We start from the raw sequence: 141,843 nt of genomic DNA, 5'->3' as shown, positions 1-141,843 counted from the left end.
AATAAAATCCTGATAAGCGAAGTCCTACAAGTCTGAAGCTCTACCTAGAATTATGATAATTTGCTATGTCCTGAATCCAAACTTGTTCTCATTTTTGTCTCTTTCAATTTTCTGATGAAAATTAATAAACATAAAAAGACCGGTTAAACCCGTAAAACATTTTTCGTCTGGTAAATTTTGTGGTTCATTACCAAATTTAACTGACGAAATATATTCATTCTTCGCTTTTTTTAATGATTTGCGTGTCGGTTAGCTTCCCCCGTACTTTATTTCCTAAGTTTGTGGCTGACATGTCCTGCACTCTAGCTTCCGTATTCTAGAACCCATGCGTCACCTAATGAGTTTTTCTTTTATTGACGCTATCTTATAGAATATCCGCAGTGCATGTAACATTTGCTGATAAATTCCAAAAACATGTTGTTGTTGAGCTGTGTTTATTCCAGGCTGATAAAATACCTCCTGTAATATGGTGACCAGAATTATTATGGCAATATGCTTGAACTTCTGTAGGTAGCCTACGTAATGTGACATTACATTCTAGCCTGTGTATAGGCTTGTGTACATAATTGTGCTTACTAATCTTGCCCTGTACTTAATATTTTCATCCAAGCAAATTGTTATTCAAGTCAAATTCTTCGTTATTACCCATACTTTACCTTGAGTATAAAATACTCATTCAAAAGTTATTGAAAAAAATATTCGCATTTTTAGCTCACCAGTTCACGTGAAGGAGCGAAAGATTTCCATTGATCCCTTATAGTGTGCACGGGAGTGATGTTTGGGAGGGGGTATCTGGGGGATGTTATGGGAGGGATGTTTGGGGGAGTGTCTCGAAAGGATGTTTGCAGCTGATGGCTGTTTGTGTGGAATTGTTTGCCTGTTGGCGGCCGCCTCATCGCTGACAATGCCGTAAAATTATCGGGCGGTATAAGGGGGCTACTGCGCGGCAGGATGCCTGCCTGCCTACAACGGTAAACGCAAGCAACATTATTGACACACAATCCAGAAATTTTGTGCATCGGAAAGAAGGGCGCCGTTTTTCTCCTGAGTTGTCTGAAAGAAAATTATATATGTCATTGAATTTTAAACAAGTAGAATACAGAAAGTAGAATAATTAGTAGTGGGCAATCTATGTGCTGCGATGTTTGTGAGGTAACCTATGAGTCGCTTTGAAAAAAATCATATGCTACAGCAATGGTACCTAAGCATAAACTCCTTTGTTTTCAGCGCGAAAATTCTCCCAACATCACTACCTCTACTACTACTACTTCTTGATAATCTAGCGCTGAACCTTGACCTAACACATGACACATTCTGTTTTATTGACAGACCTAGAATTAGTTTCTTTTATTGGATACTGGAAGAAAAATATCAGAAATTCTTTTAATATTCGCGTTTTTTCCGAGTCAAAATGCACTCCAATTTTATTTCTCGCCAAATTTAACGCTCGGCTACTTTGCCACCTCACTCACAACGTGAAAATCCATTTAAATTTGTTGAGAACATTTGGGTCGGTCGATGAGAAAATAAAAAACACGGAAAATAGAAAGAGAAAGAGAGAGAGAGAGTGCATGAGTTGGAGAGAGAGAGAGAGAGAGAGAAGTTAATCCCCAAGAGGGGAGTGATGGCGAGGGAGGGAGGAGGAAGTTCAGGAGGATTATGTACGATGAATAGAGGGAGGCACGCTGAGTCTGATCACCGACCACCGAACTTTGGAGCAACGATGGAGCCAAACGCCAGACTGGGGAGCGTGTTGAGGTCTGCACAGACTTTGTGTCTGCACTGGGGAACGCGAGGTTGTCTGCACTGAAGATCGTGACGTTGTCTGCACAGATTATATGTCTGCACTTGGTGGCCAGACTGTTGAGCGCGATGTTGTCTGCACACACTCTGTCTGCACTGGGTAGCACGAAGATGTCTGCACTGAGTAGACAGATAAAGCTCATTGAGATTCATGATTCTCAGAGGTTGTTTTGGTTGACATTTAACTTGGAGATTTTCATGTCGGAATAAAAACTTAGACGGCTGTGAGAGCTAATCATTTTGATGACGAAATTGAGTAGTTTGTATTCATTGTTGTGTGGTTAATGTTCAGTGGTACGGGGTGCATGTTCAAACTTGATGGTTAGATTGGTGAGAATAATGGTGATGGAAGTTTCCAATTAATTAAAACCAGTTCATTTTTTTCGGCTTCAAACTTAATCGCCTAGTTTGTTGACATTTTCAAATTTATAACCTGAATTTGTTCATTGATGTATGAGAATTCTGAATAGAAATTCTTAACAGCTTATAAGCTCCCTATTAAATTTTAACAAAAGAATTTGAATTCATAAATCTACTTATACATAACAGTACGATAGCGCATTAAGAAGAGCGTTACATCGTGGGTACTCAACTGAAAACTGTTGTGACATTTTCACGCAATTGTAATAAAATCTGAAATTTTATTAGATAACGGAATTTTTAATTTTTGAATAGATAAACTTGAAGACAGCAAATCAAAAATACATGATAATTACATAAAAATTCTAATTAAATACAAATATCATTTTGTCAAAAATTTTTCAGGCTAATAATATTCCATTATTTTCCGTAAGATATTCTTTACAGATTCAATAAAACTAAAACCGGCAGACCATGAATAGTCTTTACGACGGAACAACAAATACCGGACGAATAATAAATATTTAATTACTACTTCATTTCTTAAAATGTTTTGAAAGTTTCAAAACTTGAATTTTAAACAAATCACGAATTAACTTTTGATGAATCTACATACACAAATCAGGTACTAACAGGTCAGCAATTTACATTTAAACGTGGAAAACAAGTAGAACCTTAATTATAAAAAAGCACACCGTGTTGATGGAACAAACTGCTAGCATTTTGCCTGAAGTCCTGCCAGCTAATCTGTCAACATCAATCAATAACCGAGCTATGTATAAGGCGGGTGGAACCTTATCATCAAAAGTCTGCGGAATTCAGCATGATTATTTCATTATATACCCAATTACTGAATTTTACTGGGGAACGCGAGGTTGTCTGCACTGAAGATCGTGACGTTGTCTGCACAGATTATATGTCTGCACTGGAAAGCCAGACTGGGGAAAGCGACGATGTCTGCACAGACTTTTTGTCTGCACTGAGGAACGCGAGGTTGTCTGCACTGGAGATTGTGACGTTGTCTGCACAGATTATATGTCTGCACTGGGTAGCCAGACTGGTGAAAGCAACGTTTTCTGCACAGACTTTGTACATATGTATCTGCACTGTGTGGCCAGACTGTGTAGCGCGATGTTGTCTGCACACACTGTGTCTGCACTGGCGAGCACGAAGATGTCTGCACTGAGTAGACAGACAAAACACATTGAGATTCATGCTTCTCAGAGGCTGTTTTAGTTGACATTGAGACTAGAGCTTTTCATGTTGGTATCGGAAATTAGAAGGCTGTGAGAGCCAATCATTTTAGCGATGAAATTAAGTAGTTCGGCTTCAATGTTGCGTGGTTCATGTTCAGCGGTATGTGGTTCGTGTTCAGCGGTATGTGGTTCATGTTCAGCGGTATGTGGTTCGTGTTCAGCGGTATGTGGTTCATGTTCAGCGGTATATGGTTCATATTTAGTAGTGCGTGGCTCATGTTCAGTGGTATGAGGTTCATGGTGAGCGGTATGTGGTTCACGTTCAGTGGTACGTGGTTCATGTTCAAACTTGATGGTTATATTGGTGGGTATAATTTTGATGAAAACTCCAAATAAAGTAAAACCAGTTCATTTTTTCGGCTTCGATCATGACCGAGTTTGCAGAAATGTTCAAGTTTATAACCTAAGCTTCTTCATTGATGACGAGAGTATTTTGAATAAAAATTTTTGATAGCTTATAAGATCCAAATTAATGTTTCAACGAGATAATTTAAATACATAAATCTACTTAGCGCATTACGAAGAGCATTACAATGAGAGTACTCAACTGAAAACATTCATAAGATTTTCAAACAATTTAAAAAAACTGAAGTTTATTAGATAACGGCATTTTCAATCTTGGAATTGATTAACTTGATGGCATCAAATCAGAAATACGCGAAAACTACAAGCAAAATCTAATTAAATACAAATATAATTTCATCCAAAAATATTTAGTAAAAGAACTCTATATTTTATGCAAGATGTTCCTAAAAAATTCAATTGTAAATTTGCTGCATATTTCGAAAAAATCAATACACCAGACCATGAATAGTCTTTGCGACGAAACAATAATTACCAGAAGAGTATTAAAAAATCTGAATTACTAAACTTCATTTATTATAAATATTTTGAAACTTTCAAATCTTGAATTTTAATCAAAATCTCTTCACGAATTAACGATTGAATCAAGGTGTACACACAAATCAGGTACTAATAATTCACATATAAACTTGGAAAACAGGTAGAACCTTAATTATGAAAAAAAACTCGCACCGTATTGTTGTTGGAACAAACTGCTAGCATTTTGCCTGAAGTCCTGCCAGGTAATCTGTCAACATCAATCAATAACCGAGCTATAAGGCGGATAGAACCTTATCATCAAAAGTCTGCGGAATTCAGCATGATTATTTCATTATATACCCAATTACTGAATTTCTATGAAGGTAGTCTAAAATCAGCTATCCTAAGTAACATGTAGATTTTATGGCTTGCTATAAATTCCATTACTTCACAATGGTAAAAGTAATGAAAGCTTGCAGACAGTCAAGCTGAATGTGATCAAAAGCATACCAAGAGAAATAATGTGCTTATTAATGTAGAATTTTTCGCCACTGAAATAACCACGGGCTACTTTGAACTTCAAAAATACGATTAAACACCAATTAAACGAATGGTAACAAGGATGTCAATTGAATTGATTTCAATATATAAACTCATTGGGCATGCAATATATTTAACTTCAACCCCAAACACTCTTATAGCTATGTATGTGAGTGACATTATAAGCAAATTTCATCTTGCATCGCTACTCATAATACTTTTATAAAGATTCGTGTCAGCATATTTCGATTTTCATCTATTTATTTTTTGCGAACTTTTTGTGTTGCTTCCATATGTATGTACGTAATGGAAATAAATGAACGACTTAAGCATCTGCAGAGCGCTGCCCAACGCGCGCGGCAGGCCTGAAAAGTCTACGGGAGTTACCCGCCGCGCCATCTGTTGGCGACTCCGTGAGTTAGAGGAGCCACGCAAGCCTTGAAGACAACCTCTTGTTCTGGTAGACTGTGTTAGATCTTCGGCTTTCGTTTGATCCTATCTTTCTTTGCGTTCAAGTTTGAAGTTGAATGATCGCATTGAAAACCAATCTATTTACAGACAATAGGTCTAATTTAAACTTACGAATATATTTAAAGTGAAAGTTTCTATCTTACATCTGAAATTAGTGCTCGCATTTATAATTTTCTTACAGTTTTTGTTTTTTTCCTATTTATGTATCTATGTACTGAAATTTTATTACATTCTAACGGACTCAGAATCTTAAAACTCAAAGTTTTATTTCATTTTTTTTTGTCACTAAACGCACCAATGAAAACAGAAACGTGTTTCAATCAATGGATTTTATGTAGGAACGGAACACAGTTTCACTTCCTACAAATTCATCCTAATACTACATGAATTATTCCTGCTACAATCATCGTATTTACTTTTCGCGCAAATGATAAGCTTGCTGGCTTCACTTCTATCTTTCCATCAAAGTGAAGGAATTCCACCGTAAATAATTAATTAAATTTCACGACAATTGTTAAATTCGTGACATATTTTTTCACTCCAATGATTACAACTAAAAAAAATATGGTAACATGAATAATATTTTTTCCCAATAAAAGGTGTCAAAATTTCAGTGGAAAATTATCCAGCTTTTTACTGCTGACACTCTCAGAACTTCTCGATGTAGAGATACAGAAAATCTGGTAACGAGTAATGATATCGCTTCAGCTTAGGCCTGGGTTCAAATCAGAAGTATATTAATCGGTGCATTGGGCGCAGATAATCAGAAGACGTCAACAAAAGCCTCGAGGTCTCCTTCTTTTGATGGTCCCGACTGGGGCCGCAGCTCGTGGTAAAAAGAACGAACCCTTAGAAATATTCTCCCAAAATGAGCCGTCATTTACTCACAAATCAGTGGCTGGTTTCAAATAATACGCTTGGTAGATCTTGGTTTCACTCACGTTCTTGGGCAACATTATATCGCTATCTCTAAATAATAGAGGAAAAAGTCATCGAAAGATATAGCATTATAATTTACATTATTCGTATGAAACATTTGTATTCAATTTAGTCGTATATTGACCGGTTTCCGGTCAATACGGTTCCGGTTAGTGAGAGTTAATTAGAACATTTCCTGGGAATTATATATTTTACATTCATTTGTATCACATCATTCTTGTGCAGCAAATATAAGGATTAGACACATTACCCTGCTTCCTGCAAAGATTTCTCGTCTCTAATAAAGTTCTCAAAAAGCTCCGACAAATTATAGATGCTGTAAGAAAATATTCCTGACTCGGAAATTTATCAAGGCTAGAATAAAGTTTTTCGGCTCTAAAAATTAAACTTGACTATAACCTAATTTTCCAGACTTCAGCACATTTATCGTGGCGCTAATAAATCTCCCTGGTTCCTAAACTTACGGAAAAATCATTGATTCCTCGTTCAAGCAAAATCAGCCCCAACGAAGGGAATGCTCCTAAAAGATGATTTTCCGACTGAGTTTTTTTGGATGGTTTCTATAGTGTGAGGGATCAGCGATACCGTGCAATCTACAGACACCGGAAAGCTCCCAAGAAATATAGCGTCGGCTTTCGGTATGAGAAAAACGCAAGACTTTTTCGAAATAATGAACAGCAAATCACGGTGGACCTTATTAGCGGTAATGTCTCTCATGATGGCGGAAAACGGCATGTTCATTTCGATAATAACCGTATATATTGTAGCATTTTTTAAAAAAATATGATGCTACGCTAAGGTCTCACTGGAATTTACCTCGCATATGTGCGATAGATTTTAAGCAGAAACTTTCCATAATATTTTTATTTCGAGATTTTTTTTTATAATTCTCCATTTGAAGCAAAAATTATTTAACATTTGAAGCGAATTCAACAAAGACTGTTTTCAAAATCAGAAGCACAAAAATTTTATTTGATATTGATTTCGTCGTGTGAGATCAACGCGATGCTAATGGCAGAACAAGCCGAGAACTATCAGCCATCCGAGTAAAATAATATGTATTTAAAAATTACTTTTAAAAGACAACACTGATAAAAAATCCAGTGTCTCCAATGTTGCACATGTACAATGAATTTCTAATTTTATTTTCGAATAATAAAAAATTAATTTTTAATTCTTTTAATATATGAAAAAAATTAGTTTTTCAAAATTATTTATTCTGTCAATTGATTCATGCATTGTCTCCAACTTTACGCAAGTATGCCAAATTTCAGATGGATTGGACAGGTTGAAGTGTGTTAAATATCGATTATAAGATTTGTAGCAAACAGACAAACAAACAACAAGAAGTGAAGTTAAAGAGAAGTGTTGTAAAAAAGACGAGGACGGCGTCATTTCTTACAAAAATGCAGCTACTTCAAAATTAGGGTACAGAAATGTTGATTTGCAGCAATTTCGGCGCGGCCTTCCCAAAATAATAAATTCTTTGCATTTAACAAATAATTATCAAAAGGTTCATGTATATATCAAAATTTAAGCAATATAAGATTCTTGCATTTAGCAATTCTTAAGTAAATACATTAGATCTTTATGTGGATTAATTTTTAATGAATTACTTGTTTGAGTTATATTTATAAGCTCCATTATGTCATCAAAACTGATCATTTTAAAGATTGAGTGTTCAAACAAATAACACGATCAACGATCGTAAAACCTTTTTGACAGTAAAAAATTGAAGAAACAAGTTCACGGGACAATAGATAATTTCATATCCTGGCATTCAGCTGTTAAAAGTGTCTACAGTAATCTTCCTAGTATTTTTTTAAACTCATATAGTTTAATAACTTTAAAAAGAATTAGAGATACGCCAAAAACAATTTTTCTATGAATATTCAATATAAACAATCAACTTCGGCCCTAGCCAAAAGCATGTGAACAAATTTGAAAACTAATTCTTGCGAACATAATTTATTAAACATTTAACAAGTGCGCGATACACTTATGGTTTGTCCCCTAGCTATAATCCGTTGAATTCTACGCGTAGAAATGGTCTGTAGATCGCAAGATTGGCACGACACACTATTCTACCTGACGGCCATTAATCCCAAGATTCTATTTCCCAAATATATTTTATTCTTTGAGTTTCGTTTACGAATCCGAAGCACCATGCAGTAGAAGCAATCAGCTGCGGCTGCTGTTACAATAGCGCCAAGCTTAACGTCTCTTTATTCATTTTTATTTCGGTTTCTTTTTACAGGATTCTATTGTGGGTGTCAGCGAGGCTCTGCCCGAGTGATTGCGGCCACACAATACGCAAGGAATCGTTGCTAGATTGCCATGATTTTTCTCGTCCCATGTGCAATGCTAAAATTTTGTAAAATATATGGCTAATTTGCAGAAAATCTGTGAAATTTGTTACTTCTATCGCAAAAAGTGGACTTGTTTAATTTAGTAGACTGTTGCTTTTGGCAGTCATGCGACGACGGAATAGTTTCGAGCGTTCTCTGAGGTTTGGCATGAGCTTCTTTTTTGCAAAGATATGTTATAATTTTTATTATTATATATTTAATTCACCAAATAAAATACCAGCTTGAATAAACAAAATTTATCCCATATTGCTCCTTCTACATTCTCATGCCTTATTTAATTCATTTCAGAAATGTATGATGAGGTTCAATTTCACTGCCTAATTAAGTTCGTTTCATTCTGTCCATCGATTTTATTAAAATGTTCTTAAAATACGACAATTCAAAACATATTTTCTTGTTTCCACGTTTCGGTACAAAAATTAAATATGATTAATTTATGCTTTCTATAATATTTCGCAGTCACTGGCAATTCCTTTAATTCAATTATGTACCTAAGTACGTACATCCGGTTTACAGTAACAAATATCCTGAATCATTATTCGGAAATAAATACTAAAACTTTTGAAACCTAGAAGCCCAAGTGTGGTGAATGTATTTGTATTTCCATGGAATCGTGAAAGTTTTCGCAATCGCAGGCTCATTATCATTACCTTTGAATGAATCGTAACAATCACGCCTGAACACAGCATTGTGCGCGACCAAGGCTGATACGTCGACTTACAGAGCAGCCGAGCTCCCGGCACCGCAATCGTGACCATAGACTTACCTCGATGCCAAAGCCAAAAAAAAGACGGGGACGAACGAGAGAAAGACGAGAAGATCTATGATCTTCGAGGCTAATGTCGAAGGGAAAATAACTCATTGTAATGGACTGCCAGAGTACGATGACAGGAGCCATATAAATAAGCTATAAATAAGTCATGCATTTTAGCATCTAATTGGCACACATGAGAGCAAGAGGCGATAATTTACTCGATGAAGTGTCGCTTCATAATGGAAAGTGAGTGAAGGATTGGGCTACGCGTGTGAAAGATTAGGCTTGGACGGTCCTGGAGGTTTGACATAAGAATGTTTGAAATACCAAGTAGAAATATAGGCCTTGAATCAAATGTTAGCGAATTTGAATCACGCTTGGATTTGCATAGATTTTCTCTAGACGGAAAGACTCGTTTAAGAAACTTTAAACCCATGTTTGTTCATTTGTGTTCCAACCCAACAATGAATGAACATCTTGAAGCAAGCTTCGCCAGGTAAAGATATCAAATTTATTGTGAAGCACACTGATACACCTCCAATCAATGTGACGTCGTGTCTGATTTACTTCAATTATGAGAATGTGACGTCGTGTCTGATTTACTTCAATTATTTACATGTGACGCCGCACTTGCTACACATCTAATTATTTCAAGCTTTGTGACGCTAGACTGGCCATAAATTGTTCAGAAATATAAACAGTGACTTTTGACTGAGCAAATTCCATCAAATGGCTCCTGCAGCAGTCCGGTTTACTATCAGCCAACAACATTCTGGAGAGAATAAAATGTACATAAGCACATGTATCTGATGGAAAATACTACGAGAAAATATAAGAAAAATACACTCATGGAGCTTTACGATCAGTGATGGTCACACTTGACTCAAAGGACGTTCTCCGAATGCGTTTAGGGTCATTGATAGGAGGCGTTTTATTGCTTTACGCATCGCGACGGACGCTTGCAGTGTCGCCTTCTGGTGCTATCAGAAACCTGGCTGGGCTTCCCGCAATAATCGAACTCTCGTGTTAAGTTTTCTGGCGGCCACGAAATTTCTGCATGTTAACGAAAATGTAAAAAAATCATGTTGAAAATTTTGTGAACAGCATCCAAAATTCATCATCAACCAATAAATCAAAGCATAAAATTATGACATGCCCTGCCAAATCTGAGCACATTAAAAAACGGGACGTAGTATCAGTCATTGCATACATGCTACTCAACTACGAAGACATTTGTACGTAGAAATTTAGAGCTGATTTCTGATGAATTTATTCTGCACAAAATGGGAAGTAAAACTCAAAATCATAGCTAATTTTCACTTAATACTAATTCGTAAACTAATCCGGTTACACATGAATTAATAATGTTCTTTCTCGAGTAGATCGTATCATGTACGGCACAACCTATGTTAATTTAAACCATAACTCAAAGGATGGGACTTGCACAGTGTCGTCGGGTCACGCTTATAGCGCTTAAATCATCCCGGGCATCAGCCGTCGAAAGGTATGATGCTCGAGAGGCTTGAGTTAGATCTTTTCAGTTCAATTATTAAAACATTCACTTGAAATTATATTTTTAATTTAATTACACGAAATAATCTTTTACAAGCACTTGATTAAGAGAGAAATATCTTACAATGATAGTTTCGTGTTTGAGTTTCAACATTCTTCTTTGTGGTGTAACTCGGTTGCGTCATTCACTTCCCAGTTTTAGATATCAATATCCTCCTCGTGATTGGAACGAAATCAAACAACACAATGTGAACAGCACTAAGTTCTAAGAGATCCAGACAGAAATTTAGTTCTCACTTAGAAAGGTTGAAATGTGTCACTCACATTTCCACTGTCAGGAATCATCCTTTCGTCGAGCATCCCGCACCGACGAACAAATGCCTGTGCACTCCCACTGCCGCCTCCTATAGACGTCCTAATGGTTCTATTTGTGAGACACACTGCAAATTTTGACATGTTCACTGTCCCTTTGGGGTCTTTTATAAGGCAAAGGTGGACTTGACTTCAATGATGGGCGGAAGCTGATGATCCTTTGGGATCGACGATCCCATAAAGCCAAGCTGGGAAGGTGCAGCATCTTTTATGTGGAGATTAGCGATCCATTGCAACGACTGTCCTTTTAGCATATTTTGCCTGGCAACCTTAAGCAGGTTGATATCAAATTATTGCTAAGGCGAGACGCGGTGAAAAAAATGACCGAACTTTGTGGCGACTACTGAAATGGAGTGGAAGTTTATATATTTATAATAGAAGGTGTATTGGAATTATTCACGGTCGTGCTAGGATACATACGCATGCAGTCGAACAAAATTAAAGCAGAAGTCATTTCGGCATCAATGCAAACGCCTCGTTTTATGCATTCACTGACGACATATATTTTCCGAAAAAAAATCGAACATTTAAATAAGCTCTCAAAATGAGTGCGCTCATTCATTTAACATTATTTTTTCTTCAAACGTGTCATGAAAATTTTAGCAAATACCTGAGCGACGCACTGCACACGTGAAGACTGATGAGCAGCAAAAACTTAATTTATAAAATACTAGCAAAAAAATATATATTCATTTAATACGGTGTAGTTGTAGGAGTGAATTGCGCGCGAGACGAACTGCATCAAAGAAATGTCGTTCAATTCCCAATAGTAAAAAGGCCACGCAGTTCGTCCTTCTTTTCAGAGGCTGCCGCATCTTCCACCTCATTAAGCTTATTGTGAGTCGCCGTATATTTCACTATTTGTCATCATTTGGGTCGGATTTTTATTATAAGTCTACCTTTGAAGACTCAGGGAGGAAAAAAGCCTTCGACTCCTTGCTTTTGATTCCAAGATGCAAGAAGGAGCGGGAATATCGGTACGTTTAAATATTTGGACGTCGAAAGAAAGGAACTATGAGCCACCTTGCATCATTGAAGAGTAAAGGTTCCTTATTCGCTGTTTGTACTCCTCACAATAGCGATGATGAGCCCATAGCAATGGACTCTCTCATAAATTCTGACCCAAAACGCACCTCATGAGAGACGGACGCGGCACGCTTTCCGTGGGAACGGAAACGGATGCGTCAGCCAATGTTTTCTTGTCTTCCAATGTGTTATGTAAAAAAATTTACTGTAAACTTCGCTAAATTTAGCTTTACTCCACTAATTGTTACAAATTACTTATTTCAGTGAGTTATTTGTTCACTTATAAAGAAATCCTGCCTTAAGTTTATAAAGTGCTGCATGAAAAAATTATTTCAGCAGCAATGTTTTTACCCGTAAGCTCGTCGCACTATTTTTTTTATTCACTTGAGTGAAATTGAATGCACTGACGATGGGGAAATCTTGCACGTCCAAAAAAGTTTCCAGTGAAGTGTAGATATCAAAAGACTTTAGTTACCGAGTACATTTATAAGTTAGCCAAATGAATTCCAGAATATTCGTTCGCACTTGCATAATACCGATCATATTACAAAAGTTCCTACTTATTACTCTTGCCTCTATCTCACAATTTTGTATATGAAAATATTTTTTATAATTTTTTATGTCTTTTTACAATTTTTGTTGATTTTACGGAACGGAGACAGGCAGGCCGATATGAAATTTGTCAGAGCTTGGGTACACAAGAACTGCTAACGACGCTACTAACAAACGCAGTTTCCTTTCTGCTTCTTCGGCCTCCTCGCTAATCGGATTAGGCGCCTTATAAACAATTTGTAGAAACGAGGGTGGATTGCGACCGTTTTCCGTGCACTGCTCGTCCTTAATTATCTCCCTCGTTCGCCTTAGAAATTATTTTCCGCGGCGTAAAACGATATAAAATGTTTGCCTTGTACGTATAGGGTCATCGGTATCTTTGTTTTAAGAACTTTTAAGGGGATAGGGATTGCATGTTAAAATTTCATTCATCGAGTTACTACTCATTTATTTCATCTTTAAATTTGAATATTCGCCTTTTTTTAATTTATTTCGTTCGTGCATAGTCTCTAAGAAGTGCCACATGTCAGCCAATCATTTTTATTTCCTATCAGGCATCAAATATTGCTACTATTTATATTGTAGAAATATTGTTAGATATTCTACTCGTTCAGACATCACTAATCTAATAAAATTAAATCTATTATAAATTAAATGATCAGTTACTATATAGAATATTTTGAATTAATAAATTATAATTCTATTTAAATTAAGTGCTATATCTTGTCTTATTTTCAACTCCCATGCACATTCGTGTTCGAAACTTCGCCGCGTGACACTGACTTCGACTTGACGTTTACAGCCCCGACATTCGTTCTGCTCACTTCCTCAGACGCCCGCGTGTCATTTTATTCATTAATCCTGAGACTGAAATATTTACGTCCATTCGTTCAAGCCACGAGGAAATACTTCCCTCAAAGTAGGACGCTAGGACCTACAGCGATATAGACCGCCCGGCAACCATCGTCTGCGTAATTTTGTAGATCCATAAGATTGCTTTCACGAGAAATGAACATGTATTATTGATACCCATGTATCTCTCTAAAATAGTGAGAAGTTGACACGAGTTGACCACTCTAGCACCAACGGCAACTAAGTCATGGAGAGATCGTCGAAATAATGAGTACACGTTGTAAATAGTGCCCATGCATCGCATAGTTTACAATCGCCCTAGATTGTAATCGTTTACAATCGTATTTTATAAATATATCGTGCATGTCGTACTCACGGTGCATGTCGTAGGCATTGTGCATATCGTATACATCGTGCATGCCAGGCATATAGTTCACATCTTTGTGATGTGTATATCACGCATACCACACAATTAGTTTGTTTCTTTCATATTGTACATATCGCACATTCCGTGTATATTTCGTCACAGTACGGTACGGCATGGAGACACAAGGCATATTGTCACATTATTAAACCACATTGTTTGGCCTAAATTTGTACTAGGAGTTGAATTTTTACTCTACGTAATTCTGTACCTTTAATTTTTGCAGACCTATGTGCAAACTAATTAAGGTTTGAGGCCTATGACTACCGTACATATTGAGCATATGGTGCATGTATATTAAGTATTGCAATATTGTGCATATCGACCGCATCACACAAATTGATCGTATTTTGGAAATGTCGTGCTGATATCAACAATTGTTAAATATTCTTCTACCGTGATATTGTACGCAAATTGCATAATATCCACATCTTTAAAATTTATTATATTACGTTCTACCGTGATATTATGCGCTGAAATAGTGTTATTTAGGAACTTTAGAAGCAGATGTTCATTATAAAGTTTTATTTATAGAGATACAACACTGAAAAAATCTACTAAAAGTAGGTTTGCTCACCACCCTTAGAAGATTATATAGAAATTCTATCAAAACTGTATCTACTTTATTCGGGATTTCTACGAAAAATCATTCACGGTCGTCGCAATTAAAAATTTATGTTCTTGAATATGCAAAACTCGAAACCTATAAATGCAAATTAATTTACGTGAAATTCATTTGACTCCTCAGACATTAACTAATTACCTTTATCTCACTCCTCAGTAGCTTCCAAAGACTGGTCAGAGACGTGAATCTTAATGGGCAGGGGGCATTCACAAGTTATTTAACAACAAAATAACCTTCACAGCATCGAACAAGTAGAGGTGTTACCTGAAAATTTTTGCTTACCACCCAGCATTGAGCAAGAGGCCGGATATGTATAATGAGACGCCGAGTGTTAGGTGTCTAATGAGGAGGCTGGTGCGGGGTGCCCATGCTGCGTGACGCTGCACATTGCAGGGCAGGCATCGTGCTTTCCTCATTACGGTCTGCAAGGAGCCTGGTTACGGCCGAAACTTCGGTGAATCATGGGAGGCCACCCATCGGCGGTTGAAGAAAAAACGGCTTAGCTTATTTGCTTTGACAGAGAGGCCGCGGTTGATTCGTCAATATTAATTTATCGAAATTNTGCTTTGACAGAGCGGCCGCGGTTGATTCGTCAATATTAATTGATCGAAAAACTATGATAGTTGATCTAAATCATTGATAAGAGATCAATGATGAAGGATATTTGATTACTGATCAATAATAGTTGGTCGATGATCAATCGCAGCTGATCGCTGACAAATGAAAGTTAATCGCTAAGAAATTAAATAAGACATAAGATTCTCAGTGTTCTATAATTTTCTGCTCGTATAATTTTGTAACACATTTTATTGAAATTTGTTGGAAATAGATGATGAATTGCAAGGACGACTTTGGCATCAAGGGTCGAGGCAAGGAATATTTAGTCGTCGTATTGCGTGACTTGATGTGTGACTTGACGTTGTTTTGCGTGACTTGATGTGTGACTTGAGGTTGTATTGCGTGACTTGATGCGTGACTTGACGTTGTATTGTGTGACTTGATGTCTGACTTGACAATGTATTGCGTGACTTGATGAATAACTTGACGTTGTATTGGGTGACTTGATATGTGACTTGACAATGTATTGCGTGACTTGATGTGTGACTTGACGTTGTATTGCGTGACTTGATGTGTGACTTGACGTTGTATTGTGTGACTTGATATGTGAATTGACGCTGTATTGTGTGACTTGATGTGTGACTTGACGTTGTATTGCCTGACTTGATGTGTGACTTGACGTTGTATTGTGTGACTTGATATGTGACTTGACGTTATATTGTGTGACTTGATGTGTGACTTGACGTTCTATTGCGTGACTTGATGTGTGAATTGACGCTGTATTGCGTGACTTGATGTGTGACTTGACGTTGTATTGTGTGACTTGATGTGTGAATTGAGGTTGTATTGCGTGACTTGATGTTTGACTTGACGTTGCATTGTGTGACTTGATGTGTGACTTGACGTTGTATTGTGCATGTGACTTGATGTGTGACTTGACGTTGTGTTGTGTGACTTGATGTTTGACTTGAGTTGTATTGCGTGACTTGATGTTTGACTTGACGTTGTGTTGCGTGACTTGATGTGTGACTTGATGTAGTTTTGTGTGACTTTATGGGGAGAAGAAAACAAAATCATTTACGACAAGAAAAATAAAATTTTCAAGGAATTTAATTTTAAATAATCAGCAGTGATGGAGTTACTTAGTTAGCTATTTAGAATGTAATAATTATCGGAACGGTAAAGAAATAGCCGCATAATTTTCCAACATGCAAATAATCAAAATCTCATCGATAGTGCAGAAAGGATTGCATGATTTTATATATGTAAAGAAATAACTATGATGTACTTAAGTGGCTTAAGTAAATAGTTCTTTGAAGATCGAACACTTAGGAGAGTGTTTTATTTCTAGTTAAGAATTTCCCATCAATGTTATGGCATAAAAAGGTGAGAATTTAAAACAATGTAAATTAAAGAAATGCCTTAATGGACACAGAAGTGCGAGTCTCAATGAAAAAATTCTGCTTCAAAAGTCAGGCCAGAGACATGAGTTCTAATGGAAAAATGCTGCTGTCATAGGCTGGCCTGAGACGTGAATCTGAAAGAAGAAATGCTTCTTCTAAGCGCTGGTCAGAGACATGAGTTTTATTGCAGAAATTTTGCTGCCAAAGATTGGCCAGAGACGTTAGTTTTAACGGAGAAATGGTGCAACTCCTGGCTAGCCATTGACGAGAGACTTGATGGAGAATTGTTATTTCCCAAAGCTGGTCAGAAACGTGAGTTTTAACGCAGAAATTCTGCTGTCAAAAGTTGGTCAGAGACGTTAGCTTTAATGAAGAAATGGTGCTACTCCTGGCTAGCCATTGACGCGAGAATTAATGGAGAAATGCTGTTTTCAATAACTGGTCAGATACTTCAGTTCTAATGGAGAAATAATATTTCCAAAGTTTGGTCACAGACGCGTAATATAATGGAGAAATGCTGCTTCCGAAGACTGGTCAGAGACGAGAATCCTAATGGAGATATGCTGCTTCCAGGCGCTGGTCAGAGACGTGAGTTTCACTCGAGAATATCTCGAAGCGGCAGAGATCATATCTCTCATTACCTGCCTTATTTGTCATGCAAACGAGAGGCCAGCCTCTCTGATCTCCCTTACAGTCCATGACTTGTGTTTTTCTTAGTATATTTGGAGCGGCTCGTCTTGGCAGAGACTTGCACGAAGCTACTGGTCTTAGAGTGGACTTAATGAGGCTGCTAGTGTTTTGATAACAGAACTACTGGTGTTACTCAGGACTTAATGAGGCACAGTTGTTTTGATAACAGAACTACTGGTGTTACTCAAGACATAATGAGGCCGCCAGTGTTTTGATAAGAGAACTACTGGTGTTACTCAAGACTTAATGAGGCTGCTAGTGTTTTGATAACAGAACTACTGGTGTTACTCAAGACTTAATGAGGCAGCTAGTGTTTTGATAAAAGAACTACTGGTGTTACTCAGAATTTAATGAAGCCACTAGTGTTTTGACAACAGAACTACTGGTGTTGTTACTTAATGAGACACCGTTGTTTTGATGATATTTGTAATGAGGTTCGTATGGATTCAACCATGAACAATGCTTTAATAGTAGAACTACTGGCGTTCCTCAACATTTGATGTGACCGTAGATGAAGATTATAGGTTAAGGGAAGTTGTAAGGAATAAAAATTGAATTAATCGTAGCTGAAAATACGGTACGTAGTAGTTCGGTCTTATTTTTCCAGTTCGCTTCTGAACGAAAATAAATAGACAAAAAAACATCGCTTCACTTAAAACTTTAATTCTTATATCGTTAGATTCATTAGATCGAAGAAATTAGTGAACGAAGGCTTCGCCAATCGCTATGGTTTTGTCATTACCTCATGTTAATGAGGAGGTGAATACTTTCATAATCAAGCAGTGATGAATGTCCGTTTTCGTAAAAGAAGCAGACGTGATACGACCTCCAGTTTGTCTCCTAGACTTTGACTTACAGAGAACCAACTGCTTATTGAAAATAGCCAACGAACACTCAACAGTTGGCCGACGCTGATTTACCTCTATTTTAGATAGCGTAGCCGGTGTTCTTAGATGCATTAGACACTGTCCAGTCTAATCCCAGCCGCTATATACACAGTAGCTTCGCAAGAGCCAGATCATGCCTCATATATCGCTGTAAGTCGGTTATAAACGTGTTATAAAGGTGTTATAAGCCTTGACATCCATTGATTTTTACGGCCTGGACGCTTTTTGATAGCCAGACTTAGCGAGGAAGATTCAATGGACAGGAAATGCGCCTAACGCTTGCACTGCGCTCATTACACCAAGAATTTGATGCATTTTTAATGCCGAAGCCTTCGAATAGTTCGGATTTTTACGACGCATTTCGTCATTTTAGGATCGCCTTCGCGGTAGTTTAGGATCCCTGCCTCTAGTCGTCAAATAAATGAAGCTCAATTCTATCTTTTCTTGAGGCTTTAGGACCGGTTCTCGTAAAATCCTTTAGACATAAAGCGCCAGGATGACGTCGAGGGTAGTATAGGGGAATCCTTGCATAGCCTCTGTTTAAACACTGCCATTTCAAGGTCTAGATCCTTTTTTTATTAAAATTTGTAACATTATTGATAATTATTGAAGGCTTCATTTACGACGTAATTGAATTTGTTGGAATAGATCAACTGCTTCAAAGACTATCGATCTAATGTCAATCCTGAGTACTTTGTTAAACTTAAATTATTCTTGAATAAACATTTCTTCAAACAGGTATAATTATGTGTGAAACTTGAGCCGAACAAATACTTTCGTGGATTTATTATTCGAAAATTGAAAAGGCGAAAATGAAATATAGTTAGTGATATACAACAGGGAAAGTGTCGTGGCAGATGGTGCCTCAACATCCACAACCTCGTACAAAGTTATCCATCAACAGTTCAAAGAATGATGTTAACAAACAACTGAACAATCAAGCTGGCATCACGATGTTTATTGTGTGTCAGGTGCAAACAGGTGCGTATTATGTGCTACACTTCACAACTGCTCCCCTAACATACCATTACCAAGGACCGCTTCTGGAATATCATTGCCATTAATGACCTCAAACACAAAACACAAAACACTTGTGGATGCGCCACCATCGTAACGGAGGATGACAGAGAGATGCGAGGCATTGGGGAGGAGGATGCCAACTTTTGAGAAGAATTTCCCATGTTCATTGAAACTTTTTAAGATTGAATTTCCGTTTAAAATTGATCAAGTTATTATAATGTTGGCATTGCATAAAATATATTCAGATGAATGCTAAAATCTTTCTTCAATCATAAACTTCAGATATTGCTTGCTAAAAAAACACTCGTGCACTTCGGTTTTCAAGAAATTAACCATGGTAATTTTAGAAGCTGTAAATTAATTTTGGAATGTTGTTTGATGTTTCCATTAGTGATATGGATAAATAAAGCGAAACAGTTGAAAATAAATTAATTTTGAAACGGTTTAGGAGTTTACTGACTTCAACTCGCCACAGCTTATTTTCGAGTAAGAAAAATTCTTTTCAATGAAGAAATAAGGCCTACCGCAAATAAACGATGTATGCGGTGGAAATAAGCATCATCAATGTAATGATTTTCACACAATTTCTTGTGAATTTTTTATCTAAAAGTGAAAGTTAAAGCGACTCGTTCTCATCAGTCTTGTAGGTATATACCAATTTAGTCCATCATTTTTTTCATATTTATAAACTAATAAAATTGTTTTGGCATATTGGCTACATTAATGGTTTGACAAACACTATGAAAAGATTAACTTCTCTTTCTCTGATAGCACGTAATTTGATACATTGCTTAACCTGTTTATTTATGTTATTTATATGATGCCTCAGTCATCCTGACTAAACATTTTTCTTAGAATTTCTCTCAAGTTATTTTCAGGTCGCTGCTTCATAGTTCCTGTTTGCGCTTGAATATGACTTTCAGAAAAGTCGAGAAATAAAATGTCATCGCTTCTTAGAAAATCCCTTGAATTTCGTGCAATGGGTCTATTGAGGTGTCCATCACGCCAGCCTTTATTAATGCCACAGCGATGCCAGTGACATTCTTCCATTTGCGCCTCTGAATCACAAGCTCGGCCGGCACACATTCAAATATTTTCCGGAGCTGAGCTTTGGTAGGAATAACCCATATCTAAAGCGGAAAAATACTTGAATTCGGTTCTGGGTATTTCAAATTTACAATGAATGCGTCATATGCACGTAACGATTGTAGAAAATATTATTCTACCGTACGATGAATTCATTGAAGTGTGTTTACGTGTTTAGGCGTTTCAAGAGTCCCGTTCATCACTGTTAGGGTGAAGATTTTAACTGGAATTTAGTTACAGCTCAACGGCTTTAAAAAGAAGTTGCTAACAGTTTAATGTCGAAATATGGTCAGTGTTTTTGAATTTTGTAATGTAACGGGACATTTAAAGTTATGCAGATCAGAAAGATCATTCTTAATAAATATCAATAACAATGTTGATTGAACACATGATAAATTATAAATCTGAATCTAAAATTTAACGTATGAATCATATACTCCTTTCCAAACAATTTTCATTCAAATTTTAATTTAGTGAGTAAATCGAACTTCATTACATAACGAAAAAATTAGCTTTTAGGTTCCCTTTTTCTAAACATATATGAGGAGTAATTGGAAAATCGAAGAAAAATCGCACTTAAATAAATTTGTATTTGATTTAACTGATATATAGATAAGCAGCACATATACATGACTGGGTGCTGTTAGATCAGTGTAAGCTCAGTTAGATCACTGGGTGCACGGCTAGATCCTTATACGCACAACAAGATCACTCGGTGTATTGCTGGATTACAGAAATCACAGACAAATTACTATACGCACAACTCGATCACTGTGTGCACAGCTAGAACGCTGCAAGCTCAGTTAGATCATTGTGCGCAGCTAGATCACTGTGTGCACAGGTGGATCACTATTTATGGTGCGTTGAAGTTCCGAATAAAAATATTTTGTTTCTCGCCCTTGACTGGCAATTTGGGTTACCAAAGAAAATTTACTTTTAAATGCAAAACTAAATAAACGGCATTGATTTTCACCCTCAGGTTTCATAAAAAAAAATAATGATAAAACACTGGCGTATATAAATGCATACCAGCAGCTAATGACCTGATTAGGACTTGAAACAGGAATTTTTGCCTTGCTTATAAATTTAGCTTGTGAAAGAAGCATATATAGCTTGAAATCTTATTTTCATAAATAAAATTAATCTTATTTTAATAAGCATAAGTTGGAAGACTCCTTGAATGCCTAAGTGATTCAATTAATTAATTGACTAATTGACCAACGCCACCTAATGCAAAGCAACTCACAATGTAAACAGTTTTTTATTGAAAATAATGAATGATTACAAAAATGATCATTGAGAACGCAGAGAATTTCTCCGTTCCAATCATGAGAAGCTACCTGCCGAGCCCAGACGCCCCAGGCACAAACAAATAAGCAAGGGAATATCTTAATGAGCAAAACAGTTCTCTTGAAAACGCCACTTGACGCTCCAGCGTGACACCGCCACAGCAAGGATGTTTGTCGAGCGTGTCTAGGCGAGACGCGAGCTCTTTAACAGCAGCCACGCGTGATATTTGGATGCCTGCTCCCTTGTCTGCTTTTGCAGTCGTAATGTGTGAACGTAAACTCCATGCAATGAGGATATTTGGATCCCTGCTCTACATTAAAACTCCGCATGTCTTTTCGTTGCAATTTTTATTAAAATAATTTTTCTTCAGTTTCTCCAACGACCAGTTGTTGAGCTTTAAGTCCTTGTGCCTAACTCTTCCCAAAGGCCAATTAAAGGCTGATTTCGTCTAGTAGCTTAATAGTCAATTTCACACTTGAAATTATAATATCCGCTTGAAATTCAACTTTTGAAACACTCCGCGATATCCATCAGAATATTGGCACTTGCAGGAACGTCCCTAGAATTTCTCCGCATCTCTATTATGTTATAACACATATCCCATAAAAAACATCAAATCTAGCAAGCGGATACATAGCCTGCCAAAATACCAAGTTAAGCTACCAGGCCCTATAGAGTCAGACTCCTCCACAAGCTGAAAAAATATATAAGAAATATAAAGACCGCGTTCGCATGCAAGAAACTCCTGAGCGAGATTAAACTTCGATGAAGATTCCGGTTCTAAAACCTGGGATCGTAATTTGTCAGTCGCAGGATCGGCGTGATGCACAACAGCTAGGCAGGGCCATAGATCGGGATTAGTGAGATCGCCTTGACGAATACTAACTGCTCTTAATATTCCACTAAATGCACTCCATTAGAATACTAAATATTCGGTGTATTCGAGACGTGCAGCAATATTGGTTAAAAAAATGGTGAATTCAGTGCAATTATAACCATTAGGATGGTTTGGGGCATTCAATAAAACTACTCCATTTTGTGTATGCATGCATTTATTGCAACTGCACTGCATCGTATAGAGTGAATTATTTATCAACAGAACGATTCACTCATTATGAATCGTTAATACATTACTTTGTTAAATTAGCAAGAGGGAACTGTTCTCCTCTATTATGTAAACAAAATAATTTTGACTTTCCCGTTCAACAGCTAGCAAAGAATCAGACAATGGGATGAAACGTACGATTTCAGATTTGCTGAGTGAATTTGCGATGATATAAAAACGCGCGATTGCCTGCAGAAAGCTTAAGAATGTTAGGTACATCCTGTAGCTACGACCTGCAGCTAAATACGAGCTGTAGACGTGAGAACGTACCTATAGCTGTCTTCTTTGATGTTCTCCTCAAAATTTCTTTAATATCACTTGACTAAAATTTTTACTTAGTTTTGAGACTATTGCGTTCTGCCTAAAGCAAATCAGTCACGATAAAATCGAAATGAAGGCTATTACATTTTCGACTTTAGACTCCAGACTCTGAACAAAAGATCCACTCACAGCCCACAGTTACCGAGTCTGTTCCCGGACTGCAGGCTCAATACAGTTCCTAGATTACAAAATTCGAAGACCAGATTCCCAGGCTTCGAATTTTTCTGATAACACAAATCGCTTCTATTCGAGTTGCATTAACACTTTCATCGGATGATACGAGTAATTCGGCAATCGTACTATGCATAATACAATAAGCTTGAATATAATTCATGACTTTTTCAGTACGACTCTTGACTGCACATGTTGTTCTTTGCCTTAGGAGGAGACAAATGAACTGACAGGGTAGCTTTAAAAATTATGATAAACTCAGTGCTTAAAACAGCATAGATTAACAAGACTCGTTAAGCTAGGTCTTTAACATGTCGAAAAGTAGTTCGTTCTTCTTAGGTATTTATGTTTCACTGTGAAAATTCTCGAAACCAAATGGTGGTTTCCAGAATAATCTACAAGAAACTGATTTAAACTGTTTGATGATGCAGTAAATTCTTATAGATTGTGTTCAATTCCATATGACCGAATAATGAAATGTCCATTCACTTCAAATCATTTGCGAGGTTCGACTGCACCGGTAATAATTACGCAAAAATAACACAAATACTTCGCTTGAATGTGTTATAAATTGAATAATATAATTGAGAAACTACTGATCCTTGAATTTAGAGAAAGTAAAATGTTCGACAACGATTTTTTTTTTCATTAGCATTCATAGCCTCACTATTTCAACACGAATTTCCTATCAATTGCGTATTAAAACACGCCAAACGCTTGAGCCGCAGGGAAATTTCATAGACTTGGACCGGCAAGGAAGCGTTTCCAAGCGTGAGTAATTAATAGCTTTACTTTTGTGTTGTGAAGTCAAGCCTGTGGTCTGGAGTGGCGTGCTCGAGTGGTTCGGTCAACAACGACAGCGATGTTGAGTGATGTTCGAGGGTCGCGGCGACATTGTGCAGCTCGTTTACATGTGAACGCGTGCGCGTAATTTGTTCTTCGTAACCGCAGAATTATTGGATATTTGAGAGGTGGCTTCACAGCACTGCTGATTCCTCTCCGGCGACAGATGTTCTTTTCAGTGCAAAACTTGTGTCTGACTTAATCTCAAGGGAATCTTTCATTATGAAACCTTCAAATTCTGTAGATTTATTAAATTTTTTATTGCTTTTTAGGTTTCTTTCGTAGAAGTTTTAGTTTTGACTTCGTTGTTTCAAATAAATTTTGGAATTTTTGAAGTTCATTTTACCTTATTATTATTTGTATAGGGTCAAATTGTTAAATTTAACACACAAATTTGTTCTCGTTCGTTCGTTTCTGCATGACTGAAAATAATATTTTCACTCAGAATCTGATTCGCTGTTCTCAATACAGTCACATTTATTCACGGAAGGCATCCACTAAAACTACAAATTGAATAAATATTGAAATTTCATATTCGAAATTCACAATTTCAACACCTTTTGCGTTCGAGAGATAGGCAGTGAAATCTTCCCTCCAGCACTGAGGCATCAAATTCCAATCTAGGAATCTGTCTCGGTCGAGCCTTTAATTTGATAGATCCATTGAAGACCTGATTAATCCTGGAGACACCCTTCCCCTTAACCGGAGCTCCTTTACATGTTCCTTAGGGCTGGAGAAGCCATAGTAACCTTCACATCAGTCTTCTTCTGAGGAAACATGACCATTTCTGGTCCTTGTCTCTTCTTTACTCATCTAGGCCGATGTTCTGTATTCGCTTGGAATTTTATCAGTGTTGATTAGCACAACATGGGCGTTAAATCGATCACAAGTTAAAAGAATATTTATAGAGTGCTGATGTGTCGGGTACGAGTATATAAAGTTTAAATCTAATAGCCAATGGCAGTACACTATTTCGTGCTAAAATTGAATTAAAATATAAAAATAACTGTATTTCTTGAAAATATACATGCATGCAGAAACAGATTACAGGAAAATGTGATGCGAAATAATATTAAAAGCTTGAGTGAAATCATAAATTAATTATATGAAATATGTAATAAATTGGAGCTGCCACCCAAGCTAAAATGCTTCTTTCTGGGTGCAATTATTATTAATAGTCTGAATACTATGATAAAAATCATAATATTGTTGAAACAACGAAGGATGATGAAGGTCACCATGTGCGATGAATCAGTATAGAGAATAAAAACAGTTATCATATTCAATACAAACTGATACAAAATTAATCAGCTGATTTAAACTTATTATTTAAAACAGGCAGACACTGCGAACAATGTTGGATAAACCAAATGACATTATTTCGGATACATGCTCTTTCTAAATATTTTCTTTTCCTGAAAGAAGCGGTGATACAATGCGTCAAAATCAAGCCAGGAAAAACCGCGTGTCACTGTAATATTCCATGAGGTCTTGTGTTGCTTTAGTCTCTTTAAAATGACGAGGTACTCTCTTTAATGTCGTTGCTGTTACTCTCTTTAATGTCGAGGTACTCTCTTTAATGTCGTTGCTGTTACTCTCTTTAATGTCGAGGTACTCTCTTTAATGTCGAGGTGAGTACGGCAACGCGGTGCGTTTAGAGTGCGAGTCCTGAGACCGGAAATACAAAGTATTGGATGAAAATCTTGTTTAAAAATTAATGAAATTTATGAAAAATTAATGAAATTTATGAAAAATTAATGAAATTTATGAAAAATTAATTGAATTTATGAGAAATTATTGAAATTTTTGAACAATTAATGAAATTTATGAAAAATTATTTAAATTTATGAACAATTAAGGAAATTTATGAACAATTATTGAAATTTATGAAAAATTAATGAAATTTATGGAATATTAATGAAATTTTTGAAAAATAATGAAATTTATGAAAAGTTATTGAAATTAATGAAAAATTAGCAATATTTGTGAAAAATTAATAAAATTTATGAAAAATTACTGAAATTTATGAATAATTAATGAAATTTATGAATAATTAATGAAATTTATGAATAATTAATGAAATTTTTGAATAATTAATGAAATGTATGAAAAAATATTTAAATTTATGGAAAATTAATGAAATTCATGAAAAATTAATAAAATTTATGAAAATTTTAGAAAATGTAACTTCTAAAATTATAGAATAACATTGCGTCCTCGAATTAAGTTATTATGGAATCTGATAATATTATTATTGCCATCATCAAATTAAAACACGTAATTTCTTGCGCATCAATATATTGACTAGCGCATGGATCAATCCAGATAATGGTAATCTTATATTCAATTTATATTACAGTTTAAGATGTGCTTTGTTGATGAATTGTTCTTTTTATTTTCAGCGTTCACATTTTTTTGCAGCAGAGTGACTAGGAGCAGCAGAGTGACTAGGAGCAGCAGACTGACTAGGAGCAGCAGAGTGACTAGGGGCAGCAGAGTGACTGGGAGCAGCAGAGTGACTAGAGGCAGCAGAGTGACTAGGAGCAGCAGAGTGACTAGAGGCAGTAGAGTGACTAGGAGCAGCAGAGTGACTAGAGGAATATAAACAGCACAATCCTCCGACTACTTACCGACTTTTTCCAATCGACAAATTGAAAAAATTCCTTAAATATTCGTAAGTTTACAAGTTCACAGTCCCAGGACTGTGGTGGCTTTAATCGTTAAGGGTAACATCAGGTCCCAAAATTACCGACTAACTCATTCAGTGGTGAGCCAAAAGACCGGCAAATCAAAGAGCTCTTAAATTAAATTCATTGCGGTCTAATGTGAGGGATGTTCGAGGGTCTTCAGAGACCCAAGAGCGAGCTGGTGAGGGGAGCTGCCGGATCGAGTGAGGGCAACACGAGGTGATCATGAGGGATGCGCGAAGGAAGGCTGAGGGAAATGACTAAGGTTAAAAAGAAATAAAGAAACATTTTAGCATTAAACAGAGTAAATGTTGCATAGGGTGATAGTAAATCAAGTGTAGAGTGTTCGTTAGAAAGTTGAGAACGTTGCGAATGGCCCATGAAACACTTATTACAACACACGTATGGCATGAAGTTTTATAATAACAACGTGAAATATCGCAACAACAAACGTGGAGAATTAAACGCTCGTAACAGAACTCCTGGAACTCCTAATTGGCTACAACAACTTGGAGCATGACATCTCTATAAAAAAATACCTGGAACCTCATATGCTACAAAAGACCTGGACTTTGAATCACCTGGCAATAAGAAGTCTGTATCAGGCCTGCACAAAAGCTGCAGAACAGCGACAGAATTTTATCATAAATCTGGCTCTGGATCTGAAACGCATTCTGATGACGAGTCTCAAGCATGACACATAAACTGGCGACAAGAAGCATGGCACATAAACTGGCGACAAGCCTCAAGCATGATACGTAAACTGGCGACAAGAGGCATGGCACATAAACTGGCGACAAGCCTCAAGCATGATACGTAAACTGGCGACACGAATCATGGCACATAAACTGGCGACAAGCCTCAGGCATCATACGTAAACTGGCGACAAGCCTCAAGCATCATACGCAAACTGGCGACAAGCCTCAAGTATGACAAGTAAACTGGCAACAAGAAGCATGACAAATAAACTGGCGACAAGAAGCATGGCACATAAACTGGCGACAAGAAGCATGGCACATAAACTGGCGACAAGAAGCATGACACACAAACTGGCGACAAGAAGCATGACACATAAACTGGCTCAATAATTATTAGCGTGGCATGGGACCAGGGATCGTCCGAGTCTCCACCATAAGAAGACCGCGTGTTTGGCGCTCGCCCTCGGGCTGTCGCCACTACCATCACGCCTCACTGCGCTGCCGTTCATGATACACTCGCTGAATTGTGACGAGTGATTAGGCGGGGAGTGAGGGGGGAGTGAGGGATGATGAGGGGAGTGATGGAAGTGAGGGGAGAGGAAGTGAGGGATGATGAGGGGAGTGATGGAAGTGAGGGGAGAAGGAGTGAAGGATGTTAAGGGGAGTGACGGAAGTAAGGGCAGGGGAGTAAGGATTGATAAAAATGAATATTTATCAACATTTAAAAATCCATACCTCTAGCAATCCGATTACAAAACTTATTTCAAATATAAGGAACATCATAAAAAAATCTATAATACATAATATTTATTATATAATAAGTGATAGAAAATTAATAATAGATAATGTATAATATATATTATAATAACATTATAATAAGGAACCTCCCTCGTGTATAGAAGCCGCGGTCACGGCACATGTGCAGGCGATACCTGATCCTGCAGAGCAGCTCCAGCCTCCCCATCACAATACATATTTCATTATAGTTTCTCGTGCGGTTTTGCTTGAACTTTGCTGTATTCGAGGAAAAATTTTTGTTGATATTCTACTTTAAAATATTCTTCATTTCATTAAACATTTTATTATTAACGTCTTTTATTTTAACACTAAACGTTTTTCAGTTTGATTAAAAATTTTCGTTGAAATAGCGATTTTTATTCAAGCAACAACCTCTGATTACGTACTTCAGCTTCCATTAAACAATCTATCTCTTCTCGTACACTCGAATTTGTAGGAAACTATCGAATTTGTCCCGCTATAAAAAGGCCCACCCTTGCCAGAGCCTGACAATGCACAGTCGCTTTAATTATACAAATGAAATAATTTCCGTTTGCACATTAATTTCATATGAATGAGAAACATTGCGCTTTTTGAATATCGAGAATTTACATAATTATATAGCGATACATTTATGACTTGATTGTACCTCACTCTACTAGGTTACAAAATTCAGGTAGGAATAAACAATGCAACCAGAAATTATTTAATAACTTGCTATAATCCATATTAAACTCACCTGATAATTAAATATAAAAAATGTATTCAAGTAGATAATTAGATCATTAAGCCTCACATTTACAGATCATGCGCACATAGCCGCATAACATTTTCCAATCAATTAACTAACGTAAGTCATGCAATCAATCTAACGCATCATCTTATTTTCACACAGAGTAATATACGTCACCAATATCCTCTATTATGAAGTGCTAAGTGTAACATTCCTCTCGAACTCTGAGTGCATATTATGTATCGATTAACTGTCCATTCAATGTGCTCACGAAACATTTGCCCGTCTGGTCTCTTCACGTATCTTCTTCCCATACGCGTGCCCGTGATCATATCTCCACCTGAGCTGGGCAGGTCGAAATTGCTTCAGCCTGAGAACTTTTAGAACATCAAGGGCGATGGACAATGTTGATGAACACTCTACTATATTTGTTAAATTGTGAATCGCACAACTCTATAATATGATTGGTGCAGTGCAAAACATCATTCAGTATGGCACATTATACAGCATAAATTGCTATGTCTAAATTTACATCGTTGTGTAAAATATCACTGAAAATTAAGTAATTTAGAGAGTGTGGAGCGGAGTTGGTATTCAGTAATTTTCGATTAAACTTAGGAGTAAATGGATGCTCTGATATAGTGGATTATTAATAGAGTAATCTTAAGTGCGATTATTCTGCTCATTGTTTCAAATTTCGTAGGTGACATTTCAGGACGATAGCATGCATTTAAACATGGATGAGCGCACATACTACATAATTTTAATTGGAAAACTGTACAATTTTAATTGGAAAAGAATCACAGAAACACTTGGAACCTTTCAACAAACAACAAAACGAGAAAAGGACCGGAAGTTTTGAGCTTAAAGGCTTAAAAGATGAAAGATGAACGCACGGAAAGGATTAAGGGTAACGTAAACAAGGGCACCCACGGCCTTGATTCAAGGATAAACCCTTGACAATTATCTCGAAGTGCCTAACGAGCCTACACATAATTGTTATCCAATGGCTTCATAATGAAATTGTCACCCGATAAAAAATCCGTTGAGTACAATGGAAAAAAGTGTTCCCATGTACCTCTTAACATTAATTTTAGGCAAAAATCTGGTGATGAGCTACTAATAACCGGAAGATATACAATGTTGATGTGTTACAGTGGAAATGCTGGAAATGTTAAATCGAGAATTATTTTTGATTTTTTTATTTCTGTGTTTCATAGACTCATTTTTAGCGCATTTTCTCTCGCCATGTCCGTCTGTCCGTCCGTCTGTCTGTCCGTCTGTCTGTCCGTCTGTCTGTCCGTCCGTGACTTCATGTTTTTGTCGACGAGAAAATGCGCTCTCTGTCACTCACTGCAGTGAGTACTGAGTTATATTTTTTTGTGATGCGTGCAACTCAATCAGTTGTGAAGTACGAACAATTTTTTATCGAATTCCATTTTATCCGAAAAATTTTCACATTATAAAATTTCTCATACTACGTTGAGTGGCATTTCGTTTTGTCTACTTTCTGCACCGGCGATCGTCATCGATTTGTTGTGATCGGCGACCGTTAAATGGTAAACATGATACCCTCGTAACAGACCGACCCTTGCGTGGCATATACAGCGAAGTGCCCCTTCGTTCATATATCGATCTGCCGTCCGCGTCTTGTTTGCATCCCGTGAACATGAATAGAAAGACCTGAAAAGGCACGGCCACAACAATCAGAAGCGTGTGTTTTAATGTATGTAGGTTCATCGTAGAAATATTGCCATGTTGCTTATTGAAATATAGCGGTATCGATCATAGAAATGTTTCTTCAGCCATCACTGATATAGAGACCATGATTTAAGAAATGTTGCTTCGTATATCGCATAAAATTTACTTCAACCGTTACAGATATATAGCTTTAACCACCAACTACACATTTTTTGGATTTAAAATATTTCTTCAATGTAAAGGTTCATTTGTTATGAAAGCGTGAACTTTAATAGTTACTATCTGATTAGTTCGTAATAAAACCTACTAAGTGCTCGAAAAGGAGTCGGGATAATTTTCAATAGCAATGAAATTTCAAGAAACTTCTACAGCTAGAAACCATTAACTGTCGGTCATGTATTCCGAATGAGGATATCACACTTTTGATGTCTATAGAGGATCGAAATTCATTACGTCCGCTCAATGTAAACCCAATTATCTATATTAAATAGACTTGTGCTTGAGACTTATGAATCATAAAATTAACTTTACGTTTATGTGGCATGTGGCATGTGGTTATGTGCATTGTGTTTTGATGTGGTGTTCATAAATGCTCTACATCGTCGATCGTAAAAGTTGTTTAGCTCTGAACTTTTGTTCGTGCAGTGAATTATTGGGTTAGCGGCAAAATATTTGAAGAAGTGAATAATGTGAAATTTAGCTTCTAAAATGTAATCAAATCGTTATCGTGGCTATTAAGAATTTCTCTTAAAATTTATCGTGCGAAGTAATAACTTTTATTGGATATATGTCTGTTAATTAACTTAAGGTAATGAGATCCTTTTATCCGCATTGTGTGATTTATGTGAACATATTATTTGATGTGTAGAGGCAATGATATATTAATTATGCGCTAAAGTGAATATAAAAAATAGGAAATATGGTACGGCTTTATTCTTCGTTAATTAGCACGGCACGCGTCTATATTTTGTTAATTTCTACGATATTTTTTAGTTCTCTAAAGTTCATCAAATGAAGCCATACCATTTTCATTTCCCCTGCACCACCCTACAAAATTTTGAAAATTCAATTTGATAAATATTCTCAAAGGCCTTCTTATAGATTCTTATCGCTGCGGAAAATTCAGAATACTTCGTTAAACATATGGCAGCACTTTTCAAAGTCGAATATTATAAAATGCATGCAAAATTTTGTCATGTCGTAATAAAACATTGTACAATGTTGTCCTAATTTTCTTCGAGACCTACAAAATAGATCAGTCCGCCTTGTATTTTACTCGAAATAAGAGGCTTTCGTTGCTCCAGGAGCGTAAATATAAGGAGAGCTTCTGTTACTCGCTTCCTCATTTGCAAAATCAGAAAAAAATAAGCTCGTGGCTCGTTTAAATGCACGGAGTATTGCTGAAAAATTATTGCAAAATTGCTGGTCGGATGAACCTGCTGCTCTCCGCTTCAGAAAGGATGCGAGAACTTTATTGCGTTCTCGCTCCCTGCGCTCATTTCATGCTATTTAATACCCTGAGATTTGTTGTACCGGAGATTGGGTAGGAATTCCATGATAGCTTTGCCCACCGGAGAAAATCATTCAATGTAGTATTTGTTAGTGGGATTGATTGAAAATGCGAATGCTGAATTTGTTAATAAAGTATCAATTTTCGCTAATAAGTTTTACTTCAAATTTTTAGAAACATTTGATTTAGAAGCGCATCAAGTCAGATAGGAGAATTGAACGATTCATACAAATTAAAAGGGAAAAATCTGCAATGAACAGGTCGAGGAAATAAGAAACGCAATCAATGTAAGACGTAAGAATTCACATTTGTTTATTATGATAATCTAATCTGTAACAAGAACTTCCCTTTTTACAGCTTGGCAAGATATTATACCTATCGTTCTACCTAGGACCAAAAATTTTGCGTACCAAAAGTGTACAGTTAATCTTCAAGAAAGAAAGGGTAGCCTGTCGAGTACGAGAGCCTATACCCTATAAGTCTATTGTTCCATGACGAGAACAAAACACATACGTAAATCCAGCTTATTCATAATGATTACAATGCTCCACACTTATTGTTTGTTACTGCTAAGACTCCTCCAATGAATACCTCATCATTACGTAACGCTTCCTGAGAACCTCATTTCGAAGGTGAGCACTAATTAGAAATTAAGTAGAGTAAGAGTGCCGGTATTAGAGGTCGCAGTGCTGAGAGGTGCCCTACAGATCATAATCAGGATAAGAAGGATTAGAGTTGACCCCTGAGGTACTTCTGATGAGAGCATACCGACCTGGCATGACCTTTGGAGCTGAACTTCTGGTGCCAGCACTGGTCGCGGCCACGGCACATTCTAAAGCTGCAGGATGTCTGCGGCGGCAGCCGTTCCGTCAAAACAAACGCGGGCTGCGTGCACCACTTAACTTGCGACCAACCCCTTAGATCGGAGGCTTATTTGGGCTCATCAAATTGTATATGGGTGCATTATATTTGGGTGCATTAAAATTGGGTGCATTATATTTGGGTGCATTATAATTAGGTAGATTATATTTGACTGCATTATATTTGGGTGCATTATATTTGGCTGCATTATAATTGGGTGCATTATATTTGGGTGCATTATAATTGGGTGCATTATATTTGGGTGCATTATATTTGGGTGCATTATATTTGGCTGCATTATAATTGGGTGCATTATATTTGGGTGCATTATATTTGGCTGCATTATAATTGGGTGCATTATATTTGGCTGCATTATATTTGGCTGCATTATAATTGGGTGCATTATATTTGGGTGCATTATATTTGGCTGCATTATAATTGGGTGCATTATATTTGGCTGCATTATATTTGGCTGCATTATAATTGGGTGCATTATATTTGGGTGCATTATATTTGGCTGCATTATAATTGGGTGCATTATATTTGGGTGCATTATAATTGGGTGCATTATAATTGGGTGCATTAAAATTGGGTGCATTATATTTCGCTGCATTATAATTGGGTGCATTATAATTGGGTATATTGTATTTGGCTGCATTATAATTGGGCGATTTATATTTCGCTGTATTATAATTGGGTGCATTATAATTTGTTGCATTATATTTAAATGCATGATATTTGGGTGCATCACGCATAGTTGGATACAACAGTCTTCTCTAGATTCAAAGCTGCGGATTTGCATGGAAAACATAACTTTGGACTCTATACAATGCATAGTTGTAACCCTAACTTGATTGCCGGTAGCAAAAGAATAAATTTTGTAATTTTGCACTCATCTTAACATTTTGTCATGTCAGAATCCAAAAATAGCATAGAACAAAAGTCTAAACTAATTTCGTGTATTTTCTGGGGCATGGAATGTCAGCAAAAATATTAATTTTATGTTATACTTTTTTCTCGTGTGATTCCCTAGAAACAGCTGAGTGAGATGTCAGTCGTTACGTATAGTGAATCTGCTGACAGTACAGAAACGAATAGATAAACAACGAAAGTAACCATAAACTATGGACATTGATCAAGTAACTTTACGAAACTATAAAATCGAATGGTGTTATAGTTTCGTATGTCAATGTTACGTCTAGAAACATTCCTGAGCAATTTCAAGCGAGCTTCGACGACGGACAACCTAGAAGCTTTCTTGAGGAAAAGAGCCCCGGCGACAAAAAAAATGAAGACGTTTGCTGCTCAGAGTCAGTGAAGCGAGCACGAGAATGTGACCTTAGCTGAGATTTTCATTGAATTTGTTTGACCCAAGCTGTGTCGCAACCAAGTGGCCTCGTAATACTCATCCGCACCTCGTTATAATTGCTCTTGTTTACTGCTGATTGAATTCTGATTATTCCCCCTGCAGTTACCTCGGGAAAAAACTTCTGCCAAGCAAAATTTCATGCTAGTTTGAAAAATATTTAGTTTTTCGAAATAGAAAATTTTATCCATTTGCATGGTCCACGGGGAATTTTCAAGCGTCATGTACGAGACTTAATCTTTATTTCAGTATTTGATCGACCGGAAATCAACTTAAAAAAATGTTTAATACCAAAACTTCAGTAAATTTCCTCGAAAACATGTAATAAAACAAACAAAAAAGAGCAGCAAAGCCACCTAGGTTCCTACCTTTCACAGGCGACAAAGCTACAGGTATTGTTTTGGGTGAGCAGCTGAGGCGTAGCTTTCTGTACATTGTGCTGGTAATGGACCCAGCGGGAGGTAGAGGTCTTTAGGACTTGCTTTCTTCACAGCAGCCTGACACAAGTGTGACAAATACACCAAAATGGAAGGATGAATCACTCGCTGCTGAAACCTCGGGCAACTGTTACAATTATGTGGCTTGTTTGACGCGGCATACAATGGTCGTGGCCACGGTGTACAATCCAAGATATTTTCTGCTGATAGTAATTAATTGAGTTATTTCAAGTTAAATCTTTGTTAGTGAAAACGGGCCACAATAGTTTATTACGATTGATGAAAAATTTCATCTCCAGAGACGAAGAAGATCAGTAAACAATTTTATATGTTCTTCAATAATTATGTGACCAGGAAACTACGGAGCCTCCACGTGGCTGAAATCGTCAAATTTGCATTTTATGCGATGGAATACTTGCACTCACTCGCGGCAATGTTTCTTCATATTGTTTCATTTTGATCAATAAAATAATATTTATTTCGTAAGGAAGTGATAATCAATCAATCATTTCGAATAATCATTTCGAAGTCTGCCATGGCATTACTTAACAACTTTTTTTGACAAAGTAATTACAACTTCATGACACCGAGTAATGATTTTATTTCTCTTTAATTGAGGTCAGTCGATCACGCTAGCCCTGTGAACCTTGTGACGCTTACGACCCTTATAGAAAATCTGGCACCTAATGATGTTCACCTCAGTAAGCGACCAGCTGGCCCCTAGTGATGTTCACCTCAGTAAGCGACCAGCTGGCCCCTAGTGATGCTCACCTCGGTAAGCGACCAGCTGGCACCTAGTGAGCAAGCGACCAGCTGGCACCTAGTGATGCTCACCTCGGTAAGCGACCAGCTGGCCCCTAGTGATGCTCACCTCAGCAAGCGACCAGCTGGCTCCTAGTGTTGCTCTCCTAATTTAACGAGTAACTGTCAATGTATTATTTGAAAATTTCATGCGGTATAACAAAATCAAGGAAAATCACGCAACTATAACAATCAATTTCTATGAAGACACAAGACCGGCTCAAGTTTACTCTTTTCGAAATGCTTTACCATACTGTTTCGTCATATAAGAATATAGTGTACTAAGAAATTGATGAGAATATTATTTTTTCAGCTACTCCGAATCAATTATTCTGCAACGAAACCATTCTAAAATAATTAGATTTTATCATTCTTACCTTAAATTAAAGGTTACAAGACACTAGTAATTTTCATATTATAACACAGTAATGCTCTACACCTAGAAATTCTCATAAATTTAGATAAATAATTGCATCGCAGACCAAAGCCTTACATTATCAAAAATTTCATAAACAAATTTAATTTCCCAACCAACCTTCCATCCCTAGACTCTGAATTAGGCGTCAGTGGCGGGACTTCGAATTCCTAACGCCCCCACGCTTCCGGAGGCTGTAAAATTTCGTGGAAGATCCCATTTTTAGTTGTTGTGATTTCACAGATTTTCTTATACTACGAACTTTGAATTACCATAATTGATTTCTTTCTACTGAATCTAAATTTCAGTCTTCAAAAATATAAACTCAATTCAAAGTAAGTAACAATTATAATGAAAAAATTTAATTATTTTCACATTTCATGAAAATGATTAGTAATATGTTATTTAGGAAAATAATGTATCTGAGTAACAATGAGCGCCGGGGAATTGTAATATATTGCTATTCGCCAATTATTATGCTCAGAGATCCGGTCATGCTCCATTCTACATCCCTTATACATGATGGTTTGGAGGCAGAGTTTGGGGAATTATAATTTTCTAACTTCTTTTAGGAAGCGGTAACAAAATATAATCTAGAATTAAAATAGAGGTTTTCTGATATTTTTATAAAATTAGTTTTTTTACGTACTTATTAAGCACATACAAATTCAAGATCAGCTCAAGTTGCGTAAGAAATGCCTTTCGTGCAAATTAAATTGCCCTGATGCTTTCAAGTTAAAAAAAAAATTCAAGTTACAATTATCCGAGCAATTTCACAATGATCACATTTTTAGGAATTTTTAGGAGCAGAACGTCTGTTAAAATGATTATATTTGGTGAAGATATAGAAAGTAAGAGACGAACGTGTTTTATCGTGAATTACAGCGTCGCTTAGAAAACAGAGCAGAGGATGCGTAGAAAACGGAGATCCTGGAAGAACCTCACTGAAGGTCGCACCTTTGTCGTAAATCGAAAAATTATGCATGACATGATTTGTATGATAGCGGCCATAACTTAGCATGATGTCGAGCCGTGTAAAGACGAACTGCGTCTGTTGATGCCTCGTAAAAAATCGCTGTTAATTTGTAAATGATTTGTAATTTATGCTCGAGTTTGGCTGATGTTCATCGGAGATGGAAGTGAGATTTTCTATAGATTTTTTTCTGATTGAAACAAATTAGAATTGACTAAGACTCACTTTTTCTGCAGAAGTTCTTGTCCAGGCAGAGTAATTTTCGAGCAAGGTTTTCAACGAAAATTTAATTTGTACTCCCGGAATTTATATTTCCCTGGTATCTTCAGCACGACAATAATTCGGAGGCTTTTCTGAGCTCCATTCAGCATTGCGATCGCACCTACGTCCCCAAAAATCTGGAATCTGAATAATTAAAATGCAAATGAATGACTCCAGCAAGAGAATATGTACCCCATATGTACCAGAGAATATGTACGCCCATATAATATATATCTCCAACCAGAGAATATGCCCTACCAGATAATATCATCTAACCAGAGGATATGTTCTGCTAGAGAATATATATCCAACCTGAAACCATATTCAACAAGGGAATATGTCCTACCAAATATCATTTAACCAGAGAATATATTCAAGCTAAGAATATGTCTTACAAGATAATATCATCCATCCAGAAAATGTATTCCACCAGAGAATATGTCCGGCCATAAAATTTATATCTAACTAGAGAATATGTCCTACCAGATAATATCATGCAACCAGAGAATATATTCCACCAGAGAATATGTCCGGCCATATGCAGCAGGATGACCGGCTTTATCCCCTAATTTACGAGGAAGGCTCTGGCCCGCGTCAGTTTCGTCATGTCGGAGGACGGTGAGCGAGAAGCTCAACGGACGCAGCGGGCGCCACGAGGTCGGCGGCGATGACACATCGAATTAGCCGAGTCATCTAGTTTATTTTTAAAGCATCAAATTTCTTTTAATTCGGGTTTTTTAGAATTAAATAGAGAATAGATTATCATCAGATTTTTTAGAACTAATTAGAGAATAGCCTATCTATAATCAGGTTTTGTAGAAATAAATAGAAAATAGACTATAATCAGGTTTTGTAGAACTAAATAGAGAATAAAAATATAATCAGTTTTTGTTGATCTGAATAGAGAATAAAATATAATCAGTTTTTGTTGATCTGAATAGAGAATAAAATATAATCAGTTTTTGTTGGTCTGAGTAGAGAATAGAATATAATCAAGTTTTATTGATCTCAATAGAGAAAAAAAAATAAAATCAATTTTCGTTGATCTAAATAGGAAAAGTCTGTCACAATTCCTTATCTACATTTTATTATCGGACAATTTCCGACTCTTCATCCCATTAACAAAACTAGTATTCAGAATAATAGTTGTCAAAGGATTGGAAGCCATCACGTTGAAATTTGTATATGCAATCGCCCATAACTTTGAAGTGAAATTATTTACTATAATTCATATAATATTGAATCTTTTTACGTCACGTACTCGTCCTCTGTAGTTGTAATAAAGTTGAGGGCATCGATCATGCGACATTAATAGATGAACTTAAAAATGAGTTAGTTATTCTTCGCTGTTTTTACGCTGAAGAATCGTTGAAAAAACTTTGCATTTTCGGTGCGCTTGCATTCGGTTACTGCGTGTGTTTTGAAATTGACAAAAATTGAAACGCATGAAAAATTGAAACGCTCTTTCGATGGTAAGTAAGGGGTAAGTGGTACAACTACAGTGGTAAGTGTAATGTGCTCATCTGTTTATTGAACTTGGAACTTTTTGACTTGAACGCTACATTAAAATTTATGTGCGCCAACTTTTCAACGTAAAATCCACCGTATCACTAACTACGATATCAATTACTTTTCTCAATGAATCCTTGCGAAATCAAATCCATTCATCAGATGACGGAAATAAAAGAGAAATGTGTCACTGTGAACTCTTTTCTAATCTTTTCCTAATATCTCATTGTTGTACTATGCACGACTCTTCCTTGAGTAACGAGATCAGAGAGTATACGGTCACGAGTGCATCAATAGAGTCACCCACCCAGTCCCTACCATTAGACTGTCATACGCAGCCAATAATTTGCCGTTGATGGGTTTAAGTGGAGCGATGGTATATTGTCTGATCACTAGGGTCCCTTGTGTCTATATTTTCAACAAATCCTGTGAACATTTTCAAAGTTTGATTCAAAATCAAGATTAAATTGTTTTTTTTTTACAGAAATCAGTGAAAATATTAAATTCAAATCAGTATGTGGCGTTTACCTTAATATATGATTCCAGAATAACGCCATAATGCAAGTGCAACAGATAATTTAATGCAAATTTGATAAAGATCTTTCCTACCACAATTTTGTCCTCACAAAAGCCTTCACGTGGTGGCCTGAGGCTCATCACTTAATGCCTGGTTATCTCATGGACTCCCTCTGGATTTTTGGACCAAATTGTGGGAAGATTTTGCTATTATCTCAGCATGGAAAAGTGGTGACGATCGTTTAAAGGCTTCGCGGTTTGCGCTCTTTAGAATTAATGCCAGTTTCGAAGTTGATGAACCGTGTTATAAAATCAGCGTTCAGCCTCGGGATAAAAATGTTCAAATTAAATCATTTTGTCTGTTAATTTTGAATTTGATAGCTTTAATTTTTGATCAGAGTTTGAAGCATTTAGATTAATTACTCAATTTCAACAATGTGAGCTATTTTATTTGAATCATCTCATAAGCTGGCCTACGTTGACGATGCCAATACTTCGCATCAATACACGGATAGGTAACGGTGTAAGAAAAGAAAATTAATGAAAATAAAATTGATTCCATAAGAATTATAACATTAAAATCTGTATTAGAAAACAAAAACCTATAGTTTAACCTGCAATCAATTCCACCGACAGGAATCGATTTATGATATGCTGTCAGATGTTTAGTTTTTGCGGCCACTACGGAGGTAAACATTCACATTGTAAAAATTTAGCCTGTGATTGACACTTGGGACATTTGCTATTGAACGTGAGCGCCCTGCAGCTAGTGTTTGAGTTTGAATATGCAAACATGACAAACAATGAGAGCTGGTAACACAGAGACGGACGCATGAGGCACTCAAACATGCAGTTTAGTATACACTGCCAGTTGTAACTACGTATATATAATAGAGTAATTTCCTCACACTGAACTCGACAATTAAATGACATTAAACATGTATAAATTTTAACCTTGTGGCGAGAATTTTTTCAAATATGCTTTCAAAATTGTCATAAAACGATGTTATTATATAAATTACCGAGTAAGCGGCAGTGAAATGTGACCTTGAAGTAACGTGAATTTTTTCATCAATCAACCACGGCTCGATTAAGATTAAATATCCATTAAAAATTCACTCAATAAATCACGTCTAGCAATTCAGTATATTTTCATGTATTTTAGAGGTGCGTTATGCCTGTTAAATTATGAAGGGAGCTCATGAGTGCATTATGTGGACACCTGCCTATAATTTCTTCACAGAGTCTCCAGCCACCGAACTTCCTGTGATTAATACAGTCTGTGCGTCAGCGCAAGAAAAATTAGGCGCTACTCTCTACTACAGCTTCTAAATAAGTGCTGACAAATAATGAAATTCGTATCTTAGATATTAATTGATTATCATGTGAAAAGTTACGATATTTTGATCAACTAGCATTATTGCAAGTCTGCTCAAGCCTAAAATGACAATAGGAATTCGTAAAAAAAGAAATTGTGGTTTCATTAAAAAATGTTTAGTCATTTTCAAAGAACGTACTTTTTTACTTGAATAAATATAAAGCTTTAGCGTGTCTGTCAACATTCATTCAACGAATTCTGCTGCACTTGCTGAGTTTCTCTGAGGCTTTTCGTGCTTTACTGCACTTACTTTAACACGTTGACTCAGATTGATTAACTGTCAAACTTCCTATGACACAGAAACAAATTTCCCTTTTTCTTATAATAAAATACACAAATTTCATATTTTTGAAGGTTGTTATTGATAATATCATTTCTACTACCGGCAAAATTCTCTGAATTTTGAGGTTTGCATATATTTTCATATTTACCTGTGTTCTGTAGTTTGTTTGCTCATCCTGCTTTACTTTCATTCCCTCTATTTCTCCATACATGTTTATCCATCATATCCATTCATCCATGTAAACCATTTATACATTTGGCCATCCATGCCTCATATCAGTGCACAAAAATATTTATATTACGCAGGACTCAGTATGATGAAAACTTTAATTGGAAGCTCAGATATGAGTCGGTCTAAGCGCGTTCTTAAATTTATTGGCAATATACTCGTATATCGTGTCCAATTAAATATTCCGAACATCCTTACTTTAATAAGCCATGAGTCATACAGTATCCAACCATCCATCTGTCCATCTAGGCATGTGATCTTGCATCCGTCAGTCCGTCCGTTCGTTTGTCCATCTGTCCGTCGGATGGATGATTGGATGGATCTCTTCATCCACCCTTACACTCATCCACGCCTCCATTTGTCCATCCTAAAATCCGCCTCACTCTCCGTCGGCTTCCACCTGTCTGTGCCTCTACCAGCTGTCCATCAATTCATTCACTCATCTATTCGTATATTCATGTATCGATCTAACCATACATCCAGCTCTACATTAATCTCTCAATTCAACCGTTTTTTAATTCATCCTTTCATTTTACCATTAAGTCATCAGTCTCTTCATCAATTTGCATGTATGTTCATCAGTCGTTCGTCTCCTCATCTATTTTCTGTCCGTCCTTCTAATTAATCCATCCAACCACTTCTTCGTCCGTCCATCCATTCTATGTATTCTTTCTTCTCTCGATCTGTTTTCTGTTCGTCCGCCTAATTTGTCTATCCATTCATCCATCCACTTCTCCGTCCGTCCGTCCAATCGTTCGCCTCTTCATCTATTTTCAGCCTCTCCACCTAATTCATCCATCCATCTATCTATCCGCCTGTTCATCCACCTATTCATGCGTCCTTCCATCCGCAGAGCAACGGGCGGAGGTGAAGATAATGCCGTGGCAGTCCCGGGCGGCGTCTGAAATTAGGCTTTCAGGTGCTAATTTTCGCACGGCAATTGCTAATATATCGGAGAAGCTCTTAAGGGTCCATTAATGCTGCTCCTCACTTCAGTAAATAAACTCGTGCGCTAATTTGCCAATAAATTTAAGAACGCGCTTAAACCGACTCATATCCGAGCTTCCAATTTAAGTTTTCATCATACAGTGTCCTGAGTAATACGAATATTTTTGTGTTTAAAATTCAAATAAATTTTATTTCAATATTTCCGTTCAACGTGATCAAAATTGAATGATACTCTCACAGACGTTATATTAAAGCAAAGTGTAAGTCTTGAAATTGATTGACAATTCTAGTTTATCGTCGAACAATCTCATCTCGTGACTCGTTAAGAGCATAAAACCTGCGACTTATGGAAAGTATAACTTAGTATCGACGAATATGGGGCACAAAGACTCGGTTCTACAAATCGTCACATCTTATTCACATAATCATTTATTATAATGTTGCATTCACGCAATATTAGTTTTCTCATGCTCTAAAATCGACCAGTACAAGAAAGAAATTGAATTTAATTAACACGCTTAGAAAAAACTATCACCACAATTGTCTCCAATCATTCGTGTAATCCACGTCTCCAATCATTCGTGCAATCCACGTATCTGAGTTGTCCGTGGATTCTATCAGGTGAGGTAGAAACAACCATTACGGCCTAGGACAACAACACGAGTCGTAAGTGTTATCTCCAGTTATTGGGTCGCTTTTGTAAGCAGTGCGGGCCACGGTAGCTGTCAGTTAGCTGTCTTATTAGCCTAATGTTCGGCCCCAGACAAAGATACGCAGAGCGCTGGCTCGGCAAAAAGCATGCACAATGACAACCTGAATGTGACGAGTTGTCTAGACTCAATTGCGACTACCCATTCCGAAGACTTCGAGCCAGAAAAAAGTAATAAGAGTATATGAATAAAGGACGTAGAAGTGTCGTGCCCGAACGTCGAGAGGGGCTGAAGAAGATGTACTTTAAGTGTTCTTTTGTTTGCTGCCGATAACAAAGACTCGAAGGCACTGGACCTTCTATCAGAAAAGTATTGTGTTGTCACTCTCAAAACTTGACGTGAATCACAAGCAAATCAATTCGGGTAAAGAAAAACTGGCAGCCGTGAGCTTCAAATCTTGAATATAAAATTCTTGATCGAAAAAAATGTACTCAAAATTCTTTGAAGGACATGTGATTTAAGATTTTTTCAATTACACGTACCGAATTTAAATTAGATTTCAAGAATTGGCAAATTTACGCATCTATAACTTATTTTTCGACGCTCAATTGGCGGTCTCGTGATTACCCACTTAAAAAAAACGTTCACAAAATCAAAATATGGGAATTTTTAATCCCTGCAACATAATGAGCATTCAGTTTACAGACCTCGCAGTTCTAAAGAAACAGGCACTCAGTCTAATGCACTAAGACCAAATATCCCGAGGCGACTAAAAACACCTGAAAATTATGAATATTTTTCGTGATAATTTCATTCATTTGAGGCTTCATGGAGTTTTCTGCTTGAGTCAAAAGCCTGGCCACTACAAGAACTCCAGCCACTTCCAGGCCTGCGATGAATTCGCTAGATAAGTTCTAAATGAAATGCCGAATTAAATGTTGAAGTGTTGTACAAATATTGGCGCTGCGAGGCTCCGGCTAATCCCATCCTTATCAGGAAGCCTTCTTGGCGTTTTCGCTGGCAAAACCTGCTTGGCCTTCACTGAACGGAGGACTGTCCTTCTACAGGGCGGCCGCTGCTTGGCCTTCACTGAACAGAGGACTGTCCTTCTACAGGGCGGCAGCTGCTTGGCCTTCACTGAACGGAGGAAAGGCCTTCTACAGGATGGACGCTGCCTGGCCTTCACTGGACGGAGGACAGTCCTTCTATAGGGCGGCCGCTGCTTGGCCTTCACTGAACAGAGGACAGTCTTTCTATAGGTCGGCCGCTGCTTGGCCTTCACTGAACGGAGGACAGTCCTACTACAGGGCGGCCGCTGCTTGGCCTTCACTGAACAGAGGACTGTCCTTCTACAGGGCGGCTGCTGCTTGGCCTTCACTGAACAGAGGACAGTCCTTCTGCAGGGCGGCCGCTGCTTGGCCTTCACTGAACAGAGGACAGTCCTTCTACAGGGCGGCCGCTGTTGGCCTTCACTGGACGGAGGAAAGGCCTTCTGCAAGATGGACGCTGTTTGGCCTTCGCTAGACGGAGGACAGCTAGGGCCTCTGCAGGGAGGCCGCTGCTTGGCCTTCACTGAACTGAGGACTGTCCTTCTACAGGGCGGCCGCTGCTTGGCCTTCACTGGACGGAGGACAGCTAGGGCCTCTGCAGGGCAGCCGCGGTGTCCGGAACAATGTGCAAAGCATACTCGCCTTTCACGACCAGGAAGCATTTATTATAAAAAATAACTTTTTCAACCTCCATATCACTGAATTCTCTGCCTTCATAGCAGAAAATCTTATACGTTGTATCAGCCTTCAGGGCTCTGGATGCTTCATATTGAATCAGCCTTCAACGGCTTGAGTTGTGTATGATTGAGTAATATTAACTGCACAAAATTGAACAATAGTTACGACAGTGAAAATTTCATGTGTATGCAACCTCCGAGAAACTAAATAGTGTACGTTTCAGAGTATTTCAAGATACATAACATCTTAATATTTTTGTTTGAAAATCGTTCGAAACAACGAATCGTGTGAATGAATGTTTGAGATTTCAAGACACTGGATCGTAAATTTTTCAGAAGCTTATATCACGCTGAATCGTATATGTTTGGGAAGCATTGAAAATATTTAATAGTATATGTTTGAGGAGCTTTCATGACGCAAATTCGTATATGTTCTAAGTGCTATCATGACGCAAATTTGTATATGTTCTAGGAGATTTCAAGATATTGAATCGTATATGTTTGAGTAGCTTTCATGACGCATAATCGTATATATTTGAGGCGCTTTCATGACACAGAATCGAATATGATTGAGAATTTTTCATGACACTGAATCGTAAATGTTGGAGGAGCTTTTACGATATTGACGCGGCGCAGAAGACAAGCCATCAGAGCCACGGCACATCAGCCACAGTCAGGAGTTTGCCTAAGTGGCCGTGTGAGAAGGACGCCACAATCAACTAATGCAAGGCTTTGTTTACTTGGCGCGATACCATCGGCCGGAGATGCGGTAGCAGCCGCACTCGCACCACGCATAAGGAAACACTTCGTAGAGTTGCCGTGAACCTGGTGCTGTGAGCGTCGAAATTAGATGGATTTATTGGGGAAATGAGAAATGCTTGGTAAAATTGGAGGCGATGTGCGAAGATTTTTGGATCTGCTACTGCATGCATCAAAATTAGATGAATTTATTTGGGAAATGAGGAATTCTTGGTAAAATTGGAGGCGAAGAGCAAAGATTTTTGGACCTGGTACTGTGAGCATCGAAATTATGTATGAATTGATTGGGAAAATGAGAAATACTTGGGTAGTTGGAAAGGGAAAGTGAGGATGATGGGTTTTCATTTCTAATACAGTTCTTAGAAAATGGGTGCTTACGAAAGTGTAGAAACACATGGCGCATGAATAAATAATAAAGCTTAGAAAAATGGTAGATGAGTAGGATGGCTTGTTATGCAACACTGTTATGCAAATTATCTTCAAAGATAATCTTTTTAAAGTAAAAGGCGTCACGAGCGCAGAAAAATGTGTGGAGTACTACGACATCTCGCTTTTTAGAAAGTAGGAAGTACTATAGGGGAATGAAATAATATGAAGAAAAAAAATACTGTTCAAAGTAATGAGAGATTCCAGTACTTCTAAAGTATAAAGCCTTCTGTATAGGAGTTACTGTACCTCGTAGTATCGTGGATGACTGGCAATTCTATATCTTATTTTGAAATTATCTCTACATCTTTTGGATTAGCATCATTAAACTAGTAGAACGCCCTTGAGTCACGTGAAAAGTTTCAAATTCGTTTCCCCTATTCGCTGAATCCAGCAACCAGTTTGCCATCCTCCGCAGGTACCGTTTTTATTTACCGTTTATGTACCGTTTTATATACCATGTGTGTACCGTTTTATGTACCATTTATGTACCGTTTTATGTACCATGTATGTACCGTTTTATATACCATGTATGTATCGTTTTATGTACCATTTATTTACCGTTTTACGTACCATTCATACTCTCTATAGTGTGAGAACTCGGGAAGCAAATTTCTTACAGCTCTCACAGTCACTTGGACCGAGTCCATAAATAGCTGGCAAACAGCAGTTAGTGAAGGCACATGTACAGCAGTTAGTGAAGGCACAGTTGTATTCTAACGAGAACTTCGTAACTCAGGCGATAGGTATATAGGTTTGATAGCAGATTTATTCCGTATATACCGTGTTTATTATAAACTAAGTTAATTTGGATTATTCATGCTTACTAGACATGACAACGATGAGACTTGAACATGCTTTCAGGGCATAGTAATTCACAGGACTTATTTTTGATGGAAAATTACATTATTTGCGAATTTTAAAATTTTTTTATTTGAAAATATCGTACCCTCATCTTTTTTGCACACTAAATTTATAAATTATTTACTCAACAATGATTTAAAAAAGACATGTTCATTATTCAAGTGTTACGACAATAAATGATAATATGAATATTGCAATCCAATATACAATTTTGATTCACAGTATTCAGTCTTATTATCAAAAAAATTATTTGCACACAGCAATCTATATTTCAAAGACAAGTAGTTAAAAAATTAACTCAGTACTCACTGCAGTGAGTGACAGATAGCGCAATTTCTCGTCGACGAAAACGCGACGTCACGGACGGACAGACAGACAGACGGACAGACGGACGGACGGACATGGCGAACACATTAGTGTATTTTTTCCATAAATGAGAAATGTGCTAAAAATAAACTATAATGTTATTAGTTATCCTTTTCAAATCTTGTTGTCAATAAAATATTGTTTCACCGCTTCACAGATTCCGCCGCATCCGTAACAGGAAGTACTGCAGGTTACCGGAGGCATTAATTACAGCAAGCGATGTATCAGCTTCCAGCACTAGTATTACTACGAGGATGTGTTGCTTTGTTTACTTGGCGCGATACCATCGGCCGGAGATGCGGTAGCAGCCGCACTCGCACCACGCATAAGGAAACACTTCGTAGAGTTGCCGTGAAACCTGGTGCTGTGAGCGTCGAAATTAGATGGATTTATTTTGGAAATTAAAAATTCTTGGTAACATTGGAGGCAAAGAGCAAAGAGTTTTGGACCTGGTACTGTATGCGTGGAAATTGGATAGATTTATTTGGGAAATGAGAAATGCTTGGTGAAACTGGAGGCGAAGAGCAAAGGTTTTTGGAACTGGTAGCTACTCCATGCGTCGAATTTATATGAATTTATTTGTGAAATAATGAATTCTTGGTAAAATTGGAAGCAAAGAGCAATGATTTTTGGACCTGGTACTGTGAGCGTCGAAATTACATATTGGTTGATTGGGGAAATGAGAAATACTTGGGTAGTTGGAAAGTGAGGACAATGGGTTTTTATTTCCGCTACACTTCTTAGAAAAAGGTGCTCACGAAAGTGTAGAAAAACATGCTGCATGAGTAAATAAGAAATGTTCGAAAAATGGTAGATCAGTAGGATGGCTTCTTATTTCCGACGAAAAACAATTCTTCGAAAGTTGAAATTAGCGCATGAGTAAGAAAGTATGCTGAATCAAGAGGGTAGCGGAGTATTTCAAATTATTTAACTGAATTTAAATGTTCGAAGGAATTTCTAAGCATAAGCTGCATAACTATTTTGCTCAGTAATGTAAATGTCTTTAAAGATGAGTTCTGAAGGTACAAAATTTGTATTGAAGTAAAAGGCGTCACGAGCGAAGAAAATTGTGCAGAGTGCTACATCTTATTTTATAGGGAATAGGAAGTAGGAGTGGAATGAAATATTGCGAAAAAAATACCGTTCAAAGTAATGAAATATTCCAATGCTGAGAATTATAAAGCCTTTCGTATTGAAGCTACCTGCACTTCGTAGTAACTTGGATGACTGGTAATTCTTATCTTATTTTGAAATTTTCTCTATATCTTTCGGATTAGCATTATTAAACTGATACAACGCCCTTGCGTCGCGTGAAAAGATTTAAATTCGTTTCACCTCTTCGCTGAATCCAGCAATCAGTTTACCGTCCTCCGTAGGCACCATTCTTACTGTATGTACCATGTATGTACCGTTTATGTACCATGTATGTACCGTTTTATGTACCATGTATGTACCGTTTTATGTGCCATGTACGAACCGTTTTATGTACCATGTATGCACTGTTTTATGTACCATGTATGTACCGTTTTATGTACCATTTATGTACCATGTACGAACCGTTTTATGTACCATGTATGTGCCGTTTTATGTGCCATGTATGTACCGTCTTATGTACCATGTATAATATATATTTATTACCTTTATATACCACTTATTTACCGTTTTATGTACCATGCATACTCTGTATAGTGTGAGAACTCGCGAAGCCCATTTCTTCCAGCTCTCACAGTCACTTGGACCGAGTCCATAAATAGCTGGCAAACAGCAGTTAGTGAAGGCACATGTACAGCAGTTAGTGAAGGCACAGTTGTACAATAGCAAGTGTGACCATCGAAAACAAATACGCTTCACAAAAGTGACAATGCTAACGCGCAGGCAATTGTGTACCTCGAACAATGCTCGGTGCGCTCTCGGCAAGATCGTCTATGGGAAAACAAGTTGAAACTCTAACGAGAACTTCGTAACTCAGACTTTACATAGGTTTGATAAGAGATTTATTCCGTATACACCATGTTTATTAAAAACTAGTTCATTTTAGATTATTCACGTTTATTAGACATGACAACAATAAAACTTGAGCATGCTTTCAAGGCATAACAATTCACATGACTCATTTTTGATGAAGGATTACATTATTTGCGAATTTTAAACTTTTTATTTCAAGATATCGTACCCTCATCTTTTTCGCACACTAAATCCATATATTATTTAAACAACAATCATTTAAAAAAGACTTCATTAAAAGACTTCATTATTCCAGTGTGCGACAATAAAGGGTAATTTGAATATTACAATCCCATATACAATTTTGATTCACATTATTCACTCCTAATATCAAACGAATTATTTTCCCGCAGCAATCTATATTGCAAAGACAAGAAATTATTAAATAAACTGTAATGCTATTAGCTATCTTTTTCATATCTCTTTAACAATAAAATATTGTCTCACCACTTCACAGATTCCGCAGCATCCGTAACAGGAAGTACTGCAGGTTACCGGAGGCATTAATTACAGCAAGCGATGTATCAGCTTCCAGCACTTGTATTACTATGAGGATGTTCGTACTGCCAGCACGGGTGCCTGCTAACAGGATTATTGCACTGCTTCCGTGCTGCTGGAAATGCTGATGGTTGATTTTCCTCCCACGCAAGATAATAAATATACATTCATCTGAACTTTAAAGTGGCTACGAACGAAAAAATTCAAAGCAATGAAAATATAATTTTAGCAAATTAGTAGAAATTCTATTCGTCATTTGACAAATTAATTCAGATAGGAATCCATTCTCACGTTAATAACGATTTTATGATCATTTAAATACATATTTATAGATCAGGAAATTGCATCATTCCGTTCAGTTTCTAGCGAGGGATCGAAACGTCGCGGTTCATCAAAAAAATTATCGGGATAAAGCAGTTTCTACATTTTTATTTCCTTGTTTGTTTTGTGGTCTAAAATTGAAATGTTCCAATATCATTTTCCCATTACGAGAAATTGATGAGGTTCTTATAGTCATTAAAAGAATTTGAATGAAGACTATTTCAATAGCAATAAAATACAACTCAATTATTAATTGAACATGAATCTTAATATACCACACTACGTACAATGTGGTATATTAAGGGTCAATTTCAGTTAAATATTATTATTCGCTAGTTGAATTATTTTTGTAAATTACCTCCAACAATTCGCATATTAATACATTTCAATAATTCCCCATAACATAACTTTCTAAATTGAATAAACAAAAATTAGATCAGTACTCACTGCAGTGAGTGCCAGAGAGCGCATTTTCTCGTCGACGAAAACGGGAAGTCACGGACGGACGGATGGACATGACACGACGAGCACAATAGCGTGAATAAAATTCATAATGAATTTTATTTCAGAAATGAATAAATGAGAAAATGCGCTAAAAATATGCTGACCATCCGGTGTCGCAGCATCCCGGATCGCAGCAGCAACGCGTCTTCCGCATACGCAACGTCACACTCATAAGCCCTTCCTCTGAGCGCGGTGCTAGAGTTACGCGGATACGCGACCACAACTGCGGGATATTGCTGCATTGTTCTATCGTAGTGATACAAAACTCTTGAACTTACTCAACAATGTCATTATCAAGGAAATAGTGGAAAAAATTTTTCTAGTGAAATTTTGGCGGAAATGTTACGGAGTATAGAAGAAAAAAATACATTCATCGATTTTGAAAATAGTTTGAAATTGTTAAGCCGTTAAATAATAATTCCGTGAATTTTATAGTGAACGTTTTGGTTTAGAGTTTCAGTTGAGATTCTCGAAACCGGTGTCTCTTATTGTTTCTTTTTTTTCGGCTGGGAAGAAGCAATTGTCGTCGATGGGAACCCGGCAACATAATTTCATGCGGTATTTGTGAGCTTGCATTATGTTGGTCATAATTTTATGCATGGAAACGTGGATTATCATTCATGAGGAGTGACAATAGTGATCTCTTGTAGAGAAATGACATTGTTGAGGGTATTATTTAATACTATATGAACATCATACTGAAATATTAAAATATATTTTTCATCTTATAATCATCATTGCTTTCTACCAGGAAACGTTCAGGAAACATATTGGCGGTGAAAATTTCTTACTTGAAACTTTCGGTAATTTTTAATGTACTTGAATAATATCTATATAGAACAAATCGAGTCATTTCCATCATCTATTATCGAGATCCTAGTGTTTTTATACCGGCGATCACATTTACTTTCGCTTCATATGTAATTTAATATGCATGTTTAATATTGATGATATAATATTTTATATGTTCAATATTTAATTTAATATCTAATCTGTAATTTCAGTATTTTTCAAGTTCCTAATATCTAAAAGAATTATCAAGATTACTCTACAACCATATTTTTGAACTCGAAGGCCCATATGAAAATAACTTTTGAATTATCAGTCTAAGCCTTAATTAATAATTTTTGTTATTTTAAACTTTATAGAGATTGGCTAATAAAATTAAGTTATTTCAATGGAACCTTCTTTGACAAATTACTCACCTGCCACAACTCATTAACTAAAATAAAAATACGACCATTCCAGAACAAAAATAGTTCCGAAAATTTATTCCTCGTAACTCAAAACAATACTCTTCTTTATGTAAATTTTGCGCTTCTAGTAGAGTTGGACTACGAATTTTAATATATCAAATAGGATTTCGAAGTATTCATCAAACGCGTCCCACAAACCAATTGAACGTAATTAGCATCACTCACACGAGGCCTGCAATTCATTCCATAGGAGCAGAGTATCTCTTGGCATAACACCCGTCATGTTAAGTCATGTCAATGCAAAGCGCTCCAGATATACAGACATGTTAGAATGTCCAGGGCTCGTGAAGCGTTCATAATATAACATGACATTGTTTATGCATGAACATGTAAATGATACCTCTAAATTTTTACTTGAATATATTGTTTAATTGCACATGTTGGTAAATCGTACATCAAAAAAGGCTTATATTATATGAATTTTTATTGATCCTAATTTTTCGAATAAATAACATAAATATCTTGATAATATACATAAATATTTTGTAATTAAAATTTTAATTTGTCTTTAATTTTCAAGTTTCAAAATATTTTTGGGCCCAGCAAAATACTATAGATTCGGAAATTCTGACTATTAGAATACGTGCAATTAAGTACACAAACTACACATGCAGTTTTTATCTCATATGCAAGTAGAATTGAATATGTGATTAAAAAAATTAGCTTCTCTCGGTTGACTAAAAATTCTAGGATAGAAAGAATGTTTTAGTTGCATTTCTGACCTGAGAATTGACGACTATTTCTTTTTAAACTTGTATTGTTTCATTCTTTGATTTTACAAAAAGAATCTAATTGACGAGTCAACAATCCTTGCTTCTCTCGGTTACCAGACAATTCTAGTGTAGCTAGTGTCTTATGAGATGAGTTCTTGATCTAAAAATCATCACAGTGTTTTCATGAGAAGAGACAGTAATACGGCTCGACGTAGAGCAACCGAAGCGTGCAGTGGTGCAGTGAACTCAACTGACAAGAAGATACGCGTATCACTGAACGCTTGGCGCTACATGCGTAATTGAGCGGCATGATGCCATCTCTGGCCCGACACATACAGCTTCAATAAAAGCCATCGGAGAATTTATGAGGGTATTTCTAGTGTCACATGGCTGGCCATACTTTATTCGTAAATAATTTGTTTTTAAGTGGTGACGTGCGCGGTGTGATGCTACTCCATAGATAATGTTCTTTTAGAATTAGATTTGTTTAATCGGTTCCTTACGCTTAAATTTGCTCTGGAGATCGAGAAATTATAGAGCAGCAAGAATTACGTCTCAGAGAATTCGCAATTATTTATAAATTTGAATAATTAATACTGTAATAAACGCAAGAACAGAAATAACGTATTTACATAAATTAACCTGTTGTTTTGTGTCACTTAGGGTGCAATTTGCGTTCATAATATAAAAAACAGATTTGCAATGAATACTAATTTACAAGGTAAGTAGGGAGTCTAATTAAACTAAACGACACAGTGAAAGTGAAAGACATTCTGTGGTGATAATTACAGATAAATGCGAGGTCGGAATAATAATTATATTGGAATATGGAAACGGAATATGGAAAGGAACGATCAATAGTAGCAAATATCATCAAATAAACGACGAGAGTGGATAAACAGATTGGAAATTCACGACAGTAAATAACTGCTGCCGAGAAGAGGTGTAGCCGCGGAGCTGTGCAGTGATTCATGAGTGATGTTGGTAAATGTGAATAAAAGTCCTGCTTTAATTGGCAACGCATGCGGGCAATAATTTTATCTTGGAAGCAGTCTATGGTTATATGCATACAAAACGTAACAAAATTACGTGCATTATCGTTTGTCCGCATTCTGTTTGCATCTAATTGTTTCNTATTTCTTTAGCAAAAGTGAAGTCCTAATTGTATTCTTTCCCTTTAAGTATCATGACTATTTCTTTAGCAAAAGTGAAGTCCTAATTGTATTCTTTCCCTTGAAGTATCATGACTATTTCTTTAGCATAAGTGACTTGATCATTCCTTTCCACCGACGTATCCTGATCTTATCCTGCACAAGTAATCTAAACGTGACATTCACGCCATACTCTGTGTCACTTCCTAATCGTTAAAGTGTTCTAATCGATTTTGGCATTTACAAAACAAGGTGGCCACAAAAAAGCGTAAAAAATATATTTTAATTGAGTCGTTCATGGAAAAGTCAATGCTCTTTAACTGTTAATTTGACTAATATATAATTTTAAGGGTAATTTAATATATGCAAGCACTCACACTGCTCACGTGTTTGTCGTCGTAATTTCTATATAGTCGATAGCCACATTATGCGCGCTGGAGCGTTACAAGCAATCCGATAGTCTGTGTTAGTGTTTGAGTTACAGACATCTTAAAACAGAATTATATTATGATTGACTTTAATTAATGTTTTTAAACTTACGAAAAAAAATCGAGCTGGTTTATGCTTACCGAACGTTTGTATTATGAAGCACGCCTCCCTGCCGGATGATAGGACACGAGCTAAAGGAAATATGAAAAAATCTACGGACTCTGGTGTCTATATTTCAGTATATCTGAATTGTAAAAAAAAAAGCAGTGAATCAAATTGCTTTAATAGAATATTAATTTTTTATACAATACTAATTAGTAAAGATTGATCAGTTCAAAATAAATGAAGGAACGCTAAACAAATTTTATAAAGACGAATTAATAGCCTTCAGAATTAAGTAAGCAGCGGGAAAGTAACGATGCAAGTCAAAAAAGTATTTGCAATAATAGTCTGAATGGTTTGCATTTTAAATAAATACGTTGATGTTAAGAGCATCAAATCATGCGTCTACATACGCTAGCAGAGGCAAATCTCAGACATATTATAGCCCAAATAAAGTTGATGATTAATAAAATACGTTGTACTAATATCCAATGAATTCCTTGCGATTAACATTGTTACAAATCATAACTAATTTTATGCTAAGTGCTTGAAATATTTTTAATGTATGTAATGCTGATTGCATAAGCTGAACCATTGAGAATAGACATTTATTTACAGCGGATCCGACAGCTGAGAGCGCTGCAGCAAAGCCTTATTTCGAAAAAATCAGTAAATCAAAATTTTAACCACAGAAATAGTTTTATTAAACATAGTCTCAATAACACGCTTAATGAAAATTGAACATAAATAATTAAGTTTGAGCGAAAACGGCAGAATGATTTTTATTTATTATATTATTATTGCTTTCATTAAGAACACAGATATAGTAATTTATATGTCACTAATAAAAAAAGAATATATATTAACCGAAATAATGAGAATATAGAGAGCTTGCAAGCTGCCCTGGCTGGAAGCTGGGCTTGGATGCTCTCGACGAGATCAATAAGAAGGCTGGGGCCAAACAACGAGTCTACTTTAAGAGCACAGAGCAGCTCTCAAACTCTTGCTCTTTAAGAGCACAGAGCAGCTCTTATGCTCTTACTCTTTAGGAACACAGAGCATCATGCAAACTCTTTATGAGTACAGAGCCGCTCTCAAGCTCTTGCTATTTAAGAGTACGGATCAGCTCTTATGCTCTTGCTCTTTAAGAGCACAGAGCATCATGCAAACTCTTTAAGAGTACAGAGCCGCTATCAAGCTCTTGCTATTTAAGAGTACGGATCAGCTCTCAAACTCTTGCTCTTTATGAACACAGAGCAACTCTCGAGCTCTTGCTCCTTAAGAGCCCAGAGCATCATGCAAACTCTTTAAAGTACAGAGCCGCTCTCAAACTCTCTAAGAGCACAAAACAGAGCATCTAAGAGCATCTAAGAGACAGCCGACTGTACTTATAAGTAAAAGCTGTTATTAAGCAGGCATCAAAATTGCGTCGTGGACAGCACTGGTTCTCCTTATTCCTTGCAGATAAGATTAATGAAAAAGCAGGTCGTTATTCTGCAAGATTTTTCTTACGTTATTTGCTGTGCTAGTTCGTCCTGTGCTTATGGTCATTTAAGCAGGGAATAATCAAAATAAATTTAGAGCAAAAAACTACGCAATAAATCTTGATCTCTAAAATCGCAAAAAAACTTCACTTCCTGCGATACGCGCACCGGCAGCTGTATACGTGCAGGCATTCCAGGTATTACGCTGAAATTTCTGGGATTTAGAATGATTTTTAATTTGCAATGTTTTACTTCACCAAGATTTTGCTACCAAAGACACTATTTGTAACTAAAATAAATAGTAAGTTATATTAATTTACATATTAGAAAGTGATATAGAAGTAGTATTATTATTAATTATATTTCTTAAAGTATAAATTATATTACTTACTAGATGGCTATCTATATAAAATAATCTGTCTATTGTCTCATAGTTAAAATTAGTTAGATGCAGCCCGTCGGTAAGCGATCGTATACGAGTGTGAGCATACAGAAGTTTTCGCATATATTCAATACAATGTTAATTGGAGTTCGAGCTAATAGAATGCTTAGTATCGTAAAAAGTGTTTACTCATTATCCCGAAATAGCACACGCATATAACACATACGTTCTGTTGGGAATTTTTTCTTCTAATTTTCGCATTTAGCATAACCTCCGTGAAATGAAAACTAACATTTCACGAACACAATGAGTTTTTTAGAGCTTGTGTCTTCACCACAGTTAAAGTCCATGGCATAAAAAGGTGTAAGAAAAGCACACGGCATTTTTTGTTTGTTCTGTCGACTGAGATAATTTATTCCAATAGCCATAATTAAAACGAATAATCGGTTTTATTGCAACAATTAAGGCGCAGTTGATTCAATCGTTTAATATTTTCATCTGGTTTACAAGTTTATGCATGAAAGTTGCTTTGTTTTAACACATCTGAACTCACGTGAATAAATTTCATTTAAAGAGAGAGCAATCGACTATAAAGTGGAAATATATAAACTTGCATGAAAAACTTTTTTTAATTTTTCAAGCTGAAAGTCTAACAGCTAATACAAGAGCATAAATTAGATGCGTATACCTTTTTACTTTACTGATAAAAGAAATAAATCAATTCAGTATAGCCATGCAATCATACGCACCGAAATTGTGAAATATTTTGAATGTATTATGTTGTTCGGCCGGTGTAATAAAATGAATATCTTTTTTAACTTTAATGATTTTATCAAAAGATTAAAATAAGTATAAAATTCTTTCATTAAAATTACGAGATTTAAAAGAAATTCGAATAAATATAAATTCATCTCTCATGAAATTTCCTTGGTATAGAAAAGTAAATTTTATTCAGTATTTATTTTCATCAAATACAAATTTGTTGGTAATAATTTAGAGTTCAATAATTTCTTGAAATCAATTGCCTGCTGAAGCCCCAAGCATAGTGCATTATGAATGATTTATGCATTCAGTACTGAATATATTTATTTAAAACAAGTCGGAGCACAATATGACAAATATTTTATTATTTGTTTAGCACTGGGATTTTCCTTTGACTGAAGTGAATGGAAATGCCGCAGTTTAGTTAACAAAATTAAATTAATTCTCTGCAATGGAGACGTTATCATGAGGACGGTCGTTAAGTTTGATCTGTTTACACCAAAAACGAGTTCATATATTTAATATTAAAATATTCCAATGTTTGATACAAGTAATGTTAACAGAATTAAAATCATTTACATATAAGCGTAAAAAATGCATGTGAGTTCACACTATATAATTCAGTTTTATTTATAAGATGCGCAACGCCATTCGACCAAAGCGCGTGTAGAAGCAGTGGGCCGCCTCTCGCAAATGGAGCCTCTGCATTAGACGAACGCTTTCAAAAGTCACGCGGACTTCAGTATGTCTTCGAAGCCTCCGAAGTTGAGGAGCGCGTTTAGAATTCCTGCGAAGTCTGCGTTTTAGTCTGCTGCCGTCGTGGGGATACGTCCTAAATCGTTGCTTTTGTTGAACTTATCCCTAATCCAGCAAGGCATATAACCTTCTAGTTCTGGCCGGACGTGTTATCTTCTAAATACATTCATGATGATAGGAATAAAATAACAAAATGCTTAGAAGGTCCTGAAATATTGGTCATTTTTGTTGGACTCGGCAGAACTGAGGAGTCTGGTCAAACCCAGCGCTGTCGGCATTCGCTCGCTGGCGCAGCATTCGTCAGTTTGCGTGTAGAGCGCTACGCTCCACCCAGTCTGTGCCATTGGCCTTATCTCCACATGGGGAGCCACTAAGAATATGGGCAGGAGTTGCTGTTGTGAACGTGCGCAGCGAACACATTGCTCCGCCCTGTGCACCAGTCGCCTTTATGCTGAATATGTTTGAGCTATTGAAAACTTTGCCGTGGTGTCTCTCTTTCAATTCCCGCAAGTTTTAATGCCGTGGGAGTCACATCTAAGCCTCGCTCTAAAGTTGCAATCAAGAAAAACACACCCTGGACCACCGTAGTCTAAGCTTGCTTGTGTTAACTCATATAGTACGTCGCTTGATGTGTTGAAAGCAGGTAGAAGTTTCTCATCTCCCCCGATCTGTGATCTGGAACAACTGTACTCCTGCAACTGTGACGCTGAGGTACGTTTTGCGTGTCATGGTCCTCCAAAAGCTCGACCAACAACTCGTACATGTTCTGATTCATAAATTTTGTTGGTTTGATCTGTCCGCTAACAAATTATGTATCATGTTTGTTAATTATTAAAAGTTAACTGTCATGCACTGCGATTGTTCCGGTGCCAGAATATATTGGGTTGAAACTGAGGTGGATTGTCACGGCAGGAAGTGATGTAATTTGGATCAACTCGCTCATGTGTTAACAAAGTTGGATCAATTTCTTTTCCTGTCACAAGTGCGTCCTGTCAGTCATTAACTGTGGCTAATTTAAGGTACTTTTCAATTTTCAAATCAATTAGTCAAACATGATTTTAAAAATTCAGAAGTAACCCGTGCATTCCGTTAGGGCTTAGTGATCGTTTTCATTGTACAATATTGTGCTCCAAGTTCCCACAGTTCCGTATTATGAATTTTATCTCTTTACGGAGGCATATAAGACGTTCATGTTAATTCAAAAAGTTTCAGCTTGCATATAAAAACTTAGGAATCTTGCGAGCAGCTTGTCAAATAAATTACGTGAATGCAGCTCCAATATATTCGAATCCTTCGATGGTACAATGAAAAAAATATTATTCAGTTCAAAACCATAATTTTCGAAAAAAAAGGTCGTCATGTTTAGTTCTTAAGTTACATTTTCATAAGATTGTTATTGGAATTGACAATTAGATGTGCTGGTCCCTTTACTTCATATTCATATTGTACGTGTACTTTTATTAGAGTGGTGTAGTTTTGTACCGAACTGTTGCTATATACAAGTGGTATTTTATATTAAACAAAAAGGGTGAACTAATCTTTATAACTTGCCTCAGCTGCACGTGTCTATTATATTGCTTGTCTCGATTCTATTATAGCTTGTTGTATTTGTTCAAACAACAGGTTTTTCATTAGTTATTCCTGCGTCGAAGGAATCAATTCTTGATTATATCTATCTTAATTATATTCGAAAAGTTTATTATAAAAACATATATAGGTTTCAACCTGTTTGTGATCGGAAAGACGACAATTTGCTTTGCCCTACTAACTATTTTTCATTGTTTTTTCCAAAGCCGGAAAAGAAATTTGATTCGTTTAACAATAATAAATTTATTTATTAGATTTACATTTAATACATCGCATTAAATGTAAATTTAAGACGATGCAATCCCAGCTATAGCTTATAATCAAGCGCGCAGCAATCATCGCCGAATTCGTTGGATCAGAAAATTCTGTTATTTTTCAGCATTCTTAATTCGACATAAAATTGAAAGATCGCTGAAAATAATTAAAGGAATAATCCTGAAAGAACATAAAACTTTGTCTTCAGAATAGTCAAATCAGACGAAAATTTTATAGTAAAAAAAATTCTTCTCAGAGAGCGCATTTCATTGCAATTAGTATCCCTGTAAAAAATAGTTTCAGGTTTGTGTGTATATGTTAGTAACACACAAACCTGAATGTATAGTGGTAATATTAACCTTATATGTAGTGGTAATTTATCCACACGTGTAATTCTGATCTCATTTTTTTAAAGTAAACCTTCTTCTATTTTAAAAAATTTATGACTTGATACATTTGTGAGTTAATGCAGTAATTCATTATAACACTGCATTATAACGCTGCTCTCTGATCCCCGTAATTGCAGATACTTTGATTGTTTATATGAAAATCTGACCTCGTATGTATATGCACGGTACGGGAACATGGAGACAACTCCACGATTCCAATAATTAATCTAAATAATCATCAGGCAATAATCATTAGTAAATGAGGCCTTAATGTTGTTATTTGGAGCCAACTAGCTGGGGACTGTGCGGAAGATATTGAGCCTGATTACATGCTATCAACACTGAGCTCTTGTTGAATACGAGTTTTAATTACGGAGGATAATTACGTGTTGTTATTGACGGGAGACTGACCGTAATGAGTCGCAGTAATTCACGGGTAGCCAATTAATAAGTGCATGCATCACTAATGCTATGGTAATTATTAGATGAAAAAATACTAATGGTAGTCATTACTGAGAGTATATATAATTACGTGTTTTATTTGTTGTATAAAGCAATTGAAAGTGATGTTTGTGTCGAGGGTAATCATTGATGATAGATATAATCAAAGATAATAATCGGTGGTGGTATGATTAATTGAATAAAAAGGACATTTGGAAGTGATAATCAGGGAAAAATGGATAAATGGTACTTATATAGGGTTGGTAATTGACGAGTATCAAGAATTTTACAAATAAATTCCGCATCATCGAAGGTATAGAATAAAATTATATATCTATTACAAAATTTGTTAAGGCATGTTCTCTGCATCATACTGAAGCCCATTTCCAATGACAATGTAGATTAATCTTCAGTATAATGGCTGTTATAAAAAACTGTATCACTTGCTAATTTGTTGCTATGGTCCTTTAAATATCATCGACACTAATTTGATCGGGATAAATTATCTTTTAAGCGTTTTTTTATCGCCGACGTGGTAAACATGTATATGACGGACATGATTAACAAATATGTATGACTAATATATTGGTAAACATGTAGGACGGACAGGATTAACAAATATGTATGACTAATATATTGGTAAACAGAAATGACGGACATGATTGACAAATATGTGTGGCTAATATGGCTAGCATCTGCCATCCGATGATCGCAGTGTCGTGGCGCCGCGGCTGACGCGCTATCGCCATGCGCCTGCCTACAGCGGCCACTTTACTGCAGAGTGTCAACTGAAAATTATTCTGTCAGTAAGAACAGCATCAACAGTTCTGATGATATTAACAGTCTCAACTGTCCTGATACAATCAACAGTCTCAATAGTCCTGTTAATGTCAACAGTCTCAACTGTCTTGTTATTTGGTAACAACCGCAACAGTCCTGTTAATATGTTAACAGTCTGACCAGTCCCGTTAATTGTTAGCAGCTGCATTACTCCTGTTGATAGTGACAGCATCATCAAACATGTTAATATCAATAGTCTCAATCATCCAGGTGTTATCAACAACCCCAACAGTTCTCTTAATATTAGAATTCAACAGTCCTGTTGATATTAAGAGCTTCATCTGTTCAGTTAATGTTTATAGCATCGCATGTCCTGTAGACACAGATAGCAATAAATTTACATGTCGTTTGAAGACTTATGTCAATCAACAAACCCACAGCTTATGTCAATGAACAAAAATCAATATCTTTTTGCATGAATCCGTAAGGAAATGGGAAAAATTTTCAAGATGGAATTATTTATTCGGATAGATATAAGCGAATATTATTATTTCAAGTATAAAAATTTATTCAATGCTAACCGGTGGAATTCTGTAGTACGAAATTGTTTAGAAACCATTTCGCACGATTGAGTTAAGTTTTCAATCATCAGATTATTGCTGAAAATTATTAAGTGTTTCTTTCTTTTAATATGAAAAACCTTTTTATCGTCTTCAGTTAACTCGTATGAGACACGAAATTAATGCAATTAAATATATTTAAAATTCCTCATTACAACTATAGCAACTCAGTTAAAATCTAAGTGAATAGCAGTATCAATAATTTGATACTGCTATTCACTTGAGTAAAAAATAATTCTTCCTGAAGCGGACACAAAATTTAGATTTCCTTTCCTGCTTTAAATCTGAATATCCGATAGTTAACCGTAAAAGTAAAATTATAATAGAGCCTGCATGAATTTTAGGAAGTGACAATGTTTGTGCACTGAATACACCGCTATATTTTTTGCGTATTTGAACCGTCGGCACACATGATAAAATCATTGTATGCGCTGGAATGTTCGTCAAGCTAGGTTTTAATCTATAATTATTTAATTTAGTGAGACCACGCAGGTCCTTAGCGCTCATAATCAAAGTATAATCATTTCGTACGCACCAGAATGTCTGTCCAGCTAGGTAGGCAGCATATATACGTAGGTTTGCGCTACATGCAGATTCTTCACTCATAATCAAAGTACAATCATTACGTACGCACCAGAATGTCTGTCCAGCTAGGTAAGCAACATACATACGTAGGTTTACGCTACATGCAGATTCTTCACTCATAATCAAAGTACAATCATTAGGTACGCACCAGAATGTCTGTCCAGCTAGGTAAGCAACATATATACGTAAGTTTGCGCGACCATGCACCACCTTCGTTCATAAGCTCCAGCTTAGTGCGTAGGCTAAGCCCAACAAGAATGCTACCTCGTGGCAGCGTCAATGGAAGCTTCCCCATAGCGCATCTTTCATAGAACTACGCGCCCTCTGTCGGTAGGTTTTCGTTGACAGATCGCAAACTTCCAAATAATGCCTACACCGCTTGCTGAGGACCAAAAGCTAACGCAATCGATAAGTTTGATTGTATGTATGCTTTGTCAAGACAAACGTGTTGTGATCCACAGATGTAGGAGTAAAATTGAGCTGTATGGCGCCATTGAGTGTGGGTGTTTCGCTATCTATTAGATGACGATGTTACTGAGATTTTTTCCCAGTAAATTCCAAAGTATATATTGTGAGTTGGAGACATGGGATAAAGAATTCATAAGCAATTTCGCGAGGAAAATATATTATATAGATTTTTGATATCACTGTTCAAATTTGACGTTAAAACGAGCCCAACATTTCTAAAATTCAATCGTCCCATATAAGGCCGGCATTTAGCTAAACATGAATGAGAGCACTTACGTCTCAAGAATGGAGCGCTACGCTTATGCTTCACGAGCTCGAGATGTGTGAATTATTTTAGAATTCTTCGAAAGCGTCACAGGGTCCTTTTGAGCCCTGAGCCCCGGCCTGAACCGCGGACCGTGGATCTGGACTGCTGGCTGAACGGAATCAATCGTCCGGAAAATGACTAGCCGAGAAGAAAATTATTTCTCGGTTTAAGAGGAGCAGAGGCGAAGATATGCGATGTTGTCGTGTCTGGAGTTGATGAAGGCTGTTAAAAGTGAGGCATATAAGGTAGATTGGAGACGCTCTGGAATCCAACACGTGAAGACAACAATATTAATGCAAGAGTTAGATTGTATTGATATGATTCCTCCTGAATGTTATTTATTGAGTCTGTTCAGATTTGATCACAATTATAACTCAACATCGACATTATTTATAAACGTATATGTAACATAATAAATGTGAATTATTATTCACAAAAATATTTATAATAAATATTATTCAGAATTATAAATATAATTTTATTGTTGATTATTGTGCCGATTTCCTCCACCCTTATCTCGTAAAAGACGCAAATTATTCCGATAAATGCCCGAAAGTCCAGCTTCCACATTTGAAAATCTGCGTGTCTAAGTGTTGCTGTATTGTCTCCCGAAATCTCCATCAAACAAGTGGGTGACAACGACCCTCCCTCGCTGTTTGAACAGGCAACCGATGTCTCAATCTCCGTGAATAATTCGCTTCCGTTCGTTTGCGCTCTCTTGGTTAGAACTGCATGCAAATCAACAGATTGGTTAGGTTCCAGTGTTTGCCGACGATGCAGGGGAGTGCCTCTAGGGGCTGGTTATGGGGGATTCCGAAAGATTGATGGAGTCGGAGTCACTTTACTGAATTTACATCGCGCATATTATCACCGGGAAAATTAAGAAAAAAATATAACTCAGTACTCACTGCGGTGAGTGACAGAGAGCGCATTTTCTCGTCGACGAATAAATGAAGTCACGGACAAACAGACGGACAGACGGACATGGCGAGCACAATAATGAATTTTTTTTCATAAATGAGAAATTGCGCGAAAAATAGTGCATTCTAAACCAATGGTGAGAATGCTTCTGGTTTATAGTAACGAGCAGATAATCAGGTAAAAGTAGTGCCTTTCATACAGCGCGAAGGCTTAACTGTTGTATAACACAATCCTGTTCAACTGAACAAACAAATATTAGATAAAATAAGCGATCGGAAATATTTAACATCGCCAGAAATGGACTTTCATCGCCTACCGCTATTATATCGATAACCTGAATTGTTTTCTGAATTCAGAATGTAAAACTCCATTTTTAACTCTTATATAAAATAACGATGAACGTTTTCATCATTTTCGTAAAATAAGTACCATTATTTTTCATAAACCTGTAGAAAAATTTTTTTTGTAGAAAAAACTTTCATTTGTGAAGCATTTCTGTGTTGCATCTCCATGTAACATAAGCATTCTACGAATATACAACTCGACGAAAAGTTGTCTTTTGAGGTCACAATGGCTATTGGATGAGAAACGGTTGAAACTCAATATATAATAAATGTTTACCAGAATAATATAATCACCAACAATTTCAATGATAATTTTGCTCCCTGAATAAATAAAGTTGATGTTAATATCAGCTGAAACCCACCAAGAAACTACAAAAAATTCCGGCAGCACATCGTCGGTTAAAGATTAAATGACCGTCAGTTGCTAATGCCATCACTTCATTACCCCGCTATGATCAGCCTCAAGGGCCGCTTTGATCAATAAACTGGCCTCTATTGGATTAATTTGACTTAATTTGACGTGATTCCCTCCCATCCCCTCCTGCACTCTTCCTGTTTGTGGGCAACCCCTGGGGCTATAGCAAGCAGGTGCGCTGGCAAGTAGCCTTAAATTGGAAATATTTTATGGCTCCTACAAAATTGTTGAATATTTTGATACTTTTTGTCATCTGAAGAGTACTTTCAGTTAATCTCGAATTAACTTATATGTTTATGAATTCTATATGAATGGGTACTACGAGCGCCTTGCTTGCCTTATAATTTGGAAGTACGAGGCATGTTTTTCAAGTCAGTACTATTTTGGAATTAAAAAGATGTGTGAATATATCGCAATAATTTTACTTCTACATGAAAGCCTGTACTTTATTTTATTTTTCTACATAATTTCCGTGAATATTGAGGCAGTTGTCATAACGTGGCACCAGTTTTTAAATACCCTCCTGATAAAATTCTGCCGCCTGACTTGTTAACCACTGCATCACAAATGTTTTGACTTCGTTATCGTCTTGAAGACGCCGACCGCCCACGTGTTTCTTCAAGTGCAGTGTGAGGCATTTTATGCAGTGTGATGCCTCACACTGCACTTGATGTATCATATGCATCACACTGCACTCTTCATCTGTGATGCAGTGGTTTACAAGTAAGGTGGCAGAATTTTATCAGAAGGTATTTAAAAACTGGTGCCACGTTATGACAAGTGCCTCAATATTCACGGAAATTATGTATAAAAGTAGATTAAGGTACAGGCTTTCGTGTAAAAATAAAGTTATTGCGATATCTTGGCACGTCTTTTTTTAATTCCAAAGCGGTACTGACTTAGAAGCATGCCTCGTATTTGTGCGACAAATGATAGAATTGAAATCTTACGTAGTTCCTTTGGTACTAGTTGAAGATTCAGCTTTAGGTTCTGAATGTATCTTTAATTAATTTGACGCTTTTGTATCATATGCATCACACTGCACTCTTCATCTGTGATGCAGTGGTTTACAAGTAAGGTGGCAGAATTTTATCAGAAGGTATTTAAAAACTGGTGCCACGTTATGACAAGTGCCTCAATATTCACGGAAATTATGTATAAAAGTAGATTAAGGTACAGGCTTTCGTGTAAAAATAAAGTTATTGCGATATCTTGGCACGTCTTTTTTTTTTAATTCCAAAGCGGTACTGACTTAAAAGCATGCCTCGTATTTGTGTGACAAATGATAGAATTGAAATTTTACGTAGTTCCTTTGGTACTAGTTGAAGATTCAGCTTTAGGTTCTGAATGTATCTTTAATTAATTTGACGCTTTTGTTGAGCATTGTGTGGTAATATTTTGCTCGAACTGTTTACACCAGTAAAGAGAGATAAATTTTATGTGTTTAAGAAAAAATTGCAAATCAAATCGAGTCAAATTTCTCCCATTTTAATTTCGAAATTTTTCGATTCTATAGATGCAGCGTTAGCCTACTTGTCATCCAAGTTTGTTCTGTAATTATTTCTGTCTATTCTAATTCAAAATTTCGACTCTTCACCGAGCAAATGTCAAATAAATTTACCTCATTAAATTTTGCAACTCAATTTAAACACTCCTGTACTCCACTTGCGCAAAATTCCTGGCGATTGCCTCAATTCTTATTCCTCATATATCATTTTTAGGCTGAACCTCCTCTAGGCATGGCACTTGCCGATCGACAAATACGGTGGCGGGATTCCGGCTGACTCCGTGACCCGACTCCAAGATAAGAGCACCGATCCATTTGATTCTCAACGATTGTGTCAAGTCGAGACGATCCAATCGAGAGTTGAAGTAACGAGTCCCCGACTTCCATGCTCCTGCGGAACTGCTAACATCGTTCCGGGCCCGATTTTATTTTGTAATTGAAAAAGTCTTCCGGCCTTTATATGCGAAGGTCATCATTTAAAATTGAAATTATTTGTGTGATTAACCTCTCATGTTATATCATACATGAAGGGATTTTCTAGGCGTGCTGCGTATATCATCTAAATTTTCCTTGGTTCTAAGACTATTTTTAAATTTTAACTCTGTGGTAAATTTTTCATACTAATATAATCTGAATAATCTTACAATTTAATCAAAATTGTAACAGAAATCCATGCTGTCCTACAAGCTAGCATTACACTAATTTTCTATCAGATGCAATCAATTTTCAGTTTGACTTCATCTACGCGGCCATCGAACCTGGCAGTGCAGTGTATCAGATGAGAAGCAAAAGGGCAGCTTTGCAGTCTCTCTTATCCATTGCTATACATGGACCTGTTGGCGCAGACTGGTCCATATTCCAACAGTGCCGCTCTGTCGTTGATTGCTTCCAGAGCATTCCAGGCCTTTACGCCTTGCCAGAAATTCATCGTTCCATCACACTCTTCGGCACGGATCAGGTGTAGCGTCCTGCTGAGAACCTCTAGGTGGTCTCTCGTTCACTAGACGAGGTGTCGCATGATACCATGAGCAGGTGTCATGATCCATCTTCGCTCCTCATTTGCTGTGTTTGTTTTCGATCGACATCAAGTGACCATTTCAGAGAACATGCAGTCGGCAACTGGGATATTGACACTTTTCCTATGCCTCAAGATGAAGCAGTATGAGAGCAGGCATCCAACGGACCCTTTGAGAAAAATTTAGATAAGGAATATTACAGCGAACTCGTATACAGATCTCGAATTCGACTTTGAATGCTCTTCTGAATGGTCAGTGATTGGTGATCAAGCTTCACGCAATCGCACTTATGTTCGAGTCTGCGTATCTGATTTAGAGCTTGTATCACTTTGGCGCAATCTTTTAAGGGACGTGAAATGGTAAAAAAATGTCTTCTCCTTCACTAGTTGTTAAATGATATAATGTTCACCTTAAAAAAAAGAGATTGCATAACAAGCGAAGTGTGTATTTTGTTATTTCATTCCTTGATGTGTTTTTATGCTCTCGTATTTTTTGTCTCAAATAAATTGTTTTCAAAAACTCTCAAAATCATCGAACACATCCGTTACTCTAAATTAAATATTGATTCGTGGATTCAATTTATCCAAAAATATTAATTACAGGAAAAGTAATACATTTTAACTATATATAACCTTAAATGCTAATCTTACAAACATCAGCAGAAAAACATTGTATTTCCAATCTTATTAACTTGCTATCTCTATGGGAGTTGGAACGAAAGTCTTCATTTTAATTTTTGATACGATCCCCTAGCAGAAAATTATGGAACAAACTTATTCATTCACAGAGTTCAAACTGACCACATTCAATGCTAAACAGAAGAATGCGAGGACAAGTGTGATGCTCGCATATAAGTGGAGCGATAATGATTTAAATAACTCTAGTTGCGTTTAATTATAACGAAAAATAATAAACCGATATATTTGTAGGAATGATTGAAAAATTCGAGACGAATTCGATATTAGTTTGATTAGGAGATTTGTAATATCCAATCGTATAGTATTGGGAAAATGTCTTCATGGAAAAATGACCACATTTTATGAAAAAAACGCAAAAAATGACTGACTATCATCTGACCACATCTCAGATATTCATATCAATATTTATTTGGTTCTCTAAGAGATCTCATATTTGGTTCTCTAAGATATTCATATCAAAAAACATTTCCGAGTATTCACTATTCACTGCCACGCTCAGCATAAATTGGCCCTAATTCTTGGCCATTTCTCAGCGATTATTCGGGTATTGCTTGAGTGATGGATGCCTCAATTGAGCAGACATAGTGTGTTGCTTCGTCACCCTCGGCGATATAATCCTGGACGTGAATAGAACTCACGCAGAGCGACCGTCTACAGCGCCTCGACCTGACACCTCGAGCGCGCTTTTTGCATTGCTATTTTGGCCTTTACTTGAGGCTGTTTACAGCCGCACTGTTTCTTTAGAATATAAAAATAGTGGCTGTTTGAAGCTGCACTGCTTCTATAAGGAATTGACAACATTTTTGCTGTTTTGTCCCCACTACACATAAAATATAAAAAAATATGGAGGCCTATTGTCAACGTCTCTGTATCTAAAGTAGAAAAATAATTGAACCAGTTTGTATCCGCAATATTCCTAGAACAAATTAAAATTTGAGGCTGTTTGTGTCAGAACTATTTTCTAAAGCATGTAAAAAAGTAAAGGCTGTTTGTGCCCGCACTATTTCCAAGCATGTAAAAAAGTTGAGGCTGTTTGCGTTGTATTCAGATTTTTCTATATCACTACTTGCATCTGCCGTGTTCTACAATAAAAAATTGCAATGTTGAATAAATTATTCCAATATTATTTTAAATGTAATTCTCCTTTACAGAACTCACACAAACCCGGAAGTCACTTTCAGTAGTCCCTTGACTGATTATTTGCCTGGCGTCAAGTTCCAAGTGTTAACTATAATGATATGGTCACTTGGTCTGGTTAATATAAAAGAAGTATTCACCGCCCTTGCGCCCCATCTTAACTTTATATGATCTTTCTTGACCATTGGGGGTCCATGTACGGAATTTGAAATTCAATTATTATTGTCATGCAATAGTCCTAATCAATTTGGAAAATTGTTTCGGACTGTTTTGCAGAAAAGGGGTGGGTGAAAAAGGTGGAATACGACTTTGAGAACAGAAAGCCAAAATTCTCAACTTCTTATACTTGTTTCCATGGATAGACAAGCTGGAGGGCTTAGTAGCCTATGCGATTAAATGTTCGTAGCCTTAGAAACTGTATGTGCTCTGCCACTGCTCGAACCTGTCTCCACAAAATAAACCCATATTGGCCTTACCTCCACACTTACCCCGGCTCTCCACTAAACCCAACCTAACCTGACCATTTGGGCATTAGCTACGGAAGGTGGAGAGACGGGGTATAAGTGAGGAGGTTGGGCTCTGATGAGTTAATTTTTTTGTGACGTGGGGCATGATAACAGCAAAATATTTGGGCCGCATTTGTTGTGTTTAAAAACTAGAAATAAATCAAGCCAAGCGGACGAATATCTCTTTCTTACTCAAAGCTTAAATTAGAATCACTTTTTTCATCATTGTAAATTTTTTTAGTATATATTCAACAAAATTCATTTATCCCACTCATTTGCACGTGATGTCCCGGTTGCTGAATAAATTTTGTTCAATCTTGCAATGGGATTTCTTTCACTACTCAAATAGTTTCAGAAAACGATGAAAATACTAGACTTTCCATTTTGTTTTATTGATTGCCTTCACCAATTAAATTGAAAGCTTCATTAATCCACTCACCAAAGTTCAACTCTTTGTTTCTATCACTCCTCCGTGCTGCTCTGTTCCATCGTACTGTTCCATCGTACGCGAGCGGCCAGGCAGCGAGGAAGAAATATCAAGAAAAGCCCGGCGTTCTCTTCTCGCAGCATGCATTAACTTCGAACAAAAATCACGTCAGAAAATACTACGACCTGAACCCTGCGTTTCGAGATTGGTCGTCCGTGTCCTCAATGCTATTCCTACGGGACTTGCTCGACGTTGAACTCAAACTCGCGCGATCGCGAACGATCTCCAGCCATGTCGATCCTAAATATTCTCTAAGCTGCTTTGCTGAGGATTTTTTGTGCATGTTTTATTATAGGGGATATTATTTAGAATTATGGATGTTGGTACACTCCAGGAAAGATGCCGCGTGTGTATGTATTCGTGAAAATTCGGCGTGGTTCTGTCCGAAATAAAATGAAATTAAAATGAACTATATACTCATTGTTGTTAATTAATTTTGGACGCTGCCTAATCGATAACAATTTTAGAACAATTTTTAACATGAATCTCATTAATAAAAATGTACGCACATCACCGAATATAGATTATATTCAAATTTTCTCGCCATTTTGTTCATCTTTCAAGATTGAGAATTTTAAAAATAATTTTAGAACTGATCGATGCATATGAACTCAAGAGATTCGAATTAGAAATTTTTAAGCGACACGAACTTGTGCATATTAAATTATATGCTATAAATATTCGTTATTATGTTGCATGGCAAGCCTTAACTATTTACAGTGTTCTCCTTTTAATCTTGAACGTTAAATTAACAATTTTTCATATTTCAGGTCATCGAAGGAATTCCAACAATGTGGGCTTCGGCTCAAGGTGAGCACATTTCTAGAATTTAATTATGTCATGGCTTAACCAAACATATTATATACATAGCTATAGTTTTGTGAATAATATTATCACATAATTGCTTCCGGTTTTGAATAAATTACATTTTTTCTACGTTTTCAGCGATGGTGTACTTGCTTTTGATAAAAAAATTGCTAAAGAGCCTCAATTATGGTGACTCTGAAGCATTAATTTCGACCATAACTATCTCTTTATGACAGTTGTAATGACGGTTAATTACAACTGTCATTCATCGTATTAACGTTAGACGCCGAAATACCTTCTCAGTATTATTCCCAATATATATTAAGATATATTATCTGTTTAATCATTAGCCGTCATGTGCGAGCAACGGTCATTAATTATCAGCTAATGGCTTCTAGACGGTCACTGGTCCAAGGCATTTTTAGGTGCAGGGGTCACTACCCCTACACCAAATATCACCGAATCACAGTCATTGTTATTTAGACAAGAATAACTGTGTTTTAATATTTAATTCCTGACTATCGGTCAGTATATATCATTCAATCTCAAGTCAATGACCACATTATCCTATAAATAGTCGCTGTCTTTCCTGTAAACTGGCATTTTATTTAATCGTATGCCAGTGATCTTTATCCTTCAGTAACTGTCCAATGGCCGATTATATTCGGTCACTTGCACCAGTCATTGTTACTGGCTTTCAAGACTTTATCTCTGACCACTTGCCAATTTATTCGTTCACTAGCTCTCTGCGTTCATAATTGAATAATTTGACTACTGCATTATATTATTTGATCGCTGAACACCTATCTTTTATCAGTCGGCCACTGGTTGTTCATATGACCCAGTTCCTGACCACTGGTCCCAATTGTCCAGCTACAGGCCACTGGCCCCTATTCTCCAAGCAGTCACTGGCCACTGGAAGATATTATCAAATCACTAGCCACTGGCCGCTTTTATGTAGTAACTGGCCATTGGTCCCTATTCTCCAGTCACTGGCCACTGGCCGCTATTGTCCAGCCACTATAGGGACTGTCCATTATAGGCTTTCTGACCGGTCACTCGTCATTGTGTCGGGATTTGGCGCTCGGCCATTGTTGCTGCCCAGACGCGTTCACTCTCTGAAAGACGCCAGCGTTAAAACCTGCCTCACGAGGCTCCATGCGATACCAGAACCTGCCTCATGAGCACTCCATGCGATACCAGAACCTGCCTCACGAGGCTCCATGCGATACCAAAACCTGCCTCACGAGCACGCCATGCGATACCAAAACTTGCCTCATGAGGCTCCATGCGATACCACAACCTGCCTCACGAGGCTCCATGCGATACCAAAACCTGCCTCACGAGGCTCCATGTGATACCAAAACCTGCCTCACGAGGCTCCATGCGATACCAGAACCTGCCTCATGAGCACTCCATGCGATACCAAAATCTGCCTCACGAGGCTCCATGTGATACCAAAACCTGCCTCATGTGCTCCATGTGATACCAAAATCTGCCTCACATGCGCTCCATGCGACTCATTATTAACCTGCCTCACGCGTGCTCCATGTGATATCACATAACCTGGCTGAAGAAAAATTGAAAATTGAAAGTGCTCATGGCTGCACATATGTAATCCTTTTCATATCGTAATTTTCGCCTGTGCGATATAATTTAAGTTAAACTTGAAGTTTGGCATGAATTTTGAAATGATTATTGATTGCAAGTTGTGAGTTTAAGACGTACTTATGAGTAGCCTCGTCTACTACAACCATTTATTCAACACGAAGAAAAAGCTGATATTCTACGGGCGTAAAAATATAGATGACCGAACAGCAATAATAAAAGTATATATAACACGAATAATGATGAGAAATATCATATATTACATGAACATAAATAAAAAATATCAGACGTACCGCGAAAACTGATCATAAATAATCTACAAAACTGACTCTAATTTCAAAACCTACCGTATATAATTCCAGTTGCAAGTAATTTATGTTGTTCCTTCATGCTCATTCGTAATTTTATTAAAACATTCACGATAATAATAATTCATTCTTTAATTTGAAAATTCAAGTTATGTTCTTGTATTTCAGTTGAAATTTTAATCTATTTTATTAGGAAGAGAGCCTCATTTTCTTAACAAATTTCACCACCGAAATTTTACACCGCGCCGATGGGAAGGATCAAGCCACGGGCCTGGAGTCTCTCGCTGTCGTAATTATCCTTATCTTTACCTGGCCCCGGATTCCAAACCGAGATAAGATAAGAAGGACTCGTCTCTAAACACCTCTTCATCTTGATAGCGTCTCCATCTCTATTCAAAACTTCGGCCGCGTTCAAAAATCTCTCAAACAAATTTTCCGGGCAATTGTACTTCAAGGAATATTTATGATTTTTCCAGCACCGATTTTTGTTCTCATTAAGAACGATAATATTTCCGTTCACATCTCTTTATTTTTATATTTTTCAATGACGTTGTTTTTCTATCTTCTATCCCATCTTTATTGTAATGAGTAACAGAATTGTTTCTTTTTCGACCATCACTGTTAATTGTTTAATCAATATTCACTTGATTAAACACTTTTTATTAAACAATTTAATTTAATTAAGGTTTTAATTATAATACAGAAGAGTTTGCATCAGATATTTTTTCCTTTAAATCAACATCTATCGAACTCCTTCAGCTGGTTTCCCCGGAATGGAACATCACCTAACGTAATCTCCCGAGATGCCTTCAAAAATATTCCTTTTGGCGTCCAACTAACTCACGAATTCCACTCTAAGAGAAAAAATAAGAAACTGTTTGCTCGCTGTCCAGTCATGTAGTAATCCGGGTGTGAAGCCATTACGAATAACTGAGGATAAACAAGTTATTATAGTGATTATTCTTATCACTGATCGCTCACCTACGCAGAGCTCGACAAACAAGCCTGTCGAGTCACCACGACAGCTGCATGACTATGCAGATTTCGTTCCACGAGTTTTCTTATCTGAATTATCTCGCAAGAAACTAGAAACGACTGATAACCGAAGAAAATTTATTGAAGATTTTCAGGATACGTCGCAGAAAAGATTCGCTAAGAAATTTCTGGATAGTAACTGTTTTTCAAATCATTACTAATGATCACTTTTTTACTAGTTTATGTTCTTCTTCTGCTGGTTTTCTAGGGCAACCACCAAATTATTCTTATCATTATTGTTAGCGCTGCGAATATCCAGGATGTTACGTGACGAACACACACATATGCAAAAACAATAACTATTTTGAGGAAAATTCTTATATATGGAGATTCTGACATCAAACTAACAGAATTCTATTGTATAGTCATATTAATTATTAATTAACAAGGTATTAATTGGAATACTTTTGTGGTTTACTACCATTTTTGGAACTTTAAGTTTGTTCTACGCGGTGCATGGATATTATTGATGTTCCTGTTTGTAACCGTACTTCAAAATCATCAAAACCGTACTTCACAATTACCATAAAGCATTTAAAAAATTTACTGTACTCAAAGTACCGTATCGAAGTATAAATAAAAAAGTTATTTACATATTTATGCATTTATATTTTTTATTTTATTTTTACTTGAATTGCCTTATACGAAGCCACGCATTAAGACCATCAAAATTACGAACTCTATGGAAATTGAGAGACCGGTAATAAGCCGTACTTCACAATCGTTGATTACATATTACATATTTTACGGTAATAGAAGGAATGCAGTATATATATAGGAGCGTTGAAAAACTATTTCTAACGGACAAACTAGACTGCTAAGGAGCAGTGCTTAACCACCATTCATTGACTTATTAATGATCTTATTTTATTAACCTTAAATTATTCCTCATAATCATTCCTTTATTCTTTCATAAATGATTGTCTTTAGCTACCGTCGACGGCCCTCCCTATAGCTGTATCAGGGAAAGCGATATCGGCGCTCATCGTGGAAGGGATTAAAGCGACGAGCCGCTCTCGAAGTGCCTGATCACCGCTGATTGGGCCTGAATTGACTGATTGGAGCTGCGCCAATTATTGATCGTAACGCAATTTTTGGCTTGGCGGGGATTAAACGCTATGAGGAAGAGACGCTAGGATATGCGCTATTGTGCGCCGGTAATTAGACACTGTAATTCTTAATTGAGGACCTGGAACACTAATTAATTTCAGAGAAATCCGATGGAGCCACGGAGAAATCTGTAGGCCTGATGGAGGTGACCTGTCGTGTGCCATTTATAGTGATGACGATAATCCGGATATTATTGATAATTTAGTATTAATGCCTAAATAGTCTTTCCGGGAATGATAAAATTTACCGTTGAAAGCAATTTTGTATGATTTATAACTTGCCCACAATGAATATTAATCAACGATTCTAAATAATGTCCATTCCAATTAATTTCTTAATAGTTTGTGTTATTCTTTACCATTTTTGTGTCCTTTTTAGCGCATTTTCTCATTTAGGGAAAATAAATGCACTATTGTGCTCGCCATATCCGTCCGTCTGTCTACGTCCGTCCGTGACTTCACGTTTTCGTCGACGAAAAAATGCGCCCTCTGTCACTCACTGCAGTGAGTACTGAATTATATTTTATCGGAGTCTTGACCAAAAGTTCAATTGTGAAGATTTTATCATATTCGCACCCTTGAATGAGGATACGGTTAAAAATTTTTTCAATGAACTTCTGCGATTACGATTCTCTAAAAAATTGTTAATACATTATTTTTTTAACTCCTCGTTGCTGTTGCGCATTAAGCTGGTTCAGATTAATCCCACCATACATCCCACGCTGAAATAACGTTGATTGAACGCTGTTCAACGATATGAACTCGCTAAAAAAGTTGATTCAACGTCAATCACCTGGAAATGCAAAGGTCCGCATACGGCGGTGAAATAACGTAGATAGAACGCCGTTTCAACGAGATAAACGCGTAACAAACGTTATTTCACCGTCATTTGCCAGGAGGTGTTCTGGCTGGCCTGCCTGGGGCGGCCGTGGGCCAGTCAGAGTGCGGCACTCAGTGATGGCTCTCCTGAGGCTCAGCACAAACACACCTAATTGGATTTTTATTAGGAAGCATCAGGGGCGCGTTAGGCGCACCGCTTCACACCCCACGGGCGTCACTCCCCCGCCTGGTCCGAATTTTCCCAGCTTGTTTAATTTAATATAAATAAGGCTACTAGAGTGCAAATGAATTTTTTTATTATAGCAGGTATGGCTACAAGTATACAGGTGAATTTTAAAATTTTTTCCGTATAATAGCAGGCATGTTGGTAGGTGAGAGATGTCAGCGTACGTGTTTTATTGTCATTGAATTCAAGTAAATCTGTGTTTCTAAGGGACAGAATAGATCTTTTTATAAGAAATTTAGGGCTTCTTGGAAAGTAAAAGCTCTATAGGCTTCCGGCCCATTTTAGGGGCTCGTATTTATTCATCGACAATTTCACTTGTCTATTAGCGAAGCGTGAATATTTTTGTTTTTATATTTTCCATACAAAATAGCTATTTTTGATTTTTATAAGGAGTAAAATTGAACCAATTTTTCCCACAGTTTTTGAAGCTACTATACTTGAGTTTTATCTAATTAGATTTCACGATAAAATTCATGCGCTTTTTATCAATTTCCTAAATTCTAATTAAACACGAGCATTTTCACCGTCCTTCACCAAAAATTTTGACACGTTATCAATTTTAGGTCGACCAATCCAAGCTCGTTCGATCAATCGCTTGATTTGCTTGTTTTAGCCACATGGCCAGCACAGGACACGTTCTCCTCGTGCCAATATGTTGGCGTGTGGCGCACATGTGGGGCATGCCATGTGGCTGTGTTGCTTCTCATGCCACTACAAGATAATTGTGTTTAGACTGGCAAGCTGTGCCGCTCTCCTCAGCTCTCGTCTGCAACACGAGCGATATTCTTCTTCGGTGTAGTTTTTGTAAAAGCCTGTAAAAAATTTTTTGTAAAAGCCTGTAAATTCATCGATATCATAATGAGAATTTTTTTCACAGTTTCAACAGGTTACAATCTATCGAGCATTACTTTTTGAACACGAGAATATATTTACCGAATTTACGGTACGTTATATACATGCAACTATAAGTTACAAATTTATCAATTTATTAAATTTTAAATATTGTTTTTCTCTTCCATATATAGCAAAATTTTACTAATAATGTAATATTCTCTATATAATAATATAATCTCTCTTTAAAAAAACTCTGCATTTATTTAAATAAATTCGTATTGCACGCGTGACAACATTGCTCCTCAAAGCACTTCGTTCCACAACCATGGCTGCAGCGCCAACTTTTAAATGGCACATTAAATTAACTTTCATTTTAATATTTCCCAAATTCTAGGCCTGAATGAAAGCTATTTTAAAGAAGCTTCTTTCAAAATTTTTCATGAAAAACTCAAAACAGTCACTGTTTTATTCGCTTATAACTGCATATTTCCTATTTTTAGGTTGGCTTGAAAGTTTTATCGCCAAATTTCAGGAGTTTAGCAGTTCGTTGGTATTATTAAAACACTTCGATGTTCTATTTATCTAACGTGCCTGATACGCTTTGCCCTTATTATCATTAGCCTATTATCACACTCCATCGGCTTGTACTATTTGGACGTATGTAATTTAATATTTAGGTATAATTGATTAATTGAATCTTGATAATGTTCTTAATTACAACATTCACCCAGTCCTTTCAGTTTTTTTAACATATGAGGATTTAGGTTCACCAATACCTTTTTTTATAATCATAAGCATATTGAAGCAAAACCCTCTGATTCATATTGTACTTATATATATTTTTCCGACCTTTAGCTTGTTTTTCTGGCAATGCGTCCATGTTCAGTGTACTCAAAGAAACAGGGGAGAAAAAATAGCGATACACCTTTTCTCATGCGCCGGTCACTCTGACCCAGTTTGACACAGCTAATGGGAGTATCCCATTCCTGCTCGTGCTGTGGGGAAGAATGTGAGTCGCTATTTGGGCAACATGGCCCATTCATTTTTCTGAATGTGGCTGGCAATCCTCTCGCGTGGCCACGACTGATAAGCGAATCTCGGAACCACGCAAACTGCAACGAACATAACTCGCTTCCTTCTTCCTGGTCAGTCTTATCCTCCATCTCATGCGTCCGTTTTTTCTGTTTTCCCATTCCTTCGCGAAGTCTCGGTAATTTCCGTCCTATTCAATTTAATTACTTACTCACTTTTGTTCCTTATTCATTTTTATTCCCTGCCACCATGATTAAAAATACACATTCCATTTTTCCACCCCATTCATTAATTAGTTATTGACTGAATCTTTATATAGACGGACTGTTATGCAAAGTTAAGATACTTAATTGCCTCACGCATCTCCATTAACGCAGATTATCTTAATACAATTACATTACTTTCCAATTCACAATAAAGTTAACGGCTCTGAAATTATTCACATGTACAAAAATCTACTTACATCGTTTAGTTTCTCCGGACGCTAATTTCATATGAGCGCAAGCTAAAAGCTAACATTTTCATCAGCTTTACATTAATGAGCAATTTCACACTAATCAACCTCACAAAGGCTATAACCTTCGCCCAATATGAAGCACAGCTTATTCATCATGTAGATACTTTAAAACACAATCAACTTTAAAACATCTCACTGAGCTACGGGTTAGACCATCCAGTAGCATCGCTGCAGCAATAATCGCTTTAGCCATCACACTTCTGGTTTTTGCTGCACTTCCTTCATTCTCTATTCATTGTGTTCTTGAATTTTGCTCATCTATATTTCCCTTTGCCTTGTCATCGTTTGCTGTATTCATTTGAAGTTAAAGGATGAGGGCAACACATGAAGGCGCCGAGTGTGCATGCGTCTATCGTCCATCTGACTGTTGAATAGCTAAATTTTCACACAATTTTTAAATAATTTAGATTGTACATTATTTTTTATTATTCTTTTTTCCGTCAAAAGTCATTTATTTCATTTTCCAAACCTGGTCACTTAGTGCTTAAAAAGATAACATCTGAATTGTTAAATTTTGCGGAACATTTGACAATTATTGTGCCTGCTTTAATTTTCAATTAGCAATCAGACTCCGGATTAAACTGGCATATTTTAGAAGCTTTTCAACACGAAAACCGTTTTTCACTAAAACAAGGTCAGTCGTTTACGGGCTAACGTACAGCGCAGTAAGCTTTGTATATTCATGTTTCCTTTAATTTTCCATTGATAAATAACTGATTGAAAAAACTTTTATTTATCACTTTGAACGAAATATTGGAGGCTCAAATTAGTAGCGTTATCACGCGAGCGTTTTGTTCCTGCAATGACAACATTAGCCCAGTAACCTGAGTCAACAATATAGCAGGCAGCCATGGGAGCAGCAGCAACTAACTGAATAAGTTACACCACGCAGCGCAAACATCGATAATGGCAAAGATAACAAAGACAAAGGGGAGAGATCTGGAGCTAGGGGCACATGACGGACCCTCTTTCTCACCAAGAGCCAAATCAAGACGGCAATATGATTTTTTTTCCGTCGATGACGCGTATCAATTTTTTAGCGACATTTCCTGCCACGTCGAAAACCTCATGATAGACTAAAGAGTTACTTAAGTTACTAAATTAGATTATTTTTATTATTATTTTTCTTTAATAATTAGTGCATTATTTATAAATAATAAATTAGTCATACTACTACTAATTGATAATTAAATATATTACAAATTAAACAGAAATAATCTCATGATTAAAATTTCTTCATAAGAGTATTTTTATGTGACAAAGCCATAGGAAAAGTCTAAGCTACTATAGGAGTGTTTGCTCGATAAATGATAGGCTTGTATTCGACAGGTTCAAATAAAAACTCTAGTTAATCTTTTCGCATTACGAAAAAGTTTGCCTACCTTTTTATGCTCAAAGTGACTATTTTTTTAGGAAAGTGACATTGCTTTTGGCACGATAATAGAAGTAAAAAATTTCCAAAATAAAGCACCTTGAGACAAATCCGGGCAGCAATGGAGCATTTTTGTGAACGCGATGAAGCCAGCAACTAATTGAACATAAGGAATGATATGAAAATATTTGACAATAATAAAGTACTCGATGAAGTTTCAAGTTCAGATTACTTCAGAAAATTGATCGCTTCATTAACTATAGTTTCCGACATGCATGCTCGAATTTTACCCCTCGAATGCGTAGCTCTACGGCTTGACTTTTTATTCCTATTTGTTCTATAGGATTTTATCACTTCTTCCCGAGTCATCTGGTGAGCGGCAATCGGAAAACACAAATAGGAGAAATCCCATTCCTTCAATGCCAATTCCATTGAACTTAACTGAGAAATCCACCCTCTTCAATTTTGTGTCCGTTATCTTAGGGGAATTTTCCAAACACTGTAAGTTTAGCGATCATTCCGGCGAAGTTGATTCACTTTGACCATCGCAAGAGCTTTATTGATTTCAGACTTAGTTGGGATTTACATCTTCCCCTATAACGGCGACGCCATTAGACTCCCGAGCCTAATCTTGAACACAGACTCTAAGCCGCAGTCGCCGCCCGCTCTCATATATGTTCTGAGCGTCAACTTATTTTCTGCATCTCTCTGCTCCATCTATCTAACTTCTATGTACCATTTATCTAACCTTTCTGCACCATTTATCTAACCTTTCTGCACCATTTATCTAACCTTTCTGCTCCATCTATCTAACCTCTCTGCTCCTTCTATCTAACCTTTCTGCTCCATCTATCTAACCTCTCTGCTCCTTCTATCTAACCTTTCTGCTCCATCTATCTAAACTCTCTGCTCCTTCTATCTAACCTCTCTGCTCCATTTATCTAACTTCTCTGCTCCATCTATCTAACCTCTCTGCACCATTTATCTAACCTCTCTGCTCCATCTATCTAACCTCTCTGCTCCATCTATCTAACCTCTCTGCTCCATCTATCTAACCTCTCTGCTCCATTTACCTAACCTCTCTGTTCCATTTATCTAACCTCTCTGCTCCATTTATCTAACCTCTCATCTCCATTTATCTAACCTCTTTGCTCCATTTATCAAACTTCTCTGCTCCATTTATCTAACCTCTCTTCTCTGTTTCTCTAACATCTCTGCTCCATTTATAGAACTTCTCTGCTCTATTTCTCTGCTCATCCAAATCCATCGTTAAATTTATATAACAATTTCCGTGGGAATTTCCTAATTAAATGAAGGTCCCTTATTATTGTCCTCTACCTCCTTTAATATAGTTCCTTTCGTATTTCGCGCTCGTCTGTCACACTTATTTGCTTTTCTCTTTTGGTTACTGAGTATTTCAAAATTTTCTTTCGTGCGTATTTGATCCGGAAAGACACTATAGGCATGTCAAAGAGTCCGATCATCATTATTATTCTTACTCTTCTATGTTTTAAAACGCTATTTTCATCTACAGACTTCTACTTTGTGCGTGTTTTACTGCGGTTCGACTAATGTGCTAGTATTAGTACTAATGTGTAAAGATTCTGACATGTAAGGAATATTAGAGAATATCTCATCCCCAATGAAATGGTCTACTTTTCTTAATAAAATTTTTCCATGTTTGTATATGGTAGCTGTATCATCGTACAATACCGGTCTACTAATGTAACCACTATTTCATATGAACCATTTTTTAAGCAGTTCACAAAGCTCCCTTCAACATCAAAGCCTCAGTGCCGCTCGTAATTCGCCCAAAGTCTTCACATGATAGGGAAATAAAATCTGTAAACGCAATTTACCAAAATGTTGTCATTTGATTTTGATAATTTTGCAATTTGATTTTCAATACCTTTATTAAACTGAAACAAAAATCTTCATGAACGAAAGGATTTGTCAATTTATTTGTTTGGGATCATTTGGTTGCTGCCGCACGGGTCCCTCGGCGTACGCAAGGCTTATGAATTGGCAATGAGGGCGAGGGCAGCGCAGGCTGGAAATGCTGAGTGGGAGTGTGGGGACTGAGTGGGAGTACGTGTTTAAAGCCGGGGAACAGAGCCAGCGAGTGGGGACCGAGTGGGAGTGCGTGTTTAGAGCCGGGGAACAGAGCCTTCGAGTGGGGACCAAGTGGGAGTGCGGGTTTAAAGCCGGGGAACAGAGCCTTCGAGTGGGGACCAAGTGGGAGTGCGGGTTTAAAGCCGGGGAACAGATACCGTGTACCGTGTAGGTTTCAATGTGCAAATATCTCTGGAAAATGTTCTGGAGCTTAACCTGAAACGGAAAAATATTACAGGACATGAGTGAAGTTGTAGAGAGTAACCGGTGTGAATGAGGGAATGAGATGAGAACGCAACTGCGATATCAATTGTGAAAAGTTTTTGGTGTATACCGAGTAAAGAAATGGGAGCTTAAAAAATTTGCCCGAACGAATGAAATGTGCAATTAAGAATCACGCATTGATATGCACAAGTCAAAAGAAAAGTAGGAGAGTTGTGATGAACTGTTCAATTAAAAAAAATGAGGTTAGAATTTGCTCAATGAAGCAGCCAGTAATTAATCTATATATCTAAGAAAATTGATTGGTATAATAATTTTCTAGTAAGTGTCATCGTGTTTCATTTAATCGGAAAAAAGTGCGGGAAATTCGTACGTCACACTGCAAATAAGCGTAAACGGATTTGTCTGGTTAATCAGCAAAAAATGGTGCTTAAAAAATTATTCGATAGAAATACGATGCCTCCCTGACGAAATTACGCGTCAAATTACGGGTGAATTTTCTTTTAATCAATAAATACTGTGTAATTCGATGAATAGTGTATGTAAATAAATGTAATATAGTGTAATAAATAATAATAGTATAATAAATAAATAAATACTAATGTAATGTGAAACTAATATAGCATTAGTTTCAAAACAACAATATTAGCAAAGACTGAAGACAGCTTCAACTAAGTAATGAGTGGGCAATGACGGAATATTTGGGAAGGAAATGTGGGGATTGTGTGTAGGAACAGGACCGGGGAGCGAGGAGGGACAGAAGGTGGCAGGGGAGTCAGGAAGACTCTTCGGGTATTAGTGCAGCACCGGAAAATTGGCCTCGTATTTTGTTTCACTAAAAATTCATAATTCGATTCTGATGAAGGGAGCGAGGGGGTCGATCTCTTGCTGATGCGTCAGGCTGATATTCTTGCTGCCGGTCCTGGTCTATTGTCGCGACTCCTGCGCCTGTGCGGCGCTATTATTTATACTTGGCTTTTGTTGCGCTTGCACTTTTCCAAAATTGTGTTAGAAAGAATTTAATTCTTCAGTAAATTGTTAAATGAAAACGGAATCTTTAAACAGATCACATGGTCCATCATCGGTATCATCGGTAACAGATCTCATCAGTCCATCGGTAATTAGGTAAAAAAAAATAAAACTTTCACAGTTGATATGTATAAAATATTCAGCAAACTTTCTAGATCCTGTGAATATCGTCCCTTCGATCCATCCACGCTGGATTGAGTTCATAGATCATTTAAGTCTTGCTTGCATAGTGTTAATAATAAACTACCGACTATACAACGCGCTCAGTCTTTCGATTTATTTAAAAATTTTCGAAAATTTTTGATTTAAAGTTATTGTTAATGAAGTGCAATTGTTTGCAGAAGTTAGCGTTTCTTTTTAAATATTGCGGAAATTTCAACTACTCATGACCACATATGAACCACCTGTAATTCTTCATAAGGATTAAAATAAATTTCAACATTATATAAAACTGTGCAAAATTTACTGATATTTTTATTCGCTAATAATTTAAAGTAAATGCTGCACCAACAACATCTTAATTAAGTACAACTTCTGTTACTTTGCATTCTACATCAACTATATACTTGTACTCGCAAGGTTTCCCGTTGGCGTTTAAGGAAGCCTACCTAACTTTTTTGTTGAGAAATGTTCACTTTATTTTATGTTATCGACTGTTGTTACAGTGTAGGGCTACAGACACCTGACCCACGACTCCCCTTAAAAGTCTTCTTTGCCCTCACTCACGTCCCTCGCTCGCACCCTCGAACACTTGAGGGTTTTCACTGCACCCTTGCTTACTTGTCACGTTATTGCAGCCATCGCCTTCATTCAGTAGTATTTCTTCTGATCTCTACTCAACACATATTTTACCAGTCTATTTTATAGCGCATTTTCTCATTCATGGAAAAAATGCCCTATTGTGCTCGCCATGTCCGTCTGTCTGTCTGTCTGTCTGTCCGTCTATCCGTCTGTCTGTCTGTCCGTCTGTCCGTCCGTCCGTGACCTCAAGTTTTCGTCGACGAGAGAATGCGCTCTCTGTCATTCACTGCAGTGAGTAGTGAGTTATATTTTTTTTATTCTATTTCAGTAACTCTGTTTCCTAAATTGTATCCATTTATGCTTGGCGGGTTCGCACTCAATGCGAGCTCCGGTTATTAACAATATTAGAGATGAAACTTTATCACTAAGTCTATTTATTTTTCAAAAGAAATAGATGGAAAATTCAGACTGCTACTAAAATATCCACGGGAATAATTAAGAAAGAGTATTGTATGGATCCATAAATAATTTAGCCCCCTCTAAAAGTGACACTCGATATAAGCTATGCCAAAGCTCTGGTACAGAATTATTGAAATCTAAATGTATTTTCATTACTTCGTGATTTCTATGAAGTGCCCATGAAATATTGTTCTAAGATTGTTTATGTCTCATAATTTGAAATTTTTTTAATACTCAAGTTTAAAATGTCAATAATTGGCGTCATAGTGTATATTATTCATTTATATACATAGTTTGGTCAGAGATATGATTGAAACTTGAGTGGAGCAGAAGCTACACGAGCAGCCTGCGTCAATCAAAGGCTGAGACACGCGCATCGTCTTTAGTGGCTATGGCTTCCATCGTCAATACTGGAGACTGACTAGGACTGCTTCTTTAATCTTGTTCATCATGTTCCTCGTTTGCATCCCATTCAATCTCTCTATCTCTCAGGTCTTTCATTCAGTCTTTATTCAAGTGCTGTTCTTCCATTATAAACATTTTTCCTCTCGCTAGTTTACATCCTTATAGATCTTTCATTAGTGATTAGTATTTTTATAAATCTTTCATTAGTGTCTTACATCGTTCCTACTTTCTCTTCTCTTTAGCCCTCTGCTTGGTTTGTTTTTCAAGCTCGTCATCCATTTTCCTTCTTTTCTCTTGCTGTTCTTCTATTCTATATCTCATTCGAACAGCAAAAGATATAGATTATCCTGGCCTCTAGATTATCCATGGCCTATAGAAATAGATATCCTGGCCCATATCTCTACTCCTCAGGTGCTCATTCGTCCTCAATATCAAACTCTCTCGTCTTCCTTTCACCCTCTTTACTCAACTTTCCTGCAGTTTTCTCGCTCTTTATTTTCAACACCTTCGCTTCTATTTTGTCCTCTATATCCAACTCTTTCGCTGTTCCTTCAACCTAGCTGTATGTAAATTCTTTCCTCCTGCATATACAGTTTTTTTTTCATTCACCTCGATAATAATTTACTCGTACATGTTTTCTTAGGCTATTCATGCACTCATTTACTGTCATAAATTCATCTGAAATAATCACAAAACACAATCCATATTCAAAAAGAATTATGTTGTTTCATTTCTTTGGTTCTAGAAGATGTTTCATAACTTTTACCTGAATTCTTCAACCCAATTTGGTCTAAATATGGAACAGTCATATAGTTTCGGAACGAGTTCAACATTGTCAGATAAGTCTCTCATTTTCTATTTTTTCCCCGGTTATTTATTTATACTTTATTCAACCAAACACAGCTCTTACCGCAATTTTTGTCCCCTTTTCGGAAATATTTGTGATTTTGGTGGTTGCGGGTCATTTGAAGTTATCGGTGGTGAGCTATGGGTGCCATTGCCGCGCGGTAAGCCGGACTAATGTTGCGTCGTACGTGCTTCTCGGCTACGTTGTGGGTGGTTGCTCAGGACGTCTGCTATTGCCCCACTCACGTTCTTACTAGCCCTTCTTTTTGGTCTCTTTTACTCTTTAGAATTGTTATTTCCTGTCCTATGCTCAAGGTTTTCTGTGTGGAAAAATTATTATCAGGACGTCTGCCATTGCCCCACTCACGTTCTTACTAGCGCGTCTTTTGGGTCTCATTTGGCCTTTAGATTTTTATTTCCTGTTCTATGCTCAAGGTTTTCTGTGTATTGCCCCACTCACGTTCTTGCTAGCGCGTCTTTTGGGTCTCATTTGGCCTTTAGAATTTTATTTTCTGCTCTATGTTCAAGGTTTTCTGTGTGGAAAAATGATTTTACTTACGTTGAATTACTTTACATTCTTACTAGCGCGTCTTTTGGGTCTCTTTTACTCTTTAAATTTTTATTTCTTGTTCTATTTTCAAGGTTTTCTGTGTGGAAAAATTATTATCAGGACTTCTGCCATTGCCCCACTCACGTTCTTACTAGCGCGTCTTTTGGGTCTCTTTTAGTCGTCAGATCTTTATTTCCTGTTCTATGCTCAAGGTTTTCTGTGAGGAAAAATGACTTTACCTACGTTGAATTACTTTATGTTATGTAAAGTAATTCAACTTAATTACATAATACGTTTACTTTACTTAATGAGTTACTTAATAATTCTTCAAATTAAGTTATTTATAGTTCTTTTCATCTTCAAGTAATTTATTTATGATTGGGCCATCATACCACATATTTTTTAAATAAATTTTGAGGGCTAATTCGAAGTGAACAATAATATTCGGATATGTTTTCTGCTAATGGAAATTTTTTCACTAATTTACAATCGCTAAAAATAGCATTTCATCTCATCTTGTTTTTTTTTCTATTTCTCCGGTTTGGCTCTTGAGCTCACTAACTGGCTGGGAATAGTTAAACTATTCATTGACTCGAAAAATGGAAATCCAACCTTGCTCTTCTTTTACTCTTCATTTTGAATCCTATATAAAGTTCTGATATGATCTAATTAGATTATTAATTGCCCGTTGAATGGACGTTATCGTGTTGTCAGTGTCACTTTATTTATACGATATATGATAATATATCATATAAATATATAATTATACTATTATGATTTATATGATTTATATATGATTTATTTGCTCGTATTTGCATCGGTCCCAGAAACGTACGCCGCATTCATCGTTCTATTCTAAGTCTAGACGATCTGCATCGGTAAATTTCTTTCAAATCTTTTGATTTCTTCGTCGCTTTATTCATAATTTGGATTTAAAGATATCACATACGAAAACATCTACTGGCGTGATAATTTTTAATTATTCTATCTCGTAAGCCACAAGAAGTTTTCTTCATCTTTATATAAAGGAAGTAATATTATTTAGATCGGATATATTTTATCAAATACTAAGCGACTTTTCCGTCACCAAACTACAATGAGGCATCAATGCGAATATACTAATCCTCTTTTCTGATCTTTAAAAGTCAAATAGCAAACAGTAAAGCATACATTTCGAATTATGAACCTCGTGTGACCCAATGCTACCTCACCAAACCTTGGATTTTATCCGTTGTGTTACTTAGTATCCTTAGTATCCTTAGTATCCCTAGTATCCTTAGTATCCTTAGTATCCTTAGTATCCTTAGTATCCTTAGTATCCTTAGTATCCTTAGTATCCTTAGTATTTGTTTGGGACATAGCAGTCCCAGGCCACGATGGATCGCCGCCTCTGATTATCGTTATACACATCTCATTTGGGCCACCTGATGCACGATGCTGTTGCTTGCTTCTCGCCGCTGGTAGTGTTGCAGGGGAGGTCGATCTGGGATTGTGCTCAGGAACACGTCATAGTTATTAGCTGAACTCACTCGATGCATTTAAACTTGTCGCCATAAAAATAGGCACATTCAACAAATGCGACTGTAGAAATCCGACTTCTGTATATACCAGATACAATGAAAAATTGCTGAATCTTACTGACTTGCTTCAATCGGTGACAGTTGACCTACTTTTCTACGCACTTGATTCAAATCTTTCCTCATAGGATCCCTTGAATGAGAGTCAATTGGACGCGCTGAACTGAGTTCGTTAATAAGAGTAGGTAATTAACATTCAGAATGATTTTATTTAACACATGCTTGGTCAGATGCTAGTACTCATTTCATTTATTTCTCGGAAACCGTACGAGTTGCCCTGAAGGCCAAAACATTAACATATGTTTGTCTCTATAGCTGTATATCGGCTTCTGTATACGTAACTTTCTTTATCATTTTCAAGCAATTTATGCGCAAAATATATTCGGTACTTCATATGAAATTCTCGAGTAATATTTTCGAATTATATTATATAGTCATATAGACATATATTCGAAATCCAACATGTAGGAATTGTAAAGTTTAATCCAAGGAGCAACAAAAAAAAATTTTTCTATGTAAAAGGCATTGTATCTTCCAATTTATTACCACAAATTTCCATTGAAACTTTCTTGGGGTCCCAGTTGGGCTCGAAATGACGCATTACGACCTCACTTCGCACTATGCATAATAAGGCCTATATTAAGTCGTTCTTTAGAGGTGTGAGTGGACGCAATTTAGGTGCTTACGCTCGGGTGACATAAGAGTGCAGTTGGCGTCCCTCATGAGCTTAAGCGGATCACCAGAGTGCTAGGCAGTGTTGCCAATCACACGAGAAGTGCGCTATATAGCATCAGTGTTGCCACACGTATGAGGCGTGATGTGTACTGCAGTGTTGCCAATCACACGAGAAGTGCACTATACAGTATCAGTGTTGCTACACGTACGATCGGGTGATGTGTGCTGCAGTGTTGCCAATCACACGAGAAGTGCACTATTCAGCATCAGTGTTGCCACACGTACGATGAGTGATATGTGTAGCAGTGTTGCCAATCACAGGAGAAGGGCATTGTACAGTATCAGTGTTGCCACACGTACGAGGAGTGATATGTGTAGCAGTGTTGCCAATCACACGAGAAGGGCGCTGTACAGTATCAGTTTTGCCACAATTACGAGGAGTGATGTGTGCTGCAGTGTTGCCAATCACATGAGAAGGGTGCTATATAACATCAGCGCAGGAGTTTAATTCGAGTTATAACAACTCGATGCATGAGTTTAATTCTCAATAAAGTAAGGAAAGTGTGGTACTAAGGTGATTTCTTGTTATTTAATCGAAAGAGCGAGGTTTATGTTTGCTCTGAGGTGCACTACGAATAGTAGTATTTGCGGGTAATGATTTTTTAGAAGAGTAAAATAATTCATTCTTGATGTTCTATGTCTCACCTTCATGTGTCGGCTTTATGCTAGCAAATTCGTACGCTACTAAATGTTTCAAAGCTTACGTAAAAAAATGTGTCATTAGGTTCAACTCGCATGGTATATGGCGCGAGTCAAATTAATTTATTTTTTCTTATATCCTTAACCCAAGGTTAAATCTCAATTTTCCCAAAAAAATCCTGAGAACTCGTAACATTAAATAATAAATAACCGTTGGTTAAAATATACCAAAAAATTAATTAATAAACAATCTCAACCAGGTGGCGGAGAAGACGGGGTCGTATTGAATAATAAATAATCGGTGTTAAAATAAACTTAAATAATTAATTAATAAACAATCTCAACCAGGTAGCGGAGGGGACGGGGGCGTATTAAATAAAAAATAATCAAACTTAAAAATTAATTAACAAACAATCTCAACCAGGTGGCGGAGGGGACGGGGGCGTATTGAATAATAAATAATCGGTGTTAAAATAAACTGAAAAAAAATTAATTAATAAACAATCTCAACCAGGTGGCGGCGGGGACGGAGGCGTATTGAATAATAAATAATCGGTGTTAAAATCAACTTAAAAATTAATTAATAAACAATCTCAACCAGGTGGCGGAGATACAGGGCGGAGATTTTACAACCATAGAATAAGGGTTTTTAACTTTTTAAAACTTAAAATCTTCATTTTCTCAAAAAATCCCGAGAACTCGTAACATTAATAAATAAATAACCGTGTTCTCAACCAGGTGGCGGAGGGGGAGGAGGCGTGGCGTTCCCAGGGTTCGGCAGCGGTTGTGGCGCGGGAGGCTCGGCAGCGGCTGCCGCTGGCGTGTACCTCAAGACGCCCGCGCCGTACGGCATGAACGGCCTCGGCCTCGGCATGGGGGTCGAGAGCCTCCACCCGGGCATGGGCTACCCGCCCCCCTCTGATTATTTATACAGTGAGTATAAATATTCCTACAGGAGTGAGTATACGCGGATTTTTCCATACTTTTGTTGTTGTTTTAATGTTGATTGTATAGTTCGTAGTTTTGATGTTAATGCCAGCTAGCAATGTTGAGAATTTTTTGGCGGAAATGCTGTTGCCATTTAACTAACGATGAATTGTGCAGCCTGAATATCCACCCTTGATTTTCACAGGTTTTTGTGTTTTTATTAGTGGTTTCATTTTTATTTCTAACGTTTATTTTTCTAGCTATCTATAAAAATCATTTTCCTTAATAAAGCAATGGCCGATGGCCGGTGGTCCATGACTTGTAATAATTGTGATGAGCAGATAACCGCACGGCTTAATTAGCTGCTTGCGTTTAACCCGTGGCCTGTAAATAACATTATACTGCACATTGCACAATGCCGTTGCATGCTGATTAATGTAAGTCCCACAATATTAATTGTTGTTATAAATAATGATGCTTTTGGCTTGTAAATAACTCCATACTGAACAATGCCGTTGCATGCTGATTAATGTAAGCCTCACATTATTATTTGTTATTACAAAGAATGATGTTTTTAATTATTTCAACAGTTGAACTAAACAGTTAATGGGATCACAGTTGACAAGACCAAGCCATGTTTTAAACTTTTTGGAGCGGCAAATAATGACGTCATGCATATGTTTTGCACTGACAACCTGATATAAACGGCGAGCTTAATATTCCAACCGAGCTTAGTACACTTCGAAACCGTCATAGATGGCGTTTAACACGCGTCGCGCGCCTTGTATTAAACAGGCGTCGATCGCCCTGTATTAAACAGGTATTGCGAGCCCTGTATTAAACAGGCATCGCGAGCCCTGTATTAAACAGGCATCGCTCGCCCTGTATTAAACAGGTATCGCGCGCCATGTGTTAAACAGGCATCGCACTAGCCAGACTCGAGCCACTGTTTGGCTGTGGCGCAAAGTGGCACAGCGATGCGGCATCGGCACGTGGCGCTCAACTTACGGAACGCGCGCCACGCGACCGACGATCGGCAATTAGGCGTCGCGCAGGAATTGATTCCCGACGGCCGCTGCCGGCAACGCTGCCGCTCCGGCCACACATGCTGGTGCTGGTCGCTCTATTGTTCCCGACCTTAGGCAACTTTTGAGAGTAACTCATGCAACTTTATTTGAGTAAATTGTGACTACAGCTTATTATCAGGTGGAATTTTAAAAAATCGCCCAAATAAATTCGTGCATTGCATTATGTATCTATATTGGTTCTTGTTTTGATATCAATTTACGAAACTTTGGTACCTACAAAAAAAAATATTTTTATATTTTTCATCGGGAAAAATTTGCAAAGTTTAGTGCACGAGAGATTACATGCATATTTGCGAAATACGCGGTTGTGTTGTAGTGTATTGCGTGACAATCTATACAGTCATGAAAGGTATCCGGTTTTCTTATCCGCTGTCATGCATCCTCATTCAAAATACATGAATACGTTCATTCTCTGATATGTTTCTGACACAGACTTCTAACATATCCCGCATTCTATATATTTTCCTCGCCTAATAACTTATCACGCCGGTAATTAAAGCTTTTCTTATTTATAATTCGAAAAAACTCACCATCGCACAAATGCCGTTCTTACTTTAATTCACCCTCTGTGATATTTTGAGTCCAATTAACAACTTTTCCGACATTTTTCTGTGTCAATATTTTTATTAGAGATTAGTCAATCAAGCTCTCAGGTTTTCGTTCCCATTGCAAGGCTCGTTGCTCGTCGATACTTTCTGTGTAGCTTTGAAAATCCTGAAAATTTTACACACACGATTTTTGAAATGAACCTTCCTTGAAAAGTCTGAAGAGTTGAGGTTCGAGTGAATTATAGGCCACTTGAAACATAACAGGCAACCGGAGAAGCCTCAACGCCCTCCGTTGGAACTATTAGGCAGCTTAACAGGAGGGGAGTCGGTCTGTTTGCAAGGGTTCCTCTGTTAACATTCCCTCGACAATTTAATGGCACGAGTGCGACTACAAATCCTTTCGCTTCTGGAGCGTTACGAAGAGTCAACAATTTTTGCACGAGTTTTCTAATGCCGTTGCAAATTATCTGTTTCGAAAAATATTTCATTTTAACTGTCTAAATTTGCTTCTTTGAGTTAATAATCGGTCAGTAAGGCTTGTTTGTTAATTGTGGCTTTTGCTGACAGTTTGAGAGAATATTATTCACAATATACACCCATTGTACAATCACTTATCTCTAAAGTGGGTACCAGAGGGCAAAATTAATAGCACGTGAAAGGATTTCCACAAAATTAAGGTTAATCAAAAAGATTGCAAAAACATCGAACTTTACCCATTCTTTCTTATGAAATGAATCTTCATGAAAGCTCTCAAATCTGGCTATTCTGCATCTAACCCCCTACCACCTGACATGAGTAACCGGAGCAATATTGTCACAAGCCTACTTTCCAAAACGCATACGCTGCTAGTGAGTGCAAAATGACTTGCCCTTATGGTTGCCGCCACGTACGACAACTTTAAAATGTTCTCTGTTGCGTACAATGTCCCTCACGTTGCACACTCAATAGGTTTACGTCACATGACTCCTCACAGCCCTCTGTATATGTACCCTCACTGCCATCCCTCTACTCGATCGGCTTGATCCTGAGCACTTCTCGCTCGAGCTTTCAGAAGACTTTTGTGGTGATTTCTTTGACTCGCTCAGCAAGTCTCTCTCTCGAAGTGAGGATGACGAGGGGAACGGACTCGTTCTCTATAAGAACGTTTCTTCTCAATAGATTTTTGTCGAAGCGATCGACGAGCAAAAAGAATTCCGCAAAGACCACTTCAATGGGGCTCCAGCCTGACAGAATTTTTGATCGCTCCCTGCTGCAACGTCGCTGATTTTACCTCAAGTTTTGCGTTTGGCGATCGGGGAGGCTTATTTTTCAACTCCTGAGAAAGCCTTTTACGCACCGAACTTATACAGTTATTGAGACCAGTTTTATTGATGCCCTCGAGAGATCCAGCCACAAAAGAGCGATGTCTATATGAAATTTGAAATATGTAAGCCTCAGTTGCCCAACACTTTTCATCGAAATAGTATTTGATGCTCTGGTCTTTATTTACGCGTGTACTTTTAAACATTTGTTAAAAGTTTTCGATAACTTAAAAATGAGAATGATATTGAAGGTTACCAATCACGACAATTTTATTTTGGTAATATTTAGTTTTTCAAGTAACATGAACAGAAATCAGAATCATTGAAACTTATTTATTATTTATACAATGCTGATGAATGATTTTGCGCATTAATGTTCATTTCACTCTGAAACAGTGTCGCGTGTTTTGAGCCTATATTAAATATTTCAGTTTTGTTGTATATTCGTATTAATGGGACTGCTAGAGTCCATGGTAACCGACACACGTCATTTCACAATTTAAATTATTCGCTGATATTTGCAGCCAAATTGCAATGACTTTAATTTTTTACCCTATATTTGCAGCCATTCGGCAATGTCAGTCGATTCGTCCGCGCGACTCATGCATTCACTGCAGGTCGACAAGAGCCTGCAAATCCTGACATAAATGAGATAATCAAGCCTTAATGACGGCCGGTTTGTCAGTAAATGCCATGCATTAAAAAGAAGCAACCTCGCCTCAGCTTAGACCTGCTGAAGCTGTCACAAGCTTTCGTTAAGAGGATATAACCAATTAGTGATGAAAGAAAGGCGTCGCGGCCACTGTCGGTGCCACACCAATTAAAATGAGTGCTTTGCACGCGTGCGTCATGCAGCGATCGCTCAATTGCAAAATGTTTTAAGCATGAATATTTGCAACGGGTGTCAGTGAAATTATTTCACTGACGCAAACCTTTCGATTCCGGTTTGAAATAACAAATCGTAATTTTAATATACAATCTGATGAGAAAGTTATGTGAGATTATTTTATTCCTTGATGATTTCTGAATTTGATGTCTTAAGTGGCGAAAGATAAATGATGGCTCCATATAAATTAGAGGCATGTGATTTTTTTCGAAAATAAACTGATATTTAATGATAACGAATGTGCAAAAACAGTTATAATGAAGTGAGAACTCGATCATAACATTTTGTACATGAATCACATATGTACTGTTCTTCTCGGAAGTTTTATCACAATTTGAAAGACTTTAGTGGTAGAAGAATACTTCGCTTCTACGTTAGAAAACTTTTTCCAGCTGGAACGCAGGAAAATCCTATTGAAAAGCTAATTTCATAATTAATTGAAACCTTCTGTAAGCCACAGGCTGTTTGATAAAATTTAATTCACGTCTTCCAATTAATGTCTGTGCTTGGACCTCTCGATGATGGCTGGTCGCTAATGAGAGGATCGGTCGGGGGATTAAATAAAAATAAAGACTGCATACACCGCAGACGTCAGCGCGCGTGGACTACATACGCGACACGCGCGGGCACCGGAAGTCAGATCTGCATGACGACCGTTGAAACAAACAAATTTTCTTATCGATTTGTGCATTGTACTTTTTATCTATTTATTACAATGCGTTCGTTTTATAATTAATAGTGATATTTGAATCTGCATTTGGACCGCAAGAGCCCATCGACATATTTCAATTCATTTGAATACATACTTGACCATGTAAAAATTCCTGATCATGTTTCTATTTCACATCTAGACACAGCAAATTCAATCTGACGGGAAACTATCAAAGATTCAAAATAAATGTTCTCTGATTTTTGTGCGATTTCCAAATCTTCTGTTAGGAAGTATCAGCTCGATCGAACTGCGAATAAACACGTAGCTTTTTCACTCATTTTTAAAAAATAACTTTGTTTTTAATATAGAATCATTATTTGAACTTTCTTTCATCATCCCGATTCACTGAAATTCAATGCTTGTCAATTTCTAAATTTTCTACTTCAAAACCACTATCGTAGCGGCAAAAGACATCGCAATGAAGCCAAGTCATGGCGCTGACACTGGGGTAGGAAGTTTGACTTCAACACTCACGTGCCTGAGATTTGCCGCTACATCCCGTCAGCAAATATTGGGCGACGTCTTTTTAAAAGACTTGATAGCCTGCAGTTGGGGCGGCGGTATATGGACTGCCGGTCGATCGTTGGTCGTGTTTAATATTTGACGACATCTTGATTACGAAACTCCTCTGGTTACTTAAATAAAAATATATTTATGATTCTCGCTGTAAATTGCTTTGAAGGAGTAGGGAATAGATTGTGCAATTAAATTTTTACGCGCTTATTCCTCATGATGAGAAAATTATGTACACTTTTAAATTTAAGCCTCGAAAGCAAAAACACGTTTAATTGAAACAATAATATTACTGGAAGATTTATGCCTAGGCATAAATCTTATCATATTATCAGAAAATTCCAATGTAAATTTATTATGAGCAGAAATTGCATGTTGTACTTATACATGTAATCTGTATCAGAGTTACAAAATGGTGTAATGCTATTATTTAGTATTTTTGTTTAACTGACTTGACACAATTTCATGACTCTAAGTCTATAATTAACTCATTAATCGCTTCATATTTACGGTTATTTTTCATTGGGTTGAATCAGCGTTTAAATGTTTTATTGCAGTAATTGAATGACGTGGCCTCTTGTATTGTGGGTCCATAAAATTAGTTTTCAATAATATATATAGTCTCGACTTTCGGCTGCATTTGCAACTTATATGATAAGTCTTGCCTAAATGCGATTATCGCCGTACGACGATATTGTTTAAATTTTACTATTGTTTGAATTTTCAATATTGTTTGAATTTTGTTTTATTTTTATTTATCAATATTGTTTGACTTTTTATTGAATAGAATTTTCATTCTATTTCGTATATTACGAGAAGTTGCATTTATTTTTGTTCAAGACGAAGGTGCTACCTCCACCTCGACAGATTTTCCTTTTAAAATTATCTCTGGCGAAGCACAAATGCTTTTAAATTACCATCCATAATTGACCATGAATGTCAATTTGTCATTATTTTCTACTTTATTTGTTTACTCATGTAAGTGAGTGGAGCTAACCGATAAATGAAGAAAATCTAAATTATATTAAAGCATGCGAATTTTTATGTGAACCGCATGATTGGTTGTGCACGTGTTTTTATAATATATGTAATTTGTTATGATTATAGTAATACTGTGACTACGCTTCTTTCCAGCGCGTGATTTCATTTGAATGCTGTCATATTACCCTAGATCTTGCATGTTTGTTATTTGAATGATATCCAAATTTAAATTCCCAGAATTATCCTTTCATCCATTTGGTTCTGTTACGTCTTGAATTTAAGCTATAGCGTTATCAGCTCAAGCTTTCACCAACGTCTTCGACAATAGTATTTTTCAAAACAAATAATTGCGAAATCAAATTTATATTAGCGGCCGATTTGGACTTATAAATTGCAATGTAACACAAATATTGAAATTTCTTCAGAATCTGAAACAGAAATGTTGATTTATCTTTAACGATCGACCTTTAATTTTTAATTTGTATTAAAACTTGTAATGTCATCCTAAATATTGAATGCTTCTTTCAAATCTAAATTACAAATCTCTATCATATGATGCAGACAAAATACTTATTATTAGTCTCTTGCCTGATACAGAATTTTTAGAATAACAGTGTATGTAATTATTAACTATAATTAGCAGACAAAATACCTACTTATAATTAGTCTATTATCTGATACAGAAATTTTAGCATAACAGTGTATGTAATTATTAATCATATAATAACAAGTATAATTAACATCTCGGTGCACACCGCCGACAGCAGCCACCCCCGGTCGCAAGCAGCGAATCTCGATCACAATGCAGACAAAATACTTATTATTAGTCTACTGGCTGATACATAATTTTTAGAATAACAGTGTATGTAATTATTAATTATAATAACAACTATAATTAACACCGCGGTGCACACCACCGACAGCAGCCACCCCAGGCCGCAAGCAGCGTCGGGAGCGCACGACGTACACGCGCGCGCAGCTCGACATCCTCGAGACGCTCTTCGGCAAGACGCGCTACCCGGACATCTTCATGAGGGAGGAGGTCGCTATCAAGATCAACTTGCCAGAGAGCAGAATACAGGTGAAGTCTATCACCCATCCACTATATTAATGGTTTGTAGTTAACCATTATTGGTGTAATGTTCACTATTAATGGTTTGCAGTTAACTGTTAATGGCTTATAGTTAAATATTAATGGTTTACAGTTAACTGTTAATGGTTTGCAGTTCACTATTAATGATTTGCATTTCATTATTTCATTATTAATGGTTTGCAGTTAAGTATTAATGGTTTATAGTTAAATATTAATGGTTGACAGTTAACTATTAATGTTTTATAGTTAAATATTAATGGTTTACAGTTAACTGTTAATGGTTTGCAGTTCACTATTAATGGTTTTTAAAAGTTAATACTGAAGGCGCCTTCTCCTCACGTCCTCTGGTTGGGTACTGGTTTCGTTATCACACCAGCGCAGTATATTTAACATCGACCTATTACAACGTTCCTGAATTTCTCATCTGAATGGAGAAAAGAACAATTAAAAATACAACAATTTTTAGAGCTAGGACAAAATTGCACCTTCTTCACCTCTTCTATAATATGGAAGAACAACTTCTCTCAGAGATCTTGTCCGTAACTATTATTAAATTTAAATCGTTCCCTAAATTTAGTTATTAAATTACAAAATGCAAGTGCAGGATTCGTAATTTTACACAATATTGCACTTCAAATATCTCTGCTTTGGTGTGCTTCTCAATTGTGTCCCTGAGAAAATTACTTGTTGTACTACATGGCCACATATTGCAATATGTATGTACTTTTTATTTAATGTATCTTGTAATTTGAAAATTAATGTTTGTTGCATTCAAAACGTCGTTAATAAACTAAAACTATCTAGTGAAATATGTCTTTCTTTATACCAACGTGATCTGAAGAATTGTTCCTCTCTCTAATAATTCAAATAAACGAATACTCTGGTCATTAATCGCCCGTGTATATATAAACAATTAAGCCAATTCTGCCATCTAATACTAATATATCTGTACATAAATATATACATGCATTATATTATTTAACCATATACTTATAGTATAATATGGCTATAATGATGGTCCAGTATAGCTCCTAGTAGGATAACTGAGCGTCAGGAGTCCGTGTTAAATAAAATAAAACAATTCTCACGTCGCCCCTGACGCCGTCCAACAACCCTAGGGACGCGTCGCCCCCGTCGCCCCCGCCGTCCGTCAGTTCAGGGTCGTCCCTATCCCTGCCCCCCTCGACCCCCTACAACCCCATCTGGTCCCCTGACGCCGTCCAACAACCCTAGGGACGCGTCGCCCCCATCGCCCCCACCGTCCGTCAGTTCAGGGTCATCCCTATCCCTGCCCCCCTCGACCCCCTACAACTCCATCTGGTCCCCCGCCGGTATCCCCCACCAGGCGTCCTCATTACCCGCCATGGGGGACCTCATGGGGGGCGGGGGTCTCGAGAGGGGGGGTTATGGGGGAGCCTGCTACCAGGGGTACGGCGCCCACTCCTACTACTCCAACATGGACTACTTGGCACCCATGACTCACTCTCAGGTAATAGTGGGTCACCAGGACTTGGCACCCATGACTCACTCTCAGGTAATAGTGGGTCACCATGCAGTACTTGGCACCCATGACTCACTCTCAGGTAATAGTGGGTCACCATGCAGTACTTGGCACCCATGACTCACTCTCAGGTAATAGTGGGTCACCAGTGAACTGTACTGGTGATGGTTCAATGACAGACGAGTAATGATAATTTAGACGATGATATAATTGTAGACGAGATGATTCTCTAGTAAGGTGTAATAAGGTGTAATATAAAATAATAATAATAATCAATAATAATACAATTAGAGAACATAATTACCCAAGGAAGTTTAATGTAGGGTCAACGTTTTAATTTTGTTATTTGACGTTAAATTTTAATATGAATGCATAATGTATAATTGTTTTCTTGATTTTTCTTCAAAATTTCGTGAATATGACCGGCTGACTTTCAAATAGCTGTCCCGTGCATTATTTCTTCGCTTTTATTTCTTGATAAAGAAGGTCTGTCTTATATAAATTAGAGTATTCATCCTATAAGCCAATTTATTAATTGTTATTTTTAAGAGCATCCGTGTTTCATTCAACAGATGAGTTCAATGAACTCGTTGAACCCAATGAGCTCTGTTCACCACCAGCACCTGGGCGCTCATCACCACTCCGCCTCGTCGGGGCTGAGTTCATCACCGTTAGGTTCATCCTTGGGTTCATCACCATTGAGTTCATCACACCACTTGGTGTCATCACTAAGTTCATCATCACTCAACAGCGGAGCTTCGCTCAACAGCCACACTCACTCTGGAGGAGCTCTGACTCACCACTCATCCTTGAGTCACCCATCCCTGAGTCACCCGTCCTTGAGTCACCCATCCTTGACTCACTCATCGGCTCTGAATCAGGCGAGTCCTAGGAGTCCTTCAGGGGCGCCGGCGTCTCTCACGCCGCTGCCGCAGGACTGCCTCGAGTCCTACGACGATAAGGCGGCGTCCGCCGCTGCGGCCTGGAAGAACTACCAAGGATTCCAGAACTTGTGAAGGAGCGACACGCGACGACCACACAGCTACCAGGCCTGGCTTGGTACCATGTAAATGATCTGTTGCCGCCATGTGAGAAACTGGATCGGTTTGCCGCCATGTGAGGAACAATATCAACGGACGGCATGTGAGAAAAATGATCGGTTGCCGCCATGTGAGGAATAGAATCAGTCGCCGCCATGTGAGGAATAGGATCAATGGACGCCACGTGAAGAACAAGATCGGTCGTCGCCATGTGAGGAACAGGATCAGTCGCCGCCGTGTGAGGAACAAGATAAACGGCTGCCATGTCAGGAACGGTATCGGTTGTCGCCATGTGAGAAACAGTTTTGGTGGCCATCGGAATACCACTTTTCACATTTGAACACATTTAAATTTGTTGAAATATCTTATAAAATTCACATAGCATGAAGAGGAGTTCAGATTAATTTTGTATTGAAAATCTCGAAGTGCAAGATCCCTCTGCCATGTGACCAACAACGAAAAGTACTGGAATAACTTTCAATTAATGCAATATTTCTTATTAGTCTGATAATTATAAAAATATACTTTATTAAACAAGTCGTGAGATATTCATTTGAAGCCAGTAACGATATGAGTGAAGAATGTTTCATTCAGAAATATAGCGAAGAAATCATCGCTGTGAAGTCAACGAGCTTTAGTTGAATTGCTCGAGCAAAAAATATTCAAAATATTCAGGCGCTGTTGATAGCCGAGTACGATAAACGAAAAAAAAAAACTATTTATGGTGGAAAACACAAAGTTTTTTTATGGACAAGTCGAAAGCAAGTCTCAGCATGACTATTGGTCTGAGAAATTGAAATTGGAATGGCCAATTTTCGATCCTACGTCATGAAATTTACGATTTTATGAAATGAATTTAAACTCTTCAACTTTAATATCTTTATGACTTGAGATGATGTTATTGTCATGAGGTTTGATAGTTTCTGGTACATCACTCCCATACACTTACGTGTCATAAATTTTACGTGTCAAATCCGTATTTAAAATATTTTTGATTTTTCAATTAATAGGAAACTCTTGCTCAACTTTCGGAACGGAAGAAAATCCTTAAATTTTTTAGTTAAGAAAATCTTTTAGTTTCTTTTAGGGGACAAAAAATTTAAACGAAAAACTTGTCTGCGGAGAAACTTTCATGAACTATTGAAACTAAAATTCAGGTCGATTGAATGATCGTCTTGTTGCACAGAATGTCTTTTTTCTTGAACTTTGAAAGTGCTTTGACGCTTAATTGTACTACAAATGTCGTCTCTACATATAATAGCATAGAATGGATCTTCGTCCAGGTTTTGACCTATTCTAATTACCGTGTTGAATCTCGATTCTGAAGCCCATATGGGTGCGTGGCTGTCATTTTGTATGATATTTCAATAAAAAAAATCATTAATGATACGTGTGCGCCACGACAAAGTGTGTTTGGAGGAAGAGATTCCGAATGAACCAAGCTTTAATTTATTTTCCTATAATGAAAATGCCGTTAAAATTTGTCTCCGCTATCCATCGTTCGGTGCGGTATAAATATTGCTTCTAATTTGCGCGAAACTTTAGTTCTTTAATAAATTTTTCGAAAAACGAGACAGTAATCCTCTTTATCAGGAATATATTTACCACTCATTTAAATACTAGATTGAATTCAACGCATTCAACAAAATGCGGGAATCATTACAAGAAGCCATAAAAACGTGTGCTTGCCATGTATGTAAACTCCATGTAAATAATACACTCCAGGTTATGTATAATTATGTATGTATAAAGTACACCCTCTGTACGGGGCTTTCTTTTGAAACTTTCATGTGCGCAATATTACATGTACGCCGAGGATTAAGATCGCAAGCACGCCAATTATAAATATTTCTAGAGGAAAGTTAATGGTAAATATGTATGTTGAGTATGTCGAATCAATAATGAAAATTGTACATACTAGCGATGAGAACAGTCCGTGTATTGTCAGGGACCCAGGATGTTTTCTGAATATTTCCAGGTATTCAATTTTCTTACGGAAATTTCTTAAAATTTCTGCATCAAAAATTCCTTGCCAATATCATGTACGTATACTATTTTCAAAAAAATTACATTCGCTTTTTCTTTAGACGTCACATTGCCAGATCTTATATTGGCCAAAATTTAAAAAAATTAATGCTGCAATATACGCATATTGAGCCTTACTTTTAACAATTTAGATTCTGAATGTTTGTTTAATTATTTTTCTTTAATTAATGTTCATTTGTATATTATAGTATACAGTATGAAATATTCATTGTTTGAGTAAGCATTAGAACCAAATGAATGAAGAGTGTTTTGGCTCTGGATTAGAGCCAAATGAATGGTGTTTGGCTCTGAATTAGAGCCAAATGAATGAATAATGTTTGGCTCTGAATTACGTAGAGCCAAATGAATGAATGGTGTTTGGCTGTGAATTAGGTAGAGCCAAATGAATGAATAGTGTTTGGCTCTGAATAACGTAGAGCCAAATGAATGAATGGTGTTTGGCTCTGAATTACATAGCGCCAAATGAATGAATGGTGTTTGGCTCTGAATTACGTAGAGCCAAATGAATGAATAGTGTTTGGCTCTGAATAACGTAGAGCCAAATGAATGAATGGTGTTTGGCTCTGAATTAAGTAGAGCCAAATGAATGAATAGTGTTTGGCTCTGAATTACGTAGAGCCAAATGAATGAATGGAGTTTGGCTCTGAATTAGAGCCAAATGAATGAATAGTGTTTGGCTCTGAATTACGTAGAGCCAAATGAATGAATGGTGTTTGGCTCTGAATTAGAGCCAAATGAATGAATTGTGTTTGGCTCTGAATTACGTAGAGCGAAATGAATGAATGGTGTTTGGCTCTGAATTACGTAGAGCCAAATGAATGAATAGTGTTTTGGCTCTGAATTACGTAGAGCCAAATGAATGAATGGTGTTTGGCTGTGAATTAGAGACAAATGAATGAATAGTGTTTGGCTCTGAATTACGTAGAGACAAATGAATGAATGGTGTTTGGCTCTGAATTAGAGCCAAATGAATGAATGGTGTTTGGCTCTGAATTACGTAGAGCCAAATGGTTGAACATATTTTTTGGCTCTGAATTAGAGCCAAACACTATTCATGTTTTGCAAAAAGTTGCACCAGTTGACAATCGCCACGAATATTTCGTGCGATTCTTTCAAGTTATAAAAATTTGTACATGAAATTTTCTTAATATGAGTCACGTGACGACATTAAAGGCTTTACGGGCGTTAATTTTGCACTGACTGTTAAGGTTTCCACTCAAATCATTTTCAGGTGTTAAAATCTAATTTACATTTCTTCAATCTAATATAATGTTTTTAATACCAACAAATGCTGTGTACACTCATTAACTTGTAAAATATGAACAAATAATCTTCTTCACATTGAGATTATATTTTAGTCAGACGAAGCAGAACTGCAACTGAAATTAAGCGATCATTTCTAAATTAATTGCCCCGAGTTGGGATCCAGAGAAGCTAGTGTTTAATTATGGAACAAATTAATAAATGTATTAATTGACTGTATTAATTTATGGTTGAAAGTATTTGTTAGTAATTTATTGATTTGTTATCTCTATGTTCAATTTAAACCAGCTTTCACACTGGAAAATCTTGAAGTTGGTTTTATTAAAACGACGTGTTTGATGGTTATCATACATGAATGAGGTGCGAGGTTCGTATTGCTTGTAATCAGCCATGAATGATTTAATTCAATCATGTTTCTGCATCAGTCGTGCTGACAGAGGCAGCAATGCGTGCATGTACATCTTCTGTAAACTCTGTACAATCTTGCGTGCGCAATAAAAATGTTCATGTTTTCTCGCTTAGTTTTCTTTCAAGTCGAATCCTTGTAATTACTGGCGTAGTTATCGCTGCATTGTAGCTACAATTTTCATGCCATTCAATGCTTCGTTTCCAAATGCAACCAAGTCTCTTAAACCACACAGTTTGGTATTAAGAAAAATACATGATTTAATTCTTTTTTTAATGCTTAGCCAAACTGGAGATATTTTTAAGAATTCTATTAATTCAGACGTCTTTAGATGGTAGAAAAGGCATAAGAAATGTCAAGAAGTCAATGACCGCTTTATTTATTCAGGAAAGCGAGTAATAAACACCTGGTGATGAGTGAAACATGCAGCGAGCTGACAATACACCGAATGTCTGCAACACACAGAAATACATTTGCAGAACACAGCGTTGTGTCTTTCAAACACAGAACTTTCTTATCAAACACACGATTTACTTCACCGTGCACATGATTCGGTTGATGCAAGCTTGATTAAAGACCAGAGAAGTGAGAGAACAATTCTCATTATTGACTTGGGTTTTCTTTTTATTTCTTTTCAATATTTTTTTTAATTGAAAAAAAAAATTAGAAAATGTTATTCACCTAAAAAACATGAATTTAAATAATAAAAAGCACTCTCTGGACTATAATTAAGCTTACCAAAAGGAAGAACTACTGCCGAACTATACCATTACATATATGTACATGTTCACCGTAAACTCAGGGCATCTTGGAACTACTTCACGTTCCAGGAAAATGGTTTGCACAAATTTCACTAGACTTGTGTATGATGTTCCGCAGAGGAACTGTTCTGTACAAATATAGTAAATTGTAATGCTTTAATTAATGTTGCGATGAACATCAACCTTCATTTTTCGTAAATCATTCCTCGGACACGAATATTTTGTTCTCAGACAAACAAAAAATTAAATCTAATGAGATAAGAATATTTCGCTGATATTCATGATCAGGAATATTCACAATATCTACTAAGGCAAATAGTCAAAGACTGAGCAAAGAATATATACATATTACATCCACAACTAATAGATTGCAATCGCTATGTTTGTATCAATTTCAGGGCAACCTAGAAGCAACGAGACATTTTCTTTAACCTAGGCAAACTTCGTTATTAACTAAAATAATAATTACCAGTTCATTTATGTTATTTCCAGTTCATAATTGTTAATTGTTAATATTTGCCTGCACACAGCAGCGCCGATAGCTACCTACTTGAGGTAGCAATCGGCAATTTATCTGGAAAATTATCCTATCTTTCTTTACAAATTAATAATTGAAGATATTGAGGCCAGTAAATACGTCGGAATAAGAGCGATTGGTACACTAAGAGATATGAATTATTAACGAATTTTATAATTAACGCATGAAGTGATTACATATAAGCTATGTTAAATTATGCAAATTAGAGATTTGTCTTTATTTGGAGAACTGGACACCTAACTCTTGCTGGATCCACATACACATTTAGTTCGGCAGTAACTTAAACGCATCAAGTCACGGACAACAAATAAGCACAAAAGCAGTAATGATAAAAGCGAATCGAATGAATCATGAAATAAGTAACATTAAACACGAAAGTAACAAATAGTCTGCATTATTTTTAATAATCAATTTCAGAATAATTGAGTAGCAAAAACGACAATATTAACTGAAAAAAATCTCACTTTATCATTTATGCGTCTGATTCATGATTAAGCTTATGTTTAAATCTCAAGTCTTGAAATAATATGCAATTAAACAAAATAATTATATAAGTATTGCTTTTCCAATATTTATCCGTACTATTCTTGTCAGTAAATAAAATCCAAGCAATAAATATGGACCGACCAATTCGCCTCATTAACACCATGCGTCGAGTAAGCTCGTATGTACACTAATTATAATAAAGTAATTATAATTAATACATGTAAAGAAATTTAAGTGTAGAAAATCGTTGCATCAATTAGTTAATTACCATTAAGAAGGATATAGAAATACGCGAATCAAATATCACATTCAAATAACCAACAATTATTTAAATTGAATTTGACATCAGAACAAATACTGCTGACATAAAATTTCCTCATTTATTATTTTATTCAGCAATTACATGATAAATTTAGCCTCTTGAAGGTTCAATATAAAAAATTTGTGAAGCGTGCATAATAAATTAATTCGACTTGACATTTAACAAATAAAAGGCAGATAATGAAGCTTGAATAATAAATTTATTTTTCGTGGAAATTATCACAATTTATAATGATTTCAGGAAAATTAACACAACGATTTTCATAGAAAATCAACGAAGGCATAATTAAAAGCCTGTGATTATGTCAATAGCTGTGAATGATTCACTAAGTTTAGACAGGGAGAGTCGCTTCAGAAGCAACACGCAGTATACTAAACAATGATGATAACAATGATGTTAACAATGATGACAATTGAGCTAATATTATAACATGAAACGTTCGTACGGAATGAAAGTGGCTATGAATGGATTAATATTCCTCAAACATGCGTTTTTGGAGAATTTTTACCGTTTTGACTATGAAAGAATTATCGATTGAGGAGCTCATGTACATAATTATTTACTTATTAATCAAAATTTTGTGTACGGAATTGATACAACTTGAACGCTTCAACTGACAAAAAGTAATGGAGTCACGAAATACGTTTTTAATAATTTTGATTATTTCAATGTAGCAAATTAGAGCCGCATCATCGAAGACCGAACATGAGCCTCCATATACCGATTCCAGTGATCATGCATCACGCAGGACAGATATTAAAGACAAATCAATTTACCATCACGCAATTATCGCGTTGAATATTAAAGAGAATATTTAACGGCTTTCTGAAAAATCCTAATTGACTTACTAAAGCTCCCATTTTAAACATTGCATGAAGGCCGAGCATTTCAAAATGCTCGGATATATTTGAGTGTCGTGAAATATTTGGTCTTCGTTTAGTGATTGGCATTCAACGTTTTATCGCGTGTTCGGTGCAGATCGGTTCAGATCGGTGCAGATCAGAGAAGGTCATGACTGATCAGGTTAGATCAGTGTAGATCAGTGCAGTGCACCGTAGGTCAATCTTGATCATTACAGTAGCTCACACTTACTATGTCTTTACGATCTGCGAAAATCTACACAACTGAATAGTAACTGTAAGCGAAAAAAATTACGTTGCTCTAATTAACTTCTTTATACGACGATAAAGTAATTATACTTAGCAGTGACATGATTGTACAATGTCGCGTAGAAAGGAGTTCTTAATTTTACCCCTCAGCAATAATAGTGCTTTTGTTGTGAATGGATGGGACCAGCATGCTGATCATGCAATCAACTCGCGTGCAGTCAATTCATTATACAACATGAGTGAATATCTACGACAGTTTAATTACCGAGTTGCAATTAAATGTAGTTGCAATTAATAAAAATAACCATTACCCTGTTATGCGTGTACAACCATGGCAATGACGGCAGCAGATGGCTGAACATCATCCTTCATCCTGATTAGCTGTAATATCAAATTAATCTCATTCCTTCGATGAGACAAAAAAATAATCGCAAACAATTTAATATGTTTGCTTTCCACTGAGCTGGAAGATCATACTTACAGATGCGAAACATTTCCGGCAAGTTGTTATTATGAAAATTAAGGAAAGTAATTAAAGTTTCAGGCAGCGAAATAAAACAAGGAGATAACGTTGATATTGATTCCTGAGATCATCACTATATTTGCAATAAAAGTTGAAGCTGGGCACGCCGAAGTGATTATTTATCGTTTATAATAATTAAATATTATTTCGCAATTCAGCTCGTTTCTTTGCATTACAAGTAAACATAAAATACGATGGACAAAACGCTACAGAAACTCAATACAAGAACAGAAAAACAAACTTGTGACTAGGAAGAAGGCGCTTCATTGAAATGTTGTGAAATGTTCTGCTGAGTCTTCGGTAGTTTGTGTTGCGAAATATATAAAAGATGTCGAAATTTAAATTATCAATCGATCATTTTTTTATACATACGGGAAACTCACGAATGATGATGATGACATCATAAAGGAGAAAACATGGCAAATTTGTCTGCTGTAAACAATAAAAATTGGAATTTAAGAAGACAAATAACAAATAATAATTACAATAAATAAGAACTTATAACTCAAGTTTTTGGGTGCAATAGAGATTCTTGCTCCATTAGCAGCCTCCGCTTCGGGCTGCATGGCAATTGACCGACTTCAGTTTCCGACTGAATGCTGATCAAAGTTCACAATTCTCACTCATTTGCAGCAAATAATTGAGACATTCAACAACTTCGGTCAACTTATGTAGCACTCATTTTTTGAAAGAAACTTACTATTAATGAGAGATCCTAAACTCAAAAAAAAAAATAATCAAAAATAATGGATTACATTAAGAAAGTTTTGCATCACCATTTAATGATGCAACGAAATAAAATGAACCAGCGACTAGCATCAGATGTTCAGGAAAAGTAAAATATGGATACAATCTGAGAGCAAATACAAAGCTCACAATAGAAAGAGTACACGCACTAATTATGCTACTGCTAGAGTACAGGTACTTACGCTACGCTAGAATCTCTGTTCAAGGTTTACTGAACACACCGTCGAAAATTACACCGCATCTATAACGAGTAAATCCCTTCCTGATACAAATCATGGTCATCATATCTTTAATTAACAACAAATTTTTTTAGCGTATCGTGAATCTCTATTACTAGGATTCAACAAACGGATAATGTCATGGGCTAGAGCGAGTCTCGTTAAAAATTTAAGAAAATGATTTCCTTTAAGCAATAGCACACGAAACCACCTTCTATAATGCCAGCCCATGCAGGCAACAGATGAAAAACGCATGCGATTTTAGCTTATAGCTTTAGTCCATTCGTGGAAGTATGTTGAAAATTATTAACTAGACAAGTAGAGATTCATGGCCGTTGATATAACGTCTACAATATCAACATATGGTAACTTTTCACGCTTCCTTAAGACTACGAACTTGTGGAAGGTATTCTTCGATCGTCAAGCTATTCACAGCACAGTAGGTGGGAAACATTTCAAGCTCTAAGTAAATATTGTGAACGAAACATCACCAAATTTATATGTACACTTCATTATGCTTGTGTGATAACTCATTAATATAGTTACTGTACAGACTTTGACAAAATAATCCCGGGATTTCAACTATCTGCGGAATCAATCGAAATCTAGGTGAATTCTGAAAAAATTTTGCAACGCAGAACATGCCGAAAAAAATACGAACATGGTATCATTTCCCCGTCTAAATACGAAAATACGGAAAGTAAATAGAGGGAGGAAAAGAGGATAAGAAATTAAGATAACTTATACGACCGTAAACATGCAGTAGATATAATGAGATTCGCGTTGAGGTAAGGAACATGAAATTAACATTTGATTGATTAAGTTCTATCACGACAGAATTACCGCCAAACAAAATGAAGACTAGAGGATAGATGGCACCCACATTATTCCTTTGGCTCAACAACTTCTCAGAGATTAAAACAAACTACCGTAAGCATAATAGGACATTCTGTCATGTTCGATAATTAAATGGTAGAGCAAAAATAAAGACTAGTTTAAATAGGTAACGTAGAGCAAAACATCATTCGAAATCGAGATAAAATAGAAACTGTCACTGAAAGAGCAAATCTTATGCTATTTCAGCATCTTCTATAGATTTATCACTATTGATTGTTTATGACAATTAATGATGTAAAATTTAACTCAACACCAAATCAGACTGAGATCAGGCGCACGATGCCTTAAACCATAATGCCATCGGAACTACATGAGCCAAACGCTGTTCAAATTCATGATTTGATCATCAATTGTAGACTTGAAACACAAAATTTGCGATCATTTTCCTCAAAATTTTTGTCTTCTGGAGAAATCTGGAACGAATCGTCAGGCGACAAGCCAAACGTGCACTTAAAATAACAATGAATAAATACCTCTCGTCATCACGAGCTGTGAAACGTGTGGAAAACGCTCAATGTCTTACCCATACGAGATGTCAAATTAGTCTCGTAATGTTTCAAAAACTGATATTTTTAATTTTGCCTCTAAACACAAAATACGCAATTTTTAGAACCGTCGCAGGATGCGCTTTTTATGTTAAGTGTTCAAGAGAAAAACCCAGAAATTTTATGAAACGATTAAACGAAATTACTTCTGGTCACCTACGTACGATTGTCATCTCGCACTTCACAACGATTGAAATGACTAACATGAAGCAGTTGTTTGGCACGTGCTGCACGAGTTTTTCAGTATTATTGACAATCATACCTACGTACGTACTACATATGACTCGACGAGAATAATTCATTCTCCACGTGTGGAGAATTTTAGCAGTCATTTTAACTAGAGTTCATTTGGAGCGCACAATCAAGCATGGCGTACAGAACGGGTGAGATGCAGGCCCCATTTACTAACCAGTGGGCCCCATTTACCTACGATTTACCATGCAAACTAGGATTTATGGGGGAATTCCTACTAGTTTTCATACTAGATCCCTAAATATAAACAATAACAACTCAATAGCAAGTATAAATCTACATTAACGTCGTACATAAAGTGAACTGAAATGCCCTAACTAGTTCAATTAATAAGCAGAGGAGGAAGAGAGGACGGTAGACTGGAAGGATGGCCGCGGCAGCCACTGCATCTCTGTTGGAAATGGAACAAAAAGGCCGTTGAAAAAGTCGTATCAAACAATTAGTATTGGAAATTGAGGTAATGTTTGCCACTTACACAGAGAAAATGCCTTGATAGTAAGATGATATGTACGTATATTTTAAGTGTGTGACACTGACTTTAAAACTTCTGGTTTGTCGTGGATAATGACGCACCTCACATGACGCACCTCACATGACGCACCTCACATGACGCACCTCACATGACGCACCTCACATGACGCACCTCACATGACGCTGCACTTGTCATGTGAAGCCTTGATGCTGGCGCGCGATACGTCCTGAGCGATGCGGTGGTCGTCATCCAGCCTGTGAACAAGAATAATGCATTCTTATAATATAAATAATAACTCAGTTAAGACTTCATACTCTAGATAGGCGTGAGAAATAAGATTTTAATTAGTTACGCATAACACAGCCACACAAGGAAGTCGCACACTAATGTGGTGTGAGTAACACATCCACAAACAAGATTTAGCACTGCACACAAAACACAAGTACATAACTCTACACATGTACAGTCTTACACAAGTTCACATCTTCTAAAAAAGTACACAGCCATACAAAAGTACACATTACACAGCCACACAAGAGTACCCAGCTCTGCACTGGTCCATTGCCCTATACATAACACAAGTCAACATCATGCCACCCAGCACACGTGCACAGTTACACAACCTAATACATAACACAAATACAACGACCTGCAAAGGTGCACAGCCCTATACACAGCTGTACGCGCAACATAAGTGCACAGGACTACACAGTTGCAGAGCCCTACACACAACACAGGTATCCAACACCTGACAGTTACACAGGTCTACAAAGCAGCGGTAGTGCCTAAGAGGTGCGGGAACGGCAGCAGGTGCAGCAGAATAAGTCCTGCACGTAAAGGGGGACTTCGCTAGAGTGTCTGCTTTGCAGGCCACAGCAAATCATTATAATTAAAGCAGCAATAAATCAGACCTCACCAGCCCCTACGTTGAAATGTCAGCGGGCACGGCCGCTGTGATACAAGAAACTAAACGCGCGAACTAATGATGGATTTTGAAAGTGGAATCACGTTATATTTAATTGATGCTCTATTTAGTATACCAATATTTAATAGGTATTTCAAAGCGAAGAAGACGCAGGAAATTAGGAGACGAACTCAAGAGTAATTTCATCACCACGAATTCATCCGTACGAAGAACTCATTTTGATTCAAGTTAAATGAAGAAAATTATACACGCCGGTGAATAAATTTTGGTTGTGCAGAGTCAAGATGACCCATGAAGCGACGAAAAGTAGTAGCAGACGCACTAAAAACAAAAGCAAATACCACAATAAGAAGTGCCATTTAAGGGAGCTGGTAGTACTTTGTTAACAGCAGCAGCTGTATGATGAACAGCTGCACCAGACGCAGAAGAAGAAGAGCAGCAGCAGCAGCATACGACGAAGCAACAGCAGCAGCAGCAGCAGCACCAGACACAGCAGCAGCAGCAGCACCTGACACAGCAGCAGCAGCACCAGACACAGCAGCAGCACCAGACACAGCAGCAGCAGCAGCACAAGAGGAAGCAGCAATAGCACGAGTAAGAGAAGGAACAACAGCAACGGAGGCGGCGGCGGCGGCACGGTCGAAGGCAGTTCCGCTAAGCCGCTTATCGCAGGGGCAGCAGCGGCAGAGGGAAGCGCGCCACCCAATACACCGAGACCGAACACCGAGACCGAACACCGAGACCGAACACCGAGACCGAACACCGAGACTGAACACCGAGACCGAACACCGAGACCGAACACTGAGACTGAACACCGAGACTGAACACCGAGACTGAACACCGAGACCGAACACCGAGACTGAACATCGATAAACACCGAGACCGAACACCGAGACCGAACACCGAGACTGAATATCGATAAACACCGAGACCGAACACCGAGACTGAACATCGATAAACACCGAGACCGAACACCGAGACTGAACATCGATAAACACCGAGACCGAACACCGAGACTGAACATCGATAAACACCGAGACCGAACTCAAAGGCCGAACATCGAAACTGAGCACGGAAGACGAACATCGAGACCGTACACCGTGGATGAAGACCTCGAGCGATTATACCGAGACCAGTACAGCTAGACCGAACACCTCAAAGAACAGACAAGATCGTCAAAACACAAATGCAAATTAATGGCACAAATCAACATAAGCGCGATTACATGGATCATAAAAACAGAATTTCCTCATCGAATTCCAACAAATCAGTTCCAGAACAAATTTCAAGAAAATAGTTGCACAACTAATTTCAAGAATTCTATTCCTCAACGAATTCAAACAACTAAATTCCTCAAAGAATTCAATTCATCAACAAATACCGCGAAGTAAGTAGAAAAATTGTAGATGTGCCACAGTTATACAGAGACGCAGTAAAACTGCAGGAAAGGACGTGTCAGATCACAAGCATGCAATAAAGCAGCGGCGAGTAAAGCGAGCGCAGATTACATGAGATTAGAAATGATACATGGCGAGCGCGGGTCGCTGACCTGTAGATGGTCAACATTTATTTCTCCTATCGCTGGATAGGCGAAAGGCGGGCATCGATCTGGCATCGTAAAGAAAGACGCGTTATTTAGGCTTCAAATGTAACATTAAAAAAATAGGAAGTGTGTGCCGTTTGAGCTCTCAATCAAAAATCGTTCGTCCGCCATAAGCAAGATGTGCAATTGAGGTCTCCATATAAATAACATCGATCTTGAAATATAAGATAGATTCGTCGTTTGGGGTCTCAAAGTATCATCGATCTGACTAAAAAACTAAATGTGCTGTTTAGTTTCTATTATCAAAAACCGAAATTTCACAAAACGCAAGCGCGATCAAGTTTTCAATAAACCATGCATCAATTTCGAACAATTTCATTCCTCTTGGAAGCAAAAATGAGCTTGAAAATTTAAGCTTCGACAAATGAGGTGCGAAGCATGAGCCAGAGGCAGCCAGGTTTACACGTGACGGGAAGCGCTTGTTTTAGCTCATGAATTAAACAAAGAGAAATGCAAGGCAGAAAAATTTGCGCTCGATTAAAAGAACAAATTTTAAAAATCGGAGTCATATATATTCAATGAGAAGCACAGAGATTTTAGAAAAAAACAAGCAAAGGGAAAAATAAGAAAAAGATTTTAGAGGAGAAGAGATTTAGAAAGATAAATTGTGACATTAGAAAGAAAGCAAAGAAAGAAAGAAAGGATAAGGGGCGAAAGACCTAGAGGAGGAGCAGGACGAGAGTAATAGGGCCACGCAAGGAGGGATAAAAGAGGGGCGGAGGAGGGGTGAGGGGGGCAGGTACGAGGGCCAGAAAATGGAGGGAAGCAAAGGGGGCCACGAGGGGGTGGCCACGAGGGGGGCAGCGCCGCCCACCGCGGCACTGGCACGGCTGACGCTCCTCCTGCTGCTGCTGAGATGTGTGCTGTGTGTGACGTGTGTACAGTGGGTGATGTGTGCTGTGTGTGACGTGTGTACGGTGTGTGATGTGTGTTGTGTGTGACGTGTGTACCGTGTGTGATGTGTGTTGTGTGTGGCATGTGTACCGTGTGTAATGTGTGCTGTGTGTGACGTGTGTACGGTGTGTGATGTGTGCTGTGTGTGGCATGTGTACGGAGTGTGATGTGTGCGTGTGTGGCATGTGTACCGTGGGTGATGTGTGCTGTGTGTGACATGTGCACGGTTGTGATGTGTGTGGCATGTGTACGGTGTGCCATGTGTGCTGTGTGTGGCATGTGTACGGTGTGTCATATGTGTGCTGTGTGTGGCATGTGTACCGTGTGCGATGTGTGCTGTGTGTGGGATGTGTAAAATGTGCGAGTGTAGGAATGAGTATTGTGTGTCGTGTATGTGAAATATGCATGCGTGGTATGTGTGCCTTTTTATCAAATATGAAATGTGAGCTTTTGCACCAAGCATCGCGCGTGCGCGTCAAGCGTTTTATATGTATGTCACGCATACACGCTATGATCGTCGTGCGTGCCTTGAATGTTGTGCGTGCCAGTGTGTCCTGCGACCAACATCTACGTACGTTATATGCCTCGACAGGAATGATCTCTTCGACGTCACTGTTCGCAACAACATCATCACATCACTGTTACAAACGTCACCACCATCACATCACTGTTACAAACGTCACCACCATTACACTATATGCATATTAACAAAAAACGCACTGGCACATTGTGCTGGACTTTTGGTAAGCCTTTCCAGTTAATAGCTTGTCTTGAATTCGAACAGCTGAATGAGGGGATTGTGCAAGTAGATTTCGTGATCGATAACTCATTCCGATTACCCAAATGTGGCTGCTCTCAAATATGTTAATAGAAACATTGTTGGCAGTTTATTCGCATAATTCGGTTCTGCATCAGAAACTATGTCCAAATAGTTGAAAGGGTTATTCGGGAAGTACTTGCAAAATGTCAAATTTCGGGTACTGACGATGAACAATTTTCAGGTCAGCTCTTTCTTCAGGTATATAGAGAGACTCTCGGTGATTAAACGCGATCTTCTTTAGTTTACAAATCCAGTTGTGCGCATTGCGCATCAGCGTACGTTTGTATGACGTCACACAACTTTTATTCTAGAGTTGCTGAGCATAAAGGAAGGAGTTATTGAACTGGAAATATACATGCACATCCTTCTCATTCAGCTGTTCCGATTCAAGCCGAGCAATCAAGTGTACCGGTCTCCGGCAGCAACTCCAAAATTTTAGCTTCTAAAATCGTTTTTTTCGACTTATTGTGTAGGCGATAATTTCATGGCACTGTTTTGACTTATCATGTTAAGCTCAAGTTTAATATCTAAAGCGATGCGTTGCACTGAACTTCGGTGTTGTAAACTTCCGATGCTTCAGTATTTAGACTCAAGATAGAGGTGGAGTCAAAGAGTGAATTGTAGGGGTGAGGGGGCGTTTGTTGGGGGCGGCGGTGGAGAGTGGGCGGCAGTGAGAGGGGAGTGTAAGGGGGGGGGGGCACGAGAGGGAGTGTGGGGAATTCATGTGATGGAGAGGGGAGAAGGTTCAGTGTCCAGTAAGGGGGCGGTGGAGAGGGGCGTCAGTGGCCATTCATTTGGATCAGTGTCCGCCAGAGCCGAGACCTTAAAAGAGGTGGCCATTTGGGATGCCCAGCCTCGGGCACCGACCCAACAGGCATCGGACGTTAAATTAAAGTTTATTTTTGTTTAATCAACATAAATTTATCAAAATAAAAATCAATTTAACAAGAATCAGAGGAAGCACCGAGAAAATCAAGAAAATGTAGAAATTATATCGATATGAGCAAGGCTTTCTAAAAAATTAAATGGGAACGAGAATTAGAAACGAGCATGACCACGAATAACCATTATATGTGTGCAGAAAAATATATTGACATAGTTCGACAGAATATATTCTAGTCTAAGACCATGCAGAACGTAATTCTTACTGTCAATTCTATTTTTGTTCACTTTGAATTTGGCGTACTATAAAAGATCAATAAGATAATTTTTAATGAAAAATAAGTTCTTGTCTTCAAGGAAACCTACAGATTGTTACTAAACATAAATTGGAGAAAAAAATTCACAAAGCTGCATGTAATTTCATAAATAATAACACAATATAAATAATAAATACCTGTAATAAAGAAGACATTCAAAGCAAAATAAGCACCAAACAATATACATAAGCCAGCGAGTATACGGTAGCGGCGCAGAGTGCAGCAGCGCCACATAATGAGGTGGTGTGACCAATGGATCGGACCTGTGATACCGACACGCCGCTTTTGTCGAGCTGTCGTCATGCCGACATCCCAGACAAAAACATGTGACATGCAAAATTGAAATGGCAAAAGTCATGTTTTGCGGGCCAGATGAGGTCGGTCGTAGTAATAAGGCAGTTTCACTGCCCAAGAATAAGCTAAGTCATCGGTATCCGTGAAGGTATTTATATGACCCAGACTCAGACGCTGCCTTGATGGTCGCTACAGGAGACCATGCGAGGTACATAGCAAAGTTTTTCACTTGCTGTAAAAACAAATGCGAATCTTTGCAAAAACGCACTTCGATCACTGAAGTAATAAAGTCACAATTTTGAAATTTTCCAGCAATTAAATGAACAAGTTTTTTTCGTTTGCCGTAAGAAAGAATGCGAGTCTTCGGCAAAACATATTTTCCAAAGATAAAAGGAACGAAATTTTATTCTAAACCCGTTTGTGTACGCGAAGATAACTGTTATATAAACCACAAATAATCGAATATGCTGTATTTGAAATACACACCAATTGCGTTTTGTTCTGGGAAAATAAAGTCTGGAAATATTTTGCAAAGGTTCAATTAAGTGCAACAAACTAGAAGTTCCTTTAATGTCTTTGGTCATATCATACGTGCACGACCGTTACCATGCATGCCTGTACCATAGCCTTAAAAGGCATTTCACCGAACTATGCAAGCAATAACGGCCAAACACAGCAACTATACCTAATAAAACCGTGTCTCACAAAGCATTTTTGGCAACATCTATCGTTAAATAAGTGAAAAATCAGACGCAGGATCTCATCACAGGCTCGACATTGTGACAGCTGCTGTGAGCACGAGGAGTTTCACATGCAAGGTTGTTTTGCACGGCGCCTAACATTCCCGGAAGCCCGGGAGAAAACTGCAGTTTTTTGGAATTAAAACGCAATGAAAAAACAGAATGAAGCGAGCCGGAGATCGTAACGGATAATGATGAGTCACAACGGCCGCGCACTGAGCGTCACCTTTTGCAGTTCAAGCGACGAAGCTTCAAAACTCTTCATTTTTCAGCGCATAAATCAACCCTGGACCTTATGAACTAATGATGACAAGTGAGCGTCGGCCAACGGTCGGACATTCAAATTCAACAAATAGATGTAAATATGAAAGATTCTTGATGCCTAACTCGCCTGGAGTTTTTCAGCGAAAAAAATTGCGAAAGAGAATTGTGCTGTTAATGATATTACTTCAGATACCTACTTGATCAATGATCACCAACACCACAGAGACACAGAGTATGGTGAGAAACAGCACTCACCATACTCGTCAAACAATAATACTTATTACTCTTACAACACCATCACTCACCAATACTCACCACTTACTCAATACCAACACCACCACTCCTATCTTATCCAGTGGTTCACGATCTTGCCAGGCACTCACCACTCGTTCAATAACATCACCAGCACATCTCACATCTTCTCCTGACTGTACAGTGTCCTCAATCAAGTCTTAGAGACATGCCAATGTGTACAAAACTATATAAGCACTGCGGTGCTCAATTATTCATTTCATTGTTGTATTGCATATAAATGAAACATGTTACAGTAAAGAGTATGTTTTATTGACAGGCTACACGTCGACAAAAATTGCTAATTTTCTCTCAACATTGCAACATTTGATATTTTCAGGACGATTGTAGCATCGTTTAATTTATCGCGGATATGTAAGACTACGACAGAAATATAAATATATTAATAACCAAATTTTGATTTATGATCTAAATAAATGCATAGAAAGGACCTCTTAACAAATAATACCATAAACCAAACTTTTATTTTTATTTTTTGTCCATAGAAATTTATACTTTTTTTTAACACATGATCAAGAATTTCACAAAAATAAAACAAGTAACCAAATTGTCATGATCCACATGGAGATAAGACGAAGGGAGCTACCGACGCACAAAAACAAACTCGGAAGCCGGAGCGCCGGAGCAGCAGCCGACACAGCCGGACGCGCAGCACAAATCCGCGTAACCGGAGCCCCGCGTCTCGTTAGCGCACGATGACGGGGTAACGCGACCCATCTCATCTTGAAATAACGTTCATAAAACGTTTGTTTCAACGGAATCAACCGGTAATCAACGCTGTTTCAACTTAATTTATTTGGAGGGGAGCGTTTACGAGCCCTGCGCCGCTGCCAGCTCCTTTAAACTCATTTCATTTTTCCGTAGCTCATTTTATCCCTTCGAAATTATACAAGAGCATATGAGTATTACTTAACTGAAAGAGAAGAACAAGGCAATTCGACTTCACACTACGTGTCTGTGTCTATCTTCTAATCAAGTACTAACTAATCAAGAAATCTCATCTAATCAATAACAAAAACCTACACATACTCTTAACTTAATTAATTCCATAGTCGGACGTGACTTTTCACTAAACTCTGCCATCTGCCTTAACAAAGTTAATGAACTTATTACTGTCATTAATAATGAAATTATTAAAATAACAAACTGAGCAATTTAGTATTACGCAGTTAATTAATTAATCATTTATTATATGCAATTAAATATTTTTAATGCAATTTATGAATCATTTTCATGAATCAGTGACCGATTGTTTGTGAAATGAAGAAACACTTTTTCAGCGGAAAATGAACTATTCTCTATGCAATTAACAGAAAAAAATATGCAATCAATAACTAAAACATTTTGATGCAATTTGTCCACTATTATTTATGCAATTAATCAATGAAGATCATGCATTTGTTTATCAATTTCTAAGCTTATTTACGACGGTATCTAAAAAGATGCGTCTACAATTAAGATAAACAATACAATCAAATGAAAAAAAAAACACAAAATAAATGAAAGATCAATTGAAAAATCGTCAAGAAATCTGTAAGCATTGATTGGAAAATATTCTACCATTTGTTATTGCAAGACATACTGTACATGGAAATATCCAATATTTTTTTCAGCAAATGATCGCATTTTCAAGTATCATTGTAATAATGATGATTCAACACACAATTGCTTATTATTAAAACCAGGTAATCACATCCCAAGGTTCCTTGTATCTGTTTTTTTCCTAAGACGACATTAGAAATTTTCTAACTCTTTTTTGTCATCACAAAATAATCCACAACTTTGCTGAAAGTGCGTTCAGCAAAATTCTTTTCTCTGCACCAACTCACTAAGAAATTCTAGAAACAAGATTTTTCTTCAGAATTCAACTGCAGTCTCATGAGAAAGTCGTCGTCAGCGTAATTTTCACTCGCAATCACGGTAAGAAGATTCGACAAATTAGGAGTAATTTTACCAGACATGAACATAAACACGAACTTGCAATGTAATAGAATACACTGATTCTATTCTGCAGTTTGGGGAGCGCATGTCAGCCTTGCCTCATTGAAAGGCTATCATGAGGCAGATTTGTCGTGTTATTACCCGCAGATGCGGTAAGATGATCTGGCAAACAGGAGCAGCGCTATACAACACAAGCATCCGATCGTGCTGCACAGATGGCGGCTATACGAGGGTGCGTACGACGAGCCAGACCATGAGAGGTCGACGAGGGCTGTGACTAGCCCTCGTCCAGACCATGATGTGATGTGACTAGCCCTCGTCCAGAACATGAGAGGTCGGCGAGGGATGTGACTAGCCCTCGTACAGACTATGAGAGGTCGACAAGGGATGTGACTAGCCCTCGTCCAGAACATGAGAGGTCGGCGAGGGATGACTAGCCCTCGTCAGACGATGAGAGGTCGGCCATTAGCGATCACCGTATCGCAACTTCAGCGTGTAATGAGAAACGCCACTCGAGTCGAGACAGCGCCACTGGAGCGCATTTTAGCGATCACCGTATCGCAACTTCAGCGTGTAATGAGAAACGCCACTCGAGTCGAGACAGCGCCACTGGAGCATATGTTGTTAAGAAGCGTTTAAATTCGTCCAGTGTCGTGAAATGTCGCTTTGCAGCCCATAGATATTCGCCGTTCACATACGCGAGTTAGTATTAACGTTGTTCCTTTTTTTTCTCTTAATTGAGCCGCTATTGTCGTTGATGAAAAGTAGAAATACAAACAAGCATTAAATGAAAACGAGAAACTGAAAAAAATGCAAACGAAGTTGCAACGAATTTGAATTACCATTGAATCAACAAAGCAAAGTTCAATTCAACGTTGATTCGACGTCAGATGTCTGGTTGGTTTGTAATGACCGAGAAAGAATTGAATAAGAAAACCAGAGTGAGAAAATTACAGGAGCAAGAAAATGAGTAAAAGGAAGAGCAGGCAGAAGAGGGATGGATACAAGACATATATAAATGATGGCGGTAGCAAGGGTCTTAGCAAAGAGCTATTTTCCGATACACTGAACGCAGCGTCCCAGCGGGACCGAACGCTGCCCCCTCAAGAGGGGCGGCGCTCTCTCCATTAAACGTTTCATCATTTAAATAACAACAGTAAATTTGCGATAATTGAACTAAAAAGAAAAAGTTTCATCATTTTAATAACAGCAGTCGCTTTGTGATGATTGAACTAAAAGAAAAAAGTTTCATCATTTAAATAACAGCAGTCGATTTGTGATGATTGAACTAATATCATTTAAATAACAGCAGTAGATTTATGATGATTGAACTAATAGAAAAAGTTTAATCATTTAAATAACAGCAGTAGATTTGTGATGCTTGAACTAAAAAGAAAACGTTTCATCATTTAATAAGAAGCACTAAATTTTTGATAATTTAACTAAAATGAAAATTTTTCATCATTTAATAAACATTGAGAACATTCTGGTGACAATTAATTAAAATCTGGTGATAATTTAACTAGTAAAATTAACTTTTACTCAATTTTCTTCAAGTTGTGGCACAAATCAAACCTCCATGATTACTAAAAGTTTCTGATTATGTTTACAGCATTGAAGTTTCAAATTTTCACAACAAAGTTCGATGAACGTGGAATTTTGGGAAATTTTTTTTTCTACATTGAAGTGAGCCATGGTTTCTTATATCGCTTCACTGCTGAAATTAAAGACTTAAATAGTGTCCAATAATTTCGTAACTAAAAACTGTGAAATTCAACAAAAAATTATTTCTAACCAAATTATAGTGAAAGATTCGAGAAATAGCATCATAATCGATTGAAAACTTAACATTTTTACTAAACTATTGATACATCACTATTCCCAGAGATCGCATCTACAAAGCAATAATTTATTTAATTCACTCGTGTAATCGTAATAAGATGGCACTTCACAACTGGATCAGTAAGTAATTCGATCATTCAATTGGGCACAAGAACATCACAGCTTACGCGACGCGTGAAAAAAGTAGAATGAAATTGATAAAATTTATATTTTCATTCATTTTGTTTTAAAAAATCAAGAACATAAGCTCATTGCGCTTGCAACTTCGATGTGCGTGAATCTCAATTGTGCTTGCACGCTAGATTTTCTCGACGCTCTCACTAAATAATAACCTTCCGGAACACGTGTGAACATAACGTTTATTGTTTTATCATTTTATTGACTTATTGAATATCTTATGAATTTCATCAAATTATTAGCAATGACAGTCTACCATCGTTCCTGTCAGTGTTCTTTATAAACCAAGTTTGAAATAAACTTATCTCGTCTAGCTAATAAATCCATATTGCGTTTATATACTTTAAACCCTCTAAAACTACCAATAATTTTTCTTTGAGAATTGGAAGTCTATGATCAATAACCCCAAAATAATCTCGAACTTTTTGTATGCAAACAGCTCATCCAAAAAATTAAAGATCCTTACTTAAACGTTTTTAATGCCATTACGTTGATTGACTTGTGCGTTTTTAATTATCAGAAGGTCATTTTTGGTCATATTTTGGTGAAATGTTATTCAAATCGGGGAATTTTTTGTGGATTTGAGGATTTAGATAATTGAAGAGCGCATTATGCGAACACTCATTCATTGGATTCCGTAATCCGAGCTTTGATGCATCCGCAGCCGTCCGCACAATGCAGGTCGAACATTGGTAAAGTTGCGCCAATTGCGTAAAACTAAACTGGCTGGCTTCATCATCAGTTAGCAGGGAATGATAGTGAGCGCAATGGTGTGTGAATTGGTGATTGTCACGTGCACACTGTACAATGAGCCTAACTTTGAAAATATAATTTGCTCCATTTCACTTTTCAGTACTTAATATTAATCTACTAAGCTTTGATAATATTATTCAAGTAATTTATCTTTTTGTAATACACGTAAATGGAAAAAAATGTAACTCAGTACTCACTGCAGTGAGTGACAGAAAGCGAATTTTCTCGTCGACGAAAACATGAATTCACGGACGGACAGACAGACAGACAGACAGACGGACGGACATGACGAGCATAATAGCGCTTTTTTCCATAAATGGGAAATGCGCTAAAAACTCGGAGAGTACAATTTAAACAATTTTTCGCTACTAAACGTAAATCAGCAATAAATTTGAAAATAGTATTGATACAATTTCACTTTCATTAATTGACGTAAATCGACTGGACATTGAAATAAACCGGCGAAATAAAGCAGCACTGGAAAACCCGGTTGCTGAAAATCAACTTGACATAAATAAATGATAAGAAAATAATAATGAAATTACGTACAGGAAAAAACGCTTCGAATGAGAATTATGAGACGCACGATTGCAAATTGTTGACAAATTATCTGTAAATGTTATCATTGAAGAGGTAAAGTAACCTACACGATCAGCAATCAACTCAATGCAAAAAAAAAAAAAAATGCAATTTAAGAATTCCACAATGCATTTGCAGCGATGGTTAATTATTACGATTAAATCAGTAAAAAAAAACATTAGATGAATATTTCACAGATGAAGCATCAACTTAATGATTGCCAGACAGTAAGTGCTCACTGTAATCAGAAATTAATTAACCGTTTAATAATGCATATCAAAAGCGAGCACAGCAGCCAGAAGTGCATTTGTACATGAAGCATGATTTATTTGAAGCTAAACACTAAGCAGCACATCAAAGTAACTTGGATACGATCACACAAACGGGGACAAAGCTTTATAATGCAGCGCTCATCGAACGCTTGTTTATTCCCAGTGCCGAAGCAATACTAGCTGTGTTCCAGCTACATCAGTCATGTTTAGTAATTAATTCAAAGTCATTATTCAATGGAGAATAATGTGTTCTTTATACCAGAGGCTTATTCTCATTGGAGGAGATGCTGTGTTTCAGTATAATACTGAACGTCCATCGATAAATCGGGGGATTATAGATTATAAGTCTTCGTATCCTTAGTACCCAAATGTTTCGGACGTAGCAGTCTCAAACACAACAAGTATGGTAGTCTTCGTAAACACCTTTTGTATACATACTCATACATACACGCCTTGTATAAACAGAGCCTTTGCACACACCTTGTTAACAAACCCTACGAGGACAATTCATTCTGCGGCCTCAAAAGGCACCCTCGATGGCAGTGGTACTGCCGTCGGTATAAGCGTACGGCGAGCGTCCCCACCGATCGTGGGCGACGCTTCCCGTAGACTTTTTGGAGAGATAGCGCTGATGTTACTTATTTGGAATCGTTTTCTCTGGGAGGTAATTTTACTGCAAGTGCAAGACCTCGACTTCACTGACATAGACATTGCATAGATGCTAGCACATAGATTACTCTATATCAGCAGCGGGGATGATACATTAAGGAGCGCTTAATGAACTCCTTAGACAGAAGGAGAGTTTTTATCAAGGAAATCGCTACAGAGCGGACCTAAGAAACCGAAATAAATATTCCAATTAATTGAATGTTTTTGGTACAGAGGCATCAAGTGTGCAATACATTGTACATAGCTAGCAGCTTAGCTAATTCTTATAAGGCTATAAGTAATCTTTAACTATTTGATTATTTGTTATATATCAAATACATTATAAAATTTGCATGTGTTAGATAACTTATATATTGAGAAGTTAAGATTGTATTGACCTTTTTTGCATTTATGTGAATTTAAAACTAGAAACAAGACAATTACAATTATAAAACTATATATAACATAATTACATGCAGTGAATGAAATGTTTAAAGTTATTTCTAACAGTGTTAGCTTTTCTCATAACACAAGTCTCGTTTAAAGTCGTTTGAGGTTTGTTTGGTTATCGTTCAGTTTATGTTTAGTATTGGTTTAATGGTCTGAATTAAATGGGAACAGTGCAGTCAGTCACTCAGTCACTACTAGTTGGTGTGTTTAGAGGGTAGAGTCTTGTAGAATTATAGGACAAAAAATTAGTAGATCTATTGATAGTGCTGTGCACTGTGCTATCAGCTACCAATCTGTTATGTGACTCTTCAATGTTTAGAAGATCCGCATTCCTGAAATGTTGTATATTGAAGCTAGTTAAATGGTCATTATTTAGCTTGTTACATTGCTCCATTCAAACTTTACAGAGCTAATGAATAGACTTATCAATAATTGTTTACCCAAAAGTCCCAAAGTGGTAAACAACACCTTGGCCATTCTTGAAGATAATAACTGCCCTTTTTAGCCATCTATATATACTGTTAGTGTTAGTACCGTAAAATGAGGTTACTTTGACCGGCTGGGTAACTTTGACCACTTTTTGTTTTTTTAACAAAAACCCCCATAACTCAAAAATGATTCGACATAGAAAAATTTTGTCAATGGCCATCAAAGGCCTAATACTGAGGCTACGTAACACAATAGAAAGATTTAAAAATTAAATCAAAAAATCACCAACCCTGAAACTAAGACAAAGCAAGATACAATCACGTAAATTTCCGTGTAAATTCTGATCAAAATATATATAAAAATTATTCTAAATATCGAAAAACCGTCATCGTAGGCACTAGTCTTTAGAATTTATTTATTTATTTATTATTATTATTATTATTTTTCTTTTATTTTTGCGGCGTAACTAAGGCGCTTTACGCTGTGTCCGCTCAGTAGAGTGCAACACGAGACGGTCCATCCCGGGAGAACTGGCCCGAGAAAAACATCTTTATTTCCATGCACGGTGAAATTAAAATATTAAACTATTAAATAAATTAATAATGAGTACACGATACAATGAACAATATCTGGGATAATTGATAATTCTTAAGGACTTATTGAAGATAATTTAAATAAAAAAATATTCAGCAACTGCACCGTTAATTACCTAAAAAAACAATAATTCACTTATAAAATAATGACGAGACTTTCAACTGGTCAAGAAAATGATTCAAATTTAACTGATAAAATTTGAACATTGGCAAGAATCTAAACTATTGCATAATAGACGTCCAAGACCTCCATCCATTAGAGAACAGTCGCAAATCTCTGATAGACAAGATTTACTCAGAGGAGAACTGTTGAATATTCGACATGGTCGACAAGTGCAGTTTTTGCGGCACCGAGGATGGCTGGAAACGGGGCTGGAGGTGGTGGCGTGAAACAGAATGATTGATGCAGAGCAGCTCTGGCCGCTTCGCTTAAACAGAATGCGTAACAGTTGCGTGGAATATGTGTTAAGATTGGGACAAGGATGTGAAATGTGAGGTAACATCGGAACACTGACTGTGAAATGTGTGGTAACATCGAAACACTGACTGTGAAATGTGTGGTAACATCGAAACGCTGACTGTGAAATGTGTGGTAACATCGAAACGCTGACTGTGAAATGTGTGGCAACATCGGAACGCTGACTGTAAAATGTGGGATAACATCGGAACGCTGACTGTGAAATGTGTGGCAACATCGGAACGCTGACTGTAAAATGTGGGATAACATCGGAACGCTGACTGTAAAATGTGGGGTAACATCGGAACGCTGACTGTGAAATGTGTGGCAACATCGGAACGCTGACTGTAAAATGTGGGATAACATCGGAACGCTGACTGTAAAATGTGGGGTAACATCGGAACGCTGACTGTGAAATGTGTGGCAACATCGGAACGCTGACTGTAAAATGTGGGGTAACATCGGAACGCTGACTGTGAAATGTGTGGCAACATCGGAACGCTGACTGTAAAATGTGGGGTAACATCGGAACGCTGACTGTGAAATGTGTGGCAACATCGGAACGCTGACTGTAAAATGTGGGATAACATCGGAACGCTGACTGTAAAATGTGGGGTAACATCGGAACGCTGACTGTGAAATGTGTGGCAACATCGGAACGCTGACTGTAAAATGTGGGATAACATCGGAACGCTGACTGTAAAATGTGGGGTAACATCGGAACGCTGACTGTGAAATGTGAGGCAACATCGGAACGCTGACTGTAAAATGTGGGGTAAAATCGGAACGTTGACTGTGAAATGTGAGGCAACATCGGAACGCTGACTGTAAAATGTGGGGTAACATCGGAAATGTAAGGCAACATCGGAACACAGACTGTGAAATGTGTGGTAACATCGGAACACAGGATGTATAATGTGAGGCAACATCGGCTGACTTTTACATATACACGACAATACTCCAACATTACATTTAAGCTAATTTTCAGGTCCTAATATGTACACAATAAAGTTAAAGCAACTAGCGATAAAATTAATTGCCAGCAAAATAATGAGAGGCACGCGTAAAGGCTGTGGGCGCTCGTCACAGTTCACTCGTCTGGTGTGCACAACTTCAGACAAGGTGTGCAAAAAGTTCGCTAAGAAGGTTATGGTCTAGCGGAGCAGCAAACAAAGTTGCTTCGTTGAAACGCGTCAACCTGCACCGACAAGGTAAAATAACATGACACGTTCTGCGAAGAATATTCAAATCAAATCCTCACAGCAGCGGCAAAAATTACAGCAACCTCTAAATGAACAGTAGAATGCATTTAGCTAAGATCTTGCTTAAAACGTCAGGTAATTTTGAAAATAGTGTTCTCACAAAATATAACTCACAAATTATATCGTGAAATTGTAAAAATTATAAAACACACGGCAAAGCATGTCGCTAGTTCAGGACACTCAAATCGTTCAAAAAAATTGTATAACCAGTAAATAGTTAATTTGAGACACCTACTGTTTTCAAAATGCCATCTCTGAATATAGTTTCCTTTTTTGATTAACATGATCTGCAACCTGATTCCGAAACAAAGCAAAAATTCATGCAAACAAAATGCAGTACTCGAACAAAAAATGGCCATCCGAAAGGACGTGCGCTCTGCTACTGAAGAATCAATTTAAAAACTAAAATCATTTATAGCAAATAGTGTGTCGCGGAATTCTTCAAAAGCTAGACTTATTTCACTTAATTGGGGCCAAGAACGAAACCCCAATAAAATGTTTTGCGCTAGAATATTCATTGGACGAGTTGCCATTCTGATATCATTGGGGAGTGCCTGCATGCATGGTTCGGATGCTTTGAATATTTTGTACCATAAAGACATTTTCGATAATATTGTTTTGAATGTAGACTAGGTTTATTTTAAAATGTGTGGCTAGTAAAATAAACTATACTTCAATCCGTATAGACAAGGATGAGCAACGCTCTACATTTAATAAAATAAATGTATTCAGTTGTGTACACAATAGCGAGATAGGAAGCATCTACAAACGTCGAATACATCGGCCTTTGTTCGAGCATGGGACCCAGAAATTGTATCTCAATAGATTGGCTTGTTTTTGCCGGCGATTGGCGCGGCTAATGGATATTGGGCAGATATTAAGCCCTGAAGATTTGCCGCGGGATTAGATCACGGCTCGACCGTTGTTTGTCGGCTCGCCCGCATGCAGAGCCCTCATCGCTCAATACACGATCACATACACATTTTTCCCAAAATCTTCGTTCCTCAAAAAATCTGGGTGGGCTCATTCGGTAGGTTTCCATGAGTTTATTGAATCTGTACACATTAACTCGTAAATTGACTCTCCGCAGATGAGAGAACAGGTTGATCTCAACGCACGAAATTTCGATGCGCGTAAAATTGACGGTTATGAGCACGCATAAAAAGGTCGTCGGCAATCCAGGATATTGCAGGATTGCGCCCACTGAGTCTTGGCTATTGGGAGGCTAAGCCTGCGGCTCGCATGGCTTTACAGAAGCGATTTTGCAGTTCATATGCACGAGAATTCGATGCTAACGCCTGAAATGCCAAACTCGTGCAGGTAGGCATCGAACGTTTAATTTACATGCACCTAATTGGCGTACTGACACGGAATCAACAATTTCTGACATCTAAAAAATTACAGGCAGAAATTCAAAATATCATTCAAATCAGCTTCCATAATAATTTCAGTTTTGGTCATGTATTGAAAACTTTAAAGCTAAACTAAATTTGCTTCATGCACAATCTAATCGACAAGCGATATCGTCAGAATTATAATTCAAATAAGTATAATTGAGACGCTTCATCTTGTGCGCTAGAATTTAATATCTTGCCAAAAATATTCTTCTGAAGTTCACCAAAAGAAGCAGTGGAAATAGTGAAATAAAACATATTATCGCACGAGTTCGGTAGCATCATTTCTTCGTATGTGCGTAGATACGATAAAATAATTAAAGCAAATATATATATTATACAGGTGGATGGCTATTGGCGGAACAGAATTTTTTGAGGGAACATTCTCTTTAGTGGCGACATGGACGAGAAATAACCCAAAGAAAGAAGCAGCTTCTAGATGCGAATATTTGTAGTGGTGTTATGGGGATTGAACAATGCGGTATTAATGTCAACTGAATTCTCTGCTAGGTATTTATTTCGCATATCTGTTGTTTCAGGAGTTTCAGTAGAAGACCGGGATTTGTTCTCAGTAGTAGCCCCGGTGCAAGTCTCAAGTCTCACGACTAGTCTCAGCTCCGTACATTTTCAGTGTTCATACGCGCCAATAAGGATATTTCATAACCCTTGGTTTCACTGTGGCTAGAGGAAGGACCAAAGCGATCACCTGACTGAAAACTGCAGGGATAAAGAGGGCTTCGTTTTATTTTTGATTGAATGTTTCATTAGCAGAGGGCTAGCTAAAAACACGAGCAAATTACACATATAATAACTGAAACATATTATCAATATTAAGTAATAACGTCGTAAAAAGTTACAGTTGTAAGACGCGCAATCGCATATCAGAGCCAGTTTAAAACTACGGCAAGCAAAACCCTCGCTTTTCAATTAAAAGTATCAGGAGTTCTATCGCTTTTGCATCATTCTAGGCATTGGCATTACACTATCACATCATTCCAGGCATTGGCATTACACTATCACATCATTCCAGGCATTGGCATTACACTATCACATCATTCCAGGCATTGACATTACACTATCACATCATTCCAGGCACTGGCATTACACTATCACATCTTTCCAGGCATTGGCATTACATCTTCACATTTGGTAAAATATGTATAGGTAAAGAGTAACACATAGGCATAGGCCCAACACCACATTTTAGGGGCACCACCACACGACACGATGCAGGTTGGGGATACAGAGCTGTAGAGGGCAACGCTAAGCTCGTACGATCCTAGATTGGCCGAAACTAAGCCGGTGTTGCGGAGTGTATTTTACCAGCGCCAGGCCGGGTGTGACCCGAGCACAGATTGCACCATGTCAGCGCCAACAAGCTTTATTTTGCCCCGGACTATTTCAACGATGCATTGAAATTCTGCATATTAACCTGCTGTGTTTATAATTCATGCTCGAATATGCAATTGTCTCGGTCGGAATATTAGCTCAAGTACAACATTATTTACAAAGCCAAATGGAATTTTCTATTCCTTAAAAAAGTTACCTCATGTAACTTTTGTTACATGAGGTAACTATAAAGTTACCTCATTGACTGAGCTTTCACACTCGTACTATTTATTTTTATTATTATTCGAAGCGAACTGCAGTCTGCGGTCTGTAAAGTACTTGACACTACATACGATTTGAGTTGCTAAGTGCGTTTGATTATTTAAAAATCAAGGTCCGCGATCCAAACTAAATTGCAAGCCTGCACTAAGTATTTATAACCATGCACAAACACGGCGTCATCAAGTTTTGGGTTATTCTGAATAGTTCCGCTCTCACGCTCTAAATTCCTAAGCTCAATCCCTGAGCGCAATCCTCTGGAGTCTGATTGTCCAGCAATAAATTTTTCAAATAAAATCGAAGGGTATATTGGATTAATACGCGTCGGTCTATAAAATGTGAGCAAGATCAGTTCATTCCCTCCGCGAATTGTAATGAAAGCCTCGTGGAATGAAAACTTCGCTTCTCATGCTCAGTGAGAGACGGTCGTCAGCAGAAAATTTATGCATGGTGAGAATTCCACCAAATTTCATAGAGTTCGCTAAGCTTAATAAAACAATATATAATTGCTGAACTATATTCAGAACATAGTTAGCTCGGGAAATTCGAGGCATGCATGAGTTAACTTTAATCCAGCGATAACGTGTTATTCATACGAGAACAATAATTATCATGGTATATATTAAAAAGAGTGATTTACCGTTTGAGTAGCGATTTCAACTCACACTTTGATGCTGATTTCGTTTGATGCTGCCGCTGATAACGTCATGAGTTCTTCATGTGTACACTTAACGCTGCACTTTGCACCTTACATAAAAACTTCACGTGTGCGTTATATGCTCTCTCTACAGACGATAGCTACAGGTTGCACGGGCTTTCACTTTACACATGACACACCAGATGATGCAAACCAAATATGATAATGCAATGCTCTGTGCATGTACTCGGTACATGTACTCCATAGTAATCACTTCAACACTTCAAAGAAACTAAGTACACTTGACACGTTATGTAACAACCTTAACATTTGTCAGACTTACAGATTTAAATGACTCGAATCTTTCAAAACTGACATCTCAAAATTCACGTTTGACTTTGTACCTTTCACTCATGGTATTTCCGACTTACTCAAACATAACAGACGTCATAAGAAACCACAATTCACCAATTGGGCCTCGTCAGAGGAGGACTTGAACTGCACCGGTGCTAGGACCCAAAATACAAGGCTGCGCCCCGGGACGCCCTTTGAGTTATGGTTGTGATACGCGCGTCTGGGTCTGAGGCGGTGGCAGAACCATCCATCCTCTACGCAGCCTTCTGCGTCGCCGTCTGCAGCAGCTTCGCCTCGAGAGCCTGCCACGTCTCACCGAAGCCTCCACAACCAAAAAGTCCTTGAGCAGATAAATTTTAATAAGACTACCATGATCCCAGATTTGGAGCGACTGAAACAGCATTAAATTTGAGTAAAGAAGTTTAGAGTTGCAAAGCGGGTTGGCTCGAGTCGCCAAGCCTCTCTGGCCGCTCAAGCCCCTACCCAGGCGCTCAGCGATCTCTTCTCGGTGATAGGAAGGTAACGATCGATCATTGCCAAGAGCTTGGGAAACGCGAATTCGAGACCTCACATGGCAAAGATCCGATCGTAATTTTATGTGACGTGGGATCGATTGAGTCAAAAACGATGACTTCGCCGCACAGTGCAATACTAAAGCTACGGGAAGATGGGTGCGCTGAGAAGCTCTCGGAGATGGCGGAAAGTCGAATCTTCTTTGGATTCTGCGAGATCCTCTTCCAACGGATTGACGACCCGAGCAAATCCGCGGCGAGAAGGATTACCCAATCTTCTTAGGTCCGTAATGCTGGGTCAAGCGCACCTCCGGGCACGCATGCACTCCTTGCGCATGAGCATGCAGCAGTAGCCACGCGCATGCGTGGTAACCTTCAAGTGTAACCTTCACGTGTCATGATAAAAATGAGTACGTTAGATGCAAACAAGCGCAGGACAATGGACTTAATTTTACAAATTAAAAGTTAATAAGAACATTTTTGGTACTTGGACTTTGCCAAAGCAAATTTGAAATCGTTATAATTAAAGATTTATACATTGAGCGGCAAATCATGAATGAAAATAACGTTAAAGAATGAAGATGATTAATAAATTTAAGATATCAATCTCCTTCACGAATAAGAAGATGCATTATTTGAATTTATAATGATCGGAAAATGGGCGAGAGCGTTTGACAGAACTAAAAACGCGAATGAATTTTTTCACTGAAATACTGCCACGCAGTAGAACAGCAAAGAATGAAGCCTGCTGGTATAGTCACGCACCGCAACACTCACAAGGCTTCTATATGCGTTCAACTTGCAGCTTCTCGCAGTCTGCTTCACACAATCGGCTCGGTGTACGTCACCAAGAGAAGTTCCGAGGTAAGAGGTAAGTCACGTGCATTATAGCTACGAGATACGTGAAGCTGTTCAATATGAACGTCACCAATGGGAGTGTAGAGGCATTTGACATTGAAACTTAGTTGATTACAACTTCATTCAGTTGATATTAGCATTCAGTTTTGAACAAGAATTAGATCATAAATTGACGTCGAAGAAAATAATCTTAGATTCAACATTAAAACAATGTCGATTTGCAGCCAATTTAGTCTGAAGGTCATAGTAGAAAATTTTACTACTGTAATCTCTAACGTTTTAATCCAAGGCCACTTATATTCGGGACAAATGTTGCACATTAGCATAAATTTCCTTATAAAATAATTCATTTCTTTTCATTACATTTCCGATAACCATTACATGGAGTTTGAAATAAATTACTTTTACCACGTTTTTCTTCTTTTCGCTTGTCTGTCTGTCTGTCTGTCATCAAAAATTCAAACCTTAATTTAGAGCACTTCTGAAGATCCTATAGAAACTTGAAATTTGGCATGCATGCTTATGATGCCTAACAATTCAAGATTTGATTATCAGAATAATTAAGTTTATAATTAAAATCGTTAAATTAATTAACTGACTTTTGTATGGAGAGAAAAAAATTCACGGTTGGGAATTGAGTTTTTTTTCGTCGAACAACCAGAGTTGCCAACCCTCGAAAACGATTTGAACTTTCGAACTGTCTATACATTATTCTTTAATTTATAGAGAATAATTTCAGATGAATTTGTTTTAATTATTAAAAGTTATTGAACTAAAAATTAGAAAATAAATAAATATAAAAAACAACATTTTGAAAACCACGTTTTTCTGGTGGTTAAAAACTAAAACGAATGAAATAAAACAAATAAAAAACTTTTAAAAATCACGTTTTCTTAACGGACAAAAAAGAAACATCAACTTTTTCAGTGACTAGTTTTAAATTTTATTCTTGACCTAAAATGAAGTCTAAAGTTTATTTTTAAAATCTTATGCTGACAAAACACAAAAAAATCGTTGGGCGGGCTTTAAGACACATCCATTACCCAAGTTCTATTCATTATAATACTTAATCTTTAGCTTCTCAAAATATATGATATTTAGATCTTCACAGAGTCCGCCCCACGTTTTTTGTGTTTTCTCAGTATGAGATTTGAAAAAATAAACTTTAGACTTCATTTTAGGTCAAGAATAAAATTTAGGACAACTCACTGAAAAAGTTAATGTTTATTTTTTGTCCGTTAAGAAAACGTGGTTTTTAATTTTTTTTATTTGTTTTATTTCATTGTTTTTAGTTTTGTAACAACCAGAAAAACGTGGTTTTTAAAACTGTTTTATATTTATTTATTCAATGTTGCTTTGAGATCGTGGCTATGAAGTTGAATCTCGAGAGCAGCCAACACATCACTGCAACGTTGTACCGTCCATTATAAATTGAATGTTTAAAGAATCTGTTTATACTTTTAAAAAATTCCATCCATCAAATACTAAACGTCGTTCAAATGCCATTCTTTTTCTCCGAGATATTCATATTTATTCTCAAGTTCAAATTTGTAGAAATTCAAAATAATGAAATATTTATACATTCTTCGATAAATCCTTATCTTCTTTGAGGATGGTAATATGAGGAAGTCATAACAAGACAAATTGAACACAAAAGTAACTATTCGTTAAGTTACTGCATGGATATGGAAGTGGTTGTTACGGCATGGATATAATGTTCGTAACGCAAACCTTGACCGTGTGCGTATAGTCAAGGTTTATATTTATATATTATATATTTAAAGTATAGACCGCGTATATAGTTCTGAAGTGAGCGATCGCGAATCGTGCAAGCCCTTCTTCTTTCATCAGAGACACAAAGGCAAGTGAATGTAAGGAAACATCAATACTTCAGGCCTTATTTATCATGTTGCATCTTGTAATTCGATACTGAGAAGATTAAGAATAGTTTGCACGAGCGAGCATGATGATTGCTATCTATCAAGAAAACTTTACCAGCTCTAATTTCAAAAATTAATTGAAGGTCGAAAAAACTGAATATGAACAACAGTAATTCAAAGTCTTAGTGTAACGTCAACACGACTTTATGGAGATTACATTGGAAAAGACACGAATAATGTCAGCTGGCATAGCCATTTTTTATAAACGACAGCAGTTCTGAAGTGACACACGCGCGTATCAGAGCTACGCGATACATAGAACGGTTCGGTATGAACATGACACACGAGTTGCAAGCTACGCAACACGCGCGTACCTGAGCTACGCGTGTCATAGAACGGTTCAGTATGAACATGACACACGAGGTGTAAGGTACGCAACACGCGCGTATCAGAGCTACGCGATACAGAAAGCAATGATATAAACATGAGACACAGCAAAGCTCCATAAGCAGCTTACGCTCGCCGGCACCTTGGTTCTCTTAGGCCCCGCTGGAGAAGCAATCCTGCACCACACACACTCTGCCATATCAAGAGCTCCACCGAGAAACAGTAATGCAATCATCATTTCAGTAAAATGAAAAATGTTGTAGTTAGTTTCATCTTATTTGAACACGCGATGTATTTGATGAAATCTAAATGTGATAATATAAGATGATGGTTATAGATTAATAATAAAATGTAACGTTTTTGTCCATCATGTGTAGCGCAATATTGCGTAAAAGTCTGCAACAAAGTAATGGACATAACAGTTCAGTCAGCACGATGTACAGCAGCAACGTTGTTCGATGCTTGCTATAAAATGTCGCTAAGAAACCTCACTTAATGCAGCTTACACAACACGGCCGTTCATACCGTCAACGATTTTTCTCAAATTCAATTTAAAAGAAATTTCTCATCTAGGAACGAATGATAATGCATTGTCAGATGCAGGGAAACATTCTTAAATTTAGCTCTATTTATCATCCAGTACGATATTGTACGCTACCCGTTGCTTTTGAGCGATGGTTAGCGGAGGCATAATAATGTTGTATAGAATATTGGAGAACAATAAAATTCATTCTGATTAACGAATAACGCAATATATTATTTTATCAATCAATGTAAGAGATAATATAATTATTTCACTGCTCGATTTAGTGCCGCTAGTTAAACAGACACGAAATCAAACGACACATGATCGAACTTATGTGCTTGGTAAGCGCCAAGTAATTTAATTGCGAAGACACATCATTTCCAGTCAAAAATCTAAGCAAAACTCAAAACTCGGCGTGTTCTCTAAGCACTGCAGGACATACAAAGAAGCGAGTATCCAGGAATTCCCAAATATAGAGACATCAGGGCACACGTGAATAAGTTTCGACGTCAAATGTAATCGTTAAATGAATAGTAATAATAATAATGATGATGATAGAACTCACCATCGATGCTGATGATGGCGCGCAGCTCCCTGTTGAGCAGCGCAAAGCGTCTCTCCAGGTTACTCTCCTTCTCCCTGGACGATTTGCAAGAAAATATTTCATCAGGAACTCTCTATTAATTTTTCATTTAGCTTACGTGGCGAGTAGTTCAACTAAAAATTCTTGGCGCAATTAACACTTAAGGGGAGCATCTGGCCAAAAATTTTGGATTTTGGCTTTTCCGGTCTTTAGTCTCATCTTAAAGCTGACATTCTGACCTATCCAACGGTACCAAAACCATCTCTGTGCGTTGATTTATGCGTTCACGACCGATTGCGAAATGGTTAGGGGTGGCGGAGATCTTTCACGTTTAAGATAGGAGGAAATTCGCTGCTGAGCACATAAATTGACGGTATGGAGACGCTGCTCCTTAGTTACCCGGCAGCTGTCAGGCAGGATGGTGCTCATGCAGTCGTTCCCACCATAATTGACTGAATTTCAGCTCCAGTAATGTCTAGTCTAGTATCCTTGCCACCTTGAATGCCTATTTTGAGGCGCTCGGGACTTTGTTGCGCTCTATTGAACTTTCACACTTATTGTCACTGCAAACATATTTCCTCCTAGAGTTTAGAAGCTACAGCAATGAGAGATATAAAGTACCGTTCGATTCGCAAAAAAATATCTACATCTGTAGTAGCGCGTTTTTATAATTTCGTTATAGTTTGGATTTTATTCTGTAAAAAGGGAGGTGGCGGGGGGTAAAATCGAAAAATTTACGAAAAATTTACGAAAAATGCCCTCACGCCCACAAAAATGATAAATTCAAAAAACCGGCTACTCCATTTTAGATATGGTCCTTGCGCATCGAATTATATGTGTCTCGATGTTGTAGCTTAAAAATCCTAGGATAATATTTTTGGCGCAATTAACACTTAAGATACTCAGTATTTTTGGCACTATTAAAACTTAAGATACTCAATAGTTTTGGAGCAACTAACACTTAAGATACTCAGAATTTTTGGCGCAATTAACACTTAAAATTATCCAAATAAATATTGAATAACAAACGGATTCTTATGAATAAACAATAATAAACGCCAACAAATATTCTTCACAAAAATCCAGACATATATAATAGTTACAGAGGAGCACCATATTTCAAACAATGACCCGGATATTAAAATTTGAACATCAGCATTGATAAGAAACACATTCGCTCAATTCACACATTCAACATTTAAAACAAGTTATGAGCATATTATGAATTGCACGGTTAAATTAAGTACCACCTCCGGTTGGGGTTAAACGTAATAAATTTCTCGCATTAATTTATATAAAAAAACAATTCACTATGTATTCATATTTGTATGGCTACACTAATGTATATAACAAGTAACTATTAATATTTGTATGGCAATAATTACTAATGTAGGTAACAATCAACTAATAATATATGTATGGTTATACCAATGAATATAAAAATTCAAAAACAATATTTGTGCAGCTATGAAGCCAGAAAATAAATGATACTCACAATATACTGAGCTGCTCCTGACGCTAGAGCTACAATAACCTAACAATATTTGTACATCAATGAAGCAAGACAATAAATAACACTCACAATATACAATGAAGCAAGACAATAAATAACACTCACAATATACAATGAAGCAAGACAATAAATAACACTCACAATATACTAAGCTGTTCCTGACGCCTGATGAGCGCGTTCTTCTTGTTAACGAGCGTAAACCAGCGCTGCATGAGTCGCTCCTCCTCCACGTCGCGGTTACCTGCAGCCAACAACAAACTTATATCAAATTAATACATCATTAAGCGAGAAAACTCATACATAACGAAGAACCTCATACATAACGAAGAACCTCATACATAATGAAGAATTTTTTAATTTTGAGTAATATTTTAACTCCGGCGTCTCGGATCCCTGGAGTTAAAAAAAAGTACTACTCACTATCAACTTTATTTCAACGCAGTAATACGTTTCCAACAGAGCAAAGTTGTTCAAGTTCTTCTGTTTCTTTAATTCGAAGTTATGTTTTGAAGTAATGAGACCCAAGCTCATTTTAGGCAGATGGGTCTCTCAATATCCCTCGCAAACTACAATGATTCCAATCGTTCAGCCTCACGAGGTTCAGCCTCACTATCCTCGAAGTCCTCGTAAGCCTCTCTAGCCCATGTAACCAACAATGATTCTCCTCATTTAGCCTCACAAGGTTGAGCCTCACCAGCCTCCATGACCCTGCGTAGCCTCACCAGCCTCCATGACCCTGCGTAGCCTCACCAGCCTCCATGACCCTGCGTAGCCTCTTCTCGAGCTTGGCGGCCTGTGCGTCGATCTGCTGCTGCTCGCGCTCCAGCGCCGCCAGCTCCCCCACCAGGTACTGGCTCGCCTCCCCCCGTCCCACGCTCCCCGTCTGTGGTCACACCAAATGTTATTGGAGAACAACATTGCTGGCTGATAACATAGGTGACATGAACATTACTAGAAAAATAATGCGAACTAAATAATGCAAGTCCTATAGATAAGGTAAAAGTGTCTGATGATGTCTGTCTAAAACATGTATGATAATTTAAATACTGAAATACTGCTAACTAAATAACACACGTCTTGTAGATAATACCAGCCAGCCCCCCGTTAGTTACTGACTCACTTCCCTCTCCGACCACCGCTGCCCGTCTGAAGTGACTACAATGTTATGGTGACGAGTATTGCTGGCATATGCAATCGTGGTATACCTAATTTTACCTAAAACATTGCTGACAGATACTACAGACACACACATTGCTGGTACAAACATATTCAATAAGGGACTTCTGAAGCCGCCTCAAGCTGCTGGTCCACAAAACCGAAAACAACGTCAGAGGGACAGTTAATACTGGCCACATGTCCTTTATAATATATAATATTTAATGATTTATACTAAATATTATATAATATTTATACAACCAACGTTCTGAACGGTTCGGTACATATAGAAGGCTACGTCAACCGATACATTAATCGTATGCTTCTAGATATAAGAAACTTGGAGGATTCACAAGAACAATCTCCAATCCTCCAGCAGTCTAAGTAAAGATTTTTATTTAATGTTAACGATATATGTTCTACAGTTAAGCTGATTGGAACCTGCTAATTATTCTATGAATACAAATCATTTTTAGGCACCATCGAGAAGCTAAGAAGCCTTGAACCTTAATGTGTAGAATAAATTTCTGCATCATGGTAACTATTAGAAATTTTAGAAAAGTACTTCAAAAATATTATACATAAAATCCACCCTAGGTCCTTTTAAATTGGAGTGACCAACTCATAACTAATTTATTGCACATAAAATAAGTCCTGGTAGAGTTTTTATTGTACATGGAAAAATGTACACAATTTGAAAATCAGATTAGACCCGTGCAACATAAACGTAGGACCATGGTAATGATGAACAAATAAATTTGTTTGCATTAATTACAACCATTAAGAAAGTTTCCTCCAAATGCAAGAACCTTTTCAACAGAATTTGATCGAACGGCTTGCTCTTTCTCAGGGCTGATGCGTTCGATGATGTTGCTGAAGGACTGAAGTTGTGTCGGCCGCGCGCTGGTCCATTGAAGCGTGGACGTTTCAGAGGGCTCTTGCTTCATGGCTTCAGACGTGTGCTCGCTGGTTTCTGAAGCTGAAGCATGCCTGAATCTGTGCTCGTCTGAGGCTGAAGAGGATTTGTTGTTATCTGGCACGGCATTTGTAGGAGTAGAGCTATTCGAGGATGAGGTGGAAGTGGTGCGGTGTTTGAGTGGATGGAAGGATGCGCTAGAAGTCCGGCCGACAATGATGCTCTCATTTTCCTGGAAAACAGCACTCAATTAACTTAATTTTGGATGATCTTGTTTGAAAGTTTCATGTTTGGTTAAGCAAATTTTCATGCATTAGCGTTTCATATGTAGCGACTAAAGAATCAATGATCAAGAATTTCTAAATTTCTAAAGAATCTGATCAAATCAAGAGCTCAGTTTGACGACTTGACGAATTAGTTTCAATAATCAATTATCCAATTGTATTAGTAAAGATTTTTTTTAAGAGTCCGCGGTTTTTCAAGAGTCTGGGCCAAGCTTCGATCCTTAATTCGAAAAATCAAAATCTGAAGCATGCGATTTCAAATCCAAGAGATCGTGCATCAGCGTGGTACACAATGTATTTTTATCGACCAATTGATGATACAAACTCAAGTAGAAAACTGATCTTGCTTCAGCAGCCCAACGGATAAAATGCTGCGTGGATAGAGGCATTCAAGTCAGCGTATTGACCTTGTAATTTTAGTCAAGATTTCCGTTGATTTCAGTTATACTGGTAAGATTAAAATGAATCTTGTCGAGTTACAATTATTATTATATAATATTAAACAATAATACAAACCTAGAGCGAGTTTGTGTTTGTTATTTCCTCATCCATAGTAAAAGAAAAATAAATTGTTGGAGTCAAGAGAGATCAGAGAAATGCACTCACAGGCGAGAAGTCGCTGCCTTTTGACTGCCGAGGTACCAAGTCGCCTGGGGGAATCAAACATTTTGTTATCAGATAGGCAGGAATTGTTATTCAGAAAAGTTAATTCATGAATTGTTCATCTATTATTTGTTTATGTTACATGATGTTCATACAAGAATAGTTCGTACAGACAACTGTAATGTTCAGGACTGTACGATTGAATTAAATATAACCTATGAGATTACAATCACGGCAACAATAGAATTATTTTCTTGGTTTAAGCAAAGTTGATTCAATTGGAATATTGAATGGTTCATAGCAGTATATGTATATACAATCCTATGGATGAGCGATGCTACTATCACCCAACATTAATACCGCATGTGATGCATGATGCTATACCTGCCCCAACACTAATACCTCATGTGATGTGATGCATTAGTGATGTATCACTCAGTTACCTGCGTGAGCGCAGTCTGCAGACCGCAGTTACCAGCGTGAGCGCAGTCTGCAGGCCGCAGTTACCTGCGTGAGCGCAGTCTGCAGACCAGCTTTAGTCTGCAGAGCAGCGTCTCGTCGCGCGGCTTCTAGCAGCTCCCGCGCTCGCTCCTTCAGCTCCTCGTGTCGACAGCTCCCGCGACTCTAAACAACAAAATATTATGTAATAATTCATGCATTAACATCAATACTAATAGTAATGGATTAATAATAATTAATAATAATCACAATAATAATAATGGATTAATAATAATCACAATAAATTGGCTTGCTACTAATAATAATGGATTAACATAATCAAAATAAATTGACTTGTTAATAAACACGTACAAGAAAACGTATGCTTTGTGAGTACAGTTCTAGATTTTTTATAGAGGATATAATTCATATTCGGTAAAATTAATACTAGTGAACTTATTTGATCATTTATAAGAAGAGTGTTTCATTTCAAATTTACTAATTACATGCAATTAAAAAGCGAGAACTAATGCAAAAGAGTATTTCCGAACTAAGACAGTTATTAAATGAAGAAAATTAAACTCGAGGCCAGTAATTCGAAGAGTAATTCTCTAAAATTCTCTAAATTTTTCATACAAATGAATTGATAAACATGCGAAACATTTCTACGAATTAGATTGCGGAGCAGCGAAGCCGAGCTTACGGCGGCTTCTCTGCGGTACTAAAATTAACATTCACACACAACGTATTATTATTAACAATATATTATTATTATCAATATTGTTATTAACAATATTATCCACACACAACGTATAAGCAAAATAACCGAAAGCTAGGTTTGAGAATGCATGAAAAAGCTGAGTAATAGGTAATAAAACAAAACAAGACTATACCAAGCATACAAGGCTCGCTTAGGAATGAACCATCTTAATTTATAGAAAAAAACGCCAAAAACATATGAAATTGTTCCATAGCGAAAACGTGCGAAACTACGACGCGAACATATATAGCTCGGCTGCTAGTGAACGTCCAAGCCGAAAACCCACACTAACTTTACTAACAAAACATTACGTGACTAAATTGTGACGACGGGTTAGTCAAACACAAACAATCGGCAAAATATATTTGAACTTTAACATATTCTTGCATTTTGTAATAGATTTTTTCTATCAATACACCGGTTATATCTCTGAATTCTGATAAAAAAAAAAGAATGAAATATTACAACTATTTGGTAGCGATAATCAATCACGAAGAAAGCTAAACACTCTTCAACTCTTGTATTTAAACTCTTTTATACTTAGCTTTCATTCAAGCTCTTTTATATTTAGCTCGAGAAGGTTGAGTAGTTGAAACAATTCGAGCAAACAGACACGCAGGTTCAGCTTAGTTCTCTTAGTAAATCACGAGAGCTGCGGGGGCTATAGTGGATATTGGCCACGCAGCAAAACACAGCTTTCCGTTGCAAAGGTGCTTGAATAAATTATAGTCAATCAATTTATTACCAGGTGTATCTAAGTAGCTGGTTAAGGGGATGAGTGGACACACGAACGGCTATGACTGAAGATGTTATAAGCAGGTACCCACGAGGCAAATGACGTTGAACCTACGTTGACAACGAATCCATATTGTTGAAATAATGATGAATCAACGTTATTTCATCGTCAGCTGCCAGGCAAATGACGTTGAACCTACGTTGATTACGAATCGATTTCGTTGAAACAACGATGAATCAACGTTAGGTATTTCATGGTCAGCTGCCAGGCAAATGACGTTGAACCTACGTTGATTACGAATCGATTTCGTTGAAACAA

General features: G+C 37.3%; 3 protein-coding genes and 1 long non-coding RNA gene across 4 annotated transcripts in view; 1 reads left to right on the top strand and 3 right to left on the bottom strand.

Annotated features, from left to right (window-relative positions):
* Positions 1-26,449: 26,449 nt before the first annotated feature.
* LOC108674567 (PPE family protein PPE34-like) lies at positions 26,450-34,819 on the bottom strand. The gene is made up of 4 exons (XM_047881129.1): positions 34,753-34,819; positions 33,330-33,670; positions 27,869-28,173; positions 26,450-26,642 (listed from the first exon to the last, which is right to left on the bottom strand). The coding sequence occupies exons 1-4, from the start codon at positions 34,817-34,819 to the stop codon at positions 26,450-26,452; spliced, it is 906 nt and encodes a 301-aa protein (XP_047737085.1).
* Positions 34,820-57,296: 22,477 nt separating this feature from the next.
* Positions 57,297-100,043, top strand: LOC108674566 (homeobox protein OTX2). Its single transcript, XM_047881128.1, has 7 exons — positions 57,297-57,997; positions 70,520-70,559; positions 89,491-89,709; positions 96,632-96,789; positions 96,985-96,988; positions 97,920-98,290; positions 98,875-100,043. The coding sequence occupies exons 2-7, from the start codon at positions 70,541-70,543 to the stop codon at positions 99,316-99,318; spliced, it is 1,215 nt and encodes a 404-aa protein (XP_047737084.1). The 5' UTR covers positions 57,297-57,997; positions 70,520-70,540; the 3' UTR covers positions 99,319-100,043.
* A 7,624-nt stretch (positions 100,044-107,667) lies between these two features.
* Positions 107,668-117,098, bottom strand: LOC108674573. Its single transcript, XR_001931049.2, has 3 exons — positions 117,083-117,098; positions 110,085-110,181; positions 107,668-109,846 (listed from the first exon to the last, which is right to left on the bottom strand). It is a non-coding gene; the product is annotated as an uncharacterized LOC108674573 (long non-coding RNA).
* Positions 117,099-130,628: 13,530 nt separating this feature from the next.
* LOC108674565 (probable GPI-anchored adhesin-like protein PGA55) overlaps positions 130,629-141,843 on the bottom strand; it is a 14,402-nt gene continuing 3,187 nt past the window's right edge. Inside the window, exons 2-8 of the mRNA XM_047881127.1 lie at positions 140,122-140,215; positions 139,595-139,638; positions 138,598-138,936; positions 137,384-137,516; positions 136,775-136,874; positions 135,103-135,176; positions 130,629-130,696 (exon numbers count right to left, since the gene is read on the bottom strand). Coding sequence (XP_047737083.1) covers positions 130,629-130,696; positions 135,103-135,176; positions 136,775-136,874; positions 137,384-137,516; positions 138,598-138,936; positions 139,595-139,638; positions 140,122-140,215 — 852 coding nt within the window. The remainder of the gene's footprint in view (positions 130,697-135,102; positions 135,177-136,774; positions 136,875-137,383; positions 137,517-138,597; positions 138,937-139,594; positions 139,639-140,121; positions 140,216-141,843) is intronic.

This window comes from Hyalella azteca, unplaced genomic scaffold (genome assembly GCF_000764305.2).
Source record: "Hyalella azteca isolate HAZT.00-mixed unplaced genomic scaffold, Hazt_2.0.2 contig7125, whole genome shotgun sequence".
NCBI lineage: Eukaryota > Metazoa > Arthropoda > Malacostraca > Amphipoda > Hyalellidae > Hyalella > Hyalella azteca.
Note: the sequence above shows the minus strand (reverse complement) of the source record. Positions and strands in the feature narration are given on the sequence as shown.

Bases quoted from the DNA above. Each gene is read 5' to 3' on its own strand.
- LOC108674566 (XM_047881128.1), top strand. The intron at 89,710-96,631 runs GTGAGTATACGC...CACCACCGACAG, and splicing joins GTATAAATATTCCTACAGGA to CAGCCACCCCAGGCCGCAAG. The intron at 98,291-98,874 runs GTAATAGTGGGT...TTCATTCAACAG, and splicing joins CACCCATGACTCACTCTCAG to ATGAGTTCAATGAACTCGTT.
- LOC108674567 (XM_047881129.1), bottom strand. From the start codon at position 34,819: ATGTACAGAAAGCTACGCCTCAGCTGCTCACCCAAAACAATACCTGTA. The intron at 33,671-34,752 runs GTAGGAACCTAG...ATTATAATGCAG, and splicing joins AGCTTTGTCGCCTGTGAAAG to CCAAATACAATATACCCAAT. The intron at 26,643-27,868 runs GTGGAGACTCGG...ATATTCCTCTAG, and splicing joins AAACACGCGGTCTTCTTATG to TCACTCTGCTGCTCCTAGTC.